This window comes from Sciurus vulgaris (genome assembly GCF_902686455.1).
Source record: "Sciurus vulgaris genome assembly, chromosome: 4".
NCBI lineage: Eukaryota > Metazoa > Chordata > Mammalia > Rodentia > Sciuridae > Sciurus > Sciurus vulgaris.
In genome coordinates this window covers 94,716,758-94,860,936 of record NC_136464.1, presented here as the reverse complement: position 1 = coordinate 94,860,936, position 144,179 = coordinate 94,716,758, and the positions used below count along the sequence as shown (strand labels likewise).

The 144,179-nt window shown below is 36.9% G+C and overlaps 1 protein-coding gene and 1 pseudogene across 3 annotated transcripts; one reads left to right on the top strand and one right to left on the bottom strand.

Annotated features, from left to right (window-relative positions):
- Positions 1 to 34,891: 34,891 nt before the first annotated feature.
- On the top strand, positions 34,892 to 96,825 carry BMS1 (BMS1 ribosome biogenesis factor). Of its 2 annotated transcripts, none has more exons than XM_079136815.1 (23): positions 34,892 to 34,997; positions 35,823 to 36,032; positions 36,825 to 37,015; positions 37,912 to 37,991; positions 40,686 to 40,874; positions 41,432 to 41,574; positions 41,687 to 41,808; positions 42,113 to 42,306; positions 42,897 to 43,036; positions 44,862 to 45,619; positions 45,836 to 45,937; positions 46,837 to 46,994; positions 51,132 to 51,213; positions 85,319 to 85,392; positions 85,977 to 86,153; positions 87,507 to 87,695; positions 87,778 to 87,958; positions 88,136 to 88,194; positions 88,953 to 89,075; positions 89,495 to 89,642; positions 90,008 to 90,183; positions 94,962 to 95,123; positions 95,605 to 96,825. In XM_079136815.1, the coding sequence occupies exons 2-23, from the start codon at positions 35,857 to 35,859 to the stop codon at positions 95,827 to 95,829; spliced, it is 3,849 nt and encodes a 1,282-aa protein (XP_078992941.1). In that variant the 5' UTR covers positions 34,892 to 34,997; positions 35,823 to 35,856; the 3' UTR covers positions 95,830 to 96,825. The 2 variants fall into 2 exon arrangements, with proteins under 2 accessions (XP_078992941.1, XP_078992940.1); XM_079136814.1 differs by having other exon boundaries at positions 34,920 to 35,056.
- Positions 52,288 to 56,881, bottom strand: LOC306659366 (protein-L-histidine N-pros-methyltransferase-like; annotated as a pseudogene). Its single transcript has one exon. The product of its transcript is annotated as a protein-L-histidine N-pros-methyltransferase-like (transcript).
- Positions 96,826 to 144,179: the final 47,354 nt, after the last annotated feature.

Here is a 144,179-nt window from a genome sequence, read left to right as displayed (position 1 = left end):
TGTATAAGTAACCTGTCCAGAATCATCTTGTTTGTTGGTGGCAGGTCAAGAATAGAAAACCCCTTTCCACCTTATAGCAGGTAAGTCACCTACCAGGTTCTATTGTAGTTGACTTGGAAACAAACAGTTTTAAAAGTATTTCCCCAAAGCACTCCCATCCTTTTCTGCAGAGTAATTTTTCTAAGAGTAAGCAACCCAGTAGGAAAGTAAGTCAACAAATGTCCTGAGTATTTTTCCTACAACATTGATAATGTAAGATAACAATTTATGTTCTTATGTAATGTTGTTTATTGAATTAGTACTATATTGATTCTGTGTTCAAGAAAAAAATGAAATTGGCCATTAGGAAGTGAACCCTATAAAAAAGCGCACAGCCAAGTTCTTCAAGACCAGGATCATATATATGAATTCTCATTCAACGTACTTCTTGCTGTCCCTTCTTGGTGTGAAAATTATATGCATTTAGTAGAAACCATACTTCATCTGAATTTCTGTGTGTGTGTGTGTGTGTTTGTGTATGTGTGTGTGTTACCAGTGACTGAACCCAGGACTTAGACAAGTTCTCTACCATGGAATTACATCTCCAGCCCTTTTTATTTTATTTTGAGAAAGGATACCACTAAGTTGTCAAGACTGGCCTTGAATTTTCAATATTCCAGCCTCAGTCTCCTGAATAGCTGGGATTGCAGGCATGTGCTACAATTCCCAGCTCAAATTTGAATTTTCCTCTTCTCCTAGGCTAGCAATATGCAGTAAACCCTCAGAAAGCTGGTAGTCCCTCCTATGTGAGGATATAGCAAGAAGGTGTCACCTATGACCCAGACATTAAATCTTTCAGTGCTTTGATCTTGAATTTCTCAGCATCCATAACTGAGAATTTTCTTTTTACAAGTTAGTTTGTAGAATTTTGTTATAGCATCCACGTGGTCTAAGACAATGTTATACTTCTAATGGTGAAGTAGAACCTATTGCACCAATCTATAAACTCTGGGGAAAGTATTACAAAACTAAAACCAATACATAAGGAACTGAAGCAAGTAAAGACTGAAGAAGAGTGAACAAATGGAAGAAATGAACAGCAATGGGTGAATTTTCTACTTTTACAACTTTTTCACCTGTAGGGCAGATCTCAGTTACCACCACGTGGGGCACCTGCAGCCCAGGTAGTAACAATCTTTCTGGCTGAACCAGAGGACAAATGTTTAGGTTTCCACAGCAACTATAAAACAAGAGAGTAAATCCAAGAAAACAGATTCACAGAGGGGGAGCTCCAAACTCTGCACATAAAAATCAGCTGATACATCTAAATGACACTTGAACTATACATTCCAACCAGGTCACTTAGGTTAAACAAAGGTTTCAAATGCTGCCCACAACCTAGAAGGCAGAGTTTTGAATTTGAATCCAGGTAAGTGAATGAACTATTAAGACAAAAATGAGTAAGGTTCAGAGGAACAAAATAGAGCTTGAGGTCTCTAGTGTATATTCACAATGTCCCAAATCACTAAGCACATGAAGAAGGACAGAAACCACTTTCACAAGAAAAGAGAGTAGAGGCCAATTCTGAGATGACCAAGATTTTTACAGGTAATTAAAGTCATTTCTAAAACTCTGCTCAAGGATATAAAAGGAAATTTGTTCATAAAGAATGAGCAAATGAGAAATCCCAGCGTACAAATATGAATTATAGAAGAACCAGATAGATTTCTAGAACTAAAAAAACATATTATTTGAAAACAAATTATCTAAAAGATGGAATAATATGGATCAGATTTACTGTCCCACCTGAAATAGCAACAGAAAAATAAAATGTGTGAATCAATTGTTTTCATGACACTGGACACTAGGCAATGGAGGGCAGTGATCCCTGAGACACAGACACTAAATAAGTCCTAATATTATTGCAACTTTCTGCTTTGAGAGTTTCCAGATCACAGAACAGTGAAAGGCATTCCAGGTAAAGTCTGAAAGATCCCTGACTTGAGAAAATTGAGCTGAGAGTACAGGGAGACGAAGATAGTGAAAGTTCACAGGGAAGTGTACTGTAGGACTTACACAGAGAGAACACAAGAGATCCAAAGACTTTCTTCCTTCAGTAAGTGGTAGATGAATTATAGGGGTATACTATAAACTCCAATTAACATAAGAGTTCCAGATAATAAACTAAGATGTGAGATACAATGGAATCATAAAGAATCCAAAGAGGCAGAAAAAAAGGGGAAAAAAACAATAAATAAGAGAAAGAAAACAAAATAATGATAGGCAATTATGATCACATCAACAATCACATTAAATGTGAATTGTCTAAAAACTTCAGCTACTCAGGAGGCTGAGTGGAGGATTACTTCAGTCTAGGAATTTGAGACTAGCCTGAGCAATGACTACCTTCATCTCAAAAATAAATGAGTGAATTAATAAATACATGATACTAAACCACTAATTAAAACTCATAAAATGTCAAATTGTATATTTAAAAAGTAGGATGCAATTCCATGCTGCCTAAAACAAATAAACATTAAGGACACAAATAGGTTAAAATTTAAAGAATTTTATAAAAGATATACAGCCTGAAGTAGCTAAAGTATTAAACAGTAAATTTAAGGAGAAAGACTATTACTAGGGATAAGTAAGGGCATTTCAAATCATTATGAATCATCAAAAGGAAGTAAGTCTAAAACAATTGTGCATGAAATAACAGAACTTCAGAGTACATTAAGCAACAACTGATAAAATTGTTTGAAGAAATAACTGAGTCCACAATTATACTCAGAGATTTTAATACCCCTTTCCAATTCATAGGACAGTTAGCCAATCAGTAAGAAAATAGAAGATTCGAACAATGATATCTATCAAATTGTCCTAATGACATTAGTAGAACACTCCATCCAACAACAGCTTAATACATATTTTGTTAAAATATTCATGAAACATTTATTGAAATAGGTTATGTTTTATTAGTTTTTTCACTTCTGTGACCTAAGGTCCTGATGGAACAACTTTAGAGGAGGAAAAGTTTATTCTGGGGCTTATGGTCAACCCATTCCTTGGAGCCTGAGATGAGGCAGAACATCATAGTGAAGGGTGTGGTAGAGGAAAGCAGCTGGAAACATGGCACCAGGAAGCAGAGAGACAGCTCTGCTCAATAAGGACAAAATATAAACCCCAAAGGCATGCCCCGCTCCCCAGGATCCCTCCTTCAGCTCACCCTACCTGCCTATAGTTAACACTCAGTTAATTCCTATCAGGGGATTAATCCACTGATTGGATTAAGGCTCTCATAACCCAATCATTTCACCTCTAAACCTTCTTGCATTGTCTCACACATGAGCTTCTGGGGACACCTATATTTAGGTCATAAGATTCTTTGTCATAAGATTAGCTTCAATGAATTTTAAAAAAGTGAAGTCATGAAAAGTACATGCTCTGACCACAATGGTATTAGTAAAGGATATCAATATCTTTGGAAACTAAACAATGCACTTTAAAAACACACATGCTATGGTTTGACTATCTTCTCCAAAAGTCACGTTGACTTTTAATTGTCAATGTAATGATATGATGAGATGGACCTTTAAGAAGTGGTTAGGTCATTTTATTAATGTCTTAATAAAGGGACTTTCAGAACTTTACTCACTCTTGGCTCTTCTATGTGAAGAAAAACTGTTTCTCTCTTCTGGAGGAAGCAGCATTCAAAGTGCCCCCTTAGAGCAGAGCCTGGACCCTCACTAGACACTAAATATACCAGGGTCTTGATCTTGAACTTCTCTGTTTCCAGAACTTTGAGAAATGCATTTTTTTCTTTGCCTACTCTGTGGTGTTCATTATAGCTGCACAAAATGTGACGGCAACATGTGTGGTAAGCAAAATAAAGATCTTCCAAGGATATTCATGTCCCAGTCCCTGGAATATTTGAATATACTGGGTTTCATGGCTACAGAGAATTAAACTGCAGATGGAATGCAGGTTGATAATCAGATGACATTACAATATATTATCCTGAATTATCTGGGTGGGCCCAATATAATCACAAAATTCTTTGGAAGTAGAAGAGGAAAGCAGAAAAGAAAAATCAGAGTCTGAGTCTGAGGGAAATGTAACTCTGGAAGAATGATTAAAGTAACATAATACTGCTACTTTTTAAGGAATAGAAAGGGGTGAGACAAGGGATATAGACTGACAAAAGATCCCAAAGACTAAATAGAAGACAGCTTCTTCTGGGAATGGTAGTGCATACCTGTGATCCTATGAACTTGGCAGGCTGAGGCAGGAGGATCACAAGTTTAAGGCCAGCCTGGAAAACTTAGCAAGACCCTATCTCAAAACAAAAAATAAAAAGTGATGGGGATTTAGCTCAGTGATAGAATGCCCCTGAGTTCAATCCCCAGTACCAAGAAGATTAAGGAGAAGAACTTCTCTAACCTGGTAAATGGCACCTATGTGCTAGACACAGTGGTGCATGCCTGTAATCCCAGTGGCTTGGGAGGCTGAGGCAGGAGGATTGCAAATTCAAAATCAGCCTCAGCAAGTTAGCGAAGCCCTAAGCAACTTAGCAAGATTTTGTCACTAAATAAAATATAAAAAGGGCTGGGGATGTGGCTTAGTGCTTAAGCACCCCAAATTCAATGCCTTAAAAAAAAAACCTATGAAACACATACAGTTATCAAATTGTGACAGACTGAATGCATTCCTCCACAGGTTATTATAGACAAGGAAGTTCCCTCTCACCACTTTCATTCAAGATTGTACTGGAGGTTTTAGTTAATTCAATGATACAAGGAAAAGAACTGAAAGTGCTATGTTTTTGGTGTGTTCCTTCTGAAATTCAGGTATTGACAATGTGACAGTAATAACAAATGAAACTTAAAAGGTGATTAGCCCATGGGGGCTGCTTTCTTGTTGTCTTAGTTCATTTTATGCTTCCTTAAAGTACTAACTGAGACTGGGTAACTTATAAGGAAAATAAATTTATTTTCCACAGTTCCAAAGACTGAGAAAGCCACCATCAAGGCACTGGCACCTGGTGAGGGATTTCTACCTGCATCCTCACATGGTGGAAGGCAAAAGGGCAAAGAGCATGAACACAGTGGAACTGTAAGCTAGCTAATGCTGTGTGAAACCACCTTTAAAAGGGCCTTACCCCAATAAATGATAGAGCAGCCCTGTTAAAGTCCCCATCTCTTAATACTATCACATTGGCAATTCCTAAATTTTGGAGGAGATGTATTCAAACAGAAATAAGATTAAGGCCTTTATAAAAGAGGCTTCATACAGTATTGGCTTGCTTGCCCTTCCACCTTCTGCTATTTGAGAACACAGTGTCTCTGTCCTCTGGAGAATTCAGTTAATAAGACACCATTTTGAAAGCAAAAAATAGAACTCACCAGACAACTGAACCTTCTGGCACCTTGATCTTAGACTTGCCAGCCTCCAAAACTATGAAATAGTCTTTATTCTTTATAAAATACCTCATCCCAAATATTTTATTGTAGCACCATAGACTAAAACAGAAAGCATTCACATTGAAAAAAAAAGAAATAAAATTGTCTTCATTCATAGAAACAGGATCATCATTGTTCTGATGATTTCTAATAAAATCCAGCAAAAAGTTCTGCTATAACTAATGTACATTGTACATGGTTGCAGGCTATAAGATCAATGTACAAAAATTTTAAAAATCAAAATTTCTTCATATATGTATCAATATTTATTTTCCATTTTTGAAATTATAGCCATTCCTATAATGTGAAGAGATGTTACACTGGTTTTCACTTGCTTTTACATAATGTAGAACACCTTTTTTATGTAGTGCACTGAATAATCAAAATTTTAATATGAAAATACAATATCATTAAGTACCAAAGCATGAAAAATACTTAGGGATGAAACTTAGGAAAGGTATTGACACTATAAACTGTAAAATATTGGTGAGAAAAATTCAAGACCTAACGAAAAGAAGATTATATGTAAAATGATAGGCTGTAAGAATCAATATGGTTAAGTTGTCAATACTCCCCAAATGATTTCATAATTTTTTAAAAAATACGTGCACCAAATAACACTAAAGGCACAATAAAACCCACAGACTGATAAGGGTTAATGTCCAAAATACATAAAGAACTACAATTCACCAATTAAAAGGCAAACAACCCAACTAAAAATTGGATGTAGGAATGAGTAGACATTTCTTCAAGGAAGGTATACAAATGGCTAATGAGGACATATAAAGGAACTCATCATCACTAATCAGGGAAATTCATTCAAAATAACAGTGAGATACCATTCTACATATGCATTAGGATGGCTATTGCCCTTTTTAAAAACTAAAAAAAAAAAATCTTAGCAAAGATATGGAAAAATTGGATCTCTGTACATTGCTGGTGGAAATATAAAATGGTGCATTGCTATTAAAAACAGTATGGCAGTTCCTCAAACAACAGCAAAAGCAAAGCCTACACATAAAATTACTATATGAAAAAGCAGTTCCACTTCTGTGTATATACCCAAAAGAATTGAAAGTGGAGACTCAAGATATTTTTACAACAATGTTCATGGAAGCATTATTCACATTATCCAAAAGGTGGAAACAACCCATTGCCTACTAAGGGTAAACACATTATGGTGAATATATACACAATGTAACAACATTCAGCCTTTTAAAAGAGTGAAATTCTGACACATACTACAACATGGATATATATTTTGAAGTCATTATGCTCAGTGAAATAATCCAGATACAAAGAGGCAAATATATTATGGTTCTACTTACATGTGGTACCTAGGATAGTCAAATTAGTACAAATAAAATAGACTAGTGGTTACATAGGGTCTGAGTGGAGAAGAGAATGGAGAGTAATTGTTTAATAGATTTGGAATTTCAGTTCAGGAAGATAAAGTTCTGAAGATAGGTGGAGGTGATGATTGTACAATAATGTAAAATGTACTTAAGGTGCGTAAGCGTAGACTTAAAATGGTAAAGTTTATGTTTTGTATGTTTTTCCACATTTAAAAAGTACAGAGGAAGAATTGCATACCTTGCTAAAATTTTAAACATTCTAGAGTATCTATGTTGTTTAGGCAAACCTGACTTTAAAGCAAGGAAAAGAATCAGCGACAAAGAGGAACATTATATAATGACAAATGAGTCAATTCTCCAAAAGGGCATAGCAATCCTTCATCTTTGTTCACATAACAGCAGAATGTCAAAATATACAAGGCAGAAACTGATAGACTACAAGAGGAAATAAACGAACCCATTATTAAAAATGGAACTTCAACACTCTTCCATGGTAATTGATCAATCCAGAGACAGAATCAGTGAGGAACTGAACAGTACCATCACTCAATTGTATATAATTGACATTTTTAGAATACTTCTTCTAACAACAGGATATACATTCTTTTCATGCTCACATGGAACATTTACTGAAATAGATTCTATTCAAGCAATAAAATGAACTTTAGTAAATTAGAAAAGAATACAAGTCATACAAAGCATGTTCTCAGACCAGAATGAAACTAAACTAGTAATCAGCAGTGGAAAGACAAAGTCCCTCAAGCACTTGGAGATTAAACAACATACTTTTAAATAACCATGCATCAAAGAATAAAAACTTTAAAATATTTTGACTTGCAAAATGGATTAAAGACCTAGGAATTAAATCAGAAACTATGGGTTGGGGCAGGCTCACAATGGCTATAGTTGGGCTCCCTCACTGAAACTTCCGGCAGGCTATGGTATGGTTTTAGTATGTCGCCACCTCCATGAATTGGCTAGGTTATTGTTAGTGTGTAGTTAAGATCAGAAACATTCCGATTCAGTGTATGTACTCAAGGTTATAAACATGTGCTTATGAGCATGCACCCACATATGTAATCTGTTAACACTGTGCCTTCTTTGTCTGGCCTGCATATAAAAAATCCTATGGAAAAGACTCAGCGAGTTAAATGGAACTGACTACTCCTCTGACTACTCCTCTGACTGCACTGAGCAGGACCTAGAAGAAAATGTAGAGTCAACACTCCAACATATAGACACAGGCAATGACTCAATAAAAACCCCAAAAGTTCAAGAAATAATGCCAAGTGTTAATAAATGGGACGGCATCAAATTAAAAAGTCGCACAGCAAGGGAAACAAGTATAAAGAAAGAACCTGCAGAATGGGAGAAAGTACTTGCTAGCCACGATTCTGACAGGGGATTAATATCCAGACTATATAAAGAACTCAAAAAAACAAAACCCCACTAAAAACCCAAATAACTCAGTTAATAAATGGGCAAATGAACTGAACAGACACATCTCAAAAGAAGAAATACAAATGGCCAAAAAATACATGAAAAAAAAATGTTCAGGATTGCTAGCAATCAGGAAATGCAAATCAAAACTATACTGAGATTTTATCTCACTCTAGTTATAATGCCAGAAATCAAGAATACAAATAATAATAAATTTTGGTGAGGATATGGGGGGGGCGATGTACATAGTTGGTGGGACTGCAAATTAGTACAACCACTTTGGAAAGCAGTCTGAAGATTCCTCAAAAAACTAGGATTGGAACCACTATATGACTCAGCTATCCCACTCCTTGGTATTTATCCAAAAGAACTAAAGTCAAAATACTATAGTGACATAGGGATACCAATGTTAAAGCAGCACAACTCACAATAGTCAAATTATGGAACCAGCCCAGGTGCCCATCAGTAGATGAGTGGATTTAAAAAAATGTGGTATCTATACACAGTGGAGTTTTACTCAGTCATAAAGAAGAATGAAATGAATGGAACTAAGGAACATCATGCTAAGTAAAATAAGTCAGACTTAAATAGTCAAGAGTCAAATGTTTTCTCTCATATGTAGAAGTTAGAGCAAAATAAAGAGGGAAAAAATGAGTCCTATGAAAATAGAAGGGGGATCAGTGGAGTAGAGTAAGGCGATAGAAGGAGAGGGGAAAGGATTGGAAAAATGGAGCAACTGCAGAACAAAAGAAACCAAATTATGCCATGTACATATATGAATATAAATTTCACACTATGTGTATCTATAAAGCACTGATTAAAAATAAGAAGTAAATAAGAGTAGAGTACAGAAAGGGGAATGGGGGAGGAGGAAGAAGAGGAGGGAAAGAGGAAGTACTAGGGACTGCAATGAAGCAAATTATATTCCATGTATGTATGATTATGACAAAATGAACCCCAATATTATGTATAACTATTATGCACTAATAAAAATATTGTTTAAAAAACTGAATAATATTCCCCTGTATGTGTATACTACATTTTCTTTATTCGGCCATTCAATAGTGGGCACTTTGTTGGTTGTTTTCATTTCTTGGCAATTGTAAATAATTCTGCAATAAACACATGAGTGCAGATATCTCTTTAAGACCCTGACTTTAATTCCTCTGGATATGTATCCAGAAGTAGGATTATTGGATCATATGTAGTTTATATTTTTAATTTTGTCAAGAATCTCCACACTATTTTTCATAATGACTGAACTAATTTATACTCCCACCATCAATATAGAAGGGTTCCCTTTTCTCCACCAACTTGACAACATCTATTATCTTTAATTTTTTTGATATTAGTCTTTCTGTCAAGTATAAGTTGATATCCCTTTGGGATTTTGATTTGCATTTCCCTGATGATCAATGATGCTGAACATTTTTTTTAATATACGTATATTTGCATGTCTTCCTTAAAGAAATGTTTTTCAAGTCCTTTGTCCATGTTTTAAATTGAGTTATTTGTTTCCTGTTTCATGCTATTGAATTATATGAACTTCTTAAACTTTTTGGATATTATGCACTTATCAGATATACAAATTACAAATATTTTCTCATTTTATGGATTTACTTTTTAATTCTATTGATGGTTTCCTTTGCTGTGCAAAATATTTGTAATTTTTTGTTGTCCCACTTGTCTTTTGAATTTTGCTGCCTGTGATTTTGTTACCCAGTTCAGAAAATCACTGCCAAGATCAATGTCAATTTTCCAGCAAATAGAAGGATTTGGAGACTATCATTCTAAGTGAAATAAGACAATCCCCAAAAACCAAAGGTCAAATGGTTTCTCTGATATGTGGAAGCTAACACACAACATGGGGAGGGGAAGTTCAGTGGATTAGACAATGGGGAATGAAGGCAAGGAAGAGAAGATAGGAATAGGAAATGCAATGGAATGAATCTGACATAATTTTCTTACATACATATGTGAATACACCACAATGAAACTCACCATTGTTTACATCCACAAGACTGGGATCCTAACTAGAATGATATATACTCCATGTTTGTATAAATATGTCAAAATAGACTCTACTCTTACATATAACTAAAAAGAACAAATTAAATAAGTAAATAAAATTTTCAAAAGATCATCAATGTCAAGGCACTTTCCTCCATGTTTTTGTCTAGTAGTTTTGTTTGTTTGTTTGTTTGGTTGTGTGTTTTGGTTGTAGTACTGTGGATTAAGTCCAGGGGTGCTTTACCACTGAGTTATATCCCCAGTCCTTTTTGTTTTGAGACAGGATCTCAAAACAAACTGAGTTTGGTGAGGCTGCCATCCTCCTGCCTCAGCCTCCTGAGTGGCTGGGATTATAAGTATGTGCACCACCTCTGGCCTCTTTTAGTAGTTTTATGTCTTACATTTAAGTCTTTGATCCATTTAGAGTTGATTTTTGGGTATTACATAATTCAAGTGTCTGAATTCATTCTCTCTCTCTTTTTTTTTTTTGATTCGTTGTACACAAATGGAGTAAAACTTTTCATTTCTTTGGTTGTACACGATGGAGAGTTGCACCATTCATGTAATCATACATGTACACAGGGTAATGATGTTTGTCTCATTCTACCATCTTTCCTTCCCCCATACCCTCCCCTCCCCTCATTTCCCTCTACACAATCCAACATTGTTCCATTCTTCCTTTACCTCCTTCCCCCACCCCAGTTATGTATCAGTATCCACTTATAAGAGAGAACATTTGGCCTTTGGATTTTGGATTGACTTACTTCACTTGGCATGATATTTTTCAGCTCCTTCCATTTACCTGCAAATGCCATAATTATAGTCTTCTTTATGGCTGAGTAATATTCCATTGTGTACATGTACTCCAGTTTCTTTATCCATTCATCTATCAAAGGGCATCTAGATGGGTTCCACAATCTAGCTATTCTGAATTGAGCTGCTATAAACATTGATGTGGCTGCATCACTGTAGTATGCTGATTTTAAGTCCTTTGGGTATAGACCAAGGAGTGGGATAGCTGGGTCAAATGGTGGTTCCATTCCAAGTTTTCTAAGGACTCTGCATACTGCTTTCCAGAGTGGCTGCACCAATTTGCAGCACCCTCCCCTGAGCAATGTTCAAGCATACCTCTTTCCCCACATCCTTGCCAACAACTATTGTTGCTTGTATTCTTGATTATAGTCATTCTAATGGGAGTGAGATGAAATGTTAGGGCAGTTTTGATTTGTATTTCTCTTATTACTGGAGATTTTGAACATTTTTTCATATATTTGTTACTCAATTATATATCTTTTCCTGTGAAGTGTCCATACAGTTCCTTAGCTCATTTATTGATTGGGTTATTTGTATTTTTGGTGTTTAGTTTTCTAAGTTCTTTATAAATTCTGGAGATTAGCACTCTATCTGAAGTGTGTGTGTGGTAAAGATTTTCTTCCACTCTGTAGGCTGTCTCTTCACACTGGTGATTGTTTTCTTTGCTGAGAAAAATCTTTTTAGTTTGAATCCATCCCATTTATTGATTCTTGCTTTTATTTTTGGCACTATGGAGGTCTTGTTAAGGAAGTCTAGTCCTAAGCCAACATGATGAAGACTTGAGCCTACTTTTTTTTCTATTTAGTGCAGAGTCTCTGGTCTAATTCCGAGATCCTTGATCCATTTTGAGTTGAGTTTTGTGCAGGGTGAGAGATAGGGGTTAATTTCATTGTGCTGCATATGGATTTCCAGTTTTCCCAGCACCATTTGTTGAAGAGGCTATCTTTTCTACATTGTATGTTTTTGGCACCTTTGTCTAGTATGAGAAAATTGTATTTATGTGGGTTTGTCTCTGTGTCCTCTATTCTGTACCATTGGTTTACCTGCCTATTTTGATGCTAATAACATGCTACTATTGGTCTGTAGTATAGTTGAAGTTCTAGTATTGTGATGCCACCAGCTTCACTCTTTCTGCTAAGAATCGCCTTAGCTATTCTGGGTTTCTTATTTTTCCAAATGAATTTTATGATTGTTTTCTCTATTTCTATGAGGAATGTCATTGGGGTTTTAATTGGAATTGCACTGACTCTGAATAGTGCTTTTGGTAGTATGGCCATTTTGACAATATTAATTCTTCCTATCCAAGAACATGGGAGATCTTTCCATCTTCTAAAGTTTTCTTTAATTTCTTTCTCTTTAGTGTTCTGTAGTTCTCATTTTAGAGGTCTATTACCTCTTTTTTTTTTTTTTTAGATTGGTTCTCAAGTATTTTATTTTTTATTGAATTTATTGTGAATGGGGTAGTTTTTCTAATTTCTCTGAAAGAGGATTCATCCCTTATGAATAGAAATGCATTAGATTTATGAGTGTTGATTTTATATCCTGCTAATTTGTGGAATTCATTTATTAGTTCTAGAAGTTTTCTGGTGGAATTTTTGATCCTCTAAATATAGAATCATGTTTGTGGCAAATACTGATAGTTTGAGTTCTTCTTTTCTTATTCATATCCCTTAAATTTCTTTGGTCTGTCTAATTACTCTCACTAGAGATTTAACACTGATTTAAGAACAATGTTGATAGAAGTGGTGAAAGAGGGCATCCCTGTCTTGTTCCAGTTTTTAGAGGGAATGCTTTCAGTTTTTCTCCATTTAGAAAAATGTTGACCTTGTGTTTAGCACAGATAGCTTTTACAATGTTGAGGTATGTTCCTACTATCCCTATATTTTCAAATGTTTTGAGCATGAAGGGGTGCTATATTTTATCAAATGCTTTTTCTGCATCTATTGAAATGATCAAATGATTCTTGGTGTGATGAATTACATTTATTGATTTCCAGATATTGAACCAAACTTACATCCCTGGGATGAATCCCACTTGATCATGGTGCGCTATCTTTTTAATATGTTTTTGTATGTGATTTGCCAGAATTTTTGCATCTATGTTCATCAGAGATATTGGTCTGAAGTTTGCTTTCCTCGATGTGTCTGTCTGGTTTTGGTATCATGGTGATACTAGCTTTATTGAATTAGTTTGGAAGGGTTCCCTCATTTTCTATTTCATGGAATAATTTGAGAAGTGTTGTTATTGGTTCTTCTTTAAAGGTATTGTAGAACTTAACTAAGACTCCATCTGGTCCTGGGATTTTCTTTGTTGGTAAGTTTTGGATGACTTCTTCTATTTCACTGCACAAAATTGATGTGTTTATATTGTGTACCTCCTCCTGCATCAGTTTGGGTAGGCCATAAGTCTCTAGAAATTTGTAAATGTCTTCAGGATTTTCTATTTTGTTGGCATATAGATTTTCAAAATAGCTTCTAATTATGTTCTGTATTTTAATAGTGTCTGTTGTGATATTTCCTTTTTCATCACAAATTTTAGTAATTTGAGTTTTCTCTATCTTTCTCTCCATTCATGTGCCTAAGGGTTTATCAATTTTATTCATTTTTTCAAAGAACCAACTTTTTGTTTTGTCAATTTTTTAAATTGTTTCTTTTGTTTCAATTTCATATCTGATTTTAGTTATTTCCTGTCTTCTACTACTTTTGGTGTTGATCTGTTCTTCTTTTTCTAGGGCTTTGAGCTATAATGTTAGGTAATTTATTTGTTGACTTTTTCTTCTTTTATTGAATGTGCTCCATGCAATGAATTTTCCTCTTAGTTTCTGCTTTCATAGCATCCCAGAGATTTTAATATGTTGTATCATTGTTCTTTTCCTCTAAGAATTTTTTTATCTACTCCCTAATGTCTTCTGTTATCCATGCATTATTCAATAGCATATTGTTTAGTATCCAGGTGTTGGAGTAGTTTCTATTTTTAATTTTATCATTGATTTCTAATTTCATTCCATTAAGATCTGATAGAATACAAGGTAGTATCTCTGTGTTTTTTTTTGTTTTTTTTTGTTTTTTTTTTTTTGTATTTGCTAAGAGTACCTTTGTGGCATAACATGTGGTCTGTTTTAGAGAAGGATCCATGTGCTGCTGAGAACAATGTGTTTTCATTCGTTGATGAATGGAATATTCTATATGTCTGTTAAGTCTAAATTATTGATGGTGTTATTGAGTTTTGTGATTTCTGTATTCAATTTTTGCTTGGAAGATCTGTCCAATGGTTAGAGAGGTGTGTTAAAGTCACGCAGTATTATTGTGTTGTGGTCTATTTGATTCCTGAAATCAAGAAGGGTTTGTTTTACATACATGGATGCTCCATTGTTTGGGGCATAAATATATATGATTAAGTCTTGTTGATTTATGGTTCCCTTAAGCAGTATGAAATGTCCTTCCTTATCCCTTCTGACTAACTTTAACTTGAGGTCCACTTTACCTGATATGAGGATGGAAACCCCTGCTTTCTTACTGAGTCCATGTGTGTGGTATGTTTTTTTCCCATCTTTCACCTTTGGTCTGGGGATGTCTTTTCCTATTAGATAAGTCTCTTAAAGGCAGCATATTGTTGGGGCTTCTTTTTAAATCCAATCTGCCAGTCTGTGTCTTTTGATTAATGAGTTTAGGCCATTAACACTCAAGGTTATTATTGAGATATGATTTGTATTCCTAGTCCTTTTGGCTTATTTTAGGTTTATAACTTGACTTGGTTTCTCCTTTGATTGACTTTTCCTTTATTGTAGTTCCTTCCTTTGCTCACTTTTGTTGTTGTTTTTCATTTCCTCTTCATAGAATATTTTGCTGAAAACGTTCTGTATTGTAGGCTTTCTATTTGTAAATTCCTTTAACTTTTGTTGATCATGGAAGGATTTTATTTTGTCATCAAATCTGAAGGTTAGTTTTACTGGGTACAAGATTCTTGGTTGGCATCCTTTTCTTTCAGAGCTTGAAATATGTTGTTCCAGGCCTTCCCAGCTTTTAAGGTTTGTGTTGAGAAATCTGCTGATATCCACATTGGTTTTCCCTTAAATGTAATCTGATACTTTTCTCTCATGGCCATTAAAATTCTATCTTTGTTTTGTATGTTAGTCATTCTCATTACAATATGACTTGGTGTGGCTCTCTTATAATTTTGTACATTTGATGTCCTGTAAGCCCCTTATATTTGATTTTCCATTTCATTCTTCAAGTTTGAGAAATTTTCTGATATTATTTCACTGAACAGATTGTTCATTCCTTTGGTCTGTATTGCTGTGCCTTTCTCTGTCCCAATAATTCTTAAATTTGATCTTTCATGTTATCCCATAATTCTTGGAGGTTCTGTTCATGATTTGTTACCATCTTCTCTGTGTGGTCAACTTAATTTTCAAGATTAAGGATTTTGTCTTCATTGTCTGAGGTTCTGTCTTCCACATGATCTAGTCTGTTGATGATGCTTTCCATTGAGTTTTTGATTTCTGTTTGTATTTTTTCAGAATCTTTATCTCTTTATTGAGATAATCTTTTGCTTCCTGCATTTGTTCTTTTAACTGTTTATTGAAGTGATCATTAATTGCCTGCCTTGCTTTCTTATATCATCCTTTACTTCATGGATAATTTTAATTATGTACATTCTGAACTCCTTCTGTGATATTTCTTCTACTGTGCTATGAATGGATTCTATTAATATACCATCTTGGTTTGGGGGGAATACTTTCTTCCCTTTTTTTTATGTCATTTGTGTATCTTTTCCTCTAGCAGCATGGATCCAAGGTATTACTTCCTCCTTATAGATTTATAGTGTCCCTGTAGGTTTACAATACCTCACCTTTAAGGAGGATAGCAATATTAGTAGCACCCAATACTATTTGCAACCTTACACCAAATAGTCCCTATTAAAATGTTAACCGTATTAAAACAAACAGAGATGATGAGTTCAATTATTATCTACAGCATAAACAATAGGTTTGCAATAAGGTCTACATTTTCTAATGGTGGACAAAGAGGATCAGGGAGGGGTTTAGGATGTAATGTTAATGAGGTAAGAAGTGAGAATATAGAGGTACTAGATCATAGGAAGAATGAAAGTGGACTCAAAAGAAGTTGGTTGTTAGCATGAGAAAAGGGAGAAAGAGGCTCCAAGGAAGCACATAAATAAGAGGAAAAGAGAGTGAGGAAAATTAAAAAGATAAATAATTAGAATTAAAATTAAATAAAAAAATTTACAACAAAGCTGTAATATGCTATTCAACCCTTCCAGTCTTCAATAGCTTGATGTATGAAAGGTACTTGATTTCAAAGATGATGGGGATGTGAGAGCAGGAAATGAAAAAGGGAAAAAGAAAAAAATGGAGAAAAGAAAAAAAAAGAGTCTTGAAGGAAAATTGAACATTTTTTTTTTTTCTGTTGGAGTTCAATATCTTCTCTGCCTCCCTTCTCTTCTGATAGGTGGGGTTGATTGGAGTTTGCTGGTAACTCCGCCCTCAGGATGATGACAGTTACTAAGGTGGAGGCTTAGACTTGGAGGTGGGACTCCTGGAGGCAGTGTATACCAATTGCCAATCTGTCTGGAAGACTGCACCCTGGACTTTCCTTTGGGGTCCACTTGTGTGACACACGAGCCTGATCTTAGTCCCTTCCCTCGCTTTTGGACCCCAAAATTCCTGGTCTCTAATTTAGTCTCTTAATTGTATCTGTCCTGTCCCTGCCCTTTCAACTTTCCAATCAGGAGCCTCTCTCCCTGGACGTCCTGAGGGCGGAGCACCAGGACCTGTGCTACTATCTGGGAAAGTTGTTCTAAGTTGGGAAAATCAGGACCAGGTCTTGAAAGCTGTGTGACAGTCACATATCTGCACGCACTGGGCTGGTTGGTGGCTAGGGGATGGTTGGGAGATGGGGATTGAGGAGTTAGAAGGCCCTGTTGGTTGCCAAATCAGTGGGACCAGGTGCTCACTGGAGTCAAGGACCAGGCTAATGTCGGGTCCCAACAAGTGCTCCTGAGTTGTCTCTGAGATCCAGGTGGGTGCCAAGCTGGTTGGCTGGATGAGCTGGGATCGAGATGCCTTCACATCCTTTTCCCACCTACCAACTCCTTGCAAGGCTTTCTCTTCCCTCTACAGCAATATGGTGGCTATTAGCACATGTAGCAGGGATACCTTAGATACCAAGCCTACAGGGCCATTGGTGATGATCTTTTAGGTCCTGGCTATTATCCCTGGATGTAAGTGACCTTGTCCTAAGTTGGTGACAGCAGCAGTGGCTAAGCTGTAAGTACCTTTATTATGAGTTTCTATTCTCTGGCAAGTGTCCCAGGATGGAAACTGTCCCAACTAAAGATGGTGGCAGCAGCATCAGGAATAATCCAAGATGGTGGCAGAGGCATCTCAATGCATTGGTAGATGGGGAAAACCCAGCACCTGTGTCCACTTAGGGTGCAGTCATCTGCCCCATGGTGCAGGTCTGGGCTGACACTGGAGATCTGTGCAGGGCTTCCAACTTATTCTTTTTTTTTTTATTGTGGTGCCGGGAATTTGAACCCAGGGCCCCAGGGCCCCAGGGCCCCAGGGCCTTGTGCTTGCAAGGTAAGCACTCTACCAACTGAGCTATATCCCCAGCCCCAACTTCATTCTTTTGCATGTGTATATCCAGGTTTCACAACATCATTTGTTCAGGAAACTGCTGTTTTCCCACTGTGTATTCTTGGCATCCTTGTCAAAGACCAGTTGACTATATATGCATGGTTTTATTTCTGGGATATATATTCTGTTTCATTGTTCAATATGTCTGTCTTTGTGGTACTATCATTTTGTTTTGGTTGCTATAATTTTATAAAATATATTAAAATCAGGAAGTAGAATGCCTCCCCCAGGTTTGTTCTTTCTCAAGATTACTTTGGTTATTGTGTCATAATCAAGTGAGATTTATCCCTGAAATGCAAGTTTGGTTCAACATATGCAAATCAATAAGTATATTGCACCACACTAACAAAATGAAGGTTAACAATCACAGGATCACCTTCATAGATGAAGAAAAGTCATTTGACAAAATTCAACACTAGTTCACAATAAAGACCATCACCAAACTAAGTTTAGGAGAAATGTAACTCAACATAAGAAATGTAATTTATGACAAGCACACTACTAACAGCTTCCTCATCAGTAGAAAAGTGAAAGCATTTCCTTTAAGAGCAGGAATAAGAGCAAATTAAGAAAATAATTCCATTTACAATGGAATAAAAAGAATGAAATAGTTAGAAATAAACTTTACTGAGTTGTTGAAAGACTTATACACTCAAAACTACAAAACATCGATGAAATAAATTTTAAAAGTCACAAGCAAGCAGATAGACAACTCAACTTCATGGATTATAAGCTTAATATTGGTTAAAGTTTCATACTACCTAAAGTGACTACAGATTTAATAATGCTAGTTTCATCAAAAATCCAGTGACCCTGTTAAAACAGAGTTGGGTTTTTTGTTTGTTTGTTTTTTTTTTTTTTTTTTTTGGTACTAGGTATTGAATTCAGGGATTTGCATATGCTAGGCAAGTATTCTATTACTAAGTTATGCCCTCAACCCTTAAAACAAAGAGTAAAAAAGAAAAAAAAAAAGAACTCCAAAGTTCATATGGCAGGTACCATTTTTATCATCATTTTCATTATTATTGCATCACTAGTCCATTCAATAATACTTCAGAATTTTTTTAAATTTAAGTTCCGATTAGTTATACATGAGAGTAGAAAGCATTCTGACACATCATTCATAAGTAACATAATTTCTCATTCTTCTGGCTGTACATGATGTAGAATCACACTGGTCATGTAATCATATATGTACATAGGGTATTAATATCTGATTTATTCTACTATCCTCCCTATCCCCATACCTCCTCCCCTCCCTTCACTCCCCTCTGCTTAATCCAAAGTGCTAGGGAATCTATTCTTTCCTAGCCCCGACTCCCTTATTGTGAATTAGCATCCACAGATCAGATAAAACATTCGGCCTATGGTCCTTTGGGATTAACTTATTTCGCATAGCATGATATTCTCTAGCTCCATTCATTTACCAGCAAATGCCATAATTTCATTCTTCTTTATGGCCAAGTAAACTTTCATTAGGTGTATATACCACATTTTATTTATCCATTCATCTGTTGAAGGGCGTCTAGGTTGGTTCCACAATCTCGCTATTGTGATGTGGCTGCATCACTGTAGTATGCTGATTTTAAGTCCTTTGGGTATAAACTGAGGAGTGGGATAGCTGGGTCAAATGGTGGTTCCAATCCAAGTTTTCTGAGGAATCTCCATACTGCTTTCCAGAATGGTGGGAATTGCAGTCCCACCAGCAATGTTTGAGTATACGTTTTTCCTACATCCTTGCCAATATTTATTGTTCATTATATACTTGATAATTGCCATTTTGACTGGAGTGAGATGAAATCTTAGTTTTGATTTGCACTGCTATAATTGGTAGAGATGTTGAACACTTTTTTAAGTATTTGTTGATTGACTATACATCTTGTTCTTTGAAGTGTCTGCTCAGTTCCTTAGCCCATTTATTGATTGGGTTATTTGTAATTTTGGTGTTAACTCTTTTTTGATTTTTTTTATACATCCTGGAGATTAATGCTGTCTGAGGTGCATGTGGTAAATATTTTCTCCCATTCTGTAGACTCTCTCTTCACATTATTTTTTCCTTTGCTGCAAAGAATCTTTTTAGTTTGAATCCATCCCATTTATTGATTCTTTTTTATGTTTAAATTTTACCAATTTAATATTTGCTCTCAAATAGGTATTAAATAATCTCATTGTTTTTAATTTACATTTCTTTAATTAATAAGTTTGAAGTAATTTCTTACATTCAGAAGGTTTTAGGTATTTTGTAAGATTCTTATCTATGATATTTTCCCGTTTTTTATTTTTAAATTTATATATTGTGAATCTTAATTTTTGTGCATATATAAATTGAAAAGAACTTATTCTAACTTCTGATAGCCTTTTTGCCCTCTTATGAGTCTTTTTGTAGAGAACTTTTAATTTGAGCATAGTCCAGTTTATCAGTATTTTTTTCTTTATATTTAGCAATTTTGAATCATGCACAATATTTCTGCATAATAATATGAAGAAACTGTGGTATGTATACACAATGGAATATTATTCAGCCATAAAGAATAATAATATTATGGCATTTGCAAATAAATGGATGGAATTGTAGAATATCATGCTAAGTGAAATAAACCAATCCCAAAAAACCAAAGATGGAATGTTTTTCCTGATGAGTGGATAATGATATATAATAGGGGTGTGGGGTGGGGAGTGAGAGAAGAATGGAGGAACTTTAGATTATGTAGAAGGAAATGAGAGGGAGCAGGTTATGAAAAATGGTGGAATGAGACAGACATCATTTATTGATTCTTGATTTTACTTCTTGTGCTTTAGTAGTCTGGTAAACAAAGTCAGTTCCTATGCCAACATGGTGAAGATTTGGGCCTAACTTTTTTTCTGCGAGGCACAGGGTCTCTGTTCTAGTGCCTAAGTCTTTGATCCACACTGAGTTGAGTATTGTGCTGGGTGAGAGATAGGGATTTACTTTCACTTTGCTACATATGTATTTCCAATTTTCCCAGTACCAATTGCTGAGGATGCTATCTCTCCTCCATTGTATGTTTTGGGCACCTTTATCTAGTATGAGATGACTGTATTTACATGGGTGTGTCTCTGTGTCTTCTATTCTGTACCATTTATCTACCTGCCTTTTGGGGACAATACCATGCCATTTTTGTTACTATGGCTCTGTAGTATAGTTTAGGGTCTGGTATTGTGATGGCTCCTGTTTCACTCTTGCTAAAGATTGCTTTGGCTATTCTGGGTCTCTTATTTTCCCAAATGAATTTTGAGATTGCTTTTTCTAATTCTATGAAGAATGTCACTGGGATTTTTTAAATTTTGATTAATTGTGCATAAATGGGGTACAACTGTTGTTTCTCTTTGTACATGGCGTAAAGGCATACCATTTGTGTAATCATACATTTGCATAGGGTAATGTTGTTTGATTCATTCTGTTATTTTTACCCTTCCCCCCACCCCTCCCACCCTTCTTTTCCCTCTATACAGTCCTTCCTTCCTCCATTCTTGCCCCCGTCCCTAACCCTAACTCTAACCCTAACATTAACCCCTCACCCCCCATTATGTGTCATCATCCACTTATCAGTGAGATCATTCGTCCTTTGGTTTTTTGAGATTGGCTTATCTCACTTAGCATGATATTCTCCAATTTCATCCATTTGCCTGCAAATGCTATAATTTTATCATTCTTTATGGCTGAGTAATATTCCATTGGGATATATATATATATATATATATATATATATATATATATATATATATATATCTCACAGTTTCTTTATCCATTCATCAACTGAAGGGCATTTAGGTTGGTTCCACAATCTGGAAATTGTGAATTGAGCAGCAATGAACATTGATGTGGCTGTATCTCTGTAGTATGCTGATTTTAAGTCCTTTGGGTATAGGCCAAGGAGTGGGATAGCTGGGTCAAATGGTGGGTCCATTCCAAGCTTTCTAAGGAATCTCCACACTGCTTTCTAGAGTGGCTACACTAATTTGCAGCCCCACCAGCAATGTATGAGTGTACCTTTTTCCCCACATACTTTCCAACACCTATTGTTGCTTGTATTCTTGATAATTGCCATTCTAATTGGGGTGAGATGGAATCTTAGTGTAGTTTTGATTTGCATTTCTCTTGTTACTAAAGATGGTCAACATTTTTCCATATGTTTGTTGATTGCTTGTAGATCTTTTTCTGTGAAGTGTCTGTTCATTCCTTAGCCCATTTGTTGATTGGGTTATTTGCATTCTTTGTGTAGAGTTTTTTGAGTTCTTTATATATTCTGGAAATTAGTGCTCTATCTGAAGTATGAGTGGCAAAGATATCCTCCCACTCTGTAGGCTCTCTTTTCACATTGCTGATAGTTTCCTTTGCTGAGAGAAAGCTATTTAATTTGAATCTATCCCAGTTATTGATTCTTACTTTTATTTCTTGTGCTATGGGAGTACTGTTGAGGAAGTCTGATCCTAAGCCAACATGTTGAAGATTTGGACCTACTTTTTCTTCTATAAGATGCAGGGTCTCTGGTCTGATTTTAAGGTCCTTGATCCATTTTAAGTTGATTTTTGTGCAGGGTGAGAGATAGGAGTTTCGTTTCATTCTGTTGCATATGGACTTCCAGTTTTCAAAGCACCATTTGTTGAAGAGGCTATCTTTTCTCCATTGCATATTTTTGGCACCTTTGTCTAGTATGAGAAAATTGTATTTATTTGGGTTTGTGTCCATGTCCTCTATTCTGTACCATTGATATACCTGTCTATTTTGGTACCAATACCATGCCATTTTTGTTACTATTGCTTTGTAGTATAGTTGAAGTTCTGGTATTGCAATACCCCCAGCTTCATTTTTCCTGCAAAGGATTGCTTTAGCTATTCTGGGTTTCTTATTCTTCCAGATGAATTTCATGATTGCTTGCTCTATTTCTGTAAGGTACGTCACTGGGATTTTAATTGGAATTGCATTGAATCTGTATAGCACTTTTGGTAGTATGGCCATTTTGACAATATTAATTCTGCCTATCCATGAACATGGGAGATCTTTCCATCTTCTAAGGTTTTCTTTAATTTCTTTCTTTAGTGTTCTGTAGTTCTCATTGTAGAGTTCTTTCACCTCTTTTGTGAGATTGATTCCCAAGTATTTTATTTTTTTGAAGCTATTGTGAATGGGGTAGTTTTCCTAATTTTTGTTTCCAAAGATTCATCACTTATGTATAAAAATGCATTAGATTTATGAGCACTGATCTTATATCCTGCTACTTTACTGAAATCACTTATGAGTTCTAAAAGTTTTCTGGTGCAATTTCCTGGTTCCTCTAAGTATATAATCATATCATCAGCAAATAGGGATAGTTTGAGTTCTTCTTTTCCTATTTGTATCCCTTTAATTTCTTTGGTCTGTCTAATTGCTCTGGCTAGAGTTTCAAGGACGATATTGAATAGAAGTGGTGAAAGGGGGCATCCCTGGCTTGTTCCAGTTTTTAGGGGGAATGCTTTCAGTTTTTCACCATTTAGAATGATATTGGCCATGGGTTTAGCATAGATGGCCTTTACAATGTTAAGGAATGTTCCCACTAACCCTATTTTTTCTACTGTTTTGAGCATGAAGGGGTTCTGTATTTTATCAAATGCTTTTTCTGCATCTATTGAAATAATCATGTGATTCTTGACTTTAAGTCTATTAATATGGTGAATTACGTTTATTGATTTCCTGATGTTGAACCAACCTTGCATCCCTGGGATGAAACCCACTTGATCATGGTGCACTATCTTTTTAATATGTTTTTGTATGCGATTTGCTAAAATTTTGTTGAGAATCTTTGCGTAGATGTTCATTAAGGATATTGGTCTGAAATTTTCTTTCCTCAGTGTGTCTGTCTGGTTTAGGTATCAGGGTAATATTGGCTGCATAGAATGAGTTTGGGAGGGTTCCCTCCTCTTCTATTTCATGGAATACTTTGAGAAGTATTGGAATGAGCTCTTCTTTAAAGGTTTTGTAGAACTCGGCTGAGAACCCATCTGGTCCCGGACCTTTCTTTGTTGGTAGGCTTTTGATGACTTCTTCTATTTCATTACTTGAAATTGGTCTATTTAAATTGTGTATGTCCTCCTCGTTCAGTATAGGCAATTCATATGTCTCTAGAAACCTGTTGATGTCTTTGAAATTTTCTATTTTTTTGGAGTATAGATTTTCAAAATAGCTTCTAATTATGTTTTGTATTTCATTTGTGTCTGTTGTGATATTTCCTTGTTCATTCCGAATTTTAGTGATTTGGATTTTCTCTCGTCTTCTCTTTGTTAGTGTGGGTAAAGGTTTATCAATTTTGTTTACTTTTTCAAAGAGCCAACTATTTAGTCAATTTTTTGTGTTGTTTCTTTTGTTTCAATTTCATTGATTTCAGCTCTGATTTTAACTATTTCCTGTCTTCTACTACTTTTGGTGTTGGTCTGCTCTTCTTTTTCTAGGGCTTTGAGCTGTAGTGTTAGTTTGCTTATTTGTTGATTTTTACTTCTTTTATTGAATGCACTCCATGAAATAAATTTTCCTCTAAGTACTGCTTTCATAGTGTCCCAGAGATTTTGATATGATGTTTCTTTGTTCTCATTTACCTCTAAGAAATTTTTAATTTCCTTCCTAATATCTTCTGTTATCCATTCATCATATAATAGCATATTGTTTAATCTCCAGGTGTTGGAGTAATTTCTGTTTTTTACTCTTTCATTTATTTCTAACTTCAATCCATTATGATCTGATAGAATACAAGGTAGTATCTCTATCTTCTTGTATTTGCTAATATTAGTTTGTGGCATAATATATGGTCTATTTTAGAGAAGGATCCATGTGCTGCTGAGAAGAAAATGTATTCACTCTTGGTTGGATGGTGTATTCTATAAATGTTCGTTAAGTCTAAATTATTGATTGTGTTATTGAGATCTATGGTTTCTTTGTTCAATTTTTGTCTGGAAGATCTGTCCAGTGGTAAGAGAGGCGTGTTAAAATCACCTAGTATTATTGTGTTATGGTCTATTTGGTTTCTGAAATTGAGAAGGATTTGTTTGACACACATGGATGAGCCACTGTTGGAGCATAGATGTTTACGATTGTTATGTCTTGCTGATTTATGCTTCCCTTAAGCAGTATGAAATGTCCTTCATTATCCATTCTGACTAACTTTGGCTTGAAGTCCACATTATCTGAAATGAGGATGGATACCCTAGCTTTTTTGCTGAGTCCATGTGCATGGTATGTTTTTCCACATCCTTTCACCTTTAGTCCATGGGTATTTCTTTCTATGAGGTGAGTCTCTTGCAGGCAACATATTGTTGGATCTTTCTTTTTAATCCAATCTGTTAGTCTATGTCTTTTGATTTATGAGTTCAGGTCATTAATATTCAGGGTTATTATTGAGATATGATTTGTATTCCTGGTAATTTGGCTCATATTTTTTATTATTGATTTTTTTTTACACTACTTGGTTCCTCCTTTATTTGACAATTCCTTTAGGATAGTTCCTCCCTTTGCTGATTTGCTTCTTTGTTTTTCATCTCTTCCTCATGGAATATTTTGCTGAGAATGTTCTGTAATGCTGGCTTTCTTTTTGTAAATTCTTTTAGCTTTTGTTTATCATGGAAAGATCTTATTTCATCATCAAACTTGAAGGTAAGTTTTAATGGGTATAAGATTCTTGGTTGGCATCCATTTTCTTTCAGGGCTTGAAAAATGTTGTTCCAGGCCCTTCTAGCTTTTAGGGTCTGGATTGAAAAATCTGCTGATATCCGTATTGTTTTCCCCCTGAATGTAATTGGTTCTTTTCTCTCACAGCCTTTAAAATTCTGTCTTTATTTTGTATGTTAGGTATTTTCATTATAATGTGCCTTGGTATCGGTCTGTTGTAATTTTGTGTATTTGGAGTCCTATAAACCTCTTGAACTTGATTTTCCATTTGATTCTTCAGATTTGGGAAATTTTCTGATATTATTTTATTGAATAGATTGTTCATTCCTTTGGTTTGTTTCTCTAAGCCTTCCTTAATCCCAATAATCCTTAAATTTGGCCTTTTCATGATATCCCATAGTTCTTGGAGATTCTGTTCATGATTTCTTACCATCTTCTCTGTCTGGTCAACTTTTCAAGGTTAAATATTTTGTCTTCTTTGTCTGAGGTTCTGTCTTCCAGGTGTTCTATCCTATTGGATATGCTTTCTATGGAGTTCTTAATTTGGTTTATTGTTTCCTTCATTTCAAGGATTTCTGTTTGTTTGTTTTTTTCAATATCTCTCTTTATTGAAATGATCTTTTTGCTTCCTGTATTTGCTCTTTTAACTGTTGATTGGTGCAATCATTCAATGCCTGCATTTGCTCTTTCATCTCATCATTCAATGCGTGCATTTACTCTTTCATCTCATCGTTTGCTTCCCTGATCATTTTAATTATGTACATTCTGAACTCCTTTTCTGTCATTTCTTCTGCCATGCTGTCATTGGATTTCTTTGATGTAACATCTAGATTTGTTAGAGGCATTTTCTTCCCTTGTTTTCTCATATTGTTCAGGTATCAGTGGACCGCTGAGATATTGCAGATTTCCTCTATTGACTTATAATGTCCCTGTGGATTTCTAGTATATCCCCTCTTAGCTTTCATTAGCCTGAAGTCTTGGAGGAAGTTGATAATGCAGTGCTCCACAAGGAAGCTGCCTCTCTAGGGGTGGTGGCCTTCAGGTGGGGTATATTCCATGTTAGTGGGTAGAGGTGCCTCCACTTGTTGACCAGTGGTCATCCAAAGGAGAACTAGGCTGCAGGCTGAGGCAAGGCCTATTTGGGCCTGTGTCTCTGGTTTTACCATCCTTTCGGGAAAACTCACCCAGCAGGGAAGAGTCACCCAGTGGGGAGGTCTCACTGGTCAGTTCCCCTCCTAGAGGTTCCCCTCAATCCACAACTACCACCTGGGCTGGGCAGCCTTTCTCTGCAATGTTCCCAGGGGCCCAGACCTACCTCCTTGGCCTGGGCGCCTCGCCCTTCGCAGACGAGTCTCCTTAGGCTGCCCCTCCTCAGAGAAGCTGCCTGCAGTCCTGGAACCTTCTCTCCGCCCCTCAGCTTGTCTCTGTGCGGCTCTTCCACCAAAAGGCTGCCTAGGTCCTGGGACCCTGCTCTGCACCTAATCACCTAGCTATGCGGCCCCTCCTCTGAGCAGCCACCTTGAGCCCCGTACAGTTGCTCCAAGTCCCAGCGACCCGCCGCACACCTCTTCCTCCAGGCAGCTGCCCGGTGTTCCGTGCAGTCACTCCGAATCCAAGTCACCCACTGCGCACCTCCTTCTCCTCCAGGCAGCCGCCCAGAGTTCTGGTATGGTCGCCACCAGTCCAAGCAACTCACTGCACACCTCCTCCTCCTGACAGCCACCCATAGCCCTGGTGCATCACTCCAAGCCCAAGCGACCCACCACGCTCCTGCTCTTCCTCTGGGCAGCTGCCTGGAGTTCAGGAGCAGTCGCTCTGAGTCCAAGTGACCCATCGCATGCCTCCTCCTCCTGGCAGTCACCCGGAACTCTGGTGCGTCCACTCTGAGTCCAAGTGACCCACGGCGCTCCTCCTCCTCCTCCAGGCAGCTCCCCAGTGTTCAGGAGTGGTTGCTCTGAGTCCACATTGCACCATTTTAATAGGAATTGCATTAAATCTGTATAATGCTTTTGATAGTATGGTCATTTTTATAATATTAATTCTGCCTATGCATGAGCATGGGTGATCTTTCCATCTTCAGAATTTATTTTGTCAGGGTTGTGTATGGTATGGCAAGTCTGGCTCTGAAGAACAAGACCAAATCTAAATTCCATCATTGGTACCTTCGAAAGAGAGGAGGCCACTGAAAGACAGACTGTATAGGTAGCAGTGTGAAATGATGATGTTCAGATTATCACTTTAGCCCATTTCCTATTGGAATGTACCACCTAACTATGTTTTAGTTAATGATGGACTGCATATAAGATAGTGGTCCCATAAGACCATTTTAGCTGAAAAATCCCCTTTAATAGTAAAATGTTTTACTCACTTGTTTGTGGTGATGCTGGTGTAAACAAATCTACTGTACTACCAGTGGTACAAAAGCATAGCACATACAATTATGAACAGTACATAACACTTGGTAGTGACAATAAATGGCCATATTACTATTTTGTGTGTTTACTATACTATACATCATTATTTTAAATGTGTACTGCTTTTGATTTATAAAAAAAATTTATACTGTAAATCAGGATTGCTGTGTTACACTGGCAGCATTACAAGAATTACTTCCTGTGTTAATTCTTAATTCTTGATTGCATCCCTTTCCCCTGTGCTTCGTTTAACCTCAGGATTTGTTTTGTTGTTGTTGTTGTTTTAGCTCATCACGGACCCAGAAGCAAGAGACTGTACCATACAGACGTAACATATAACTTAGGTGTATAGTAGGTAATAACATCTTAGTCTATGTAAGTACACTGTAATGTTCACACAGGGACAAAATCTCCTACCAATGCATTTCTCTGAATATATCCTGTCTTTAACATAGTAAGTTATATAAAGTGAGTTTATTATTTAAAGGTAGGCAGCAAGAAACAGTAGAAGACCGGGATTCAGGGCCAGCCGGTTCCCCAAGACTCAGAAAAGCTGCCCAGAATAGATGGTGTCTCATCTGTGTGTGACCCACTTGTACCACAACTGAGACACCCTGGAAAGTGGTTGGTCCTTGATTTTGTAGCCCAGGGAAAAGTGATTCACTGGGTTAAGGCACTAAAGGACATCCTGTTTTTAGGGAGAACAGGGTTATTCTGGCCAGTTCCTTTTTATTTCAGGATGTTGCATTCTATAGCTATTCTTGGGACATTCTATAGCTATTCTTGGGAACTACAAGTGAAAAGATGGGGAGAACTGGGTTTGTCCAAGGTCACCCACGGAACTCTCCTGCAAGCAACATTGCTGGTTTCTGATATGTCCAAAAAATAGACATTACTGACTCTGGGTCATGATTTGTGCCAGACAGAAGGATTTGTCAAACTGCAATTATCAGCAAGACCTTAGTCTCCAAGAAGAACCAGATGGGTACCATGTTCAAAAGGGTTGAAACTCTGGAAACCCAAAATTGCATACATGCCATATTGACTATTGATGTGAGGTCCCAGAATCTATAACATGAGTCTTACCAGTAACTTGTTCAAATGAGTATTCCCAGCACTGACCCAAGCACTACTGAATGGGAAATGTGGGTGGAGCTGACAATCTATGTTGTCATGAACCTTCAGCTCATTAACTCTCATTAGAGTTTGAGAAACACCATCCTCTGACTCACTGGGCCCATTAGTCCCTCTATTCCCACTTCTCTATATATCCCTCCAGCCTATTCATAGGAGACTTGTCCTGAAATTATGTTGTGGCTTGTCCTACCCTGTCTTCTTACCACCCCAGGTGAGTAGCACAAGTCCTTTTCCTGCACATTGAAGACCCAGATTGTGGGGGCACTCCTACTCTTCATGCACAGTAGAAGTTGAGGTGTTGGTCACACAGTCTGGTATACTGTTCCAGGCACCCTTGATCATCACAATAAACTTGCCTCACGGTGATTATACTGATCAAAACTGGTTCGGAAATCATCTTAGAAAAGTTGCTGCCTACTCTGTGGCTTCTGTGGCAGTTGAACAACCTTACTTGAAGTTGACATACGACAATAGGTTCACTGATGCCACTGTTAAACCTCCCCCACATTTTCCAATGGCTGCTCCTATAAACCAGGAACACCAGCCCCTGCCTGGAAAACAAGAAATGTGGAGAAAGCTCTGCCTTTTTGGACACTGTCTCTTCTCCCTACAGGAATTTCCTGAAGGTTTCAGAATACTCTAGAAAAAAAAAAGTACATAATATGGGTCAGGGTAAGTTTTCATGTGTCCAAAAATGTGTGGAATTGAGTTGATTTTGTGTAAGGGCATAAAAGTACATTTTTATGAACATGCATAAAATTCTGCAAGAAATTTGTAACTTTAAGTTAAGAACCACTTTCTCTAAGGATACCCTAGCAATCTTCGGAACATTTCTGGCTGACATCTGTGAGACCATCTGAGGGCCACTGGTGCAAGTCCCAGAGTTCAACAGCCAAAGAACCTGGAGTCTGATGTTCAAAGGCCGCAGGAGAACAAAACACGCCCAATCCAGAAAGAGTAACAGAGAGAAGTGTTCCCCTTTCTTCTGCTTTTCTGTTCCATCTAGGACCTCAGTTGATTGGATGGTGCTGCTCACATTCAGGTTGAGTCTTCCCCACTGGGATCACTGCCTTACATGCCAATGTTTTCTGGAAACACCCATATAGACACATCCTGAATGCTTTACTATTTCTCTAGGAATTCTCCAATCCAGTCAAGTTGACACCCAAAATTAAGCATCATACTAGCCTTTATTTTTTTATCATTTTCTTATTTTTTGGCACTACAAGATGCTCCAGGTTTCTCATATATTTCCTGCCCCAGTCCTAGAGTCAGTCATTTTTCTAAGGAGCCCTGTTTCCCTTTTTTGGAGAATGGCATTAGAAATCAAGATCTAGGAGCTGGATGAACTCATTACTGTGAGGTATTGTTGCTTCCAGGTCCTCTAGGTGAACAAAGCTAGGCCATAACACACACCCCATACCTCAACTTAAGCCATCAGCATGGTGTTCATTCCTACATTCCAGTCTTGCCTTCTTAATTATTTGTGACTTCTTTCTCCAACAGTGAGAGTTCTGGCTCTCATCATACACTACCCATTTACTTAACCTCGGTATAAAAGTAAAGTCATTTTTGAAATGCATGAAGTGCATGTTAGGATGCACTCTTTTGATAAACATATGTATCAACGAGAATACAGTGTTTTTGTAAAGTTCCTTTTGCCTTTCAGTTTTTTGCCAAAATATTTTTTGAAGTTACAAAATTCCTTTTTCCTTGACCCCTTCTATGGAATTATGCCATACATTTAGAATTTGAGTAGACAAATGTGTCAAATGTGTCAGTCTGTATTCCATCTTGAGATACTCAGATATCCTGGTTGATTTTTAAATTCTACATATGTTAAACTTCATTCTTCCGGATGTATACTGTGTGGGTTAGTACAATACAGAACAGTTACAGTAGAACAAGAGAATATACTGGAAATTCTTTTGTGAAATTTTGGTGCAATTGGGAGCAAAGAAAATATATAGTCATTAGGAAAGGGAACATGGTCAAGAGGAGTTTGGTTTGAAGATAAGAGAAATGCTGCATGGTATATGATGATGGAATAGTCAAGCAGGAATGGAAAAATTGATGATTTTGGAGAGAGAATAACAGACTGACTGGAGTGACACTCTGGAGCATTAAGAGATAATGGGATCCAGTATTTCATCGCAGGATTTCTTCATAGCAACAGTGACAATAGGAGGTAGGCCGCAGAGGCAAGTGAGTAAATGTGATGGAGGAAATCTGGAGCCCTCTTTTGATCACTTCTGTTTTCTTATCAAAGAAAGAAGCAAGGAAGGTAGAGGTGGAAGGAAGAAGTGAAGAGAGAGGAGGAGGTGTTAAATATTCATTTGAAAGGATGGGAGATTAAATAGACCATGTAAAAACAGAATTATTAAAATGAGGATGGCAGTCATGGTTTTGTTTCTCATCAGTCATGTTTCATAGAATTGATGTAGCATGGAATAGAATTGGATTTATCCAAAAAATAGGAAAGGAAGAAATCAAATTATCACTGAAGATGTTATGATCCTACACCAAGATGATCAAAAACACTCCACCAAAAGACTGCTGGTGCAAATAAACAAATTTGGTAAAGTAGCAGGTTAGAAAATAAACATACAAAAATCAATAGCTTTCCAATATACCAACAATCTGTTGAGAAAGAAATGAGGAAAACAATTCCATTCACTATACCTCAAAACAAAATACCTAGAAATAAATCCGTAGAGGTGAAATCCCTCTACAGTGAAAACTACAGAATACTAAGGAAAGAAGTTGAAAAAGACATCAGAAGATGGAAAGATATTCCATGTTTATGGAATTTCAGAATTAATATTGTTAAAATGGCCATACTGCCAAAAGCAATATACAGATTCATGCAATCCTCATCAAAATATCAATGACATTCTTCACAGAACTAGGGGAAAACAACCTTAAAATTCATTTGGAAGAATAAAAGACCCAGAAAATCCCAAACAATTCTAAGTCAAAAAATTTCAATGCTGGAGGCATTACAATACCTGATTTCAAATTATACTACCAAGTAACAAAAACTGCATGGTATTGGCAAAAATAACAGACACGTAAACCAATGGTACAGAATAGAAGACACAGAGATAAACCACAGTTATCTGATCCTTGACAAAGTGCCAAAAACATATATTGAAGAGAAGACAGTATTTTTAACAAATGATGCTGGGACAACTGGTTATCCATATGGAGAAGAGTAAAACCAGGCCCTTATTTGGTGAGAGATGTTCACCCTACACAAAAATCAACTCAAAATAGATCAAAGACATCAGAATTAGAACAGAAATCATGCAACTCCTAGAAGAAAACTTAGGGTCAAGCTTATAAGCACAGGCAAAGACTTTCTCAATGAGACTCCTAAAGCTCAGGAAATAATGCCAAGAGTTAATAAATGGAATGACATCAAATTAAAAAGCTTCTGCACAGCAATGGAAACAATTAGGAATGTGAAGACAGAACCTACAGAATGGGAAAAATTCCTTGCTAACTACTCTTCTGACAAAGGATTAATATCTAAAATATATAAAGAATTCAAAAAACTTTATACTGAAAAATCAAATAACCCAATTAATAAATGGGGAAATGAATTAAACAGATACTTCTCAAAAGAAGAAATACAAATGGCTAAAAAATATATGAAAAAATGTTCAACATCATTAGCAATTAGGGAAATGCAAATAAAAACTACACTGAGATATCATCTCACACCAGTCAGAATGGCAGTCTTCAAGAAGAGTGATATTGGTCAAATTATATTGTTATATTATGTATGATGTGCATGTACAAACATGTAACAACAAACTCTATCAGTATGTACAATGATAAAGCACCAATAAAATATGGAAAAAGAATACAAATAATAATAAAAGCTGGAGAGAATGTGGAGAAAAGGAACATTTTTATAGTGTTGGTGGAAAGGTTAATTTAGTACAACCACTATGGAAATCAGTAAGGAGGTTCCTGAAAAGACTACACATGGATCCACCATATGACCCAGTTATACCACTCCTCAGTGTTTATCCTGAAGAATTAAAGTCCTCATACTACAGTGATACATGCATACCAATGTTTACAGCAGCACAATTCACAATAGTCAAACTACGGAACCAGCTTAGGTGTCTATTAATAGATTAAGATAAAGAAAATGTGCTATATAGTCACAATGGAGTTTCATTCCGTCAAAAAGAAAAATGAAATTATGTCATTTTCAGGAAAATGAATGGAACTAGAGACCATTATATTAGGCAAAATAAGTCAAACTCAGAAGGGCAAGGATTATATGTTTTCTTTCATGTGGAAGCTAGAGGACAAAAAGGAAAAGAAAGGTAGGGGCGAACTGCATGAAAATGAAAGGGAGCTCTATAGATCCCTTGAAAGGGATCAAGGAGAAGGATACAGGGAGGGAGAAGGAAAGTGCTGGGGAGTGATATTAGCCTAATTATATTGTTACACTGTGTGCATGTACAAAAATGTAACAAATCCCATGATTATGTTCACTATACTGTACCAATAAAAATGTAAAAAATAAAAATAAATTAAAAGAATTTTATTTATTCAGGTCTCCCATTTTACCAAGCAGACGATGAAGTTCCAGTATGAGTTGAGGAGGTAGGCAAGAGAACAATGCTAATGATTTGATGATTGGTCATCAACAATGATTGCTCATCATCAATCATCCAACTAATGCATCAACATTGGACATAAGGCTAGCTGCTAGAGAGAGAGAAGTAGTTAATGGGCAAAGAAACAATGAACAGGAAGTAAGATCTGGATTGGAGGTGCTAGTAAGGTTGGTTTCAGGGCACTATATGAAATAGCCTGGGAAGACAGGAAGTAGTGGTGTAGATCAGAATGAAGCAGGAATTGCAGTTCTCAGATCTGACAAAGTGTAAGGTATGGAATGAGGGCGGGGAGTGAGACGTTGAGGTGAGGCAGAGTATACAAGTATATGCTTCCTGGGCCCAAGAGGATGTTAGAAGGGTCATCTACCTGAATACTGAAATTTCCAAGAAGAAAGAGGGAATAGTGTTGGAGGAGTTAAAACGTTCTAAACACTTCATAGATAAGGAGAGTGTGTGCCATGTTAGGTCTTCTCCCCAGAACAGCACAGTGTAAAGTGTGTGGAGGGTGAATATCGGTGCAAGCTGAGGGCCTGACAAACTCAGTGTGAAATGGAATGAAGTATGGGGGTCTCTATTATTAGAGTGAGCTAGTTATGTGGTGTAAAATTGAGTCCCCCAGAGCACTGGTGCAATCATATTGAAAAGAAACCCTGCAAGCCAAGTACCAACATTTCCAAGTATCCCAAGTAGCTGAGACCAGGATTAAAGGGACTCAGAGACATTTCCACAGGTAGGAATGGGCAGAGCCCTGCTAAGGCAAAGCTGTGCACAAAGACGACTGCAGAAAGCAGCGTTTCCTCAAGGAAAACCCTTTTCCCAGGAGAAAAACGAGGCAATTCAGGCCGGGACTGTTTATCCTTGTTCTGAATCTGTCGGTCCCGGCAAAAAAGGGCACGGAGGGCTCAAAAAACACCAAGGAATCCTTCCCTGGCTCTGCCGTCTTTAAGGACTTCAATGGAATGAAAAGTCCACTGGGCGAATTGGGGGCTGTGGGGCCTAAGGCCTTCGAAGGGTACTGGCACGGTGACTCCGTGGACTGAAAGTACCCACTTTCGTCTTTCGCATCGCACGGTTGTCCTGACCTTCCGCTGGGACTCCAGCACGCGCAGCACTCTCCGCTTCGCATTTACACCGCTAGATTTGCTGTCCAGCAGTGCTTCGCCCTGGCTAGGGATTCTTGGGGAGCGGGGCGGGGCGCGGCGGGGCGCGGCGGGGCGGGGCGGAGCTCCGCTAGGTGGAAAGAACTGCGCAGACAGCGTCTGCGCACATTCGGCCAATCACAAGCCTGCCTTCCGGCTTCTTCCTTTGAAGTCATTCCCTCTGTAGGCCTCTTTCTTCGGTTTCTTGTTTCCCTCCCGGGAGCCCGCGGTAGTGCGAATTTCCGTTTCCGGTGGCGTCCATGCGGAGCTGAGGAGTTGCAGTTGTGAACCTGGTAACTGCCGCGGGCTCGGGTGGACGAGACGACCTTGGGGATAGTGAGTCGTGAGCGTGGTACGTTTCTCCCGGCAGTCTGCTCCTAGGGAGCGCTTCAAAACCAGACAGGCACATCTTGCACCTGAAATGTGCTCAGGTCGTTGGGGAGTGGCGGAATGAATTTAGTCAAGAAGCCCGGACCGGGAGGGAAGGTGACAGGGAGAGGTAGTTTCGTGGCAGGATCATTCCAGCACGTGAGCTAGATTTTATCCTGTACAAGTCTGGCAGTTAGAAAATGTCCGTCTAGCACATGAGGTTGGACGGCCATTAAAATGTTTTAGACGTTTTATTAAAATTTAAGTTTTAGTGTAAGTTAGGAAACCATTAATTCGGTTGATATCTAGGCTTGAACTTTCCACTGTGTTAACCACTAGCCGCATATAGCTATTTAAATTTAGAATTCATTAAAATTTAATTTTCCAGTTTCCCTAGGTACATTTGAAATTCTTAGTAACCGCGTGGCTAATGTTTTCTGTATGGGAAAATACAGATAGAGAAAATTTTTTTAATACAGGAGTGTACACTGTACACTGCTGATGTTGACAGGACACCTAGATGAATAAAATGTAAGAAATATAAAAGTAGCCTTAGCAGAGATAACTTGTAATTTATGGCATAATAGAGAGAAGTAAAAGGAGGATGATATTAAGTAGTTTCTGCACTGAATAAATGCATCATCTCTTCATAAAGAAATAAGTGAAGTTACTGCACACATGCACTCCTGCACCCCTCCTTCCCCTGATTGTAAAATACTTCCCCTACTTTCCCATCCCATTCTATATAGGTTAGAGTTATTTGTGAGTTGATAAATACCCAATATGGAGTCTAAGGATCAGAAGAAACACAGAAAGAAACACAGTGGGCCCAAAGCTGAGAAGAAAAAGAAACGGCATCTGCAGGATCTTCAACTTGGAGATGAAGAAGATGCTCGAAAGAGAAACCCCAAAGCTTTTGCAGTTCAGTCTGCTGTGCGAATGGCTAGATCCTTTCACAGGTATGTTTAGCTGGATTCTGATGGTTCCTCTGTTTATTTTTTTAGATGGTAGGAAATAATATTCGGCTTCCTGAGCTTTGAAGGACACCTGCATGCCATGTGACTTTTATTAAAACTTGAGAAACCTTTCCCATAGAAGCAGCCTTGCCTCCAGCATCTGCCCACTGGTTGGTTATTTTTGCCAAAGAAAAAAGAATTTACAGAATTTAATTTATAATTCTTTCCCTAAGCTTTAAACAATCTGTGGTGTTAAGTGCATTTCCCACCTAAAAATTTTTCATGTGATTCTAAAATTGTAACATTTAATAGCAAAGTAGCTTTATCTAGGGAGTCCTTACTGTATACCTAGTAGTGTATTTAAAACATTGTTTAATTGAATCTCTGAATAGCCAAGAATTATTTTTGTCCTTAATGAATAAGAAAACAGGCATTACCCTTCAATCACATAACCAGTAAATATGACAGTCAAATTGATCTCTAAAACCTCTGCTCTTGTTTGTTTTGACACACTGTCTCGGTGTTTATCTTTTTTCTTTTAAACTACTAAACTTAACTCTTTAAACAATCAGATTTAACGTGTATTTAATTTTCAACTCACTTTAGTTTTGAAGTCATCCTGTTAGTCTTTACTGAAGAGCAGTTACTTTGCTTGGGGCAAGAAATTAATAAGTTAACAATTAACAAGTTAATTGTTTCTGTGTATTGTCCTCTTCATAAAATCTATACTTAACAGAGTTCTAACCTTTTATTATTTTGAAAGTTGATTAATTAATTATTTATTTTTACAAATAGGACTCAGGACTTAAAGACCAAAAAGCATCACATTCCAGTGGTTGATCGAACTCCACTAGAGCCACCACCAATAGTGGTAGTGGTGATGGGACCTCCAAAAGTTGGAAAGAGTACCTTGATACAGTGCCTCATTCGAAATTTTACCAGGCAAAAGTTGACTGAAATTAGAGGCCCTGTGACGATTGTGTCAGGTAGGGTATGCTGCCACAGAGCTGGCATCACAGGTGTTGTCATCTGAGTGACATACATGTCTTTGTTGTTTTCTTGAGTAGAAATTGTTAAAGTAATATTGTCACACCATATTCTTTCCTTTTGTGCTTTTACTGAGTTGATTGTAGCTTCAGAAAAGGATAAGTTCCTAGAGATAATGATATATGTTTATACCCTACTCTGATTGCTCTGTTGGCTTTGCCGCGTGTGTTTCTAGGAAAGGCTTAGCAGACTTGGACAAGCTGGTCAGGTCACTGTGGGCACATTCTTTTAAAAGGTAGTAAGTACCACTGTGCACCATGCATACCCACTTTTCTCTCTTAAGGCTACATTCTTGTGGAAGTGAGAAGAAATTTTCTCTCTTTATTCCTAGAAGACTTTGGAGTGATGGTGACCTTTCCAAATTTGAGGGGGAAATGAAGCAAATTCCCCAAATGGCAGTGGTAGAATCTGAAGTGTCTTGCAACAGTAATATGGTCAGGTCTTTTTTTAAATTGAGAAATAATCATTGTACCATGAATTTTTCTGTTGCATTAGATTTGAGGATGTTTTAACTGCAGTGACCAAGTTAAAGACTTTGACTAAACAGCAAAATCATTTATCATGAACTCTGTTCAGTCAGATTTTTACCTATTTGAGCACTTATTTATCTGGGTAGAATTGGTATTATTTTTAAATTAAATAGAGAACATAACAAGGAAATCAAGGTGGAATATATTTCACTTTGCCAGTTTTCTCACATAAAAATGTCCTTCTAGCACATTCTTGTAAATATATATGTTGTATTAATGGATCCATTTAAAACATGGTAATTAGTTAATGAATATTACCCTGTCAGGATTGTTTAAAAGTAAAATGTTCATCTTTTTCCTTACAGGTAAAAAACGCAGACTCACCATTATTGAATGTGGGTGTGACATTAACATGATGATTGATCTGGCCAAAGTAGCAGATCTGGTAAGTTATCAGGGGCAACCTGGGTTTCTGATGAAAACTTACAAAAATGTCGTAGGCTGTTTTTGCCATGTTGAAAGGAAGAAGATTTTGTGATTATTAAATCAGTAGATATGATACTATTGAATTGATACTATTAATTGTTATAATAAAAATGGCATGTGCCTGATTCAATTATTCTGAGATCTAAAAGCAAACCACAGGATGGGGAAAACTATAAAAGCTCATTAGTGTATGTATAAGAGTGTGTGTGTGTGTTTACACACATAATAATATGTGCCATTTCGTGGATTCTTCCTAGGCACTGTGTTTGTTATTTTTTATAAATTTAGCTAATATAACCCCTCATACTCCTTTGAAGTGAGTAGGCATTATCCATATTTTACATATGGTAAAATTGAGGCCCCCAAACAATTAAGTAGCTTGTATGAAAATTGGACTCTACTCTTAAGAATGTCAGAACTTCCATTCTTTGTGATTATGGTAGTATAAGTACATGGATTGCTATCATGAAGTGGTCATAGTTTATTAATGGAAAATTTAGACAGTACTAAGAATGTGGAAAACCAGCTTCTGTTGTATCTTGTAAATGACAGTGTTCATTATTTCTGATATTCCGTTAACCTTTTTTTTTTTTTTCAGTTGTAGATGAACACAGTACCTTTATTTTATTTATTTATTTTTATGTGGTGCTGAGGATCAAACCCAGTGCCTCACACTTGCCAGGCAAGTGCTCTATCACTGAGCCACAATCCCAACCCCTGTGTTAACTCTTTTTTAAACTAGCATGATAGGATGACATGACATGACAGTTAACTTTCTTTTTTTCCACTCTTTCCAGAGAATTGTTTGGTGACAAAGATACAGATTTTATCCTTTCGCCTAGGAAGACTCCTAAAATAATAAATACGAGTAATATAGATTTTTAAAACTGTGTCATTTTAATTTCAGAAAATTAAATAGCATTCACATTTTGAACAAATAATGCTACCAGTAGTAGAAATAAGTGTTTATTGTCAGCACACAGTAGTTTAAATTTACTAAACCTTGTGTTTTGAAATGATTGAATTAGTACTTTCCTCCTAATTTTAAAAGCATGCCTATTAAGAAAGATGCCTTTTGTGTAAATCTTTTTAAGATTTTTAAAAGGAGCACAAATTTGGTAAAATATTCAAAAGTGTACTGCAGGGTACAAACGTGCACATTTTCTCTTTCTTGACTTTGTCTTTGGTATCTCAGCTTACCTCAGAAGAGTATCCTTCCAGATACATTTAAACACACATGCAACCCTTTATAAACACAAATCGTAGTTTATTATACAAACCATTCTGTGCTTCGCTGCTTAACATAATGTATCTTGGGTGTATATAATTAGTAACTTTTATAGCTCAACATTATTCTTTTTAATATACTACTACTTTGCATGAATGTACCATAATTTAACCTGGTTTATGTTGATTGTTCTCTAGGTTGTCATAAAGCTTCCTAAGTCATGGAAAAGGCACACAAAATACATGGATTTATGTACGAACATACATACGTGGGTATTGGGGGTGTAATACAGACTTAGTTCACAAGTATGGCAGCTGAAGGGACTGTTTGCTACAAGCAATTACTTGTTCTTTGGTACACTGTGGTGTCAAATGGGTGTCAGGATATTCTATTGTTTGACATCCATCCCATCCATCTTTGCCTTATTCCACTGTCATTGGATAACTCTTCTTGTAGACTCTTGCCTGTGGTGTGCAGTGGCATGTGTGCTTAATCACAACACTTACTAGCCTGCCTTTGTGTGATTTGTGCCCATAATGGTGGACCTTGTGCATGCTAGCCACATACTATATCACTGAGCTACACCCCCACCTGTTCATGTTTTTTGATATTTTTAGTTAGCTACAAAAAGGTGTCTTCAAAATTTAAAACTACATGTCTCCAGGAATTGATCTGAAATTCACTGTTTATTTGAGGAGTCTTAAATTTTAGTAATTGATCTTGTTCATATTTTCTTCATAGATTGCTATTCATCATAACTTTTCTATTTTGACTCTATAAACTGATAACCTTTTCGAAAAAAAAAATGATTTCTGAGTAATTGAATGATACCAGTTAACATGCAAGATAGAGCTTTTCTACTTTATACCTCTTAGCACGAAAACAGGTTTTTGTTTTTTGGGTTTTTTTTTCTATGAAAAAATTGAAGCTGTTGATTATGACTTTGCCCATTTTTTGGATGTTAAAGACAAGTATCTGGCTTCCTTACAGAAAATTTCATTTCTTGATGTCATGGCTTTTTATATAAGGGCCAAATTTGGCCTCAAGTTCTTTCTCACATATCTGGATTTTTGAGATGAAAATTTATGCTCTGGTGGGCATTGTCCAGTCAGAGGGTGGGGCTTTCACTGTTAGGGTGCTTTTTTAAGAGCCACTGAGTTGAGTCTAGTGCAGAAATCAGCACACTTCCCTGCAAAGGGCTAAGGAGTAAATATTCCATGCAGTTGCTATGGCCACTACTTAACTCTGCAGTTGCAGTGCAAAAGCCACTGTAGATGATATGTAAATGAATTAATGTGGCTGTGGTCTAGAGATACTTTAGTTACATCAACAGGCGATGGACTGAATTTGACCTGTGGACCATGTTTTGCTGACCCCTGCTCTGTTTTGGTAGTTCCTTTGAGAAATTTTATATTCTGTTTTTAGGTTCTGATGCTTATAGATGCCAGCTTTGGGTTTGAAATGGAAACATTTGAGTTTTTGAACATCTGTCAAGTACATGGCTTTCCTAAAATTATGGGAGTTCTTACTCACTTAGACTCCTTCAAGCATAATAAGCAACTGAAGAAGACAAAGAAGCGATTAAAACACAGATTCTGGACAGAAGTCTACCCGGTAGGAAGAGAAATTATTGAACTAATCCTTTTAAAATATAGTGGGACATTAATAAACATCTCTATAGGCTTGGCCTCCTGTATTTCCTTTATGCATCTTTTCTCAGTCCCTGGAATATTTCCCTGAAGAGAATCTTTATTCTGGGCTCCTTATATTTCATTTGTCTCTCTTATCTGCCATACCAGACAGTATCTGGCTCTTTTGTGGGGTCATAATATGTTAAAGCATAGTACAAGTTTTCCCTAATGAAGAATCAGGGACTGCAACTCTTCTCTAACTCATCAGTTATAAAATCCTTTTTCTGCCTGGGATTCTCATTGTCCTATCCTTGCCATGCCCAGATTGATGCCATTGCTTGACTGCAGAACAGTCTGCATCTGCAAGTCCCTCACATGACAAGTCTTAAAGAAACCCAGGCAGACTCTGGAAGCGTCAGGACAATAGATTGCTAGTGGTCTCCCTTCTCAGGATTTCATCTTATTTAGGGCCTTTATTTTGGCACTGGGTTGACCAGAATTTAACTGAAATTTAATTTTCATGTTTTTTTTAATGTTTAGGGTGCCAAACTGTTCTACCTTTCTGGAATGGTACATGGAGAATATCAGAACCAAGAAATTCACAATCTAGGCCGTTTTATTACAGTTATGAAGTTTAGGCCTCTCACATGGCAAACTTCTCATCCTTATATCCTGGCAGACAGGTAAAAAATAAACTTTTTTTTTTTTTTTTTTTTCCCAGTCCATGTATTTTAAAGCTAAAAAGGCTAGGAAAACAAAATAAAACTGTGATAGTACCTAGTTTTACTTTTCTAGGATGGAAGATTTGACAAACCCTGAAGATATCCGAACAAACATCAAGTGTGACCGAAAGGTGTCCCTTTATGGTTATTTACGAGGAGCACACTTGAAAAACAAAAGCCAGATTCACATGCCAGGTATCCTCTTTCTTGTAAAACACTATATTGTAGAACTCTTGAAATGACCTCATTTCTCATGAAAATTTAGACATGTCCAAACAACTCAGCTACTTTGTCAGAGTTTTAAAAAGTAATCCAGATATGCATCACCTGGCAAAGGTATTAGTGGATGCTGGTGACATCTAACTAGAAAGGCACAGTTCTATTGTTGAATGATGCCCTTTTCAGAATCATAAGCCTTAGATTGTGGGTCATTTTTGCTTTCAGTTGATACTGGTTGATTTCTGGTAGCTGAAGTCACTTCCTGGGTTCTCTCTTCTAGGTGTAGGAGATTTTGCTGTGAGTGATGTCAGTTTCCTCCCAGATCCCTGTGCTCTTCCTGAACAGCAAAAGAAGCGCTGTTTAAATGAAAAGGAGAAGCTGGTTTATGCACCTCTTTCTGGAGTTGGGGGTGTGCTGTATGACAAAGATGCTGTCTATGTCGACCTTGGAGGCAGTCATGGTTTTCAGTCATCAGTAAGAGTCTTTGCTCTAAATTCTTGTCATTCGTCCAAAGCTACTTTTTTTTTTTTTTAATCATAGAAATGTATTGTATTTTTATTTATTGAAGCTCTTCTCCTTATCTACTCTTAAAGGTTCAAATGTATATTTTAAACATGTAGAAGAACATTAGGCAGTTTCAGTGTACCAAGCAGAAAGAAGAATCCTGTCTCCCATGTCTCCCTGACCATGGGCCAGTGTGGCACGTTTTACAAACAAGTGTGTTTTTCATCTATTTTTGGTCTTTTTCTCATTCAGAATGGTCTGGTTCTGTTTTTTGAGATTTTTAGTTTTGAAATGGGATTTTTGTTGGGTTAAAATAGTGCTTTCAGAAGCACTGGGACCTACGGTTTTCCTTGTTAACTATTTAGATGATATACTCCATGTACTTAGAAAATTTTTATGAAGATAGGAATTAAATTCAACTGTTATAGGAATTATCTTTATGCATAATGAAATTTTCAGGATCTGTGTTTAGGATAATTATGAGAAGCTGATTAAAACTAGTGTGTCTTATTAGATTCTTTTTGCTTTCTTCAGTTGCTCTTTCTTGGTGTCTTTGACAGGAGGAGGGAGGACGCACTAGTGAACTGGTCCAAAGTCTCATCTCCACACATTCCACTATTGATGCCAAGATGGCTTCAAGCAGAGTGACACTTTTTTCTGATTCTAAACCTTTGGAGTCAGAGGAAATAGATAACCAAGGGTAAGTCTACTTTTTCTCTTTTTAATTAAAACAAATATATTATCTATCATTCTGCCATCATAACACAGTTTTTATTTTGGTGGGATTCAATCCAGGTTGTTTTGTTTTGCTTTGTATTTGCTTGTGTTTTTCAGGGTTTTTTTCACTTACGTGACATCACATGGGAGTATTTTCTAAAAATCAGGGTTTAATTATCAACCAAAATAATCAGAATATTCATCAAATACCACAAAATCTTTCCTATAGTTTTCTTTTAGTTTCCTAGGAAACTTGAAGTCACTTGGTTTTCTTCTGATGACCAAAATTCTAGAGCAGAATCAGGGAGCTTATTCATGTGCTATTCAGAGCCACACATTTTGTCTCTGAATGTTTTGCTTAATGTCTCTAAATAGAGGTACCCTAATGCTATGGCTTACGTGAACTGTCTTTAGACTGGAAAAGGAATTTATATACCTTCAAACATAGTGGGTATTTGCTAAAATTTGATTTTGTTATATTGATTTATGCCTATAATCAATTAGAAAGTGATTGAGATGATCTAGTATATAATTTTTTACTAATGTGCATAACTATTTAACATCTATTAGTACCTGACAAAGTGTTCACTAAAAAGATCATGGTTATTGTAATCAGTGTTGTACTTAACTGTTTTCATTTTTGTGTATTATTCTTGTCATCCTTGTCAGTATGAATGCTATTTTTTAACATATAGTTATAATAAATGTAAATTTTTATTTCTACATCCTGAACATTTCCTTTTTATATAGTCTTCATATAGTCATCATTTTGTTTCTATTGGTGTATTTTTACTAACCTATTATGGTGCAATTTAAATTAGTGTTTTCATGTTTTTTTGTTTTTTAAGTTGTAAATGGACACAATGCCTTTATTTTATTTACTTTTATGTGGTGCCAAGGATTGAACCCAGTGCCTCACATGCTAGGCAAATGATCAACCACTGAGCTACAACCCCAGCCCTCATAGTTTTATATGTAGCATTACATATACGTGTCATTTTTGTTTTATCCTGTGTTTTTAGTATGTTAATGATAATGTACCATTTACAGCATTGGTGACTTGAAAATAGCACTTTTCTTAATCTGCCATCCTTTTACATTTATTTGCTGTCATTCTTTAACAAAGAGCTTTCACTTCTTTCAGTGTCATTGTTGACCAATAAACTTTTGTTTTTATTTCATGTGCTATTATTCCATTGCCATCATTATTCTTTCTGATGCCTCTGTTTTTATAGATTTGGTCACGGGAGCATTCAGTTTGTGTCTGGTGTCCTTTTGGCACATCCCCATTAATCTTTGAGGATATCTTGCTTTCTGATACAAAAAGATGATCTAGGCTTATTTTATTCTCTTTGGGCCTGGAGTCAACTATTTCCCTGAAGAACATGTGTATCCAACTTGGAAATTAACCAGTCTTCCAAAGGATCTACTAAATGCTAACTTACCTTTTGAACATGTTTTCCAAAAAGTATATGTTAAAATAATTTAATAGAATTTAATTTATATATATAATTATGTTAGAATGCATAATATTATGTGTGTGTGTATATATATATACATATATATATGTATATTGATTTTTAAAAGGTTCTCTATTCTTTCCATAAGTGCTTTACAAGTGCGTTGTTAGGGAACTGCATAAATTTATTAACTATTCCATTGTTTATCAAATAATTTTTTTATGCTATGTCATCTTAAAGTTTTCCTTGACATTTTATATTTCTTTGCATTTTTATTAGCTTTATTACCATTTATAGATTAGTCAATTACTGTACAAGTTGTTATTTTGCATTTACTTGGTAATACAGGCTGTGGATGCCAAAAGAGGAAAAGCAAGTGGATGTGAAGACTGGTCGAGTGCGTCGGAAAGCTGTTTTTGGAGATAAGGAAGATGAGTCTGGAGATAGTGATGATGAAGATGATGAAATGTCTGAAAGTGACAGGTCAGAAAATGGCTCTAGTGACAATGAAACAGAAGAGGAGAAAGCAGATACTGAAATGACTAAGTATATGACTATTAAGGGTGTCAAACGGCAGAAACTTGAGCAGGAGGAAGAGAGTGAGGTGGATTTGCCAGCATTTGCTGATAGTGATGATGACCTTGAGAAGAGCTCAGGGGAAGAAGAGGAAGCAGAGGAAGCTGATGAAAGCAGTGAAGAAGACTCTTCTGCAGAAGGAGAGAGGGATGTTTTAGAATCGAAGGCTGTTGGAGAAGGTGGTAAAGCAAGACTGTTGCCAGCTAATCATTGGAATGACCATCTGACTAAGGAAAAGTCTTCACCAGTGAAAAAAGCAGCCCTCACCACTTCTGATTCTGGTCATTGCACAGCTGAAGAGGCCTTTGCATCTGAAGATGCATCTGAAGAAAGTTCCTTACTCAGTTCAGAGGAAGAAGACTCAGAAAATGGAGGGGTTATTAGGGAAAAGCTTACAAAACCTTTGCAGTTGAGTAGTGGACAGAAGCTTAAGTCTGAAAACTTAATTGATGAGACCAGTGATATTGAAGATTTACTTAAAGAGGAAGATGATTACAAGGAAGAAAATAACTATTCCATAGAAACTTCAGGTAAATAACTGTTCCATAGTAACTTCAAATAAATTTAATTCTTTTTTGAAAGTTGGCACTTGAAATGTTGCTATCAGTAGAATGTCTACATTTGGAGTCTACTGTTTGGAGATTTTGTCAGCTGTTTAAAAGCTATGGGTTTTAGGATGAATTGTGAGCTGGAAGCAGCAAGGACAAGTACACAGGTGTAACTGAATGTTGGCATTGACCTTTTAGGTGCCCTCAAGTGGAAGGAAGACCTTTCCAGGAAGGCAGCAGAGGCCTTTCTGAGACAGCAACAAGCAACTCCAAACCTTCGAAAACTTATTTATGGGGCAGGTAAAGAACTCTGATTCAGAGCTACAATGTTGTAGTTTCTTAGATTATTTCTGAAGAAAAAATAAGGGAATTGGTCCGTAATTCTTGACTGTCACATTTTACATTTGCAAGATGTTTCAACCATTACCTCATGAGAACCACAAACTGGTCATACAAAATAGATTTATGGGTTTGCCATACAAATTATGTTGGGAATACAGTCCATTTTATACCCCCTATTTAAAAGTGCTTCATGAGAAGTTTTGTGTAGAATTAAATGCCAGGTAAGTATTTCTGCCAATAAATTTTTTTTTTTTTTTCCTAGAGTGAGAATCCATGTAATGTATTATATTCTTCCTTTTGCCTTTGTTCTTTGATTTTGTGTTTTATTTAACTTGTCTGAATGTTCTTTTTGGAAAAAAGTAGTGCAGAAACAAACAAAGTGGTGAGATTTACATTGTGCTTCCTGGTTGCTATGTGATTGGACACTGGTCTTGGAGCACTAAACTGGAGGGTTAGTGTTTACTGGGTTTGATTTAGATTTTGCCTAAGGACTTTTAGTGACAAGAAACTCAATATACCTTCCAGAAACTCTTCAATAATAATTTAAAGCTCTGCCTTTAATTTCCTTTCTTTACCCCAACCCCCAGTATTCTCACTCCTCAGTGGTCTCTTTGCTGCTGTCTTGTAGGAGAGTAGAGTCCTCCATGTATGGAGAGTGGTAATCTCCTGGACTTTTCTTTATTTGTGACTGACCTGCTCTTGGTGGCTGATTGACTCAGGGCCACCACCATACCTCCTACAGACAGGGATCCCCACACCCCTTACTTCTGAGATATATGGCCTAACTGGTTGAAGATTCTGAGTCCTCTAGGGATGAAGTGTTTGTTCTCATCTTTTCCTCTTGGTGGTCTTTTTAGTAACACAGGATAATGAAGAAGAAGATGAAGATACCCAAGAAGAACTTGGAGGGTTGTTTCGTGTCAGCCAGCCTGACAGAGGGTGTAAGCATAAGGCTGATTCTTTGGACTGTTCCAAATTTCTTGTGGAGGCACCCCATGATTGGGATTTAGAGGAGGTAAGGCTGAGTATTTATGTTTAATTTAGGAAAGAATTAGGAGTATTGGAGGTATAGCTTGGTGGCAGATCACTTGACTGGCATGTGTAAGGCTCTAGTTTGATTCCTGATCACCCCCCCACACACACATATAATCAGTAAAACAAAACAAACTATAATGAAAGAATTGAGGAGTTGTTCTAGAAGAACATTATCTGATTTCAGTATAGCTTATCTGTTGTTGGTTTCTTTTATGAGTTAAGTTAACAGGTCTTTTTTCAAATATTGGAGTGAATATTTTGTACATCCTGAGTGATTACATAAATTCTGAGTTTTGTTAGTTTATGTTTGTCATAGTGAAAGGGAAAATGTTCAACTTACATTGTAATAGTAGCATTACTCTTTCTCCTGAAGCATTTCAGACAAATTTTTATACATTTGAAATATTTTATATCTAATGAGGAAATACTTAGTGTCCTGAGTTTATGTTTTCTGCTCTGTGACACTGATGAATGTTCTTCCCCCAGCTCACCTAATAGTATTCTTCTATACTGATTTATAGGAAACCCAGAGGAGAGAGCCTGATTAAGTGCATGCAGGAATGTGATGCAATCCACAAAGTGCAGAAAATGAGAAATTCTACCTGTTCTACATGTCAGATACTTGGTTTCTTCAACAAATAAAATGTAAGGAAAAAAAGATGGGAGGATGGAGGATTGTAGATTGACAGATTTAAATGACAGATTAAAACAATACTAAAAAACAAATGAAACTATACTATGGTATTTACTGATGCAAACTTTGAGGATAAAATTATGAAGAAAGGAAATAATCACAAGTCTGGGTGTGGTTTCTTCCATGAAAGGAAGGAGACTATGACAGAGGGTGTCATACTGAAATTTATTCAGTTCTCAATTTGTCAAGGCTTAATTAATCTCCTCTTAGTCTCCCCCTGACCCCCACCACATTTTCTCTTGGAATGTTTCTTAGATCTTTCCAAGGCTTGGCTTCCTGTCATTCAGTTTGATTGTTGGTTTTTTGTTTGTTTGTTTGTTTATTTGGGTTTGTTTTTAATCAATTTTTAGAATGATTCTCCAAAGGTGATTTTTTTTAGAAATTTAATGTTATGAAGTCATGGGGTTAGAATTGATGTGCTTCATTCTGTTGTACCTGTTACCTTTACTCATGCTCAGACTTTAACTTTTAATTAAATAAAAGTTTAAACTTAATTAAGTTTAGTTTAAGTAATCACCTAATTTGTAGTTATAGACAAAACATCTATGAATTTGATAGTATTTAGGTGTGATTTGCTTGAATGTCTCACCTCAGAGAGACCTGATTACTCTCATATTACCTATTGTATATCATTGTATAACACTGAATGACATTTTGTTTAACCAATTTTTAATGGTAAAATGTAATAAGAGAAAATCATGTAAAAACAATTGTTTAACAGTGAATTCTTAGAAATACTCCTGTGGCCACCACTAGGCTCAAGAAATCAAGCTTTGCTGCTCTTCAGCAGCACTCACTACATGTGATCATGCCTGTCATAGTCTTCTTCCTTTTGTGGAAGGAATCACATCCAGACTCATGATTATGTCCTTTTCTAAACAGTTTCCTCCTCAAAGTTTGCATCAGTAAACACTATAGTATAGTTTCACTTGGTTTTTAGTATTGTTTTTATCTGTCATTTAACTCTCTTAATCTGCAATCCTCCCTCCTCCCATCTCTTTTCTTCCTTACATTTTATTTATTGAAGAAACCATGTATTGATATGTAAAATTTCTCATATTCTGGATTTTGTAGATTGTATTGCATCCCTGTGAGCCTGTGTTAATCAGGCTCTCTCCTCTGGGTTTCCTGTAAATCAGTACAGAGGAATACTAGTAAAACTTACTGTCATTATGGAAATTTTCTGTGCATTACCTGTCCAGTGTGTCTACTGTGGCTCTCCAGCTCTTTAAATATGACTACTGAGTTAGAAGAACTACATTTTTGTATTCAGTCTCTTTTTTTCTTCTTATTTTTCCTTTTGCACCATTGGAGATTGAACCCACGGCCTTATATATCCTACTCAGGTGTTCTGCTACTGAGCTACATTCCCCAACCCCTTTAATTAAAAGATTAAATGTAATTAAAAGCTGAGTTTAAATAGCTACATGGATATAGCTACCTTATAGATAAAATATCTAGAAATTTGACAGAATTTAAGTTTTTATTTTTTGGTAGCCCCATTTCCTACATGGTAAAGTTTTTTCATTAGAAGGCAGTCTGGCTAACTTTTTTTCTGATGTTAGCAGCTCAGTGCCTAGGACCATTAATTTCCTAAAGCTGTGAAGTGGAGATTCAGTTATTTCTCTTTATTATCTGGAATGCTTTTTATAAAGAAAGACTTACTCCCACCTACTATTCTCCCACCTACTATTGGGTTTCCTGTTTCTAAAATGTTTTTTTTTTTTTTTTTCTTGTTTTTTTTCTTTTAATCAGTTTTTAGAATGATTCTCCAAGTGCGACTTTTTTTTTTTTTTTTTTTTTCTTGGTAATGGAGATTGACCCAGGGCCATTTTACCACTGAGCTACATCCCCAATCCTTTTATTTTTTGTTTTGAGACAGCTGAAGGTGGCGGTGAACTTGAGATCCTTCTGCCTTAGCCTCCCAAGTCATTGGGATTACAGCCATGCACTACTGTGTCTGGCAACTTTTTTTTTTTTTTTTTCAATATTAATAAGTCATGGATTTAAATATAGTTGGTGTGCTTCATTGCGTATTGATGCTCATACTTATATCCTTTGTGACCCTGGGAGACTCTTCTTGTTGGCCTTATGTTTGACAAGATCTTTGCCCTCTGATGTGATAAAATGTCCAGTGTCTTGTTTTCTGATGCTAGATGTGGAATCAACCATTAGAAGTGCTGATTTATTTTAGTGGAAAATGGTATTTTAACATTACAATCTGAGCATAAGAATGCTTATTCCTATGAGTTGGTCATTGTTTCAGGGTCTTCTCAGTGACTAGAGCTAGAATCATACAGATTATTTTCGGTTCATTTTAGAACTACATCTTATGTCTGTATCCATTTTTCCACTGGAGAATTATCCCCTGGCTGAATCTAAAGACGATGAAATTTTAAAGATCACATCATTAGTCATTTGATTTATTCCTTTTTGCACACAAAACAATGTCAGGATAGTATTACAATTAATATTAATATGATTATAGAAAAATATTTTCCCGTTTGCATGCCCACCAGCAATGTTTGTAAACACATCATTACCAATGCTTTTATTATCTATGGTTTTGAGTATAGCCATCCTAGCAGGTGCAAAGTGGTATCTCATTGTGGTATTGATTTGCATTTCCCTGAATGCTAATTAGGTCAAACCTCATTTCAAGTGCATATTGGCCATTTCTGTATATACTTTGAAGAAATAAACTGTTATTTATTTATTTATTTTTTGGTACTGGGGATTGAACCCAGAGGTACTCAACCACTAAGCCTCATTTCTTCTCTCTCTCTGCTCCCTTTATTAAACTTTCTGGAGACAGGGTTTCTCTAAGTTGCCTAGGGCCTTATTAAATTGAGGAGACTGACTTTGCACTTGCAATCCTCCTGTCTCGGTCTCCTGAGCCAGTGGGATTCCAGGTGTGCACCACTGTGAATGACTTGTTTGTATTTTTTGCCTATTGTTAATATTGGGTTGTTTATTGAAAGAATTATTTATATATTCTGAATACCAGTCCTTTATCAGATACATGATTTGCAAATATTTTCTCCCATTCTATAAGAATTATGTTTTTAGACACACAAAATAGCTTTGTATTAACAAATAGGAAGACCAACTTTGTAAAATGCTGTCTCACTGCATTACCTTAGAAACATTATTACACTTTGAAAATTAAAACTATAAATATCAGTTGCTGGTGAGATCAGTGGACTAATGGAACTTGCCCTGTCTACTGCTTAATGTTGTGACCTTTATGTTTTACTTCTGTGGTTATTCTGTCAAGTATTCTTACAGGCCCACCTATAGTGAAAATATCCATGAAAGTACCTTTAAAAAGTAAAGGGAAGTTGTTGCCTACTGTTTCTCAACAGCAGTTGTTTTGTTGAGTGATTAGTACACATCAACTAAGTGCTGTCTTTTCTGTGTAAGGTTATGAACAGTATCAAAGATTGCTTTGTGACTGGGAAGTGGGAAGAGGATAAAGATGCAGCCAAGATATTAGCAGATGATGGTAAGTAAGGGCTACATTCTTTTTTTTAATATCTTAAATTATAGTTCAGTTGAAAATGATAGTTGGGAATGCATTGGGGAGCTCTCCCAGAAGTTTTGGGTAATACCCTGGTTTCTCCTTTCATGATGATTTCATTTTCTCCCCTGGGGTAATCAGTTTGTTAGTTGTGGACCATAAAGAAAAGTGAAGAAATTTATCAATTTTATTAAAAGTAGATTTTTGTGTATGAAATACATAACATTTATATTTGTCTTTTGATCATTTGGAAAATTAGAATAAAAAGTACTTATCAGTACCATACTAGAATTCTACTAACAATTACAAAAAAAAACAACTTGGTAATCTTCTGAGATGTTTCCTTCTAGACATTTAAGATTATGTGTGTGTGTGCGTGTGTGTGTGTGTGTGTGTGTGTGTGTGTGTGTGTGTGTGAATAAACCTTAATTACAAGTATACTTAATAAGTTTTACCATGAAATGTTTTCAAAGGTTTCATTTTTTTATATAAATATGATACTGTAATTCAAGTCAATTCTGTTGGCATTTAGCAATTTTGTACTTTGTCCATACTATAAAGAACTCTACACTGGGCGATCTTCAAATTAACTCTTGGCTCATGTTTTCATTTTCATAAGACAGATTCATAAGTATTAGAATTGAGTTATTTTAATGGATCATGGTTACAAAATGTTTTTTCAGAAAGTCATTCTTATTTTTGAGCCTAAGCAGTATATCTTAGTAGTTATTTTACTGCTTTCATTCAGCACCAAATAACGTCTATAAAAAAATTTTGTTCAATTTGGCTTTTAAATTTTTAACCATCATTTCTTTGATTATTCACAAGTAAGCATTTTTATTTACAGTGGATTGACTGTGGTATTACTTAATTGCTTGTTGGTGTCCTTGGACCATTTTTCTAATGAGTTGTTTATATTTTTACTGATTTGTAAGATTTTTCTCTAAAGACTTTCTCTCTGAAGGACATTTGTCCTTCACTTATTTCAAAATATTTTGGTTTTTTTGTCATTTATTTTAAAAATTTTGTTCAATGTTACAGTAAACTTGTTTCAAGAGATTATGGAGTTAGATCTATTAATTTTTTGGGAGGGGAATTATTTTCATTAGCCAATTAAGTCCCAAGTTTTGAATTCTATGAATATTTCAGTAAAATTGACAGGTGTGTTAGGTTGGAAATCATAATCTAGAACTTATGTATATTATAATATTAGTATAATTAATATTATTATATAACAACATATAGAATCTTTTTATGTAATCATGTATTATATAAAATGATGTATATAAGTTTTTAACATGTGTTCTACATGGAGACAATGGAACAAAATCAGTTATTATCAAAATAAATTCTTTTTGTATTACTGCACTAAAAAAGGTAAAAAAAAAGATTGGTAATCCAAAATGACAGTGCTTTCAAATTTGCAGTACATTTTAGGAAAAGGATGCAAAATGACAATCTCAACATAGGCCACCAGGCAACCTAGGGCCATCAGAGGCCAGATGCAGTATCATTTGTTTCTCCTCTGAAAGCTGTAGTTGGACACAATTCCTTTGAACACAGGGCACCAGGGAGCATAACAGAATCATGGTCAGATTTTTATTCACACTGATCAGAGGTCCTTGCCTTGAGGAATTTAGCAAAACAGCTCAAGCTAATTATTTCTAGATCTTTGGAAAGAACCCTCCTTGTACAATTATTGAAGCACTTAAATCTTATATGACTGACCCTAGAATTGGATTTTATAGTTGCATTTTGTACATTTAACTGGAACTCAGATAAGGATCAACTTCAATTTTATTTGCAGATCATGATTTTCTATTACTGTTGGGAATCACATGGTTCATGATGCATTCTTAATGTGTGTGTGAGTGTATATCTTAGGTCATTTATCAGGCAATCTCTTCTGTTTTATTGATCTCTTTATTCTCATGTTTCTATTTTCTCTCTTGAACATCTTTATTATATTAATGTTGTTGAGTATCTCTTGTGTGCTTTCTAGCCATTTGAATATCTTGTTTTGTGAGATGTCCCCTCAAGTCTTTCTTTTTCATCTCCATAACAGCATGATTAAATTAAATTAGCATGATTAAAAACATTTTCTTGAATAACAGAGTTTCTAAACATGAAAGAATATCAGTGGCTGTACCTTATAATCAATATTTGAAATTGAATGGACAGTTTTATCACCAGTCTTCTTTTTATTATAAACAATCCATTTATTGGCTCCATGAAGTCATGACTATTTCTTTGTCTGGCAATGAGTCCCAACTGCAATTAAAAAAAAAAAAAAAATCTTCCCTCATAACTGGAATAAGACCTGCATTGAAGTACAGCTCTGAGTAAAGAGTTGATACAAATCCAGAGTTGAGTTTTTGTTTTTTTAAAAACATGCCTTTTACAGACTACAAAGAAATAATTAATATTTTGGCTTTTTAAATTCCCACATGTTTAGAATGACAGTTCCCAAAGGTCCTCCTGTCACATAATTGTGAACATTCTTCTGGAGGGTAGATCCTGGGGTGGACCCTGAAGACTTTGGCCTCCACAGTCTGTACTGGTTTGAGAACAGGGACATCATCATCCAGAACATAGTAGTCATTATACATGTCACCTTCGCACAGATATGGCAATCTGGTGAAATCTTCAAAAGCTGACAAAACCAGCTTTTCTGAATACCTCAGGCAGGCTATTCACGTGTTCTTCCCAGTTGTCCCTTGATTTCCAAAATTTCTGATGATTTCTCTCACTTGCCACTGTTCTCCACATAGAAATGAAAGGGCAGGACCAGGGCAAGGATGACTCTGCCTCTAGTTGGCTCCAAGACACTTCTGATATCTTTTAACAAAGTGAAGGGCTGATCACAGCAGTCCCAACAAATTCAAGCAGCTGACGACTTCATACTGGAACCCTGTATTCTGCCATTCCTTGATTCTAAGCACTCTGTTTCTTCTTCTGAAGCTACCATATCATAGTTTCAGAGTTCAGTGGCATAGATTTCTTCAAAATGAGGGCTCATGATTTTTGTGACTTCTCCCTCTCCAGCACCTAAATCAAGAAGTCTGGGTTTTCCAGTCTGGATTAGCTTTAAGCAGTCTCTAAAACTGATCTGGTGAGAATACAAACATTGAACTTCTTCCTAGCAACCCACTGATAGATGTTCTAGACATAAACAGGCTGAAAACAGATGACACAAAAGAATGACATAATTGAATAAATACCCAGCCTGATTTCTTAATGTTATTGGGAAATCTGTGTTCCTTGATCAAGGTTACTGAACAGACAGCCTTGAGTGATTCACATAATTTCTCTCTGTTGCACACATACCACTCACTGGTTGTTTTCCTTTCTGCTGCCCATGGCCTCCCCCGGCCTGGGCCAATCGTCATGTTCACATACTGGGGGCAGGTGAGTGAGCTTCACAGTGTCCAAATCTTCCACGCCAGCCACACGGGCACTAGACTGCCCACCAATAGTCTCATCAGGGGCTGCGCTTGCTTGCTTAGATCATCACTGGCACTGGGATGAGGAGGAAGAAGTGCATGTACCACAGTGCATGTCAACTTTTTTCTTTTTCTTTCTTTTTTTTTTTTTTTAAATATTAAGTCATGGATTTAAATATAGTTGGCATGCTTCATTCTTTATTGATGCTCAGACTTATACCCTTTGTGACCTGTGGGAGACTCTTCATGTTGGCTCTGCATTTGATATGATCGGAGTTGATTTTTTTTTTTTTTCCCCTTATTTTCCTGTTTTCAGTTTTATTGATGTCTGCTCTTGTTATTCTGTTCTGCTTGTTTTAAGTTTATTTTGCTTTATAATTTTCAATTTTATTAAACTGGCTTGAAACTTGTCTCATTTTAAAGTTTTAATTAGTAAAAATTCATTGTATGCTAATGTGTATTAATGGGTTCACTGTGTATTTCCACACATGCATATGTTCTGCTTTGATATGCCCACTCTCCCTTCTCTGCATCCACCTCTGCCTTCCCTTTGATCTCCCTTCCAGTGCCTAACAGGCCCTTTTCTTTGTTTTTTCTTTTTTTTAATTTCCACCTTTAACAAAATATATGCAGTATTTTTCTCTGTCAGGCTTATTTTGCTTAACGTGGTGTCTTATAGTTCTGTCCATTTTTCTGCGAGTGATAGGGTTTTAGTCTTTGTAGCTCAGTAATACTCTATTGTGTGTGTGCATGTGTGTATGTATGTGTATATATATATGTATGCATATACACACCATTTTTTCTTTATTCATTCATCTTCTGACAGGCATCTAGGCTGATTCCATGCCTTGGCTATTGTAAATTGTGCAGCAGTAAACAAAGGTATGGAAATATCTCTTGTATACTGACATCATTTCCTTCAGATATATGTAGGGTTGGTATAGCATGATCATATGGTAGTTCTCCTTTTAGTTTTTGAGGAAACTCTATACTAACTTACATTCCCACCAACAGTAACATCCTTGCCATCATTTGTCTTTTGTTTATTTGCTTTTTTCAATAGCTTTTTTTTTTTTTTTTTTTTTTTTTTTTTTTTTGGTGCCAGGGATTAAGTCTGGGGTGCTTAACCACTGATCCATATCCCCAGCCCTTTTTATTTTTTATTATGAGACAGAGTCTCAGTAAATTGCTTAGGGCCTTATTAAATTGCCGAGGCTGACTTCAAACCTGTGATCCTCCTCCCTCAGCCTCCTGAGCCACTGGAATTACAGGCATGTGCCACAGTGCCTGGATTAGTATAGTTTTGATTTGCATTTCCCTGATGGCTAAATATGTCGGCTTTTTTTTGTTGTTGTTGTTCTTGTTTGTTTTTAATACGTTGGCCATTTGTACTTCCTCTTTTGTAAAGTGTCTATTTGAATCATTTGCCCATTTAATTGATTTTTTGTTGGTGGTGAGTTTTTTGAGATCTTTACATATTCTTTATTTTATGCTATCTTTTATTTTTTATTTCTATTTGTATTTTTATTTATACATGACAAAAGAATGTATTTTGACAGAATATACATACATACAGTATAGCTTATTCTATTCAGGTTCCCACTTTTGTGGTCATACATGATGTGGAGTTACCCTGGTTATACATACAAATACAAGGCTAGGAAAGTTATAACCAATTAATTCTACTGTCTTTCCTATTTCCCCTGCTCTGTCTCTTCCCTTGGTTTCCCTTTGTATAAGTCAGTGGACTTATTCTGTCCCTCCCCTCCTTCCCTTGTTGTGGTTAGCATCCACAAATCAGAGAGAACATTTGGCCTTCAGTTTTTTGGGATTGATTTATTTCACTTAGCATGATATTCTCCAGTTCCATCCATTTACTGGCAAATGCCATAATTTCATTCTTCTTTATGACCAAGTAATATTGCATTGTGTATATATATATACCACACTTTCTTTATCCATTCATCCATTTAAGGGCACCTAGGTTGTTTTCATATCTTAGCTATTGTGATTTGAGCTGTTATAAACATGGATGTGACTGCATCCCTGTAGTATGCTGATTTTAAGTCCTTTGGGTATAGACTGAGGAGTGGGATAGCTGGATCAAATGGTGGTTCCGTTCCAGGATTTTCTAAGGAATTTCAGTACTGCTTTCCATAGTGGTTGCACCAATTTGCAGTCCCACCAACAATGTATGAGAGTACCCCGTATCCTTGCCAACATTTATTGTTACTTGTATTCTTTATAACTGCCATTCTGACTGGAGTGAGATGGAATCTCAGTATAGTTTTAATTTGTATTTCTCTAATTGCTAGAGATGGTCAACATTTTTCATATATTTTTTGACCATTTGTATTTCTTCCTTTGAGAAGTGTCTGTTTAGTTCCTTTGCCTATTTGTTGATTGGGTTATTTTTCTGTTGTTGAGTTTTTGAGTTCTTTGTATATCCTGGAAATTAATGCCTTGTGTGAGTTACTGGTGTTGAAGATTTTCTCCTAATCTGTAGGATCTCTGTACATGTTCTTGATTGTATCCTTTACTGTGAAGAAGCTTTTCAGTTTGATACCATCCCATTTATTGATTCTTGATTTTACTTCTTGGCACTTTAGGAGTCTTGTTGAGGAATTTGGTTCCCAAGCCAACATGTTGGAGAGTTGAACCTACTTTTTCTTCTAGTAAGTGCAGGGTCTGTGGTCTGATGCCTAGGTCCTTGATCTACTTTTGTGCAGAGTGAGATATAGTGGTTCAAGTTCATTCTATTATATATGGATTTCCATTTTTCCTACATGATTTGTTGTTTTTCTCCAATATATGTTTATGGTGCCTTTGTCTAGGATGAGATAACTCAATTTATGTGGATGTGTCTCTCTTCTCTTCTGTTCCATTGGTCTTCATGTCTGTTTTGGTGTCATACCATGCTGTACCTCTGTAGTATAGTTTAAGGCATTCTCCATCACTTTTTGTGCTAAGGATTGCTTTGGTTATTCTGGGCCTCTTATTTTTCCAAATGAATTTCATGATTGCTTTTTCTATTTCTGTAAAGAACTTCATTAGGATCTTTATAGGAATTACATTAAATTTTTATATCTCTTTTGGTAGTATGGCCATTTTGATAATATTGATTCTGCCTATCTAGGAACATGGAAAATCTTTCCATTTTCTGAGGTCTTCAATTTCTTTCTTTAGTGTTCTGTAGTTTTCATTCTATAGGTCTTTCACCTCTTTCGTTAGATTGATTCCCAAATATTTTATTTTCTCAGAGGCTTTTGTAAAGGGGATAGTTTTCCAGATTTCTCTTTCAGCTGACATAGAAAAACAATTGATTTATTGATACTGATTTTAAACCCTGCTACTTTGCTGAATTTGTTTATAAGTTTTAGGAGCTTTATAAGTTTAGTAGAGCTTTTGGGTCTTCTAAATGTAGAATCATGTTGTTCTTTTCCTATTCACATCTGTTTAATTTCTTTCTTTTGTCTGATTACTCTAGGTTTTGAGGACTGTGTTGAATAGGAGTGGTGAGAGAGGGCATCCCTGCCTTATTCCAGTTTTTAGAGGGATTGCTTTCAGTTTTTCTCCATTTATAATGATGTTGGCCTTGGGTTTAATGTATATAGCTTTTACAATGTTGAGGTATGTTCCTCCTTTTCCTCGTTTTTTCTAGTGTTTTGAGCATGAATGAATACTCAAATGATTTTTCTGCATCTATTGAGATAATCATATGATTCTTGTCTTTAAGTGTATTGATGTGATGAGTTGTGTTTATTGATTTCCATATATTGAACCAACGTTGCATCCCTGGGATGACCCCATTTGATAATGATGCACTATGTTTAAATATATTTTTATATGCGATTCACCAGTATTTTATTGAATTTTCGCATCAATATTCTTCAGGGATATTGGTCTGAAGTTTTCTTTCCTGGATGAGTCTGTCTGGTTTGGGTATCAGGGTGATACTAGCTTTATAGAATGAGTTTGGAAGGGTTCCTTCCTTTTCTGTTTTCATGAAGTAATTTGAAGAGTATTGATGTAAGTTCTTCTTTGAAGGTCTTGTAGACCTTAGCTGAGAATCTGTCTGGTCCTGGGCTTTTCTTGGTTGGTAGGCTTTTGGTGGCATCTTCTATTTCATTGCTTGAAGTTGATCTAGTTGAGTGAATCATACGTCTCTAGAAATATGTCCGTGTTTTCAAGATTTTCTATTTTTTTGAAGTATAGATTTTCAAAATAGCTTCTAATTATGTTCTGTATTCCAATATTGTCTGTCATGGTATTTCCTTTTTCATCACAGATTTTAGTAATTTGAGTTTTCTACTCTTCATTAGTGTGGCTAAGCATTTACCAATTTTGTTTATTTTTTAAAAGAACCAACTTTTTGATTTGTCAAATTTTTTGAAATTTTTCTGTTTCAATTTCATTAATTTTGGCTCTAATATTTATTATTTTCTGCCTTCTGCTTTTTGTGCTGGTTTGTTCTTTTTTTAGGACTTTGAGATTTTAAATTTGGGTTATTTGGTGATTTTCTGTTCTTTTAATGAATGAGTTCAGTGTAATACATTTTTCCCTTAGAATTGTCTTCATAGTGTCCCAGAGATTTTGATATGTTGGTTTACTATTCTCATTTACCTCTATTTTTTATTTCATCCCTGATTTCTTCAGCTGTCCATTGACCATTCAATATTGTATCTCCAGGTGTTGAAGTAGCTTCTAGTTTTTATTTTATCATTGATTTTTAATTTCATTCTGTTATGATCTAATAGAATGTAATTTTCTTGTATTTGCTAAGAGTTGCTTTGTGGACTAAGATGTGGTGTATTTTAGAGAATGTTCCATGTGCTGAAAAGAAAATGTATTCATTGATGGATTAAATATTCTATATGTCTGTTAAGTATAAATTATTAATTGTATTTTTTAGTTCTATGACTTCTTTATTTAGTTTTTGATGAGAATATCTTTCTATTGGTGAGAGAGGTTTGTTGAAGTCACCCGGTATTATTGTGTTGTGTGTTCTGTTTGATTTTTGAGATTATGAAAGGTTGGTTTTATGTATGTAGATTCTCCATTGTTTGGGACGTAAGTGTTGAAGATATTTATGTTTGTTGATGTATATTTCCCTTAAGTTGTATAAAATGACTTTCTTTGTCCCTTCTGAATAATTTTGACTTGAAATCTACTCTATCAGATATGAGGATAGAAACCCCTACTTTTCTGCAAGATTCACGTGAATGTTATGTTTTTGTTTTGTTTGTGTTTTGATTGACTTTACTTCTAGTGTAGTTCCTTTGCTGGATTTCATTTTTATTTTTGAGGATATTTTGTAGTACAGGCTTTTTGTTTGTGAATTCTTTTAATTTTTGTTTATTGTGAAAGATTTTTATATCATTGTCAAATCTGAAGCTTAGTTTTGTAGGGTGTAATATTATTGACTGACATCCATTTTCTGTCAGAGCTTGGTAAATATTATTCCAAGATCTCCTAGCTTTAAGAGTCTGAGTTTCAGTTGAGATCAGAATTAGTGTTCTTCTAAATGTTACTTGAGTTTTCCCTTTGGCAGCTTTTAAAATTCTATCCTCATTCTGTATGTTAGGCATCTTCATAATAATATACCTTATTGTGGGTATTTGAATTGGGGTCCTGTAAGCTTCCAGTATTTGATTTTCCATTTCACTCTTAAGGTTTGGGAAATTTTCAGACACTTATTTCCTTGAAAAGATTATGCATTCCTTTGGTTTAAAATGTATCTCTGGGCCTTCATCTATCTCAATAAATCTTAAGTTTGGTCTTTCCATGTTGTCCCATATTTCTTGGAAGTTCTTTTCATGGCCTTTTCACATGTTTTCTGCATGCTCAGCTTTATTTTCAATGTGGTATAGTTTAGCTTCATTGACTGAGGTTGTGTCTTCCATGTGGTCTAGTCTGCGGGTGATATTTTCCAATGAATTTTTTATTTGATTTATTGATTCCTTCATTTCATGAATTTCTGTTTGTTTTTATTATTTTATTTTTATGTGGTGCTGAGGTTCAAACCCAGGGCCTCACAAGTACTAGGTGAGTACTCTACTACTGAGCCATAACCCCAGCCCTGGTTTTTTTGTTCGCTTTTGTTTTTCAGAATATCTTTCTCTTTACCGAAGTGATCTTTTGCTACCTGTATTTTCTCTCTTACATCTTCTTTTACCTCACAGATCAGTTTAACTATATACATTCTAAATTCCTTCTCTGACATTTCTTCCATTATGGTGTCAATGGATTCTGTTTCTGAAGTATTTTGATTTGTTGGAGACGATTTTCCCCTTGTTTTTTCATATTGTTTGTGTGTTTACCCATCTAACAGTTGATTTTGAAGCAGTAGGGTTTTAACCTTGTGGGTATATGGTGTCTGTGAAGGTTACTTATATCTCACAGTTTAGGGGGAGACAATAATCAATGCAAACAATTTATAGTATTAAATCAAACAGCTCTTGCAATGAAATCTACAGTGTTGGTTGTTACAATACTGAGAAATTATATGATCAGCTGTTCCTCATGGTAAAAATAGTAAGTTTACATAAGGGTTTACAATTTCATTTGGTGAACAGTAATGTAATGGAGATATATGCTGTGATGTCATGAGGGAGGAGGAACAAAAATACAAGTAAAAAATTAAAGAGTGGAAGAGAGAACATTAGAGGTTTGCTGTTAGAGGAAAAGAAAGTAAGTCAAGGGAAATCGATGTGAAAGAAAAAAGTAATAAAAATAAGAATAAGAAAAAAGAAAAGTTTTTAAAAATTAAAGGAATAAAATATACAAAAAAGTTTACAAGAATAAAATCAATATACACTATAACATATTCGTCTTAAAAGTATTAATCTTTGAATAATAAATCTTCAAAAAAAATGGTAGAAATGAGAAACAAAAAGGTAAATGAGTATGTATTGAGTATGACAGTGTTCTTTAAGAGGAAAGGAAGAAGGCATGGGGCAGTAGAAAAGGGTTTATAGATTCTAGAAGTGGATGGGGGTCTATGCAGAGGCCAGGAAGGAGGCATTTTTAAGAAGTGAAAACGAAACAATTATTAAATAAAAAAGAATAGAAGTGAAAGAGTTAAAGGAAGAGTGAGAAAGCAGTAGAAGTTGGCCTTTGGCAAGAAGAAAGAATTACGAACAAAGGTAAACAGTTGTAAAATAGTCAATAGAAAGTCAATCCAACTTTCAGTAGTCAATGACCTAACCTTCCAAAAAACAAAAGATTGGAAACAAAACATTAAAAATAATTATAATAATAAAAAAGAGCACGAAATAGGAAAAAAGAAAAAAAAATAGCTATCTTAAGGAAATGTGAAAAGCTAAACAAAAAACAGAAACAAATAAATATATGTACAAATGTGTAAGCGTCCATCATTTGTTAATCAGTACACATTCAAAAAAAATCAAAGCATAAGCAAAAACAAAATGGCAAAATAGTCAATGAAAGTTTTTTGCTTTTTTGTCTGCTGTTTGTGCAAAACTGCCTTCTGTTCCTCAAAGTCTCTTCTCGGTGGAATGGTTTTGAAGAGCTGTGGAAGATGCTGGCAGCTTGATTCCCTGAGTATTGTCTTTTGAGATCTGTGCAGAGTAGTTCAGTGAACCTCCCCCAGGAGGGGGTTTGGTGTACTGTTTCCCCAGGTGTTTTTATGAGGGGGTTTTCAGATGTACTTCTGGGTTTGTATCCCACTGCACTCCACAGGGCACCACCCATGGGAAGAGGGAGTTGATCCTTTACCAGTTCTGTTTTTTGGGGATACCAAGTGTCTTGGGGGGCTATTCAAGGGGGAGCTTTCTAGCACTAAACTTAGTCACTCTGTTCCATTTAGTTTCTCTCTGTCGCTGGTTCTGTGTGCTATTGGCTCCTGGGTAGGTGGAGTTGGGGAAGGGACATGGACTTTCTTTGACCTCCCTGATCTGTGATGCCCCCCAGGCAAAATGGCCTCAGTGCTGGAAAAATCTCTGGGCCAAATATTCTCCTGATTCATTAGGCTCACTTTAGATCTCCCTCTTGGTGTCTGCTGAATTCATGTGCTGGTTTTGGCCTAAAATTCTCAAATCTAAGCATTGGGTCTGAGTTGGTGCCACTTTTACATGGAGGTATTTAAGTCTATGCTCCCTGTGTGCAGCTGGCTGACTGTGCCTTTTTGCATACCCTTTATTTGCAAGAGTAGCCTCTGGATGCTCCCAGGGTGGTGTGTACCTCTGATCCTGGAGTTCCCCACACCAAAATATTTCAGCACTTATAGATCTTTTCAGGTCTTGGATATTTTTCTTCCCCTATTCCCGGGTCCCACCTGAAGTTCAGCTCCTATTGGAGTCCTGTCTAGGAAATCATTGCCTATGCCAAAATCCTAAAGTGTTTCCCCTGTGTTTTCTTGTAGTGGTTCCAAAGTTTCAGGTCTTGCATTAAGGTCTTTGAATTGATTTTTGTGCAGGGTGAGAGAGGGATGCCTAGTTTTATTCCTGTACAGTTTCCCCACCACCATTTGTTAAAGAGACTGTTCTTTTCCAATGTTGTTTTTTTGTTTGTTTTTGTTTGGCAGCTTTATCAAAAATCAGTTGACTGAAGATGTGTGGATTTTTTCTAGCTAGCTGTTCTATTCCATTGTTTTTCAGGTCTGTTTTTATGCCAGTACCATGCTGTTTTTGCTATTGTGGTTCTTTTAGAAGTTATGAAATCAGGTTTTGTGATATCTCCAGCATTGCCCTTTTTGGTTAGATTTGCTTTGCCTGTTTGGTGTCTTTTGTGTTTTCATATGAATTTTTAGGATTGCTTCGTCTTTTTCTGTTTCTGTGAAGAAAGTCATTGGTGTTTTGATGGGAATTGCACTGAATCTGTAGATTACTTTGGGTAGTATGACCATCTTAATAACAATTTTCCCAAATCATGAACATAAGAGGTTATTCATCTTCTAATCTCATCTTCAGTTTTTTTCAGTGCTTTGTGATTTTTTAATATAGAAGTATTTTATGTCCTTAGATGAGTTTATTCCTAGCCATCTTATTGAGTAACTCTTGTGAATGGGATTTCTTTCTTGACTTCCTTCTCAGTGAGTTAATTATTGATGTATAGAAAAGCTAATGAAGTTGTATGTTGATTTTGTAGTCTTCTACTTTATAGAATTTATCAATAAATATCTTTATCTCAATATAATGATGCACTTCAAGATCATAGAAAAACAAGAACCCACCAAACCCATACTTAATAGAGATGTCTCTGTTGTTTGTTTGTTTGTTTTAACATTGACACTTATTGCTATAAACTTTCCTGTTGGTACTGCTTTTGCTATGTCCCACAGATATCAGTATTTGTTGTGTCTTTATTTTTTTCAAGGAATTTTTAAATTTCCCCTGCAACTTCTTTTACAACTCATTGTTCACTGGTATGTTGTTCATTCTCCATGTGTTTGTATAATTTCTGCATTTTTTCTTGCTGTAGATTTCTAGTCTATGGTGAGTGGATAAAATGCAAGAAATCATGTCAGTTTTGGATTAATTAAGATTTGTGGCCTAATAGATGGTCTGTTTTGGAAAAAGTTTCATGTGCTGATGAAAAGAATATATATTCTGCAGGTAGTGGATGAAATATTCTGTAGATGTGTTTTAAATTCATTTGACCTATAATGTAATTAAAATCTGATTTTTTTGTTGATTTTTAGGGGAGGGTTTGGATCACCTATCTAGTGGTGAAAGTTGGATATTAAAGTCCCTCATTATTATATTTGGGCCTATGTCATCCTTCATGTCTAGTGGCTTTTGTTTTATGAAATTGGGTGCTCTGATGTTTGGTGCATGTATATTTAGAATTTATTTTCTTAATGTATTATTCCCTTGATCAGTATATGTAGTCTTTGCTTCTTCTAACTGATTTTGTTTTAAAGTCTGTTTTTGTTGAATTTAAGTTTAGCTACTTCTGCTTGCTTTTCGATTCTATTTGTTTGGAATATCTTTTTCTGTCCTTTCACTTTCAGTCTGTGTATTTCTTTGCAGGTGAGGTACATTTCTTCTATGCAACATATTGTTGGGTCTTGTTTTTTAATCCATATGGCCAGTCTGTATCTTTTTTTCCCCCATAGTTTTATTGAGATAAAATTGAAGTTCAATAAAGTGCACATATTTGAAGTATGCAATTTGATCAGTTTTGACATGTATGTAACCAGTCAATATACAAAGTGTTTCCATTACTTTTTTTATTTTAAACTATATAGACTGTGTTTCCTGCATGATTTATTACATTAGAAATCAATCACTTGAAGATTTATAGCAACCTACACCCACATCAACTATTTTAAAATGAGTTGGTGCACTTATAAATCTTTCTGAGGTCAAGGAAGAAACGACAAGAAAAGTAAATAAAAAGTGACTTGAACTAAGTGATAATAGAAGCTTAAAATATCAGGATCTCTGGAATGAAACAGTATTCAGATGAACATTTATAATGTAAAGTACTTGTATCAGAAAGAAACTAGAGTAACAATCAAATTATTTTTAAATTAAGTAATAGGAAGGAAAAAAGTAGAAAAAATATATAAAATAGAGAAGAAATACTACCACTAAAATTTGATAAAAATCAAGTCTAATCAAGAAAAAAGCAAGAACATAAAAATTAATATCAGCGGAAAGGGAGCTATGAAAATAACCGTACAGATGCTAAAAATATATTAAGGTAATATTATAATTGTAGGCCAACATATGTGATAGCTTACATAACATGGTCTATATTAGAGAGGGATCCATGTGCTGCTGAGAAGAAAGTGTATTCAATCATTAATGGATGAAATATTCTATATGTGTCTGCTAAGTCTAAATTATTGATTGTATTATTTAGTCCTATTCTTTCTTTGTTTAGTTTTTGTTTGAAAGATCTATCCAGTGGTGAGAGAGGTGTGTTAAAGTCATCCAGTATTATTGTGTTGTGGTCTGTTTGATTCTTGAAGTTGAGAAGGGTTTGTTTGATGTATGCAGATGCTCCATTGTTTGGGGCATAAATATTTACGATTGTTAAGTCTTATTGATATATGATTCCCTTAAGCAGCATGAAATGTCCTTCTTTGTCCCTTCTGGTTAACTTTGACTCGAAGTCCACTTTATCTGATATGAGGATAGAAACTCCTGTTTGTGTATGCAGTCCATGTGCATGATATGTTTTTTTCCCATCCTTTCCCCTTTAGTCTGTGGATGTCTTTGCTTATGAGGTGATTGTTTTGAAGGCAGCATATTGTTGGGTCATGTTTTTTAATCCAGTCTGCCAGTCTATACCTTTTGATTGGAGAGTTTATGCTATTAAGGTTCAAGGTCATTATTGAGCTATGACTTGTGTTCCTGGTCATTTTGGTTTATTTCTGGTTTTAATTTGAAATAGTTTCTCCTTTGATTAACTGTTCCTTTAATTAATCCCTCTCTTCTGGTTTTCACTTTTTTTTTTTTTTTTTAAATTTTATCTTCATAGAATATTTTGTTGAGAATATTCTGAAGTTCAGGCTTTGTGATTGCGAGTTTTTTTTATTTTTTTCATGGAAGTTTTAATTTCATCTTGAAATCTGAAGCTTAATTTTGCTGGATATAGGATTCTTGGTTGGCATCCTTTTTTTTTTTTTTTTTTCCCAGACCTTGGTATGTACTATCCCAGGACCTCCTAGCTTTGAGGGTCTGGAATGAGAATCAGCTGAGACCCATATTGGTTCCCCCCACATGTAATCTGATTTTTTCTCTCACAGCCTTTAAAATTTCTATATGCTAAGCATTTTCATTATAATGTGCCTTGATATGGGTTTGTTGTAATTTTGTACATTTGGTGTTCTATAAGCCTCTTGTATTTGATTTTCCATTTTATTCTTTAGATTTGGGAAATTTTCTAATAGTATTTTATTGAAAAGATTGTGACTTCCTTTGGTTTGTATCTCTGTGCCTTCACCTAACCCAATAAATTTTTAATTTGGTCCTTTCATGTTATCCCATAATTCTTAGAAGTTCTGTTCAGGGTTTCTTAACACCTTCTCTCTGTGGTCCACTTTGTTTAAGATTATGTATTTTGTCTTCATTGCCTGAGGTTCTGTCTTCTAAGTGGTCCAGTCTGTTGGTGAGGCTTTCTATTTTTTTTTTTTTTCTCTATTTATTGAAATGATCTTTTGCTAGCTGTATTGCTCTCTTACATTATTCTTTACTTTACAGATCATTTTAACTTTGTACATTTTAAACTCCTTTGACATTTCTTCCACCATGGTGTCAGATGGATTCTGTTACTGGAGTATCTTTGTTTGCTTGGGGTGATTTTTTTCCTTGCTTTTTCATGTTGTTTGTGATTCTGCCCACCTAACAGTATGGATCTGAGGCAGTAGTTTCTACCCTGTGGACCTGGAGTATCCCTGAAGGTTTCCCATACCACTGTTTAGGGGGAAACAAATAACAACAACCAACACAAACATTTTACAGCATTAAACCAAATAGTTCCTACTATGATGTCTATAGTGTTATCACAGTAAAAAGGAATGATATGATTAGTTATTGCCTATAATAAAAACAGCAAGTTTACAAAAAGGGTTTACATTTTCCAGTGGTGGACAGGGAGAGACAGAAGTGATACAGGATATGATGATGATTATGAGAGAGGAGGAGAGAAGACAGAAAAAAAAGATTAAAGGAAGAGTGAAAGAGAGAACAGTAGAGATTGGCTATTAGAAAAAGAAAAGAAGGAATCAAAGGAAACAGGAGAAAAATATATATAGCAAAAAATTTTTTTTAATTATAAATAAAAGAATACAAAATACAATTTAAATATATTAATCAAACATCCTAGTTCATATAAATCCATGTAAAATAAGTAGCTACAAAAATGCCAGCGATGAGAAGAAAAAAAATAGAAGACTATATAAATGTCCATGTACTATTAAGGTCACAATTAAACAGTGAAAAAGAATTTTAAAAAGAAAAGAGAAAAAATCTTGATGAAAAGTTAAAGAATTCTTTCCATTGGAGTTCAAAATATTGCTTTTCTTCTCAGCAGTTTAGGTGGGATCTTCTGGAGCATGATGTTCCACCATCTGGATTGCTGGAGTGAGAGATAATCCCATAGGTGGAGTTCCTGGAAGCAGGGTTTAGGCTTAGGCTGGTGCTATGACCAGCACAACCAAACTCTCGGGTCCAGCGAGGGGCGAAGAGGGATTGGAAAGTAAAGATTTGCAGACACAGATCTTGAAGATTAAGCTGGGATCAGTTGGAGCTCTGCTCTCTGATGGAGATGCACATCTAAAGAGTTACACCACCAATCTTTATTTAAATATGTCTCATTATCAGGTTAAAGACTATGCAACCATTATTCTTTGTATTCAGGAAAGTTACAGAAATGAGGACAGCCTATGTAACTTTTCATAGTTGCAATCCACAGTTGCAAAGTGCAATGTTAGGAGCTTTGTGTAGCTCTCAAGAAAGTCCATTTTTAAAAGTTACTATAAGGCAGTCAGGAACTGAAGAAGCACAGCTTTGTGGTTGTTTAGCACAAGAATTCCTTCCCAGTAGCTCTGTGCCTCAGATCAAGGTCAGAGCTGATAGGACTCTTGCACAGAGCCTCCTCATGCAGGACATTGCCACAGCAGCTAAGCATCCTGTACCATTGCACAGAAACATTCCCAGGCACCAGGCATGCCACAGCCATGAGGTCATCAGAGACCCCTGATCTCAGTCACTGCTCTCCCATCCTCTGTTACTGCTCCTAGCAGGCTGGCTCCAAGCTCTTTGCTGAAAGCCAATCAGTCTGGAGACTTTAAATCAGCACATCCCTAGTATCTATCACTGGCTGGTCCATGCTGGAGGACCTTACCCCAGGGATCTCCCCCAGATTCCATTCCTGTGGTAGGGGACCCAGTTCTTAGTTCCCTTCATCACCTGTAGATCCCACATTTCCTGGTGTTGGATTCAGTCTCCAAATAATTTCTTCTGCCTCCCACCCTTCCAAGTTCCTGGCCAGATGCACCTCTCCCAGCTTGTCCTGCAAAGCAGTGGGTTTGGAGGAGGAAGAGTAGAGCTGGGTAGGTTTCCACAACCATTTGTCCCCTGTGTAAACCTCTGTCCATGTTTGATTTTCTGTTACTCACTTAAGCACACTCTTATCTCATGCAGCATTTGTTTACTTGTCCTGTATTTTGGGCCAAACTCAGGTTTACCAGGAATCAGCCCCCTCAGCTGCTGACCACTCATACAGGGGCTGCAGAATGGTTTCTTTCTTTGTTCTCTGCTCACTGCCTGGAGAGATGGCAACTTCTTTCCCCACACGTGGATATTGTACAGCACATCTTTCAGGTTTTCCAGGCAGTGTCCTTGATCTCTGAATGCTCTGTACTCAGACATGTCTCAGGCCTCCCCAAAATGCAGGTTCCTTTATTCCCTTATCCCTCCACTATGCTCACAGAGGGACCTCTATGCAGCTTCTGTCCGGGCTGTGGCAGTGGCTGGGCCACTGGGGATTTCCTTATTTTATTATATTCAAACATCAGAGTCCCAGATGTACTTTGAATGTCCAGTTTTAAATTACATTAAAGTTCCCCTGCTGTTTTTATGTTGTTCACTCACCTTGCTGAGAAGCTACCTTTTGGTTGTCTTGGTTTCACTCCACAGAGCAGTCAGAAACATAACCTCCTCTATTCTGCCATCTTGAAAACCTCCACCAATCTATATCTTAATTGAGGAGTTAAGATCATCTCCATTCAGAATTATCATAAGAAAGATGTGCTTGTTCCTGTCATTTTGTTGACTTTTTAGAATTTTCTATGTATGTTTCTTATTCTCTTATTAATCTTTGAAGTTACTGTAATCTTTGATGGTTACTTGTATTGATTAATGCCCAGTTCTTTCCTATTTCTTAATTGTTTCTCTATTTCTTCCTCTTCTGGGTGTAAGGTTTTCTTAAACATTTTCTGTAATGCTGGTCTATTGATTACAAATTTTTCTTAGTTTAATACTTATCTTTGAAGATCTTTATGTCTTCCATTCTGGAGGATAATCTTGTTGGGTATAGTAATCTTGGTTGATAGTTATTTCCTTTTAGGGCTTGAAATAACTTAGTGTATACCTTCCTTGCTTTTAGAGTTTCTACTGAGAAGACTACTCTTGGTCATCGTATGTTTTTGCCTTTAAATGGGACTTGCCATTTCTCTCTTGCAACTTTCAATATTGTCTCCTTGTTCTATACTTTTGCCAATTTATAATAAGTTGTAGAGAAGTTCTTTTCTGGTTGTGTTTATTTGGGATTCTTCCTACTTCTAGCACCTGGATGGACATCCATGTCTTTGCCAGGATTTGTAAATTTTTTGCTGTCGTTTTACTGAATAGGTGTATGCCCTCAGCATGTAGCTCTTCTGCCTCAGCATGTCAGTTATCTTTTCATGGTGTCCCAAAGATCTCATGTTCTCTTCATTCATTCGTTTTTTTAAAATTGTTGCCTGAATATATTATGATAGAGGAGTTGTCTTCAGACTCTGGTATTGTTTCTTCTGCTTGATCTCATGTGGTATTGAGGCTTTCAGCTGAGTTTTTTCTTATTTGATTTATTGGGATTTTTATTTCCAAGATATCTGTTTGGTTTTTAAAAACCTCTTCATTAAATTGCTCATTCATGTCCTATATTGCCTTCCTCAATTCATTCTATCATTTATTTGTATATTCCTGGATTTCATTGAACTTTAAAAAAAAAATCATTCTTTTGAATTCTTTGTCTAGCATTTCATCTACTTTGATATCTGTGGAATTAGGAACTTCAGGATGTGACTTTTTTTTTTCATATTTGTTGCATTTCTGTGTTGAGATTTGTACATCTATTGGGATGGATATCTTTTTTCTACTTTTATGTGATGACCTAGGTAAGAGATTTTCTCATGATGTGCCTTGAGGCATCAATTTGTTGTGTAATGTTGAGTTTATTTTCAGCTGAACACTATAGTGTAATTTCTCTTAGTTTTTTTTTTTTTTTTGGTTGTGATCTGTGTTTGGGCACAGAGCATACCATGCTGGGATCAAAGAAACCCATGTCCCTGTAGGTCTTGCAAGAATAAGGGAACTCCTGACAATTCAGGCACATGTGATACAGGCAGCAGATATTAAACTCTGTGGTTATTCCCACTGTTGGAGTGGTATCCCTGTCAGATGTTTGGAATTTCTATAGACACTGTTGGTGGTAGCTGTTACTTAAAAGTGATTCTGATGCTGGTTCCTGAAGTCACGTTGAAGTGCCTGAAGCTCTTATCTGATCATTTGGAGAGGCTAGGGCTGGAATTATAGCTCACCTCCTGTGGGATTCACCTTCAGTCTTAATAGCCCTATGTGATCTAACCTGGTACAGCTGCAGTGAATGTATAGGACCCTCGGATGCCAGCCTTCATGTTTTTTCTCTTTTTCTCTCTGTAGCTACTGTGGGGGTATCTGCTCAACCTCTTCCTAGCTGTGCATGCCTGGGAATGGGTCAACAGCTGGGAGCTTATGTCCACCCTTCTCTTTAGGTAGAAGTGTTCAAGTGAGACTGGGTTCAAGCAGGAGTGTTGCTCAGAGATTGAGCATCTGTCCAGTATGCACACGGCCCTGTGCTTAATCCATAGTACTAAAAAGAAAAAGAGAGAACAATATAACTAAATAGATAAATAAAATAGATAAGAAAGAATCAATAGGAAAAAATGATTAAAATTGAAATTAAAAAGAAAATCAAAATGTTTTTTAAAAATGCAGTTAAAGAAATTATGTTTCAAAAATACTAATAAAACATGGGGGAGGGGGGAGTCAAAAATACCTCCTAACTGAGGTGCTCAAAAACATAAGTGAAAGCAGCTAATCTTTGTCTGTACTTTTCTCCAGGTTGGACTACTCTTCTCTCTAGATCTTCTAAGGTTGGAATCCCCCAGTTATGGAGGAAGGTAGTGGGCCATGATTGATACTTGATACTCTCAGGTTTAACCAAAGTAGTTGGGGCAGGATGCATGCTGCATTGAGTGTTTCTTTATCAGTGGGTTAAGGCAGAATATCAGATAAAGCAGGGGTATATTCTCTCTGGAGGTTTTCATTCTGCCAACCTTGGGGCGAGATAAATGTCAGAGCTGTGTCAGTGAGATCTTGTCAACAAAGTTGGCAAATCGTTCTTGGCCTTTATTTACTTCAGAGGTTTTTAGTCTTTGTGTCTGAGGGTGTGGCAAATGCCAAAACCTCAGAGTGGAGGGTAGCAATTGAACCACCAAGTTATGTGCTCAAGGGGTGTTGTGGGAGCCAAGTGATCTGCAACCCATAATCCTGACACCTTCAGATCTGACCTCAGTATCAGACCATATGTAACTACTGTTGCTCCCTGTTTCAGAGGACAGGTTCACTGAAACTGCTAATTCCAGAGGGCATTGCCCTCCACTTTCCTCTTGGTTATAGTCTGTGCTTCCTGTGACATAAACTGACAGGAGGTTCGTGTTAAAGACATTCCCACAAGCCAAGAGTGTTTTCTGTGGTTGTTGCCTGCCCAGTCAATGTAGCATAGTGTTCATGGGGACTCTGAGAAGTGATTATGCCAGTTTTTCTGACACCAAAGCAGTATAATGGCCCTTCTAAAGATGGCTCCTGACTTTAGTACTCTGAGAGTTTGCTGAGAAATTCAGTATAATCTCTTTAAAACTACCCTATTTTGCAGACTACAGGTCACTTATTAAACTGTTTGTCTGTGGGATGCAGCCTTCTTTGTTATGCTATGATTCTTTCACCTTTACTTGCTTGGAGGGGAGAGTCTTCTTCCCCTGTCTGAGGTGCCAAGTGCTAGATCTGGGGTATAGTGCCTGGATTTTACCCAGTTTTATTTTCTATGCTATCAGTTTTCAGTGGTCACCCACAACCACTCAACTCAAGCAGTTACACACTGTAGCTTTATTTCTATACTGTGGAGGAATAGTACAGAACTGCTGCTGGATGCCTCTATATCACCATTTCCCCTATACCACCTTTTTTTATTTCTAATGTAAATATTCAGTGCTTGTGAATTTCCCCCTTAGCACTGCTTAACTGCACACCATAAATTTAAATGTAATATATTTCTGTTTTCATTACATTCTGTGTGTTTTTGTATTTCCTTTGGGACTTCTCTTTGGCCCATGAATTAGTTAGAAGTATGTTGCTTAATTACCTGATGTTTATAGAGATTTTGGCTTTCCATTATTGGTTTCTAGTTTAATTATATTCTGGTAATATAATTTTTATGATTTCAGTTCTTTTAAATTTGTTGAAATTTGTTTTACTATCTAGAATTTACTCTGTGTTTATAGATATTGTGTTTGTACTTTAAGAAATTGTGTTCTCTATTGTTGGTGGATGGTCTATAGATATCAGTTAAATTCTGTTGGTTGAGTATATTGTTCAGATCTTCTGTGTCCTTACTGATTTTCTTCGTAGTTTTAACAATTAGCATATAGACAAGTTGAAGTCACCAAGTATAACTGGATTTTATTTGTATCTACTTTCAGCTTTATGAAGTTTTACTTAATATATTTGAGGATCTGTTGTTTGGCTCATATAATGTTTAAGATTGTTATGTCTTGGTGGATTGATCCTTTTATCATTATGTAGTTTTTATAGTCACTTTCTTTTCACCCTTTGGTGAAAGATGGATTCCCACCTTAAATAACAGAAGATGGCTAAACACACAACACCCAGCATTTTTTAGATAAGCTCAACAGCAGTTTTTTGTCATGTATACTCATAGCCCAGAGGAGGAAGACATTGCACACCATGCAAGGGCACACAAGAGTTTTGCTCAGGATTAGTTGAATGGACAGCTGAATTGAGGGAAGTAGGCTTTATAATTATCAAAAGTATAGGATGACCATTGTTCCTCTGGGAGGGTGTCAATGGTTGGTTTGAATAAAATTATAGACATGTAGGCAGGTAACGTGAAATATAGGCTGAGTGTAGCTGGCCTGGCTTATACAAGGACTAGTCATGTGGGGAACCTTTCCCATTGGGTCCCGGGTCCTTCATGGCAAAAGAGGGGAACTCATGGCTAAATCTTTGGGGTCCTGGAAAGCTCAAAGATGTTAGGGCAACACATGAAAATTTAAGTCTTAAAATGCAGTAAAGACCCTTTTTAACTTTGATAATTTTCTTCTGAAAATTTTACTCTGATAAAATTATTCTGATAATTTTACTCTGAAGTCTTCTTCAGGAGATAGTAATGGGGCCAAAATTAATGTTTTACCAGTGGAACACACCTATAATCCCAGCTACTCAGGAGGTAGAAGGATCATAAGCTCAAGGCCACCCTTGGCCCTGTAACAAAATAAAAAATTAAAAGGGTTGGTGTTATGGTTTAGATGTGGGTGTCCCCCAAAAGCTCACCTGGGGAGATAATGCAAGAAGGTTTGGAGGAGAAATGATTGAGTTATAGCCTTAACCTAATCATTGAATTAATCTCTGATAGGATTAATTGAGTGGTAACTGGAGGCAAGTAGGACATGACTGGAGGAAGTGGTTCATTGGTTGTGGCTATGGGGTATATATTTTATATCTGGAGAGTGGAGTTTCTCTCTCTTTGCTTCCTGATCATCATGTAAGCTGCACCCCTCCGCCACCCCATGTTGTTCTGCCTCACCTCAAGCCCTGAGGAATGGAACCTGCTGTCTGTGGATTGAGAGTTCTGAAACTGTGAGCCCCCAAATAAGCTTTTCCTTCTCTGCACTTGTTCTGGTCAGGTCTTTCAGTCACAGCAGTGAAAAAACTGACTAAAACAGTTGGGGAGGTAGCTCAGTGGCAAAATGCCCTGGGTTCAATCCCTAGTACCACTAAGAAATAATTTATTAAAAAATTAATGTTTATATTACTTTTCCACCCTTTCATCATCCTTTTACTGTTATCAGGGGTAGTTTCATCTGCTCACCACTCAAAATCCAGTACTTGGGAGGTGAGAATGAGGAAGGAAATCAGGTTTATTAAAAGACCAATCCTGAGAAGTTAGAAGGAAAAACTATCATCCCACAAAGACTATCTTAGGGAACTCAAGGGCACAAAAGGGCTCTTATTGGGAGGGAAATGAGGAGCAGGAGGGCAAAGAACAGGAACACTGTGCTGAGTCACACATCCAGCCTCCAGTAATCATCTTAGTCACTCAGGGATGTTTTTCTTTCTGTTCTGCCGCAATGTCCCTGTGGTAATAATTGACCCACAGTCCTGTTTTGTTTTTGTTTTGTTTTTTAGTACTGGGGATTGAACCCCCAGGGGTGCTTTTACACTGAGCTACATCCAAGCCCTTTTTATTTTTACTTTTTTGGAATTGAACTCAGGGGCACTTGACCACTAGGCCACATCCCCAGCCCTATTTTGCATTTTATTTAGAGACATGGTATCACTGAATTGCTTAGTGCCTCTCTGTTGCTGAGACTGGCTTTGAACTCTTCATCCTCAAGCCACTGGGATTACAGGCCTGTGCACCATGCCCAGCTCCACCCTTTTTATTTTTTAATCTGGGTTTCACTGAGTTACCCTTGCTGGCCTCAAATTTAAGATCTTCCTGCCTCAGACTGCCAGATTTCTGGGATTACAGGTGTGTGCTATCATACCCAGTACTTCCTGTAATTTTTTTTAGGCAAACACATTATTTCCCTGCAAGTTAAACATTATTCCACTTTTAATTAAAGAATGAGATTAGCAAGCCTTGGCCCACATTTTGATGCTGTCTGAGGACCATCGGATAGTCTGGTTTCCATAAATCTAGAGGAAAGTTGCTGATTGGTAAATTTTATGACTCATACCTTTCTAGTTCCTTTTTTTAGGAATAGCTAATCTTGTAGTTTGAAATACAGAACAGGGGAGGAAAACAGAAAATGACTTTTACTGGAGAACACTTTTTTTTTTTTTTTTTTTTGCAGTGCTGGAGAATTGAACCCAGGGCCTTGTGCTTAAGAGGCAGGCACTTTACCAACTGAGTTATATCCCCAGCCCCTGGAGAGCACTTTTAACCTAGTAGGTGATTTCAGTTAGTTTCATCCTCTATGGCAAAGCTAGTGAGAGACACATATTGCTCAGCTGTGTGACCTCTAGTTGAGTGCTTTTTTAAAAAGTCAACTAAGAGCAAGTGAAGCTAGAGGATTTTATTGAGGTTCTTGCATGGTTACAGTTAGGTCATTAAATTTGAAGTGAGTTTCTTGTAGAAAGCATATTGTTGGGCTATGCATTTTTATCTTCTCTATCAGTTTATTTTTGGGTGTGTTTATATCATTTATATTTAAGGCACTTATTGATATGTAATTGCTTAAATCTGATGTTTTGTTTCCAGTTTTCTTTCCTTCTATCTTAATTTATTTATAATGTTTTTGAGTGTACCTCTATAGTTTTCGTAATAGTTGCACTGTATATTACAGCATGCATTGTAATATTAACAGCCTGCTGGTACCAACATTTTACCACTCTGATTTGTGGAAATCTTCCTTCCATTTAGGTCCTTTTACCTTCCTTACTTTTAAATATCCCGCCTTGCCAGGCACAGTGGCACACGTCTGTAATCCCAGAGGCTTGGGAGGCCCAGGCAGGAGGATCGAAAATTCAAAACCAGCCTCAGCAATAGTGAGGTCCTAAGCAACTCAGTGAGCTCCTGTCTCTAAGTAAAATACAAAAAGGATGGGGGGGGGGGGGTGTTTCAGTGAATGCCCCTGGGTTCATTCCCTGGTACCAAAAAATGAATATCATGCCTCAAGAATTATATGGTGTTAAATCTTTTCTTTTAGTCATCAAATGTGATTCTAAAAACTAATAAGGATAGTCTCTTTATCCATATTTTTGATCATTTATTGTTTTCTCTTTTCCCTAGTGGCCCCATATTCCTCCTTTTATAATTTCCTTTCTGCTTAAATACTTTCTATAGCCATTTATTACAGATAAGTCTGCTAGCAACAAATTCCTATATTTCTTTCCCCTGAGAATGACATTTTTCTCTTCATTTCAAATTACAGTTTCACTGTTTATAGCATCCACCAACTGACAGTTTCAGAAGAAAAATATACTGTCAATTGAGTTATTGTGCCCTTACAGGTGTTCTGTCATTTCTTTTTTTTTTTTTATTTATTTATTTAGGGTCTTTAAAGGAAACAAGTGGTTGTTTTAAACAATGTAGGAAATAATGGAGACCATAAATATGTTTTTGTTTATCACCAATATGATCAGTGCAATTTATATTCTGAATCACCATATAATTCTACTTGTCCCTCTCTTTTGAAACCTGGCATTCACTATTTTTTTTTTAATTTATTTTTATTGTAAACAAATGGGATACTTCTTTGTTTGTACATGGAGTAACAGCATACCATTTGTGTAATCATACATTTACATAGGGTAATGATGTTTGATTCATTCTGTTATTTTTTCTTTCCCCCCACCCCTCCCACCCCTCTTTTCCTCTATACAGTCCCTCCTTCCTCCATTCTTGCCCCCCCACCCGCCATTATGTGTCATCACCCACTTATCAGCAGGATCATTTGTCCTTTGGTTTTTTGAGATTGGCTTATCTCACTTAGCATGATATTCTCCAATTTCGTCCATTTGCCTGCAAATGCCATCATTTTATTATACTTTATAGCTGAGTAATATTCCATTGTATATATATATACCACAGTTTCTTTATCCATTCATCAATTGAAGGACATCTAGGTTGGTTCCACAATCTGGAAATTGTGAATTGAGCAGCTATGAACATTGATGTGGCTGTATCTCTGTGGTATGCTGATTTTAAGTCCTTTGGGTATAGGCCAAGGAGTGGGATAGCTGGGTCAAATGGTGGGTCCATTCCAAGCTTTCTAGGGAATCTCCACACTGCTTTCCAGAGTGGCTGCACTAATTTGCAGCCCAACCAGCAATGTATGAGTGTACCTTTTTCCCCACATCCTTTCCAACACCTATTGTTGCTCATGTTCTTGATAATCGCCACTCTAATTGGGGTGAGATGGAATCTTAGTGTAGTTTTGATTTGCATTTCTCTTATTACTAAAAATATTGAACATTTTTTCATATGTTTATTGATTGCTTGTAGATCATCTTCTGTAAAGTGTCTGTTCATTTCCTTAGCCCATTTGTTGATTGGGTTATTTGTATTCTTGGTGTAGAGTTTTTTGAGTTCTTTATAGATTCTGGAGATTAGTGCTCTATCTGAAGTATGATGGCAAAGATTTGCTCCCACTCTGTAGGCTCTTTCTTTGTATTGCTGATAGTTTCCTTTGCTGAGAGAAAGCTATTTAGTTTGAATCTATCCCAGTTATTGATTCTTGCTTTTATTTCTTGTGCTATGGGAGTCCTGTTAAGGAAGTCTGATCCTAAGCCAACAAGTTGAAGATTTGGACCTACTTTTTCTTCTATAAGATGCAGGGTCTCTGGTCTGATTTCAAGGTCCTTGATCCATTTTGAGTTGAGTTTTGTGCAGGGTGAGAGATAGGGGTTTAGTTTCATTCTGTAGCATATGGATTTACAGCTTTCCCAGCACCATTTGTTGAAGAGGCTATCTTTTCTCCATTGCATATTTTTGGCACCTTTGTCTAGTATGAGAAAATTGTATTTATTTGGGTTTGTGTCCATGTCCTCTATTCTGTATCATTGATTTACCTGTCTATTTCAGTGCCAATATCATGCCATTTTTGTTACTATTGCTTTGTAGTACAGTTGAAGTTCTGGTATTGTGATACCCCCTGTTTCATTCTTCCTGCTAAGGGTTGCTTTAGGTATTCTGGGTTTCTTATTCTTCCAGATGAATTTCATGATTGCTTGCTCTATTTCTGTGAGGTACATCATTGGGATTTTAATTGGAATTGCATTGAATCTGTATAGCACTTTTGGTAATACAGCCATTTTGACAATATTAATTCTGCCTATCCAAGAACATGGGAGATCTTTCCATCTTCTAAGGTCTTCCTTAATTTCTTTCTTCAATGTTTTGTAGTTTTCATTGTAGAGATCTTTTACCTCTTTGGTTAGATTGATTCCCAAGTATTTAATTTTTTTGAGGCTTTTGCAAATGGAGTTGTTTTCCTCATTTCCCTTTCAGCAGTTATCACTTGCATATAAAAATGCTTTAGATTTATGCGTGTTGATTTTATAGCCTGCTATTTTGCTGAATTCATTGATGAGGTCTAGAAGTTTTCTGGAGGAGTTTTTTGGATCCTCTAAATATAGAATCATGTCATCAGCAAATAGTGAAAGCTTAAGTTCCTCTTTTCCTATTCATATCCCTTTAATTTCTTTAGTCTGCCTAATTGCTCTGGCTAGAGGTTCGAGGATAGTGTTGAATATAAGTGGTGAAAGAGGACATCCCTGTCTTGTTCCTGTTTTTAAAGGGAATGGTTTCAGTTTTTCTGCATTAAGAATGATGTTGGCCATGGGCTTAACATAAATAGCCTTTACAATGTTCAGATATGTACTTACTATCCCTATTTTTTCTAGGGTTTTGAGCATGAAAGGGTGTTGTATTTTCTCGAACGCTTTTTCTGTTCAATTGAAATAACCAGATGATTTTTATCCTTAAGTCTATTGACATGATGAATTACGTTTATTGATTTACGGATGTTAAACCATCCTTGCATTCCAGGGATGAACCCCACTTGATCATGGTGCACGGTTTTCTTAATATGTTTTTGGATATGGTTTGCCAATATTTTGTTAAGGATCTTTGCATCTATATTCATCAAGGATATTGGTCTAAAATTTTCTTTCCTTGATGTGTCTTTTACTGGTTTGGGTATGAGGGTGATATTAGCTTCATAGAATGAGTTCGGTAGGGTACTCTCCTTTTCTATTTCCTGGAATACTTTGAGAAGTATTGGAATGAGTTCTTCTTTGAAGGTCTTGTAGAACTTGGCTGAGAATCCGTCTGGTCCTGGGCTTTTCTTGGATGGTAGGTTTTTAATGGCTTCTTCTATTTCATTGCTTGATATTGATCTGTTTAAATTGTGTATGTCTTCCTGGTTCTGTTTGGGAGGAGCATATGTCTCTAGAAATTTGTCAATGTTTTCAGTAGTTTCTATTTTGTTGGAATACAGATTTTCAAAGTAGCTTCTCATTATGTTCTGTATCTCAGTGGTGTCTGTTGTGATATTTTCTTTTTTCATCACGAATTTTAGTAATTTGAGTTTTTTCTCTCCTTCTCTTTGTTAGTGTGGCTAAGGGTTTGTCTATTTTGTTTACTTTCTCAAAGAACCAACTTTAGTTTTGTTGATTTTTTGAATTGTTTCTGTTGTTTCAGTTTCATTGATTTTAGCTCTGATTTTAATTATTTCCTGTCTTCTACTACTTTTGCTGTTATTCTGTTCTTCTTTTCTAGGGCTTTGAGCTGTAATGTTAGGTCATTTAGTTGTTGACTTTTCATTCTTTTTTGGAATGCACTCCATGCAATGAATTTTCCTCTTAGTACCGCTTTCATAGTGTCCCAGAGATTTTGATATGTTGTATCGTCATTCTCATTGACCTCTAAGAATTTTTTTATCTTCTCCATGATGTTTTCTGTTATCCATGTTTCATTTAATAGCATATTATTTAGTCTCCAGGTGTTGGAGTAATTTCTGTTTTTTATTTTGTCATTGATTTCTGCTCTCACTCCATTATGATCTGATAGAACACGAGGCAGTATCTCTATTTTTTTTTGCATTTCCTAAGGGCTGCTTTGTGGCATAACATATGGTCTATTGTCGAGAAGGTTCCATGTGCTGCTGAGAAGAAAGTGAATCCGCTTGTTGATGGATGGAATATTCTATATATGTCTATTAAGTCTAGGTTATTGATCATGTTATTGAGTTCTGTGGTTTCTTTAGTTGGATTTTGTTTGGAAGATCTATCTAGTGGTGACAGCGGTGCATTAAAGTCACCCAGAATTATTGTGTTGTGGTCTATGTGATTACTGAAATTGAGAAGGATTTGTTTGATGTACAGGGATGCACCATTGTTTGGGGCATAAATATTTACTATTGTTATGTCTTCCTGATTTATGGTTCCCTTAAGCAGTATGAAATTTCCTTCTTTATCCCTTCTGACTAATTTTGGCTTGAAGTCCACTTTGTTTTTTTTTTTAACAATGGAAACCCCCGCTTTTTTACTGAGTCCATGTGCATGGTAGGTTTTTTCCCATCCTTTCACCTTTAGTCTGTGGATGTCCTTATCTATGAGATGAGTCTCTTGCAGGCAGCATATCGTTGGGTCTTTCTTTTTAATCCATTCTGCCAATCTATGTCTTTTGATTGATGAGTTTAGGCCATTAACGTTCAGGGTTATTATTGAGATATGATTTGTATTCCCAGTCATTTGGGCTTATTTTTGGTTTTAATTTGGCTTGGTTTCTCCTTTGAGTGGTTTTTTCTCTAAGGTAGTTCCTCCCTTTGCTGACCTCCATTGTTGTTTTTCATTTCCCCCTCATGGAATATTTTGTTGAGAACATTTTGTAGCACAGGCTTTCTATTTGTAAATTCTTTTAACTTTTGTTTATCATGGAAGGATTTTAGTTCATCTTCAAATCTGAAGGTTAGTTTTGCTGGTTATAGGATTCTTGGTTGGCAACCATGTTCTTTCAGAGCTTGAAATATGTTGTTCCAGGCCCTTCTAGCTTTTAGTCTGGGTTGAGAAGTCTGCTGCTATCCCTATTGGTCTCTCCCTATATGTAACCTGATGCTTTTCTCTCACTGCCTTCAAAATCCTGTCTTCATTTTGAATGTTAGGCATTTTCATTATAATGTGCCTTGGTGTGGATCTGTTGTGATTTTGTGCATTTGGTGTTCTATAAGCCTCTTGTATTTGATTTTCCATTTCATTCTTCAGGTTTGGGAAATTTTCTGATATTATTTTCATTGAATAGGTTGTTCATTCCTTTGGTTTGTATTTCTGTGCCTTCCTCAATCTCAATAATTCTTATGGTCTTTTCATGATGTCCCATAGTTCTTGGAGATTCTGTTCATGATTTCTTGCCATCTTCTCTGTTTGGGCAACTTTATTTTCAAGATTAAATGTTTTGTCTTCATTGTCTGAGGTTCTGTCTTCCAAGTGGTCTAGTCTTTTGGTGATGCTTTCCGTTGAGTTTTTTATTTGGTGTATTGTTTCCTTCATTTCAAGGATTTCCATTTGGGTTTTTTTGAGAATCTCTATCTCTTTGTTGAAATGATCTTTTGCTTCCTGCAGGTGCTCTTTCAGCTTATTCGTATTATCATTCATTGCCTGCATTTGCTCTCTTATCTCATCCTTTGCTTCGCAAATCATCTTAATCATGTATAATCTGAAGTCCTTTTCTGACATTTCTTCTAACATACTGTCATTGGATTCTATTACTATAGAATTTAGATTTGTTTGGATCATTTTCTTCCCTTGATTTTTCATGTTGTTCATGTATCTTCCCCTCTAGCAGTGCAGATCTGGGGTATTGCAGATTTCCCCCTATAGGCTTATAGTGACCCTATAGGTTTCCAAAACCTTTTCTTTAAGGGGCGATCAATATTAGCAGTGCCCTATTCAGACACTATGCAATCCTAGACCAAATAGCCCCTGACAGTGAGCTTCAAGTCTCCAGCAGGCGTCTCAGGATGGGATTTGCCCCACCTAAAGATCGAAGCTCCAGCTTCCAGGATTATCCAAGATGGCCACTCTGGCCTCCAAATGTGTTGGCAAATGGGGAGCTGCAGCTCAGGGTGTGGACGTGGTCAGCTGGAGGTCCTGGGGTGTGGTTGGTCAGGCAGGGGTCCTGGCGTTCGGGCGTGTTTTATGTGGTTCCAAGATCCTAGAGGCCAGGTGCAATCAGTCTAGGGTCCCGGTGATAGGGCGCAGTCAGTTGGTCTGGGGGGTCCTAGCGGCAGGGAGCAGTCAGTCGATTTGAGGGTCCCAGAGGCAGGGAGTGATCCGTTGAGCTGAGGGCTCCTAGAGATGGGGCTCAGTCAGTCTGGCCAGGGGTCCTGCGGGGCCTGGCTATTGTCTCAAAATGGCGGCAGCCACGTGTAATCAAACCTGCAGGTACTGTAACAGTGAACTTCCAGGCAACAGCAGGCAGCTGGTGCTCCACTGGCAGTTGGCGATCAGTTTGCTGACTGTTGTTGGACAATCGGGAGTGAACCTCATGAGTTGGGTGATGGATAGATGTAAGGCAGGCGATGGACAGGCAAGAGGCAGGCAAATGGTGCATGATAGGTGCCTGACAGTGAGCAATCTGCACTCAAAAAAGAAGTCGATATGCTGGCAGACTGCAGGTGATCACAGCAGATAAATGGGGTAAACAGCAGGGGATCCATAAGCAGCAAAACTGCCTCACCAAGAAACATATATCCTCTGCTTGAAACTGGAGTTACGGAGTGACAAGGAACACAGCCTCCCTCTAGTCCGCCATCTTGGATCTCCCTTCTGTCATTTCTTTCTGTCTTCTTTCAAGATTTTGCCTTTTTGTCTTCAGAAGTTTAACTAATGTGGATTCCTTTAAGTTCATTTTGAGGTTCATTTGGCTTCCTGAATCTGTATATCTTTCACCAGATTTGGGGAGCTTCAGTTATTAGAATCTTAGTCTCATTTACGCACATGGTATAAATAGTGATTATGGTTCCATGGAATCTTGAGGTTCTATGTATTGTTTCCAGGATATTTTATGTCTGTTGTTCAGACTGGATGAATTCTGTTGATCAGACCTCAGCAATCCCATTCTCTCCTCTGTCTTTACTCTTACCAATGAGCCTATCCAACATGTTTTTTTTTTTTCCTCGTTTTCATAGATTCTGACATTTCCATTTGATTCTTAGTTTCTTTACTGATATTTTCAGTTTTTCCTTTGTTGTCATAGAATTTGTGCTTATTGAAGCATATTTAAAATGGCTGCTCTAAGAGATGGATCAATAATGCCAATATCTGATTCATTTCGAAGTTGGTATCTTCAGTTGTCATTTCACATTAAACTTATAATTTACCTGGTTCAAGATACAACAGGTGATTTTTCTATTGTCTTCTGTACATTTTGGTTATTAAATTAGAAGATGGGATCCTATGTGATTTTCACAGGCAGTCAGTTTAGGTTTTGTATGTAGGTCCTGGTACTTCATGACTGTGCTTCCAATGATAATTTAATTTTAGAGCCTTTGTGGTGCTGTTGTGGCCCACTTAGTTTATCTGGTATCACTCAGACTCCCATCAGTCCTTACTGGTGTTGCTTAAGGCAATGGGAACTGCGTCCAGCTTTTAGATAATGGGAAGGTTGCCTTGGCCTATGGGGCCGAGTTGTTTGTCTGTGGGAGGAAGAAGATCTCCTTTGCTGGTATTGCCTGGCCACACATTGTTTTAGAGTGAGGGAGGAGAGTCTCAAGCCTGGCAGAATTTCCCTGTGCTGATAACCTTCAGTCCTCTGGATATCTTGGCGGAGGAAAGGTTGGTTTAGGCTCTTTACGGAAGGAAAGCACTTCCCCCTTGTCATTGTTGTCAGTGGGACTCCTGATTCCCTTGCCAGTGCTCCAGGTTTACCTGCTGTTGCCAGCAATATCTCATTTGATCTGGGGAAAAGCAAACCTGCCTGGGCCACCTTCTGTTGCTAGCTTTGTGGGTTGGGAAACACTGCGCCCTGGTCACCTTTCTGTTGGGTAGGGTCTAGTGAGACACTTAGCTACCAAGTCATTACTGTAGTCCAGGACTCCCTGACTAGCCTATCTTTTACTTTTTCTTTCTAATTTTCATAGTTCTTTGATTGTCTCTTATCTCTCTTATTGTCTGGAATTTATGTTTATATGTAGTCAGGAGGAACACAGAGAAATGTGTTCTCCAGACCAGAAATCCTTGGTGTTTGTTTGTTTATTATAACTTCCTTAAAGGAAGATTTGGCATCTGTATGTTGAATCTTCCTTTCCAAACCAGGGACATCATTATTTATCAAGCAGATAATGTGCATAACACCTTCTTTCTTGGGTTGTGTTGAAGAACGGAAGGCATTTGTGGTACTAAAAACACTCCGTTGTATGGAAAGCCCTGGAAAGTGTTGACTCATGGTGTTACTCCTTTGTCCATTAGTAACCTTTTTAAGTTATTTTATTTAAAAAAATAAAGTTCCAGCCTATTTCTTTATACTTGGGATCTCTTATCCTTTTTTGTGTTTATTACACGTAAACTCTTATATGAAGGGTAATACCTTTCTAAGTGTTTCACCTTATCTGTTTTTAAGAGTAAGACTTGCAACTGAACACAGAGCTCTAAAAAAGAACGAATGGATGAATGAATGAACTTTTCTTGTGGGCTCAGTTCTGTTTGGGGCTCTAAAATCTATCGTTTATATAATCTAAGATTTTCCCTGTGTGTGTTAGGTAATTATGTTGTGTTAGTTACTTTCAAGACTCTTCACATACTACAGTCAAGCTGTGACTTTTCTGTTTTCTCTGAACTGTTGGTTTTGACCATGGCTGCCATCTCTGAATGCCACTCACAGAGAGTCCATTACCTATACTGGAAAAGTAGCCCTTGGCTAATTGAGGTTTTGAAGTAAGTATGGAAACATGGAGGTTTACTTTATCTAGACAGGTGAAATGTACAATTGGGGAGGAGGGAGCATATGTATAGTGCTGGGAACAATAAGAATGACATTTGGAGGACAAAGTCAGCCTGGAGCTGGGTGGCGCTAATGTCACACACTAGCACATTTACAGAATAGCCATTTGGTGGTTCTTTTTCCAGAGGAGCTCTATGGCGACTTTGAAGACCTAGAAACAGGGGACGTTCATAAGGGAAAACCAAGCCTGGATACTCAGGTATGTCTTTGCAGTGGCCACTGTCACCTTAATCTGTGTAACTTATAGAACATATAAGATTCCTTCCTAAAAGTGTGGGCATATGGGTGCAGATAAAAGGTTGTTTATTCTCAGTCTTTTGGATGACATCTACTACCCTTTTGTTGTAGTCACCAAATTCTTTATGATTTTTCATTCATGCAAGTTTTAGCCTGAGTATTCCTCTTCCATTGGCTCTTTTTGCCATTATTTTCCTCTCCTTAAATTTAAGTGTCATTATCAGAAAACAAATTGCCTATTATCCTGGACACTTCTTTAGAACAGTGTCTGGGAGTGTCTGGATGGAGGATATCTGCTGTTAGTTTGTTCATGTTTGGCATTCCCAGCCAGATTAGAGAGTGGCAGTTAATTGTAGTACAAACAGCTGCTTTCTGTGGCAATGTGTTGTTTACAGCCTGAGGCTGTGTTTTGTTTTGTATTATTCATGATGATCACAACTAACATTTTTGTAATTCAGAACTTTTTTTTTTTTTCTTTTTTGTCTGCTTTAATGTTTAATGAAAAGGTCTCCATAAACTTTACATTTTCTCTTCTGGAAATTTAAGGTTGAAGATACAGAGGAAGAAGTCAAGGAAGAAAATGACCCCAATACAGAGGAAAATGCCAAAAAAAAACACTTGGATAAAAAGAGAAAATTGAAGGAGATGTTTGATGCAGAATATGATGAAGGAGAAAGCACATATTTTGATGACCTTAAAGGAGAAATGCAGAAACAAGCACAGGTAAAAAAAAAACATAGTTCCTTTCAGCCTCCTTCCAAGGTTGTAGACACTCCCTGTGCTTTTCATTTGGACTCCTGGGTTGAGATATGGAAGAGTAAGTATGTTTATTTGTGTAGTCATCTAATTGTTTCTTTAGTCAGAAGTTCAGCAGAAAAATATCAGTACCTCTTTTGCACCAAGCACAAGATGCTGAGGAAGCAGAAATGACCGAGGCATAATCTCTGCTTCTGGGGGTCTCATGTGCAGGGATTTGAGATAGTATGTTCATTTAAATGCAAGCATAGGTTCCTGATTATTGCTCCTCATTTTAATGAATAGCTAATGTGTGGGTTATGCACAAACCAGTGCTCTTCAGGGGAGATTTTCAGAAAACTCATCTTTGTCAGTGTTCAGAGGGTATTTGTATGAGGTCAGGTACAGAAACAAAGGAAATATGTGAAACAAAGAAAAGGATATTATGTGACCTTCCTGCCTGCAGGTGTTGAGTAGGCTGTTGGAGGTAATGATCTCACATGAGAACAAAACTGACCACTGATTTAGAATTTTGAAACCATCAGTGACTTTGATAAGCATTTTCTTGGAATGGTGGATAACCATCCAACTTTAGTGGCTTTAAGAGAGGAAGAGTAGAGGATCTAGAGATTGCAACTACAGGAAATTTTTATGGAGTTTTGCTGTTGAGAGAAATTGAAATGGGCAGCTATTAGTGGAGGAAGTAGAAGCAAAAGATTTTTTAGACAAGAGAAATAACAAAAGGGTGATCTGTTGGAATAAAGTCCAGCACAAGTGGGTGGTATGTGATGTGCAAGTGTTTAGCATTGAGTAGAGGTATGGATAAGTAACCTGTACCAGAGCTGCTTAATGGCACTTGCTGCGATAATGTAATTGTATATGTGTTGCTACCCAGTATCATGGCTACTGGGCACATGTTGATATTGACCATTTGTAGCTTGGCTAATATGACTAAAGAGTTGGATTTTAAATGTTACTTAATTTTATTAGCCACATGTAGCTACCCTACAGAGTAGTGCAGAGCAGTAAAAGGCTGCATGTGAATGTGAACAATGGGAGAGGGTTTACTGTGAAAGTTCTTCTAGATTACTTGGTTTTGGAATGAATTAACAACCAACCATCAACTGAGAGTGAGAATAAGGGGAGGAAGTGTTGGGTGTTTGAAGACAGGGAAAAGTATGAAATAATAGTTTGTAATGAGCAGAAAAGGTATGGGTTGAGGAAGCTGCAAGCATTTACCAACCAGCATCCAGGGATCTTTTCTGAGTTGTTTGCATCTTAAATGTTTATAAGATAATGGCATGACAGAGTTTTATTTCCCCCCTCTACCCCCATATATAGCTTAACCGGGCAGAATTTGAAGATCAAGATGATGAAGCAAGAGTTCAGTATGAGGGTTTTCGACCTGGAATGTATGTTCGAATTGAGATTGAAAATGTCCCCTGTGAATTTGTGCTGAACTTTGACCCCCACTACCCAGTGATTCTGGGTGGCTTGGGCAACAGTGAGGGCAACGTGGGATATGTGCAGGTAGGCCCAAAGCTGCATGCTTGGCAACCAAAATTCTCTGGATATATTCTGCATGCTTTTATCAAACTTTTCTCCCCCTTAGATGCGTCTGAAGAAGCATCGTTGGTATAAGAAAATCCTCAAGTCCCGAGATCCAATTATTTTTTCCGTAGGGTGGAGGAGGTTTCAGACCATTCCACTGTATTATATTGAAGACCACAATGGAAGACAAAGGCTTCTAAAATATACCCCACAGCACATGCATTGTGGAGCATCCTTCTGGGGTAAAATGTGATTAAAATAACTTGCTTGTAAGGTTAATTTATACTTTTCTCATTATAGTTTTGTTCTTTTCCTTTTATGAAATCCTAATTCATAAGATTTGTCTTTTTTTGGGTATATATGTAAAATGGAAATCAAAATTTGTGGTTCATTATTTTTGTTATTGTTATTCTCTTAAGGTCCTATCACTCCACAGGGAACTGGATTCCTGGCAATACAGTCTGTTAGTGATACAATGGTAAATATCTTGGATATTTTATTTTATAGATTGTATTTGAAAAATATATCTTGAGTATGGATTTTGTACATGTGAATTGGAAATCACTCATGTTTAATACATAATAAATTTCTCTTTGCTTTTAATCTTCCTGCTTAATTCTAAGTAGGGTATGAAAGGAGAGGGAAATAGAAGAATTACAATGGCATTGATACCATTTCATATTTTTGTGCTTTGTTTGGATTTAATTTATCTAAAAAGGTATTTAAGTAGTGTTCATCATGTGCTAAACACTACATTAAGTTCTGAGGATGCATCATAACTAGCTAGACATAAAACTACCCTCTAATAATGCTTGTTAGCAAAGTATGTTCACAGGCTTCATTGGACCAATCAGAGCATGTTTTATTGACTCATGTAACATCAGAGAAAACAGAATAATAATGAGCAGATGAAATCCACCCTGGAGGTCCAAATTTTAATTTCTTAAACGTTACAAGTGAATTTTCCTTTTCATTTCAAATTGATTATTGTGAAACTCTGTTATTGTGAAATCACCATGAAAATATTTGAGTTGTCGTTTGTTTGGCATACCAGTATTATACTTTTAAATTGCTTTTGTTAAATTTCTTTTTTTGCATGTTCATATGTTCTCTCTTGATCTTTTTTAGCTGATTAGAAGTAAAATGACTTTTGTAATTTATTACATCACAGAGAATTATAGCTTTTCTCTTGCTGATGAATTATTCCTGTATTCAAATTTTGGGTATTTCTTTTAGCCTGATTTCCGGATAGCTGCCACAGGAGTTGTCCTTGATCTAGATAAATCCATTAAAATTGTGAAGAAATTAAAGCTGACTGGTTTTCCATATAAAATTTTTAAGAACACTTCATTTATTAAGGTCTGTATATCTATATATTCGCTTTCATAAATGTTGAAGAATGAAATACAATTTGATTCCTTATCCAGAAATGGTACTACTAGCATTTGTTTAGCTCTTTTTAATTTAAGTGCCTGAACCTAATTAGTGATGTAAACTACAGTCCATCCAGCAAGATGTGAGCATAAGACTCTTTTACAAAGATGCCGGTGATGAACATGCTAATGAGCAAACAGTAGAGTCTTCATTAATGTTATTTTGGAGAAAATAAAATAGAGTTGTCTTCTTTTCCATGTAACAGATCCACTGTTAAGGGGAAAAATCAATTATTATTTTGTCACCCTTCAGTGAATTGTTATTGTTTTCTTAACCAATAATGCATTTATAAATAGAGGTGTGTAATTTTATGTGTATGTGTTTTTATTTTCATTTGCCTATAGGGAATGTTTAATTCTGCCTTGGAAGTGGCAAAATTTGAAGGGGCTGTGATTCGAACTGTCAGTGGAATAAGGGGACAGATCAAGAAAGCACTCCGGGCTCCAGAAGGAGCTTTCCGGGCTAGCTTTGAGGATAAGTTGCTGATGAGTGGTAAATATATTTGTGGTGTGTTCTCAATACTGCATTTTTATTCTTTTTTTTTTTTTTTTTTTTTTTTCCTACCTGATGATTAGAGGTTGGAGTTTGGTTCTATAGAAAGTCAAACCTCCAGTTCTGACCAGTTGGAGCATCTTCTGTAGCTCCTAATTCACATTATGTCTGCAGCCTATTGTTTATGCCCAAAGATTTGTGATATACATGAGTAGTTTATTTGATGAAGTTTCTCTTCAAATACTATACAACTAGTAGAAAAGTTTGTGGTGAATATTTTGGGATTTTCATTGTTTGTTTGGTTTTGTTTTTTTAAAAATGGTTATGAATTTTCTTTTGAAAATGTTAATTTCCTCTGTTTCCAGATATCGTCTTCATGCGAACTTGGTATCCTGTCTCTGTCCCAGCCTTCTATAACCCAGTAACATCTTTGTTGAAACCAGTGGGTGAGAAAGACACTTGGTCAGGAATGCGGACAACAGGTCAACTCAGGCTCGCTCACGGTATCAAACTAAAGCCAAGCAAGGACTCTCTCTACAAGGTACAGGTTGTGTGTGTGTGTGTGCATCATTGAAAGTACTATGTGTGCTCACCAGACAGGGAGTCACACAGATGCTTTTGTATGTAATATCTTATGTGCTTTGAATTTTTCAGATATGAAGTCTAATATAAAATTTGATCAAATACTGTATATTCTAGAATGTTTTGAAAAGGAACATGGGAAAATGGTACTAGTTGTTTATTCTGGATTGGAAAAAAAATTTAAACTTTTTAAAAAATAAATTTTATTGTGTATATTTAAGGTTTATAATAGGATATGTATAGATAGTCAGATGGTTACTATAGTAGTTATATATAGCTATTTTTTGTGTGATAAGAACATATATCTATAACAATAGATTTGTTAAATGTATTTAACAAAAATTCCAAATATATTTTTTATAACTGTAGTTCTTGTGTCATGTTAGATCTGTAGACGTAATCATCTTTTAACATCAACCATCTTGTATCCTTTGACCTACATCTCTCCACTTCCTGTTTGCCATTTTTATGTCTTTAGAGAAAAATTTCAGCTCCTTTTCCCATTTTTAAATTCAGTTACCTGTTCTGTTATTTAGTTGTGAGATTTCTTTATAAATGTTGGGTATCAACCCCTTATAGATATAGATATAGAGTTGCAAATATTTTTTTTCTAGTCTATAGGTTGTCTTTTCATTTGCTCTTTTTTGTTGTTGTTGTTGTTGTTCTGCAGAAGCTTTTTAGTTAGATATAGTTCTACTAGTTTATTTTTGCTCCTATAACCTGGACTTTTGATGTGATATCCCCAAAATAATCATTGTCAGCACCAGTGTTAAAGAGCTTTTCAGCCTCGTTCTCGTTTAAGATTTTTAAGGTTTCAGATCTTATATTTAAGTCCTGTAGCCATTTTGAGTAGATTATTGTATGTGGTATAAGATTGGGGTTCCATTTCATTCTTTTTCATGGAGACATCAGTTTTTCCCACACTATTTGTTGATGATACAACCTTTTCCTTTTGTGTTGTCTTTGTTGCCTTTGGTGAGAATTAGTTGGCTATATAAGTTTAGACTTAACTCTGGGCTCTTTTGGTCTTTCTGTTTTTATGCCAATACCATACTGCTTTGATTACTATAACTTTATAATATAATTTTAAATCAGGAAATATGATGCCTCCAACTTTTTCTTTCTCAGTATTGCTTTGACTATTAGTTGTTTTGTTTTGTTTTGTGATTCCTAAGTATCGTAGGGATTTTTGTTTGTTTTTTTTTTTGTCTGTTTCTGTGAAAATCTATTGGAATTTTGATAGACATTGCATCAAATCTGTTTATTGTTTTGGGAAGTTGGGATATTTTAATAGTACTTCTGACTTGTAAAAATGGGATGTCTTTCCATTTATTTCTGTCTTTTCCAGTTTCTTCAGCATTTTATAGTTTTCAAGATTGAAATCTTTCACTTCCTTGGTTAAATTTCTTCCTAAGGGTTTTTTTTTTTTTTAATTTCTTCGTAAATGGAATTGTTTTCTTGATTTCTTTTTGAGATCATTATTTGTGTGTAGAAATATCAGTTTTCACATGTTGATTTTTGTATCCTGCAACTTTACTGAATTTATTTATTAATTCTAATAGGATTTTTTTCCCTTTGGTTAGATCTTTGGGGTTTTCTATGAGTAGCATTTTGTCATCTGCAAATAGAAATTATTTTACTACTTTTACTATTTAGATGACTTTTATTTCTTTTTCTTATTTAATTGCTCTTACAAGTACTTCCAATACTGTGTTGAATAGAAATGGCAAGAATAGGCATCCCAGTCTTGTATCAGATCTTACTAGAAAAAGTTTCAGTTGTTCCCCATTGATTATGATGTTAACTGTGGATTTCTCGTAAATAGCCCTTATTATGTTGAGGAACTTTCCTTCTGTACATAAACTTTTAGAAGCTTTTATTAAGAACAGGTGCAAAGTTTTTCAGATACTTTCTCTGTATCAATTGAGATGATCAAGTGGTTTTATTTCTTATTCTGTTAATGTGGTATATGGCATTGATTTGCGTATCTTACACCAGCCTTTTATACTAGGGATAATCCCACTTGAACATGACACATAATCATTCTGGTGTTGAATTTGATTTGTAATACTTTATTAGGGCTTTTGTATCAATGTTCAGCAGAAATATAGGCCTATAATATTTTTTCTTGTGACATCTTTGTCTGGCTTATGTATCAAGGTAATGCTTTATAAAATGTGTTTGGAAGCTTTGCCTCTAGGTTCTATTTTTTGGAAGAGTTTAAGAAGGCTAGTAATACTTTTTTATTTGGTAGAATTCAGCCTTGAAACCATATAGTGTTTCCATCATTGGAAGTTTTCTAATTACTTCTTTACCTTGTTTATTGTCTCTCTTTGCACGTTCTTCAGTCTTGTTAGGTCATATTTTTCTAGAAATTTATCCATTTCCTCTAGGTGATCCAATTTGTTGGCATATAATTGTTCATAAGAGTCCCTTAAGATCCTTTCTATTACTTAGAATGTCAGTTGTTAATATCTCCACTTTCATTTCTGACATTGAATCTTTTCTTATTTTTCCTTAAATAACTAGGAGTTCCTTGATTTTTTTTTTTTTTTTTTTTAAGATCTCACTCCTGGATTTATTGATTCATTTTTTTTCCTTTTTTTTTTTTTTTTCTGTTCTCTAATTTTGTTCTGATCTTTAGTATTTCCTTCTGCCAACTTTGGGTTTAATTCTTTTATTAGCTTCTTAAGATATAACTCTTTAGGTTTATTTAGGATCTTTCTTTTTTAATACAAGCATTTATTACTATGAACTTCCCTCTTGGAATTTGTTTTTGCTGTATCCATAGGTTTTAATATGTCGTGTTTCCATTTTGTTTTTCTTTGACTTGATTATTTAGGAGCATGGTGTTTAATTTCCACATATTTGCGAATTTTTCAGGATTCCTCTTATAAGTGATTCTAGTTTATACCATTGTGGTTAGAAACAATACTAGTTTTTTTGATCTTCTTGAATTTGTTCAGACTTGCTCGTGAATTGACATACAGTCTATCTGGATAATGTTCCATGTGTGCTAGAGAGGAGTGCTACTATTGGGTGGATATATCTCTGACTGTCTTGTAGGTCCATTTGATCTCAAGTTCAATATTAGTTTGATTTGATTTGTTCATTATTGGAAGTGGGGTATTAAAGTCCTCTACTTTTTTGTATTGCTGTCTTTTCCTTCATGTCTATTAATATTTGCTTCCTATATATAAGTACATGTAAATTGAGTGCATGTACATGTACTACATATTTGTAATGCATATGTAATGTCCTCGATGAATTACTCCTTTATCATTCAATAATAACTTTATCTCTTGTAGCAGTTTTTTACTTTACATCTATTTTATCTGTTGTAAGTATAGCCACCTCTGCTATCTTTTGGTTATTGTTTGCCTGGAATCTCCTCTTTTACCCTTTGACTTTTAGCTTATGTGAGTCCTTAAAGCTAAAGTAGTTCTCTTCTAGACAGCATATAATTAGATATTATTATTTTTTTAAATATAATCAGCCACTCCGTGGCTTTTACTTAGAGAGTTTAATGCATTTGCACTTGAAGTTATTATTGTCAGGCAAGGACTTCTGCTCTTTTGTTGTTTTATGGTTGTTTATAAGCCCTTCATTCCTTTCTGCCTCTCTGGAGGTCTGGAGTACCCTAAACTTGATGCCATCTGAGACTCCACTAATACTTTCTCAGTGTCCTACATCCTTACCAATAGTTGGCCTGTCTGGATTCCCATTTTTGTGTAGATTCTAGACTCTGAGTACTTGGGGTTATTTTCTTTACAGCTTAATAATGCATTTGAAAAATTTTGCTTGTTTTAATCCAAGATATTCAGTTGTTTTGAAATAGATGGTGATTCAGTGTATTAGTCTGCCATTCTGTCAGAAATAGAAATCTTCCAGGCATTACTTTTTCTGTAAAATAGAATAAACTTTTGGTTCATCTTGCATGAATTTTTATTGCCGTATACTCAGAATATGGTGTTCTTTTCCAGCCTGTGTTGCTTTTCCTTTTTTGAGATTTCTCTGAATTCCTTAATTCTAAAGCAGTTACTATTTCTGAACAGAGAACATTGAGTGTTACTGAGTATGATGTCTTTAATAATAAATTTAAATACATAGAAGATTTTTCTACATAGTTGACATTGACCTTTGGTAAAAGCCAGTGGCAAAACTTTCAACAGTATTTTTGAGGCAATTTAATATTCCTTTATTTAAGCATAGAACTTAGATTACCTTGAAAAATTAATGTAGAGAGTTTTCCCTTCATCTTTTGTTTAAATCTTTTCTGTATTCAGCCAACCTTCCATCGGAAACAGAATAAAGTTAAACTTGGAATCAGGAATGGGGACACTTTGCTTATTAGTAGAAGAACTGTGTCCTTAAATCTAGAGAGTCAAGAAGAAAAGATAGATGACCTCAGTGCCCCAAAATAAACACTGAATTTTCCCTTAAAAGAAACTTTGGATTGATTTATCTCCTCTGTTGAGATCCCATAGTTCCATATAGTAGAAATGGGCAGTTGATTTCTTGGAACAAATGTAAATGTAACTATTTGGCCTAGGGATATGGATGTCCATTGAGGCAGTTCATATTTGATGGGTGATCAAATCCTGATTTCTATGGTCAGTAGACTCAGGTGTCACTAATCTTGTGGGCCAGTTAAAGCATTGAAAAGATGTTATGCAAAAGTTTTAAATATACATAGGTCATAATTTAAATGTGTCATTCTCTTATTTGTCTTTTCAGCCGATCCTGAGGCAAAAGAAACATTTTAATTCATTGCACATTCCAAAAGCCTTGCAAAAGGCCTTGCCATTTAAGAATAAGCCCAAGACGCAAGCAAAGGCAGGCAAGGTGCCTAAGGACAGGATGAGACCAGCAGTTATACGTGAGCCTCATGAGAGGAAGGTACTGTTGACCAACTTATTGCATGTTTCCTTTAGAGATGAAAGTAGTGTTCTTCATAGCACAGTTAGCATTTCTACTGCGTTCTCTGTCTTCATTAGGAAAGATAAGGGCTAGACTCATTCATGGCCTTAGTTGGAGGAAGGTCCAGAGTCCATTTTTCCATCTTTTGATTCATTATGCTCTGCCTTATGTATTTGAATGGGGAGTAATAGATACACAGCTGGTTAACCACTCTGCCTTATCTAGTTGCACATAGTATCCGGAGAGTAATTAACAGAGATGGTTAATCACTCGCATCTGTATGTCCAAGCCATTTGTGATTTCCTAGTTCAGGATGCTTTTCATTCAATTAACATTCATTTGAGTTATGGATTGAATCTAGTTTCAATACTGTGGGCCCATATGTTGAGGCCTCTGAAATGTAGGTCTCATGCCATAACTGTAAGATTGATCTAGGCTCCCTGGGTTTTGTCTTTGTCAGATCCTTGCACTGCTAGATGCTCTGAGCACAGTGCACAGTCAGAAGATGAAGAAGGCTAAGGAACAGCGGCATCTGCACAATAAAGAGCATGTCAAAATGAAGCAGAAGGAGGAAGAGGAAAAGCTGAAGCGACAGAAGGACCTTAGGAAGAAGCTCTTCCGAATTCAGGGTCAAAAGGAAAGAAGAAATCAGAAGTCTAGTCTGAAAGGGGCTGAGAACAATTGAAGTGATATTTCAGAATGGATTGACCATCCTTTGGATCTGTACAGGTTGATGGCTTCAAATCTTATAGTTCATAAACAACAAGAGACAGGAACCCAAGAGAGAACTCTTAATTGAATATATCACCCAGACTGTGCCTTTAATAGGAGAAATGGAGAAGACTGTGAGACTATGCTGGTAGGACATGTGTACCCTCTTAGCATCCAGTTATATAGAGATTTAAAGCATTGTCACTTATTGGCACATGAACTGTCTCACTTTCTTATATCTGTCTCAATTTAATTATTTTGTGCTACAGAAAATATTAAAATATTTTTCTGTTGATTTTGATTTAATAGTTTTCATTAGGTATGAATGCCTGAGAGTTGCTTGTGAATAAATAATAGCTTACTTCTCTTCATGATAAGTCTTCCAGGAGGGGAAAAATATATATATTTAAATTTTCAGCTTTAGTGTAAACATTTTAGAGAAGGGTGTGTGATTTGTTTTTGAGTTTTGGGTTTTTATTGTTTTGTTTGTTGTATTCTTTGGTCATTGACCCTAATGGACATTTCATATCTTATTTAATATATTTTTACACATTGGTATTATAACCAAGTAACAATAGATGTATCTTTTTGTTTTAGACAAGGTACATATAGAGAATAAGGAAATGGAATATGCTGGTGAAGCTTCTTGTACTGTGCTTATGCATTACACTGCCTAACTGTATTTCCTTTCTTAATTGAACTTATTGATGTAATTGTGTGTGTGTGTGCTATTATATATGATATATATTATACAACATGTAGGTATAATCATGTGTGACCTAATCCTATATAGTGTATCATAGAGTCACATACTATATGTACTTTGCCCATTGTCCTTCAATGGTAACATTTTGCAGAAATTACAGTTGGGATATTGACATTGATACAATCCACTGATTTTATTCAGATTTTCCCAGTTTATACTGTAAGTGTGTGTATAAATATGGGACATTTTTTACAAGTTTCCATATCTTTGCATAGGGGTCATGCTCATTTTCTCTGTATTGATCCAGTTTTAGTGTGTATGCTGCTGATGTGAGTACCATGTTGCCTTTGAAAACATGTGGGCCAAAGAAAATTCACCAGGGGCCAATTACTGAATTTTCTGGTAGGATTGTGAATAATTGGCTTAGTCTGGTAGGTTCTATGAGAGCCTACAGCTGTTAGTGGGAAAGTGCTGGGTCTTTTTTCTTCATAATAATGTGATGGTATCAAAATAAGTTCTAATGTTATGTAACTAAAAAGAACCAATAAAATTAAAAAATAAGTGATAGAACTGTGAAAATCCTGCCAACACTGGGTCAACGTGGAAAACAACAGTTGGGATGAGCCCAGACCCTTCTGAGGAACTCTAGTTGTATATTTTTCTCTTTTCCTGAGGAGCAATTGGAAATGTCAGCGTGCTAATAAAATACTTTAACTTCTGTTGTGTTACATGGCATAATCCATTTTTAAAATATGAAGCTATAATTCAATTAAAATATACAAAACTCTCTAAGCCATACCATGTTTTTCAATTAAGTAGCTTACAGGTCATCCAGAGTAGGCAAAACCTGGCTTTAAAAGTGTCTCATACAAGTAAATTTGTTCAGAATGAGAATTGCAAGTAATATATATAATTGTTTAGTCTCTAATATTTTAACCAAAACAGAGAGATTCTTCAGCCATAGAGAAGTAAAGGAATGTTTAAACAGAGTTGGAGGTAATTGTCTTAAGATAATATTTGTGAGTATAATATCTGTTAATATTAAAAATCTTGACATCATATTTGGAGAACAAAAGAAATTTAAAGTTCACATATCAAGAATATTTAAAACTTAAGAAATCTCTCAGACTGGAGTCGTGGCTCCATGGTGTGCAGCATTTGCCTAGTGTGTGTGAGGCACTGGGTTCGAATGTTAGCACCACATAAATAAATAAAATAAAGGTTCATCGACAACTAAAGAAAAAATTTTAAAAAAAAGAAAGAAAGAAAGAAACCTCTCCTGTCTGAAAGTTACTGTAGCATATTTAGAATGTTTACTGGTTATGATACCAGCAGGCTCAGTCAATAAGATATACATGTGCATAATTTTTGTAACTGAAGTCTGCATCCATTTTACAGGAACATAGTATAACCAAGTGGGGACTAGCATGGGAGAGTTTTAAAATTACTTTTCATTACTAATACTTTAGTCACTGGATACCATTAGAGTATTTTTTATAAAAGGAAAATTCTATCAGAATATAAGTTCCATCAGAGTTGAAACTGGGTTGTTTACTTTCTTAGCACTTAGAGTTAAGCCTAAATAAAATAAGTTCTTAATAAACAAACATCTGCTTGGAATGATGAAGGAGGGATATTCCAGATAACTGAAGATGCTCTGTAGAGAGTATGCACTCACTTTCTAAACTATCGTAAAGAATTTTTTATAGAAACCTTTCTCAGTTGCATTAAGCTTTATAAATTATAAATACATATAGTATCTTTTTGTTATAAGATACTGCATTTGACAAAAATTGGAAATTGAGGTAAACCACTCATTTTTATACCTATCTTTTTACTATGCACATGTGACTGTAGTTTTGGGGTATTTTTTTTTTTTAAAACTGATACTGGCCTGAAGTATATATAACATTCCATGCCATTAAAATATTCTTATTAAACTGTTAGTATCTTTGGGTTCCTCTCAGTGTAAAATGCAGATGTTTCTTTTTAAACACATGAATTTGTTTAAAGCAAACACTGGGCCACTGTGGCAAGTCTGGGAGACATCTGAGAGGTACCATCCCTCAAAAATAGGCTCCTCTTAATTTGAAACTGCTATAATACTATTTTTGGTGACATACCACCATTTTCAGAAATAAATGTTTGCATGAAGAAAAACACACAGTCTGTAATTCAATTTCTTGGAGGCTTCAGAGTAAAAATTGATAAATAAAATCCATATGAAGAAAGACTTTTTGAAGTCTTCAAAGTATAAAGGTCTTGTCACATAACCATCACTACAATCAAGATGGAAAAGAGTCACATCACTGAAAAGTATTCCCTCTTGCTGTGTAGTCCTACTAACTGATGTGTTTTTTGTCATATAACTTTTGTGAGTGAAAACAGTATGTAGTCTCCTGTAACTGGCTACTTCCACTAAACATAATACCTTCAAGATGCATCCCAATTGTTTTTTGTATGAATGGTGTGTTCCTTTTGGTTGCTGAATAGTATCCACCTGTATAGAGATAACTGTTGTTTACCCATTTACCAATGGACAGACAATACAGTTGTTTCCAGACTTGGGTAATTATGAATATATGCACAGTATATATTTTTGTAGAGTCTTTTGTGTAAACATAATTTTTTATTACCCCAGGGTAAATACTTGGGAGTAGGACTTTTAGAACTGTCTTACTGTTTTCCAGAGTGTGCTGTATCATTTTGCACTCCTACCAGTAATGAATGAGAGAGTTCAAGGCTGCTTCTTCACCAATACTTGGTATTACCAGCAGCTTTTCTTAGCTATTCTAGTGTGTATCTCACTGTGGTTTTAATTTGCATTCCATAATAACTAATAATGTTGAGCATCTTTTCATGTTTCCACTAGTGTCCTCTCTGGCAAAGTTTATGTTCAAAGCTTTTTGCCCACTTTTAATTTGAATCATTTTCCAACTTGACTGAGAATGAGTTTTTTTCTTATAGTGCTTAAGGATTGAACCCAGGCCCTTGTGCATACCAGGCAAGTTCTCTACCACTGAACTACAACCCTGACCCCTTGAGAGTTCTTTATATAACCCCCTTTTTTAAATTTTTTGTTCTATTTAGTTATATATGACAGCAGAATACATTTTGATTCATTGTACACAAATGGAGTACAACTTTTCATTTCTCTAATTGTACACGATGTAGTCAGACCATTCATGTAATCATTCGTGTACATAGGGTATTGATATTTGTCTCATTCTGCCATCTTTCCTCCCCCTCCCCCTCATTTCCCTCTACACAGTTCAACGTTAGAATATACCCTTTGTAGGTTATGTGATTTGCAAATATTTTCTCCCAACATGTAGTTCCCAAGCTAGTTTTTTTTATTATGATAAGCCTAATTTATTTTTGCTTCTGAACTCATTTCCTACCCTCAAATCATGAAGATTCTCTCCTGTTTTCTTCTAAAACTTTGTATGTATATACTCAACTATGTATGCATATGCAAATTATGCATACCAAATAAGGAGGAAATACTCAAGACAGTTACAGCCTTTGGTTCTGTAACTGGTCACATTGTCATATGACTACCTTCTTCCAGTTCCCATTCTGTGTTCCCTTTCCTTCCACAAACTAGAGCTGGTCATGATTCTTTACTGGTTACCAGACTTGAGCCTTTTTTCCTGATAGCCCTGAACCATTACAATCCTGCATTGGTTTTGGTTTACTGTTTTTCTAGATAGAAGGAGTTCTACTGGCTTCCACCTTGGCTTTTCCCACCATCATAGCCTTCACTCTATAAGGATCCAATGTGGGAGTTCTGCCAGTTGCTGTGTATACCTACTCCAATTATGCATTGAAATAACCACAAGATGGGTTTATCTACTGTGAGACAGATCTTGAGCTAAAGCTCATTTGTCAGCAGACCTTCATAAGCCCTGACCAGAGGTAGGGGCACAGTAACATTTTGGGTCTCCTGAAGTTAGTAAGTTCAGGACTAGTGTCCAATAGTCCCCCAAAGGTCTGATTGTTTGCTTTTCTCTAAAGCACAGTTACCCTGGTAAATGGCCATAGGTAAAGGGTTATGGAAAATAGTATTGCTATAAGACAGCACCCCAAGGAAAACAGACAGTGTGACTTTTTTGGAGGAGGAAGGGGAAATTAGCCAAACATTAAACCTCTCCCAGTACATCCTTTCCCAATAACAATGGGTCCTGAATGCTGGGCTCTGGACGAGGGGGAACCTATTGCAAATTAGTCTTAAATGGAGGCACAGTAAATATTGAAACTCTGGGAAATAATGAATCCCAGAGAAAAAAGCAGTGGGCAAGATTTGAGTACTCATCCCATGGGATCTAGACTCCTATCTCTCTAGATGACAATGAGTTTTAACCTGCACAACTAGCCCGACTGTCCAAACTGCACTTCGCAGTCTCCAATGAAACTAAAACCCAGACTCCTGTAACACGGGGGCCATCTCCATACCCAGAAAATGAGCCCTCTGGTGCCTGATGGATGAACCTTGCTGCAGAATAAAGGAAAATTTGCTAATCCGAGGTTCTCTTCCCATCTCCTACCTCTGTCATTTGTGGACCATGAGATAATAGGTCCCCCTGGGAAAGACAGATTTAACAGTATAGACTTGACATCTGCTATGGCCTGAATGTAGATGTCCCCTCAAAATTAATATGTTAAGATCTAAATTCCAATGCACTAGTAGTAAGAGGTAGGGACTTTAAGAAGCAATTAAGTCATGAAGGTAGCACCTTCATGAATGGGATTAGAACCCTTATAAAAGAAGTAGAAGGGAGCTGACCTTCCCCCTCACCATGTGAGTGTGCAGCAAGAGGAGCAGCTATGAAGTAGAGAGTGAGCCTTTACCAGATGCTAAATTTTCTGGGACCTTAATCATGGGTTTCTATTATTCATAAATTACTCAATCTGAAATATTTTGCTATATTAGCAGGAACAGACTGATGCAGTCTCCCTTCAGTCAAAGGGTATTGGGGTCTAAATGGAAGCTCAAGTTTGGGAATTGAATACTTGTGACTCTTTGTTTTTATTCAGGTTGTACTTTTGTTTGCTTGACCTAGAGCATTTCTGCTTAGATCAAGAAAGAATTTAATAAGCTTCCTATTTCACCTCTAGGGATGGGACACAATGATCAACTAGGCAATACCGTAAGTCTGCATGAGTCACACTGTTCTGATCACTGCTTTGACTGTTTGTTACAGTGACCATGCCTACCTTGCCTTTGGCAGTTAAGTACTGCCACTTGTTCTGTTGATAGCCCAGGATCCAATTACTGTCATTGTATTTGGGCTTTCCAACTCAATGACTGCAGTTTCCAACATCAAGTCTGACTTAAGGAGAATAGCAATCACAGAACTCTTCAAGGATGACAAGGCTCTTCTCACAAATTTTCAGTCACAGGGAATCATGTCTTCTAGACCTTCTGTGTGGGGATGGGTAGGTCTTAAACAACACATCTACTCTAACATCCAAATCTCCCTAAGCCTTTGAATCCCTTCTTTTACATTAAACCATAACATGTCTAGCATTTTCAACTAACTCTCCCAAGCTGCAATATTACATGCAGAATCTCCACCAAGTGAGCACAAATTCAACTTATCTAACTCTGTTTCTTCCATCACTATCCCGCAGTCTTAGTATCTATTCCTATGCACATTTCCTGATTGTAAAATTAGAAAGCTCCAGTAGTTCTTTTGAATTGTAGTTTACCCCCTTCCTTTAGGGGCCCGCTAGACCTGAATTTATTTATAGGTCTAGAAGCAAATAGGAATAGTGGAGGTGGGTCCTGAGGAGACAGCACTGTCTTGTATGCAGCCACCTCAGGGGCTGACATTATTACATTTTCCTCATGCAATGTATGGCCGGTGCCCCCAAACGAGGGTAGGGAAGCCTATTCTATTGGCAAAGGAGACTCATCAGAATTTAGGACTTAATGTTCCCAGCTTCATCAGAATCTTCCCACACATCCATTTCCATTCCAATTGTCAAGACCCCATTCCTTCCCAACCAATGTCCTAACCTTAACAGTAGACACCCATGCTGTAAGCTGAGTTTAACTTCATTAAATTCAGCCATTCACTGGATAAGATTCTGAGTTTGATTTTCAGCAATCTTAGTCCTATGCTGCAGGAATTAAGGGTCTGCAGGAGGGAAAATGAGATTTTCATATTATTTGTATGACACGATCTGAGGATTTGAATCTGAGCTTATTCATCTTTTCATTTCCCCCATTTTGTCCAGTGACAATTGAAGAAATCAGCTGATCTCTTTATATTCATTAGTTTTAAAAAATATTTCAAAGTAATAGTATACATGTGTAATCCAGATCCTTGCTTTTTACAAGTAATGAATTAGGAATATCCAAGTGATGTTTTGTGTATTTCTATAGCTAGATCATGCCATGGACTATCAGTGTTCTCTTGCTACTGGAAATAGTTATTATAGTATACCTAATCACATTAGAGACAATTTTAGAAACCCCAGAGCCTATTCAGAAAACTCATTCTCAACATTCTGTTCCTTTAGACCCATTCTTGGGTGTGCCTACCTTGCCTGGATCACAGTTCTACCTGTCAGAAAAGAAGGTGTCTGGGCCTACAGGGGATTGGGAAATAGGAAATGAATTAAGGAATAAAGGGAGTTTCTTGCACTCTGGGTTTTAGAAGGAGCCTTTTTCATGCTCTCCAGCCAGACCTGAAGGCTTCTTCCAAGCTGTTTGCACCAGTATCCATGTTCAGGTTCAGACTGCCATGAGCACAGGCTGGGAGATCTCAGGGAAGGGAAAAGGGTAAAACTTAATGGCCGCTCTGTGATAATTTGGATTATGGTCTTTTAAAATACCTGCCATTATTTGATGTTAAAAGTCTTCCAATAGTTTCTCCATGCTTACTGGCCTATTTCTATAATAGCATTTAGTGAAAACTGCAAGGTGAAATGTGCTTAGTCTGTTTCCCCTAAACTGAAATTCTCCTCATTTAGTTTCATCAAAATGAATACCTATGAATGAGATCCTTTGGTCATTTAAAAATGTTTATTTAAATAAATAAAGATTCATATGAAGTTGCAAATAAATGTGTAGCAAGGTTCTTGTGCCCTTTTCCCAGCTTTCCCTAATGCTAACATCTGACATAACTAAATAGGAAAATCAAGAAATTGACATTGGTACAACCCCCAGAGTTTATTCAGATTTAATGAGTTAGTGCTGTACTCATTTTTGTGTATACATGAATAATTCTATATAGTCTTATGTGTATAGTTTGGTGTACCTACCACCATAATCATGATACATTTATCACCAGAAGGTTTCTTCACATCATTTTATAGCCACATGACCCTCACCTCCACCTTCTTTAACCCCTAGAATATACTAATCTACTTTCCAGCTGAATAATTATGCTATTTTACAAGTATTCTATATGTGGAATCACGTACTATGTATTCTTCTAAAATTGACTTTTTTCACAGCATAATTTCCTTCAGCTTTGCTGCTGTATATATCATTAGTTCCTTTTATTAATTTGGGGTAATGCCCATAATATGGATATACTACTGTTTGACTATTTGCCATTGAATGACACCTCAGTAATTTCCAGTTTTTCAAGGCTACAAATAAAGGTGCTTTGAACATTTGCATATAAGATTCTGTGTAAAAGTAAGTTTTCACTTCTCTGGTATAAATACCTAAGGTTGTATTTTCTAGGTCATTCAATAAGCCCAATTTTAGTTTTACAAGGAGCCACCAAACCTTCTCCAGAATGGCTTACCATTTTACATTCTCAAGAGCAATGTGTGAGTGCTGCAGTTTCTCTGCATACTTGCCAGAATTTGATGTTATCACTTTTTTAAAGTCTTTCTAATAGATGTGTAGTAATATCTCACAGTGGTTTTAAATTGCATTTTCCTAATGCCTAATGATGTTGAACATTCTTTCATGTGTTTATTTGCCATATGAATATCCTCTTTGGCCAAGTATCTGTTCATGTCTTTTATACATGTTTAAGTTGGAATTCTTATTTAATGTTGTTATGAGAGTTCTGTATTCTAGAGATAAGTTCTCCATCAGATATGTGATTTGTAGCTATTTTCTCTCATCTATAATTTTTCTTTTCATCATCCTAACAGGATCTTTGGCCGAGCAAAAAAAAAATTTTAATAAAACCCAATGTATTGATTTTTCCTTCAATGAGTTTTACTATAGATGCAAAGTCTAAGAACTCTGCCTAGCTCCTGGTCTTGAAAGATTTTGTCCTGTTTTTTTTTTGTTTTTTTTTTTTTTTTGTTTTGTCTTGTTTTGTTGTTTTGTTTTGTTTTTTCCTGAATGTATACTTATAACATTTAAATCCATAACCCTTGAATTAAATATAAAATGTGAAGATTAGGTCAGGGTTTGTCTTTTCCCTGTGCAGTGTGAGTTTTTGAGCAGTACTTGTTGAAAAGCCTCTTTTCTACTGATTTGCTGTTGCCTTTTTGTAAAAAATTTAGCATATTTCCTTGTCTCTTTCTGTGTTCTCTGCTTTGTACCATTGATCAATGTGTCTATCACTACCCCGGTGCTACACTGAATTGATTACTATATGGAGTAAGCTTTTAATATTGGCTAGAGTGAGTCTGTTTTGTTTTTTTTTTTTTAACAGCAGGAGTCGGAACCATCTTTTTTCACCAGCCCGCGGCCCCCAGCTGGCAGGATGAGAGCAGACTGCAAGTCTACACTCCTCGACCCCCTCCAAGGGCTAGAGTACACCTTAATAGTCCAAAACCACATTGTCATCAGTGGCTGTTGCTATGATTCAGAACCACGAACAAACATCATGAGATCTAGAATCATAAGCGGAAGGGGAAGTGGGTCAAAATAACCCTAGTTGAGTACAAGTTAAAGAATGGTTACTAATGTCTGGACAATCATTCTCTGACAGGGTACACTGCCCAAGAAAAATGGGAACCAAAAAGAGGACAATTTTACATTGTATAATAACAAAAACATGTGCATTTCCAAGCAAGGTGTGCTAAGCAGGATCAGGATGGCAGAGGCAGAGTTTCCTCATGGGAGTCGCATTTTTTACATGACAAGGAGTCTCAGGGTAAAATGGAGTCTGGTCATTGCCCATAAAACCTGACCCATAAGTCTGCCAGCAGCTGGCGGGTGGACTCAGCTGGCTCCAGCCTGGACTGCTAGACCGCCTGCGGAGTTTGGCCTTACCACACTTCCACAGTCACGTGAGCAGATGCCCAACAACGGACCTCTCTGGCATACACTGGGCACACACATCCAGTTGGCTCCATTTCTCTGGGGCGCCCGACTAATTCACAACGCTAATGAAAACTGGCCTCTGCGTCCACACCTTCACGCATAGAGCAGCCCATTCCCATCCCTTTGAAAACCAGGAGCAGAGCTTGGGGCTGTGGAAGCCCAGGAGGGGACAATGCAGATCCATCCGCAGGTCTAACTGAAACAGAGGTGCAGATAGAAACCCCGTGGGGTGATTTTGCCTCCCACCAGGGGCCTTTGGCAATGTCTGAAGACAGTTTGGAGTGTGGTGACTGAGGAGGGTTTTACAGGGGTCTGGGAGCCGAAGTCAGGGACGCTGCTCAACCTCCCGGCATGCACAGGACAGTCCTGCGACTGACTTGTGCACGTGAGACATCCCAGGGCCAAGGTCGAGAGACTCTGGGTTTGGAACCATCATGGAAATCAACTTGTGTCATACAAGGACGATTGTACCCACATCAGAAAGGAGCCCTCCAGAGGCCACGGGAACCTGTTTGAGGGAGCACAAGAGCAGGCCTGGGGGGCAGGGGCAGTTTGGGGAAAGGCATTACGCATGTCTTTCAGAGGTCAGCCCTAACCTGGAAGCAGAGCAGACAGACAGCACAGGGCACCTGACTCTCTAGCTAAATATGGGAATCTGAGAGCAGTTCAGCGTGAGGCCAGTGCAGCTTGGCTGCCTCAGATGCACTAGCGAGTGGTCTGCTACCAGCAAGAGGCTGAAAAGAGGCCAACAGCAGATCCACCCAATAGCGTGAGTGCAGGGCAGATCCTGGGCGGCACAGACTGAGACAGAAATGGACTTTACAGCGAGTGCCCTTGGGCGTCGCTGAAGACTGTCGTCCCTTCTTTCATTTTTTTAATCCTTCCTTCAGCAAAAAGTTTAGTGCTGTATTAGTTGCCTGCGGCTGTGTAACAAATCACCATAAACGTGGTGGTTCAGACAACATGAATGTGTATCTGATGGTGCAGGAGGCAGGAACCCACAACAAGCCGCCCTGGCGCTGGAAGTGCTTCCTTCTCGAGCTCTGGGTAGGGTCTGCTTCCTCGTTTTCTGGCCACCAGAGTCTCTTTGCATTTCTTGGCTCTTGGATCCTTCTCATGTCACATCTCTTTCTCCCACTATTTAAAAAAATTTTTAAATTTTTATTTTTACTTTTACAGACTGCATTTTGATTCATTGTACACAAATGGGGTACAACTTTTCATTTCTATGGTTGTGCACAATGTAGATTCACACTATTCATGTAATCATACATGTACATAGGGTAATAATGTCTCAGTCTACTATTTTTCCTTCCCCAACCCCTCCTACCCCATTTTCCTCTACACCATTCAAAGTTCCTTCATTCTTCTCTTTGCTCCCCCTGCCACTACCCCACCCCCTCCGTTATGTATCATCATCCACTTATCAGAGAAAACATTCAGCTTTTGGTTCTTTGATTTGACTTATTTCACTTAGCATGATATTCTACAACTCCATTTCCAGCAAATGCCATAATTTTTCTTCTTTATGGCTGAGTAATATTCCATTGTGTATATATATATACCACAGTTTCTTTATCCATTCATCAATTGAGGGGCTATCCATTCCACAATCTAGCTATTGTGAATTGAGCAGCTGTGAACATTGATGTGGCTGCATCACTGTAATATGCTGATTTTAAGTCCTTTGGGTATAAACTGAGGAGTGGAATAGCTGGGTCAAGTTTTTGAGGAATCTCCATACTGCTTTTCAGAGTGGTTGCACCAATTTGCAACTCTACCAGCAATGTACGAGTGTGCCTTTTCCCCCACATCCACACCAACACTTATTATTGCTTGCATTCTTGATAATAGCCATTCTAATTGAAATTAGATGAAATCTTAGGGTGGTTTTAATTTGCATTTCTCTAATTACTAGAGATGATAATCACTTTTTCATGTATTTATCGATCACCTGTGTATCTTCTTCTGTGAAGTGTCTGCCCAGTTTCTTAGTTCATTTATTGATTGGGTTCTTTGTATTTTTGGTGTAAAGTTTTTTGAGTTCTTTATAAATTTTGGAGATTAGTGCTTTGTCTGAAGTGTGTGTGGAAAAAATTTTCTCCCACTCTGTAGGCTCTCTAGTCACATTGTTGATTGTTTCCCTTGCTGAGAAAAAGCTTTTTAGTTTGAATCCATTCCACTTATTGATTCTTGCTTTTATTTCTTGCACTTTGGGGGTCTTGTTAAGGAAGTCTGGTCCTAAACCAACATGATGAAAATTTGGGTCTACTTTTTCTTCTATTTGGTGAAGGGGGATAGAGTGATTCTTTCCATTTAATTATTATTGTTCAAAATTGTTTAGGCTATACTAGTGCCATTCCCTTTTACCAAAAATTTTAGAAAAATTATATATATATATATATGTGTGTGTGTGTGTGTGTGTGTGTACAAAAATTGTTTTGGCTATATCAGTGCCATTCCCTTTTACCAAAAATTTTAAAAAATTTAACACACATACACATATATATATATATGATATATGTATATATAATACAAAAAATAATGTTGAAATTTAGATAGGAATTGTGTTAAATCTACAACTTGGGGTAGACTAACATCTATGGAGAATATTCACATCTCTATATATGGTCTGTCTCTACATTTAAGTAGATAGTCTTTGATTTCCTTCATCAGAATTTTATAATTTCCACTCTACTATTAAATAATTTGTGGAATATTTATGGTTTAAATGTAAGGGGTCCCCCAAAAGTTCATGTGTGAGATAATGCAAAAAGGCTTAGAGGTGAAAAGATTGAGTTATGAGAGCCTTAACCCAATCAGTGAATTAATCCCCTAAGAGGAATTAACTGGTTGGTAACTTAAGGCAGGTAGGATGTGGTTGGAGGAGGTATGTCATTAGAGGCTTGCCTTTGGGGTATTTATTTTACATCTGGCAGTGGAGTCTCTCTACTTCCTGGTACCATGTTCCCAGTTGCTTTCCTTTACCACACTCTTCCGCCATGATGTTATGCCTCACCTTGAACCCTGAGGAATGGAGATAGCTGTCTATGTACTGAGACCTCTGAAACTGTGAACCTCCAAATAAACTTTTCCTCTGCTAATTTTCACTGCTGTTTTAGTCAGCAGTAAAAAAGCTGACTAAAACAGATTTATGCCTATTTCTTGTTCTGGAGCACTTGTAAATAGTATTGCTATTTTTATTTTAGTTTCATTTATTCATTGTTAGTACATCGAAGTACAATTTGTATGTTGATCTTGTATACTGTGGCCTTGATGTTCTCACTGATTAGATCAAGAATGTTTTTTATACAGTCCTTTGATTTTTTTGTCCCACCCCCAGATGATATGACTTATGCAAATGTACAGGGTTTTTTTCTTTCTTTTCAATTTACACATTTAAAAAATTTTCCTTGCCAGGCACAGTAGTGCATGCCTGCAATCCTAGCAATTCTGAAGGCTGAGACAGGAGGAATTGCAAGTTTGAGGTCAGCCTCAGCAATTTAGTGAGGCCCTAAGCAACTTAGTGAGACTCTGTCTCAAAATAAAAAATAAAAAAAGGGGCTGAAGATGTGGCTAAGTGATTTAGCACTCCTGGGTTCAATCTCCAGTACAAATAAATAAATAAAATGCAATTTCTCCTTTCCTTACCTTATTGCACTGGCTAGGACTTGTAGTGCTACGTGGAATAAAAGTGATGAAAAGGTTCTTGAGGGGAAAATATTCGAATTTTCACCATTAAGTATGACTTTAGTTATAGGCTTTATAGACACTTTTTACAAAGTTGAGGAAATTTTTCCCTATTATAAGTGTGCTAAGAATGTACATCATGAATAGGTATTGAATTCTGTCAAAACTTGTTCCTAGGTCAATTTATATGATCATATGATTTTCATCTTTAGCCTTTTATGTGATAGATCACATTTTCAAATATTGAAACAGCCTTGCCTAACTTGAGTAAAACTTCTCTTGATTGTAATCTATTATTCTTTTTCTACATGGTTGAATTTGATTTGCTAATATTTTCTTGAGGATTTTGCATCTACGTTTATGAGCAATATTTGTGTGTAGTGTTCATTCTTCCCTTCCTTCCTCCCTTCCTTATCTTCTGTGTTGTCTTTGTCCTGTTTCATATTAGTACAATTCTGGGCTTATAAAAATAGTCAGGAAGTGTTCTCTCCTCTGCTATTTTCTGGAAGAGATGGCATAAAGCCAGAGTTAATTGTTCTTTAAATATTTGATAATTTCTCCAGTGAAACTACCTGGGCGTATATATTTCATATCGAGGGACTTTTAATTACAAATCCTATTCATATAGTGACTATATGACTATTCAGGTTATATATTTCCTCTTTTCTGAGCTCTGGTAATTTGTGATTTTCAGGTAATTGATTCATTTTTTCCCCTAGGTTGTCAAATTTATGAGAATAATTGTTAATAATATTCCTTTTTTCTTCATGGCTACAGCATCTTTTGTAACATTCTCTGTATTGTTCCTGATATTAATGATTTGTGTGTTCCCTCTTGTTGTCTTTGTCAATCTTGGTAGAAGTTTATCACTTTTGTGAATGAATTATACCCTGGAGTGTGTGCCATGATATCTGGGCAGGTTGGCTGGCGGCACCTGAATACTCCCTCCTCCTTACTGCAAGGGAAAGTCAAATCACAACACAAATTGGCAACCTCTGGTCAGAGACCTCACCCAGGTTAGAAGGATAGGGAAGTGTCTTGGGGACCAGGTAGCTCCTGGAGATAGCAAAGAGGACCCAGGTTTTTTGCCCTAAGCTCTGCCCAGAGTAGCCACCTGCCTTAAAATCTATTTGGAAGGTATCAACCTGGTTCTAAGGCTCTCTACCAAGTATATTCAGCTTTCATATCTGTAGGTTTCACATTCCAGAAGTCAACCAACCATGAACCAAAAATATTTTTTAAAATTTCATTTGTATTGAAACTGTGCTGCAGGCCACCATCCATGACCAGCAAATACAACCAGGCTTGGTAGAGCTATCAGACATGGAAATTGGCTCTCAGGAACTGGCAATCATGAGAGTGGGATAGCTGGATCAAATGGTTCCATTCTAAGTTTTCTGAGGAATCTCCATACTGCTTTCCAGGTGGTTGCACCAATTTTCATTCCCATAAGCAATGTATGAGTGTACCATTTCCCCACATCCTCACCAACATTTATTGTTGTTTGTATTCTTGATAATTGCCTTTTGAACTGGGGTGAGAAGAAATGTTAGAATAGCTTTGATTTTTATTTCTCTAATTTCTAGAGATGTTGAACATTTTTTCATATATTTGTTGGTCAATTGTATTTCTTCTTCTGTGAAGTGTCTGTTCAGTTCCTTAGCCCATTCATTGATTGGGTTATTTGTTTATTTATTTTTTGGTGTTACGTTTTTTGAGTTCTTTATATATCCTGGAGATTAATGCTCTATCTGAGGTGCATGTGGTAAAGAGTTCCTACCATTCTGTAGGCTCTCTCTTCGCGTTATTGTTTCCTTTGCTGAGAAGAAGATTTTAGTTTGAATCCATCCCACTTATTGATTCTTGATTTTACTTCTTGTGCTTTAGGTATCTTGTTAAGGAAGTCAGATCTTAAACCCTCATGGTGAAGATTTGGGCCTACTTTTTCTTCTATTATGTGCAGGGTCTCTGTTCTAATGCCTAAGTCTCTGATCCACTTTGAGTTGAGTTTTATGTAGGGTGAGAGATAGAGATTTAATTTCATTTGTTACATATGGATTTCCAGGTTTCCCGGCACCATTTGTTGAGGAGGCTATCTTTCCTCCAATGTATATTTTTGGCACCTTTGTCTAGTATGAGATGACCATATTTATGTGGATTTGTCTCTGTGTCTTCTATTTTGTACTATGGGGCACCATCAAAGGTCAGAAAAAAATAAAAACAGGCTTGGTTGAGCTATCAGACATGGAAATCTGGCTCTCAGGAACCAATCATGAGACATTGTCCAGATCGCCTGGAGTTTGTGGTTTCCATGCAGTGATTTACCACTGGAATTTGCAGGTCCTGCTGGGATGACCCACTAGAGCAAAATGGCTTGCCTAACTCCTCCCCATCCTGTTTCTCACAGTAGAAGCTCCTCCAGGTCCCTCTTTGATCTGTGCTGCTATAAATAAAAGAAACATGGGCTCCTCCATTTTGTTAGAGCCAGACCTTTTAGCATGGCTCAACCAGTCACAACACCTGATTCAAAAGGCAATTGTCTCCTGTGTTTTTTTTCTATTAAATAAATTTATTAGCAATTAATTTACAGTCATCCCTCCAACAGGAACCCTTTCCCTTGCCCAGGTGAAATGAGCAGAGAGATTGTACCATTGGTCTACATGTCTATTTTGGTGCCAATACCAGGCCATTTTTGGTACTACTGCTCTGTAGTATAGTTTAAGGTCTGGTAGAGTGATGCCTCCTGATTTACTCTTCATGCTAAGGATTGCCTTGGCATTTCTGGGTCTCTTATTTTTCCAAATGAATTCCATGATTGCTTTTTCTAGTTCTATGAAGAATGTCATTGGAATTTTAATAGGAATTGCATTAAATCTGTATAACACTTTTGGTAGTATGACCATTTTGACAATATTAATTTTACCTATCCAGGAGCATGGAAGGTCTTTCCATGTTCCAAGGTCTTCTTCAACTTCTTTCCTTAATGTTCTGTAATTTTCATCTTACAGGTCTTTTATCTCTTTTGTGGGATTGATTCTCCCGTATTTTTTCCCAAAAGCTATTGTGAATGGGGTAGTTTTCCTAATTTCTCTTTCAGTAGATTCGTCACCAATGTATAGACACATGTTTGATTTATGGGTGTTGATTTTATAACCTGCTACTTTGCCGAATTCACTTAAGAGTCTTAGAAGTTTTCTGGTGGAATTTTTTGACTCTACTAAATATAGAATCATGTCATCAGCAAATAGTGATAGTTTGAATTCTTTTCCTATTCATATCCCTTTAATTTCTTTCTTTTGTCTGATTGCTCTGGTTAGAATTTCGAGGACTATGTTGAATAGGAGTCGTGAAAGAGGTCATCCCTGTATTGTTCCAGTTTTTAGAGGGAATGTTTTCAGTTTTTCTCCATTTAGAATGATGTTGACCTTGGGTTTGGCTTTCACAGTGTTGAGGTATGTTCCTATTATTCCTTTTTTTTTTTTTTTTCAAGTGTTTTGAATCTAAAGGGGTGCTGTATTTTGTCAAATGCTTTTTCTACATCTATTAAGATGATCATTTGATTCTTATTTTTAAATCTAGTGATGTGATGAGTTACATTTATTGCTTTCCATATGTTGAACCAACCTTGTATCCCTGGGATGAACCCTAATTGATCATGTGCACTATCCTTTTAATAAGTTTTTGTATGTGATTTGCCATAATTTTGTTAAGAATTTTTGCATCTGTGTTCATGAGGGACATATGTTCATGAGGTTTTTTTTTTTTTTTTTTTTTTTCTTGATGTGTCTTTGTCTGGTTTTGGTATCAGGGTGATATTAGCCTGACTAGTTTGAAAGGGCTCCCTCCTTTTCTATCCCAAGGAATACTTTGAGGAGTATTGGTAGTAGTTCTTGTTTGAAGGTCTTATAGAACTCAGCTGAGAATCCATCTGGTCCTGAACTTTTCTTCATTGGTAGGCTTTTGATGGAATTTTCTATTTCATTACTTGTAATTGATCAAGTATGTCCTCCTGATTCAGTTTGGGTAGGTCATATGTCTCTAGAAATTTGTCAGTGACCTCAAGGTTTTCCATTCTATTGGAGTATAAATTTTCAAAATAGTTTCTAATTACCTTCTGCATTTTAGTCATGTCTGTTGTGATATTTCCTTTTTCATCATTAATTTTAGTAATTTAAGTTTTCTCTCTTTTTCTCTTTGTTAGCATGGCTAGAGGTTTATCAATTTTATTTATTTTTTTCAAATAACCTACATTTTGTTTTGTCTATTTTTTCAATTGTTTCTTTTGTTTCAATTTAATTAATTTCAGCTCCGATTTTAATTATTTCCTGTCTTCTACTTTTTTTTGGTGTTGATTTGTTCTTCTTTTTCTAGGGCTTTGAGTTGTAATGTTAGGTCACTTATTTGATTTTTTATTCTTTTAATGTATGAGCTCAATGCAGTGAACACTTAGTGGAAACACTAAGCACTGCATTCATGTTGTCCCAGAGATTTTGGTATGTTGTAACAGTGTTCTCATTTACTTCTAAGTATTTTTTTAGTTCATCTCTGATTTCTTCTGTTATCCATACATCACTCAATAGAGTAATATTTAGTCTCCAGGTGTTATGACAGTTTCTATTTTTTATTCTATCATTGATTTCTAATTTTATTCCATTAAGATCTGATAGGATGCAGGGTATTATCTCTATTTTTTTATATTTGCTAAGAGTTGCTTTATGGCACAAGATATGGTCTATTTTAGAGAAGGATCCATGTGCTGCTGAGAAAAAAGTATATTCACTGGTTAATGGATAAAATATTCTATATATGTATGTTAAGTCTAAATTATTGATTGTATTATTTTGGTCTAGAGTTTCTTTGTTTAGTTTTTGTTTGGAAGATCTATCCTACATTTTGTTTTGTCTATTTTTTCAATTGTTTCTTTTGTTTCAATTTTTTCTTTTTGTTTCAATTGTTTCTTTTTGTTTCAATTCAGTAGTGAGAGAGGTATGCTAAAGTCACCCAGTATTATTGTGTTGTGTCTGTTTGATTCTTGAAGTTGAGAAGGGTTTGTTTGATGTATGTAGATGCTCCATTGTTTGGGACATAAATATTTATGATTGTTAAGTCTTGTTGATGTATGATTCCCTTAAGCAGCATGAAATGTCCTTCTTTGTCCCTTCTGATTAACTTTGACTCGAAGTCCACTTTATCTGATATGAGAATAGAAACTCCTGTTTGTGTATGCAGTCCATGTGCATGACATGTTTTTTCCCATCCTTCCACCTTCAGTCTGTGAGTGTCTCTTGGAGAGAAGAGCATATTGTTGGTCTTGTTTTTTAATCCAATCTGCCATTCTATGTCTTTTGGTTGATGAGTTTAGGCCATTAACATTTAAGGTTATTATTGAGATACGATTTGTGTTCCCAATCATTTTGTTTTATTTCTGGTTAATTTGACTTAGTTTCTCCTTTGATTGATTATTCCTTTAGCATTGTTACTCTCTTTGCTGGTTTTCACTTTTTTTCTCACTTTTCATCCTCATGAAATATTTTGTTGAGAATGTTCTGTAGTTCAGTCTTTCTAGTTGTGAATTCTTTTAAATTTTGTTTATCATGGAAAGTTTTTATTTCATCTTCAAATCTGAAACTTAATTTTGCCAGATATAAAATTCTTGGTTAGCATCTATTTTCTTCCGGAGCTTGAAATATATTATTGTTGAGCCTCCTAGCTTTGACAGTCTGGGTTGAGAAATCAGTTGAGATTTGACTTGGTTTCCTATAAGTAATTCAATTTTTTTCTCTTGTGTTAGTCATTCATGTTATAATATGTCTTGGTGTGGGTCTGCTGTAATTTTGTACATTTGGGGTTCTGTAAGCCTCTTGTATTTGATTTTCCATTTCATTCTTTAGACTTGGGAAATTTTCTGATATTATATCATTGAAAAGATTGTTCATTCCTCTGCTCCTTCATCTATCCCGATAACTCTTATATTTGGCCTTTTCATGTTACCCATAATTCTTGGATGTTCTTTTCATGGATTTTTACCATCTTCTCTGCGTGGTCAACTTTGTTTTCAAGATTATATATTTTGTCTTTGTTGCCTGAGGTTTTGTCTTCCAAGCAGTCTAGTCTGTTGATGATGCTTTCTATTGAATTTATAATTTGGTTTATTTATTCCTTCACTTTGAGGATATCTGGGTTTTTTTCCCTACGATCTCTCTTTATAGAAATGATCTTTCACTTCCTGTGTTTTTTCTTTTATTTTTCTCCTTATACTATCCATTACTTCATAGATCAGTTTAACTATGTCCATTCTAAATGCCTCTGACATTTCTTGTAGTGTGTTGTCAGTGGATTCTGTCATTGGAGCAACTTGGTTTGTCTGGGGCACTTTATTCCCTTGATTTTTCATGCTGTTTGTGTTTTCCCATCTAGCAGTGTGGATCTAAGGCAACACATATTCTACCCTGCAGACTTATAGTGTCCCTGAAGGTTTCCAGCACCTTGCCTTCAATGGGGGAGACCAACATCAACAGTATTCAATGCAAACAACACACAACCTCACACCCACTAGATCCTATCAAGACTTCCCATTTTCTTGCAACAGAAATGATGAGTTCAATTACTGTCCATACTACACATAGCAAATTTGATAAAAAGGGTTCACAATTCCAAATATTGGACAAAGAGAGAATAGAAGTGGTGCAGGACATGATGTTCATGAGGGAGGAAGAGAGAAGCCAGAAGCAAATATCTACAGTAAGAGTGGAAGAGGAATTGACATAGACTGACTGTTAGTGGGAGAAAAGATAGAGAATCCAGGAAAACAGACAAGCAAGAGGAAAAATATATATAATAAAAAATTAAAGGCTGGGGAGATAGCTCAGTTGGTAGAGTGCTCGTCTTACAAGCACAGGGCCCTGGGTTTGATCCCCAGCACCGCAAAAAAAAAAAAAAAAAAAAAAAAATTAAAAATATATTAATACACAACAAGGGCTGTGGCTGTGGATCAGTGGTAGAGTGCTTGCCTAGCATGGGTAAGGCACAGGGCTTGGTCCCCAGCACCACATAAAAAAACTAAATATACAAAATAAAGGTATTGTGTTCATCTACAAATAAAAATAAAAGTAAAAATAAAAAAGAATACACACCAAAACTGCAAAATACCATTCATACACCAGTCTTCAACAAACTGATGAATGAAAAATGCCTGACCCCCAAAATAGTAGAGATTCTAGAGAAGAGAAAAAAATGATTTAAAAACAAAACCAAAACACAAACAAACAAAAACTCCATGGAAAACTGAACAGGTGTTCACTTTAGCATTCAAAGTTTTCTGGGTTCTGTCTCTGATTCTTCATGGGATTAATAGGCCCATACCAACCCACAGAGACCCAGTCACTATCCCACCAATCTGGGTTTCAGATACCCCAGGCTTGGCCACATTACAGTCTCAAGATCTCAGTGCTGTTCCAATTTGCAGAGGGACAACCAGAGATTCACTCACATAGAGGAGTGACCCTGAAAAGAAGCAGTGAGACAGCGGTCACCAGCACACCCAACAGGAAGAAACCAGGTGAAGCCAACTCGGCAGGCACTCCCACACTGGACCTCCAGTTCCTGGCCAGTGTCTCCAGAGGTGGCTACACCCTAAGATGGCAGTGGTGGAAAACTTGCTGGCACACTGGCTCCCAAGGTGCTAGCCAGCATCCCAAGATGAAGGTGGCAGTGTGTAATCAAACCTGTAGGCACTCTGGAAGTGGACCTCTGGGTGGTGGCAGCAGCAGGTCAGCAGCAGCGGGTGGCAGGTCATTTGTAGCAGCACCTAGAGAATTGGTGGGAACAGCCCCAGTGGTAGCTGTTGTGAGCATCTTATTGACTAGGAATTGGTTGTTGAGTTGAACTCATTTTATTATGCATCACATGAAGTATCACACATCACTTCAAACCCATTCTAAGCTTAACCTATTTCTCCTAGTGCTGAACCCAGAGCACACTTACTGAGATGTGTCTTAGTTGAGAAGCTGTAGTCGGTTTCCTCATGGGGCATGGCAGGGATCACAGGGGAATGCAGCATCAGGCGTTCTCTTTGATGTCCAGTTCTGTTCTGGTCCTGTTGCTTCAAAGGTTTTGGGACTTACTTCTGGTTGTGGGTTTCCACCCCATGGTTATGCCCATCTGGTGTCCTAGGTATTTCTTGATACGCTGGGCTTAGCCTCAGCCTGCCCATTCAACCACACCCCTGGTGTCCAGTATAGGAGGAGATAGATAAGCATGCTCTAGTCAAACACCAGCTGGTTTAACACCTACTATTTCTATCATGCTCACTGTGGTATCAGTGTCCAGAAAGAAGACCTCTGAGTGACAGTAGGTGTGGCGTAGGCAGCAACTCCCTGTGACAGTAGCAGCAGCATCAGGGGCATCACGTAGGCAACCAGGGAAAAGACCTCCCAATGATGGTGGCAGTGGCATTGAGGGCAGAAGCACAGGGAAGAGCCTGGCCTGGGGAAAAGACCTCTGGGCACCGACAGCTGTGTGGAGAAAAGACCAAGTTGGGGACAGAGGTATCGGTGGCAGTGGCATAGGCCACAGCTGCGTCCAGGAAAAAGACCTCCGGGAGGTGGCAGGCAGTCTGTGGCAGTGGCATCTGCAGCAGCAGATTCTTCCCAGTTGATTCTTAACAAATAAGAAAATGGTCAATTTTGATGTTTTGGTCTTAAACACCTGACAGAAGAGTATAATCAAAGCACAGTTATACATGGATATTTAAAAGAAAAGAATGGTTCTTTTATTGTGAATTTGTATATTTGGAGTCCTATATGCCTCTTTGTACTTAAATTTCCATCTTAAGGTTTGGAGATTTTTCTGATAGTATTTCATTGAAAAGATTGTGCATCCCTTTGGTTTGCATTTCAGAGCCTTCATCTATCTCAAAGAATCTTAAATTTGGCCTTTATATGTTATCCCAGATTTCTTGAATATTGTTCATGGTCTCTTCATATCTTTTATTTATGTTCAGCTTTATTTTCAAGATCATATACTTTGTTTTTGAGGTCTAAAAATGTATCTTTAAAGTGGTCTAACATATTGGTGATGCTTTCTTTCCATTGAATCTTTAATTTGGCTATTGATTCTTTCATTTTGAGGATATTGTTTGGTTCTTTTATATAATCTATTTTTATTTAAGTGACCTTTCACTTACTGTGTTTTCTCTCTGATTTTACTACTTACATCTTCTTTTAGCTCATGGAATATTTTAACTATGAACTTTCTAAATTCCTTCTCTGACATTTCCTCCACTATGATGTCAATGAAGTCTGTCATTGAAGAGTAATGGGCTGTTTGGGATGGTTTGTACCCTTGTTTTTTCATTTTGTTTGTATGTCTACCCATCTATTAGTATAGTTCTCACTTCTTTTAAGTGAAGAACTACTTATTTCTCTTAAGAGTAATAAGTCATGTGTGACCGCTGTTGATCCTAATATCAGCACCACTTTAAGAGATGCTGCTGAGTCCTATTTACTATAATCATTTTAAAACCAAGTCTTATTCTATTTAACCGTACAAGAAACAAAAACTTGTTGCAATAATTCTTCATGGTTCCACAAATTCAAGTATTAACCTATGATACAGTTCTGAAATAGGTCAAAAATTAGTTGTTTTAGTAAACTTACTATAATCTTAAGTGAGGACTAAACAATTGGAGTGATAATAATTGGTCAATAAAGGGAGGGCAACATCTACAAATGCATGACAGCCTCCATCTTGGGAAACTGCAACTGCCATCTTGAGTTACCTCCACTGCTCCCACAGCCATCTTTAGTTGGGGCACCTTCCATCTTGGGACACCTGCTGGAGACTAGAAACCCAATATCAAGGTACCTACAAGTTAACCAGTACTTGCCACCAGCTAGGAACATGGCTGCTTTCATCTAGGGATAACAGACAGAACCTGAAAGTTTGGTTACATCTGAGGTAGTATCCCTGCTAGGTGTGCTAATAGCCACCATCTTGCTGTAGAGGCAGAAAAGAGCCTTGCAAAGGGTTGGAAAGTGGGAAAAGGGTGTGATGGCATCTTGATCCTGGCTTGTCCAGCAAATAGTCTGGCACCCAGCAGGATCCCAGAGACAACTCAGGCAGCACTTGCTGAGACCTGACATCAACCTGGTCCACAACTCCCTCCCCAGTATGGCTCCCAGTGATCATCTGGACCCATTGGATTGGCAATCAACAGTATTCTCCAGCTCCTAAATCCCCAGTCTCCCAAATACCACATAACCACCAACCTGGCCCAGTGATTGCAGCTATTTGGCTGCCTACAGCTCTCAATGCCTTGTCCTGATTTGCCCAATACAGAACAGTTTTCCACATCAGGTGCACAGGTCCTGGCACTCAGCCCTCAGAACCTCTAGGGAGACAGGTTCCTGATTGGGAAGTCAGAATGTGGGGACAGGAGAGATAAAAGTTAGAGACAAAATTAGAGAACAGGAACTGTATGGTTCACAAGTGAGGGTTCCTTCATCACACTAGTGAACCCCAAAGAAGAGTGCAGTCTTCCACTGGGAAAAGGAAATTGCCTTACCCTGCCTCCAGGAGTCCCACTTCCAAGCCTAATCCTCCCACATTAGTAACTGTCATCATCTTGTGGGTGGAGTTACCAGCAAACTCCAGACAATTCCACCTACCAGCAAAGAAGGGAAACAGAGAAGATATTAAACTCCAACAGAAACAATTTTTTCAATTTTCCTTCGACTCTTTTTGTCCTCACTTTTTTTTCTTTTCATTTCCCACTCTCATATCCCCAATATCTTTGGAATCAAGTACTTTTCATACATCAGCCTACTGAGAAATGGGAGGTTTGACTAGCATAGTACAGTTTTGTTGCAGATTATTTTTGTTTACAGGTTTTTTTTTCTTTTTTTTACTTGCTCTCTTTTCCTCTTAATTATCTGTTTCCTCAGGTCTCTTTCTTCTCTCCTGTTAATAACCACCTTCTTTTGATTCCTCTTTCACTTTTCCTATGATCTAGTACCTCTACATTCTCACCTCTTACCCCATTAACATCACATCCTACACTCCTCCCTTATTCTCTCTCTGTCCACCAAAGTGTAGTCCTTATTGCAAACCTATTGTTTATGTTTTATATAATAATCAAACACATCATCTGTTTATTGTGACAAAACTGTTAATCTTTCAACAGGGGATACTTGGTTTAAGGCTGTATATTATTTGCACTGGGTATTGTTAATATTGATTTCCCCTTAAAAGTGAGGTATTGAAAACCTGCAGGAACACTCTAAATCTATAGGGTGGAAACCATAATACCTTGCATCCACACTACTAGAGGGGAAGACACAAAGAGCATGAAACAATGAGGAAGAAAGCACCCTAAACAAACCAAGATGGTATATTACTAGAATTCATTGACAGCACAGTAGAAGAAATGTCAGAAAAAGAATTCAGAACGTAAATAATCAAAAGAATCTACAAAGCAAAGGATGAGATAAGAGAGCAAATGCAGGCAATGAACAATCACTCCAATAAATAGTTAAAAGAGCAACTACAGGAAGCAAAAGATCATTTTAACAAAGAGATAGAGATTCTGAAAAAAACCAGAAATACTTGAAATGAAGAAAATAATAAACCAAGTTTTAAAAACTCAATGGAAAGCATCACCAACAGACTAGATCACTTGGAAGACAGAACTTCAGACAATGATGATAAGATATTTAATCTTGAAAATACAGTTGACCACACAGAGAAGATGGTAATAAGTTATGAACAGAACCTCCAAGAATTATGGGATAAGATGAAAAGACCAAATTAGAATTATTAGGATAGAGGAATTCATGGAGAAACAAACCAAAGGAATGAACAATATATTCAATGAAAAAAAAAAAAACTCAGAAAATTTCCCAAACCTGAAGAATGAAATGGAAAATCAAATACAAGAGGCTTACAGGACACTAAATGTACTAAATTATAACAGACCCACACCAAGGCACATTATAATGAAAATGTCCAGCATAAAAAATAAGGATAGAATTTTAGAGGTTGCAAGAGATAAGTATCAGATTACATATAGAGGGAAACCAATTCAGATAGCAGCAGATTTCTCGACCCAGACCCTAAAAGTGAGGAGGTCCTGGAACAATATCTACCAAGCTCTGAAGGAACAAGGATGCCAACCAAGAATCTTAAATTCAGCAAAACTAACCTTAAGATTTGATGATGAAATTAAATCCTTCTATGATAAACAAAAGAATTTACAAATAGAAAGCCTGCATTACAGAACAGTCTCAGCAAAATATTCCATGAGGGAGAAATGAAAAAAAAAAAAAAAAAAAAAAAAGAAAGAAAAAGAAAAAACAATGAAAGTCAGCAAAAGGAGGAACTACACTAAAGGAAAAGCCAATCAAAGGAGAAACCAAGTCAAGGTAAAAATTAAAAATAAGCCAAAGTGACTAGGAATACAAATCATATCTCGATAATAACCCTGAATGTTAAGGGCCTAAGTTCATTAATCGAAAGACTTACACTGGCAGATTGGACTAAAAAAAAAAAAAACCAACAATATGATGCCTTCAAGAAACTCATCTCCTAGGAAAAGACATCCATAGACTGAAGGTGAAAGGATGGGAAAAAACATCATGGATTCCATAAAAAAGCTGGGGTTTTCCCACCTTATATCAGATAAAGTGGATTCAAGCCAAAGTTAGTCAGAAGGGATAAAGAAGGACATTTCTTACTTCTTAAGGGAATCCTACATCAACAACACATAACAATTATAAATATTCATGCCCCCCAAAATAGAGCATCTATGTACATAAAAAAAAAAAAAAAAACTTCTCAACTTCAGGAACAAAATAGGCCACAACACAATAATACTGGGTGACTTTAACACACATCTCTCACCACTAGATAGATCTTCCAAACAAAAAATGAACAAAGAAACCATAGAACTCAATAATACAATCAATAATTTAGACTTAACAGACATATATAGAATATTCCATCCATCAACAGGCAAATACACTTTTTCTCAGCAGCACATGGAAACTTCTCTAAAATAGACTATATGTTATGCCACAAATCAACTCTTAGAAAATACAAAAAAAAAAAAAGAGAGAGATACTATCCTGCATTCTATTCAGATCATAAAATGGAATGAAATTAGAAATCAATTATAAAAAAATAGAAGCTACTCCAGTATCTGTGGACTAAAGAATATGCTGAAATTCTATGAAGACAGTGCTAAGAGGAATGTTCATTGCATTGAGCTCATAAACTAAAAGAATAAAAAGTCAACAAATAAATGACAACATTACAACTCAAAGACCTAGAAAAAAAAAGATAAGATCAACACCGAAAGTAGTAGAAGATAGGAAATATTAAAATCAGAGCTGAATCAATGAAATTGAAACAAAAGAAACAATTCAAAAAATTAACAAAACAAAAAATTGGTTCTTTGAAAAAAGTAACAAAATTGATAAACCCTTAACCACACTAATGAAGAGGAGAAAGAAAACTCAAATTACTAAAATTCATGATGAAAAAGGAAATATCACAACAGACACTACTGAAATACAAAAGATAATTAGAAGCTATTATGAAAATCTATACTCCAACAAAAGAGAAAATCTCAAAGATATCAACTAATTTCTAGAGACATGTGACCTACCCATACTGAATCAGGAGGACATATACAGTTTAAACAGATAATTTCAAGCAATGAAGTAGAAGTCATCAAAAGCCTACCAACCAAGAAAAACCCAGGACCAGAAAGTTTCTCAGTCAAGTTCTATAAGACCTACAAAGAAGAAGTAATACCAATACTCCTCAAAGTATTCCATGAGATAGAAAAGGAGGGAACCCTTCTAAACTCATTCTATGAAGCTAGTATCACCCTGATACCAAAACCAGACAAAGACACATCAAGGAAAGAAAACTTCAGACAAATATCCCTATGAACATAGATGCAAAAATTCTTAATAAAATTATGGCAAACCACATATAAAAACTTATTAAAAGGAAAGTGCACCATGATCAATTAGAGTTCATTCCAGGGATGCAAGGTTGGTTCAACATCTGGAAATCAATAAATGTAATTCATCACATTAATATACTTAAAATTAAGAATTATATGATCATTTCAAAGGATACATAAAAAGCATTTGATAAAATACAGCACCCTTCTAATGCTCAAAACACTAGAAAAAATAGGGATAGTAGGAACATAACTCAACATTGGAAAACCTATCTATGCTAAGCCCAAGGCCAACATCATTCTAAATGGAGAAAAACTAAAAGCATTCCTTCTAAAAACTGGAACAAGACAGGGATGCTCTCTTTTACCACTTCTGTTCGACTTAGTCCTTGAAACTCTAGCAAGTGCAATTAGATGAAAGAAATTAAAGGGATACGAATAGGAAAAGAAGAACTCAAACTATCACTATTTGCCAACAACATGATTCTATATTTAGAGGACTCAATTCCACCAGAAAACTTCTAGAACTAATAAATGAATTCCACAAAGTAGCATGATATAAAATCAACATTCATAAATCTTCATAAATCTAATGCATTTCTATTTATAAGTGATGTATCTCTGAAAGAGAAATTAGAAAAATTAGGATGCAGGTTCTTGAGTATCCCTGTGATTGCTGTGGTTCATTCTTTTCACGGTGGCAAAGATCCTGGGGGCTATCTGTGAGCACAAGAACTCGTGTGCTTTTTCTGTAGGAATTCTCTGGTATAGAAGTATTGCCCATGCTGATCCACTCTCTGAGGTACTGTAGTGAAGGGTCTCAGGTGGTTTACCTGGGCTCTAGTTTATACTGTCCCCAGTTGTGAATGGTGGACATTGATTCCCTCTGTTTACTGAGTCTGATGCAAGGTCCTGCAAGTAGCCAAAAAATGCCCTTTCACTTGAAAGTTGTGATCATGGGTTAGGCTGTGCATCGGTTAAGCCTGGGATTAGTCCCTTGATGCTGCATTCATTCTCTGTATATTCAGGCAGCTTCCCTCTGCTACAGCCCTGCAATCCTGGGTATCATACCTATGCTTCCCATGGTGCCTCCCTTCAACGTCAGTGGTTGTGGCCTTGTGAATCTGCTTTCCTCTGTTCAGGACCAAAGCTGTACATTGCTGCCTCAGAGTTGAGCAAGCGAATTCTGCACAGAGCAGAAAGCCCTTGCCTGGGTTGCAGAGGGGGTTGCAGAGGCCGAGCAGGGTTAGGAGCAGTTCTGGAGCTCAAGCCTTGTCAGCCCACTCCCCTTGCCCATGCTAATAGGGAGGGAGACAGGGCAATTTTCTGCCAGTAGTGGTCCTTCTAGAAGTTCTTTCTGGCCATATTCTTAAGAAATTCCACTGCAGGGGACTTCCTTCTGGTTTAATTTGAAGCTGTCTGTATGTGGGAAGATGCCATGCTGATTTAAGGGAGTGACTGGTTAGTTGAGGGCTCTACAAGGTAGCTGCAGGCCCCTTGCTTAGTTTTCTTTTCATGATTTAGTTTTAAGCTGTTTGCTCTGTTTTAAGAACCCTTCTATTACTGTTGCACTTTAAATTTTGTCTGTCTTTCCATGCCCAAAATATGTTAGAAGTTGCAAAATAGAGCATGTTTTAAGTGAGCTTAAGAGATTTTCTGCCCCTTACCCGCCCTCTTTCTCTCTGTGGCCCTTACCCCAGGTTTGGGTTTGGGGTTAGGGGACTCTGAGTTTGTTTTCTACTCTGGTAACCTATCTTCTAGTCTCTCTAGGTCTCATATTTTACCAGTGCGTCTTAGAGCATTCATTTTGTCACCCACCTCTCAATTCTCCTTTTTCTTCCCTCCTCCTGTGTAATGAAAGCAGGACACACTGCCTAACTCACTCCACCATCTTCCTCTTATGCTCTATTTTGCAACTTCTAACATATTTTGGGCATTAGGATTTGCCTTTTAATACCCAGCATATAAAACAATGGCTAGCTAATCTGAACAAATCTAAGGGGTACAGAACACTTTTCTCTGCATAACTTCTCTTCCCCCAACCACCACCCAGTGAAGAGTCATATATTTCATTACAAATTTTAACAAAAGAATATCTACATAATGTGAATTTATTGTGTTTACTTTTAAACATACTTTGTGTAATTTTAATATTTAGAAAGACTAGATGTTTCAAATAATGATTTAAGTTTGTCTACTATACATTAGTAGTTATGAATGAGTACACACATGTGACGATGTTTATATATGAAAGTGTCTACTAAGCAGAAGCATTCTGGAGCAGAATCCTTCATATCTTCTAATTCCTTTTCTCCAATATTCCACGACATGGACACGTATGTCTCTTAGATGTGATGTTACACTTTCACTTCCCAAAAATCCTTTTCAGAAGACAGTCTTTCTGTGAATTTCAACATGAAGTGTACAAAATGTGTGACCTCATTAACTCTATTTTTTGGTCATACACTAACAACCACTATATATCTAGAGGCTAAAGAATTAGAACTCCTTTGTTCAGAATACATATAATATATACAGTAGAGCAAAATTAAATGAAATGGATGTAGCGTGCAGGGCAATGGGAAGGCTGAAATTTTGCAGCACATGCTAACAAAACATATTTCACAATTTTCTCCCTTCCACCTCCCTCAACCCAATTAACAAGTATGCACAATATACTGTTCACAGAGGTGGTTTAATGATTCCATTTCTTTTTTTTTTAACATTTTTTTCATTAACTTTTTTTGACAGTGATAAATATTTTTAAAATTTTTTTTCATACATGTACATAGGGTAATAATGTCTATCTCAACCTACCATTCTTCCCATCCACACCCGCCCCAAACCTCCCCTTACTTCACTCTGCATAAAGTTCTTTCATTTTTCCCTACCCACCCCCAACTATGGATCAGCATCCACTTATCAGAGAAAACGTTTGGCCTTTGGTTATTTGGGATTGCCTTATTTCACTTAGCATGATCTTCTCCAGTTCCATCCATTTACCTGCAAATGCCATAATTTCATTCTTCTTTAAGGCTGAATGATACTTCATTGTGAATGTGTACCACATTTTCCATTCATTCATCTGTAAAGGGCATTTTGGTTGGTTCCATAGTTTTGCTATCACGTGAATTGAGCTGCTATAAACATTGATGTGGCTGCATCACTGTAGTATGCTGATTTTAAATCCTTCGGGTTTAAACCAAGGAGTGGGATAGCTGGGTCAAATGGTGGTTCTATTACAAGTTTTCTGAGGAATCTCCATACTGCTTTCCAGTGTGTTTGCACCAATCTGTAGTCCCACCAACAATGTATGAGTATACCTTTTCCCCCACATCCTTGTCAATACTTATTATTGCTTGTATTTTTGATAATTGCCATTCTGACTGGACTGAGATGAAATCTTAGAGCAGTTTTGATTTGTATTTCTCTAATTGCAAAAATGATGAACTTTTTTGGTATGTTTGTTGATGGATTGTATTTCTTCTGTGAAGTGTTTGTTCAGTTCTTTAGCCCATTTATTGATTGGGTTATTTCTATTTTGGTGGTAAGTTTTTGAGTTGTTTATATATCTTGGAGATAAGTGTTCTATCTGAGGTGGGTGTGGTAAAGATTTTTCCCACTCTGTAGGCTCTCTCTTCAAATTGTTGATTGTTTCCTTTGCTGAGAAGATTTTAGATTGAATCCATCCCATTTATTGATTCTTAATTTTACTACTTGCACTTTAAGAGTCTTGTTAAGGAAGTCAGATCCTAAGCTGACACAATGAAGATTTGGGCCTATTTTTCTTCTATTAGAAACAGTGTCTCTGTTCTAGTGCCTAAATCTTTGATCCACTTTGAGTTGAGTTTTGTGCAGGATGAGAGATAGAGGTGTAATTTTATTTTGTTACATATGGATTTCCAGTTTTCCCAGTAACATTTTTTGAGTAAGCTATCTTTTCCCCAATATATATTTTTGGCACCTTTGTCTAGTATGAGATAACCATATTTATGTGGGTTTGCCTCTGTGTCTTCCATCCTGTACCATTGGTCTACCTGTCTAGTTTGGTGCTAATATGTCTTTTTTGTTACTATTGCTCTGTAGTATAGTATAAGGTCTGGTATTGTGATGCCTCCTGCTTCACTCTTCCTGCTAAGGATTGCCTTGTCTATTCTGGGTCTCTTTATTTTTCTAAATGAATTTCATGATTGATTTTTCAATTCCTATGAAGTATGTCATTGGAATTTTAATAGGAATTACACTGAATTTGTATAGCACTTTTGGTAGTATGGCCAACTGTATTAATTCTGCCTATCCAAGAACATGGGAGATTTTTCCATCTTCTAAGGTCTTCTTCAATTTCTTTCTTTAATGTTCTGTAGTTTTTTTTTTTTTTTTTTTCGTAGAGGTCTTTTACCTCTTTCATTAGATTGATTCCCAAGTTTTTTTTTTTTTTTGTTTTTTTTTTTTTTTTTTTTTGAGGCTATTGTGAATGGGGTAGTTTTCCTAATTTCCCTTGCAGTGAATTTGTCGCTTATGTATAGAAATACATTTGCTTTATGGGTATTGATTTTATATCCTGCTACTTTGCTGAATTCATTTATAAGATCTAGAAGTTTTCTGGTGGAATGTTTTTGTATCTTTTAAATACAGAATCATGCCATTTGCAAATAATGATAGTTTGAGTTCTTCTTTTCCTATTTACATCCCTTTAATTTCTTTCATCTGTCTGATTGCTCTGGTTAGGGTTTCAAGGACAATGTTGAATAGAAGCAGTGAAAGAGAGCATCCCTTTCTTGTTCCAGTTTTTAGGGGGAATGCTTTTAATTTTTCTCCGTTCAGAAGATGTTGGCCATGGGCTTAGCATAGATAGGTTTTACAATGTAAAGGTATGTTCCTACTATCCCTATTTTTTCTAGTGTTTTGAACATGAAGAGGTGCTGTATTTTATAAAAGGCTTTCTCTGTGTCTGTTGAAATAATCATATGATTCTTGTCTTTAAGTCTATTGATGTGATGTATTAAATTTATTGATTTCTAAATGTTGAACCAACCTCACATTCCAGGGATGAACTCCACTTGATTGTGGTACACTATCTTTTTAATATACTTTTGTGTGCAATTTGCCAGAAATGTATTGAGAATTTTTGCATCTATGTTCATGAGGGATATTGGATGGAGATTTCTTTCCATGATATGTCTTTGGTTTTGGTATCAGGGTGATACTAGCCTCATAGAATGAATCTAGAAGGGTTCCCTCCTTTTCTATTTCATGGAATAATTTAAGGAGTATTGGTATTACTTCTTCTTTGAAGGTCTTGTAGAACTGGACTAGACTCTGTCTGGTCCTGGGCTTTTCTTGGTTGGTAGGCTTTTGATGGCATCTTTCGTTTCGTTGCTTGAAATTGATCTGTTTAAATTGTGTATGTCCTTCTGTATCAGTTTAGGTAGACCATATGTCTCCAGAAATTTGTTGATGTCTTCAAGTTTTTCTATTTTATTTGAGTATAAATTTTCAAAATAATTTCTAAGTTTCTTCTGTATTTCAGTAGTATCTGTCATGGTATTTCCCTTTCATCAAGAATTTTAGTAACTTGACCTTTCTTTCTCTGTTAGTGTGGCTAAGGGTTTATCGTACTTATTTTTTCAAAGAACCAACTTTTTCTTTTGTCAATTTTTTGAATTGTTTCTTTTGTTTCAACTACATTGATTTCAGCTCTGATTTTAATTATTTCCTGTCTTTGGCTGCTTTTAGTGTTGATTTGTTCTTGTTTTTCTAGGGCTTTGAGATGTAATGTTAGGTCATTTATTTGTTGACTTTTTATTCTTTTAATGTATGAGCTCCATGCAATGAATGTTTCTCTTAGCACTGCCTTTTATAGCATGCCAGAGGTTTTGATATGTTTTATCGGTGCTCTCATTTACTTCTAAGTATTGTTTTATTTCCTCTTTGATTTCTTCTTTTATCCATTCATCATTCAATAGCATACTATTTAGTCTCCAGGTGTTGGAGTTACTTCTATTTTTTATTTTTATCATTGATTTCTAGTTTCATTCTGTTATTATCTGATAGAATGAAGAGTAGTATTTCTATTTTTTTTGTATTTGCTGAGAATAACTTTGTGGCATAAGATGTGGTCTATTTTAGAGAAGTATCCATGTGCTGCTGAAAAGAAAGTGTATTCACTTGATGGATGAAAAACTCTATATATGTCCATTAAGTCTAAATCATTGTATCATTTAATTCTGTAACTTCTTTGTTTAGTTTTTGTTTGGAAGTCCTATCTAGTGGATAGAGAGGTGTAGTAAAGACATCCAGTATTTTTGGGTTGTGGTCTAATGGATTCTTTAAATTGAGAAGGATTGGTTTGATGTATGGAGATGCTACAAATTTGGGGCATATATATTTATGGTTGTTATGCCGTGTTGGTGTATGATTCCCTTAAGCAGTATGAAATGTCCTTCTTTATCCCTTCTAACTAACTTTGGTTTGAAATCCACTTTGTCTGATATGAGGATGGAAACCCCTGCTTGCTTACGCAGTCCATATGAGTAGTATGTTTTTTCCCAACCTTTCACCTTCAGTTCATGGATGTCTTTTCCTAGAAGATGAGTTTCTTGAAGACAGCATATTGTTGGGTCTTTTTTAAAAATCCAATCTGACATTCTATGTCTTTTGATTGATAAGTTTAGGTCATTATCATTCAGGGTTATTATTGAGATATTATTTGTATTTCTGGTCATTTTGGTTTATTTTTGGTTTTTAACTTGACTTAGTTTCTTCTTTGATTGACCTTTCCTTTAGTGTAGTTCCTCCCTTTGCTGGTTTTTATTTTTTTCCATTTCCTCCTCATAGAATATTTTGCTGAGAATGTTCTGCAATGCAGGCTTTCTATTTGTAAATTCTTTTAAATTTTGTTTATCATGGAAGGTTTTTATTTCATCTTCAAATCTGAAGCTTAATTTTGCTGAATATAAAATTCTCAGTTGGCATTAATTTTCTTTCAGAGCTTGATATGTTTTTCCAGGACATCCTGCCATTGAAAGTCTGGGTTGAGAAATCAATTGAAATCCAAATTGGTTTCCCCCATATGTAATTTGATTTTTTTCTCACAGCCTTTAAAATTCTATCCTTATTCTGTATGTTAGTCATTCTCATTATAATAATGTGCCTTGGTGTGGGTTTGCTCTAATTTTGTACATTTGGGGTCCTGTAGGCCTCTCGTAGTTGATTTTCCATTTCATTTTTTAGGGAAGTTTTCTGATATTATGTCATTGAAAAGATTGGGCATTCCTTTGATTTATATCTCCGCACCTTAATCTATTCTGATAAATCTTAAATTTGGTCTTTTCATGTTATCCCATATTTCTTGGAAGTTCTGTTCATGGTTTCTTACCATCTTCTCTGTGCCATCAACTTTATTTTCAAGAGTATATATTTTATCTTCACTGACTGAGTTTCTGTCTTCCAAGTGGTCTAGTCTATTGGTGATATTTTTCATTGAATTTTTAATTTGGTTTATTGTTTCTTTCATTTTGAGTATTTCTGCTCAATTTCTTTTTATAATCTCTGCCTCTTTTTTTTTTTTTTTTTAGTTTGGATATTTTTATTAGTCTTTGCCACCATACATTTTTTACATGGCAGAGAATAAACTTTCAAGAACTGTAGCACAGCACACATACAGGGAAAAATTATGCACATATATGTACTATTTAATATATTTCAAAGAGAGATGATACAGTAGCATAGACCCAGAGAATTATGATGATCCTTGAATTTCCCCAATAAACTAACAAGGCTGAAACACTGTAAGATCTCACTGTCAAGTATAGCAATTATTCTGCTGTAGTTCTAAGGGGAAAAAATGATTTGATGCAAAAGTGGCTTCATTACTGCCACACATAATTAAGACTAAACTACAATTGTTTTTGAGTTTCTGCCTCTTCATTGAAGTGATCTTTCACTTCCTGTATTTTCTCTCCAATACCGCCCTTTATTTTGAAGATCCATCTAACTATATAGTTTCTAAACTCCATCTCTGACATTTATTCTACTGTGTTGTCTATGGATTCTATTGTCAGGACATCTTGGTTTGTTTGAGGCAGTTTGTTCCCTTGTTGTTTCATGTTGTTTGTGTGTCTTCTCATCTATCAGTACAGAGCTGAGGCAGTACAGAGCCTACCCTGTAGTCTTTTAGTGTCCCTGAAGATTTCCAGTACCTCACCTTTAAGTGGCAGACCAATATTAACGGCACTCAATGCAAATGAAGTACCACCTTAAACCAAATGTCTCCTATTAAGGCATTTACTGTTTTGCCACAGTAGATAGAAATGAAGTGTTCAATTATTGTCTACCATATAAGCAGTAAGTTTGCTAAACGGGTTTTCCATTTCAAATGATGGACAATGAGGAAACAGAAGTAGTGTAAGATGTGATGTTTATGAGAGCAAGAGAGAGAAGATAGAAGTTAAAATTTATAATGAGAGCAAGGGAGGAATTAATAGAGGCTGGCTGTTACTATGAGAAAAATGAGAAAGAGAATCTAGGGAGATAGGTAGGTGAGAAAAAATGCGTACAGATTTGTTTTTTTAAAAAGTAAAAACTAGGAATACACAACAAAACTGTCATATACTTTCCAGACATTCCATTCCTCAATAAATTGATGCATGAAAAATATTTGGATGCAAAGATGGTAGAGATGTAAGAGAGAGGATGAAAAAAAGGGGAAAAAAAGGAGGAAAGTCTCAATGGAAAATTGAATGACTGCTTCCCTTGGCTTTCAAAACTTTTCTCAGGTTCCCTTCTCCACTGATAGGTGAAGCTGTTAGAAGTTTGATGTTAGCTTCAGTCCAGTGGGTGCCAGACCGGTCAGGTGGGTGAGCTGCCAGTAAGATGCCCTCACACCCTCTTACAGTCTTTCCACCAGTTGTTGCCAGTGCCTTCTATCCCTGCACATTTCAGGACTCACTGAGCTGAACAGAGCCCAATTTTCAACCTGTGTTCACCCCGGGGAATTGCCCCTATTCTCTGACTTTCCACAGGCTTGACAGACCCAGACTGGCCTACACAAACCCAGCTGCAATCTGATGGACCTGGGCTTCAGCTTCCATAGGCCCTGTCTTGCTGCAGTCCCAAGATCTCAATGCCCTTTCAACTTGCAGAGAGACAACCAGGTATGTGCCCACGCAAAGGAGCGACACTGCAAAGAGTCAGCCAGATGGCAGCCACTACCACAGCAAGCAGAAAGACCTCAGGTTCAACCAGACCTGCAGGTACCACAATGTATCTCCAGGTCCTGGCCTGAGTTCCCAGACTGAGGTGGCCATACCCGGAGATGGTGGCAGCCACAGCTGCAAACCTGCAAATCCAGGCTATTGCCCCCAAATGGCGGCAGTCACATGTAACTAGACTTGTGGGTACTGTGACAATGGACTTCCAGGCAATAGTGGGCACTGGGTGATCTGCTAGGGGTCTGCAGGTGGCCTGCAGGCTATTGGTGGCTGATCAGCAGGTGAATATTGGGCAGTGGGTGATGGGCAGGCAAGAGGCAGTAAACAGGCAAATGGCAGATGATAGGTGTCAGTGAGTGAGTGATCTGTCCTCAAAAGTAGGCAATATGCTGGCAGATGGTAGGTGATCGAAGTGGACGGATGGGGTAAACTATAGGGGATCAGTGGGCAGCAGTGACTGCTTCACAGAGAAACAGTATTTCCTCTGCTTGAATCCCAAGTTATGGGGCAACAAGGAGTGCAGCCTCCCCCTAGTCCACTATCTTGGATCTCCATAATGATTCCATTTCCAAACATAGTATTTCCTAACAATTTTTAAAAGTTCTTTATAAAAAGTTTAATTGTACTACTTTTAATCTTAAATATATCGAGTACTTCTAAATACCTAGAAAGATTAGATTTTTATATAAGAACTTATCTGTTATGCACTCAGCACTGGTAAATAAAACTGTACCTGTAGCAATTATTATAATCTGAGGTATCTTTTAATATGACCATTTGACCTTGAACCATTCCATCCTTACACCCTTCTCTCTGTCATCAGTCCAGTAGATAAGTATAGGCATATGTAATTCTTGAAATGGTTGAACAAATTCATATCCAAAAGTCATTTACAGAGGACAAGTTTTGTTATGGATTTTAACACAAGTTGTTACTTTATCACACACTGGCGAGCTCTTCAACTTCTAGAGACTGGTTGCTGCAAAATTTGGTCTTGCTTGCTCATTATATACACGATACACACACAAAAAAAGAAAATATACAAAACATACAGAAAATGGTGTCTGAAACGTCCAAGTATGAACACACTAGCATATTACTGTTTGCAATTGCTCCTCTCCCACCTCTTCCACAGAGGAGTTTTAACAATTTCATTCACCAACAATATTTCATATGAATTTTAGCAAAGTGATATTTACAAAGAGTATTTTACTACCTGTACATTTAATGTATGTCATACAATTCTAAACATTTAGATGTTTCAAGTGGGAACTCAATTTGTTCACTATGAACACAACAGTCTTGAACAGACTGTACACATGTAACAATAGTTCTCATTTGAAAGTGTCTTTGAAATATGAGCATTCTGGCCCTTTACCACCAACCCTACTGAGTGAATTGCCCCTATTCTCTGATGCTCACATTTTCAGATGATAATCTTTTCTAGGATTTTTAATACAAAATGTGAAATTTATTATTTACTAATTCTACTTTTGTCAAAGAATGGTAACCTCTTTAACATCTAGAAAGACTGTATGTTGTAGATCAGGGCTCCTTTGTCCTTTATAGACACAATGTATGCAGCAAGTAAAACAAAAGCACAGATTATAAGGAAGAGTTGTTACTCTTTCCTCATAAGGACAGGGGTATAGTGCTCTTTGAATTCCTTCTTCAGAGAATCAGTGCACAACCATAATGCATACTATTCAAGAGGGGGTTGGTAATTTCCCCTCAAAATAATTTTCATACAAATTTTAACAAAAATAAATTTACAAAATGTGTAATATTTTACTACTTGTACTTTTAGCATCAGGTACTTCAAAACATCTAGAAAGACTAGATCCTTCAAAAAAGTACTTAGCATTGACAAGCATATACACAGTAGTGAGGAATAAAACGCACACACAAAACAATAGTTAAAATACAAACATCTTTTGCTTATGGCCAGTCTGGCACAGGACCTTCTCTTCCTTCTTCATGTCCTGTAACCCAAGGAACAAACCTGAAGGAGTCTCCCTCCTGGTGTTGCTTCTGGAGGTGGTCTACCAACTCCGTTTCAAAAAAATCACTTCCATGGGTCAATTCTTTTCTGATTTTTAAAAACAAATGGACATTGATTAGACGTGTTATTTTCTAACTCTCGCATACTTTGACAACCTACACCCAGATGTCCACATGTAGCAAAAGTTCTCTTTTAAAAGGGGTGTGGGGTGCAGGGGGAGTGCAGAGCCCCGTTTTCATGTTATACACACAGGCCTTCTACAAAAGGACAATAAATTTTCCTAAGGGGTGGTGGGCATTTCTCACTGGGCACATGTGCTGTGTTACCATTTTAGAAGACCAAGCATTCACCGAGGTCTTTGCTCACCTTCCACAACTGTTAGGGCCTTTGTTGTCTTTATGAGGACCCGCGAGGTCTCGGTACCCGCCCTGGGCGGTCACCCCAGGACCCAGATCTGTGCGGCTTCATAGTCTAAAGCGTTGGTGGAGCTTGCGGGCGTCAACCTGCCCTGGGCCCTCCAAGTCCCCAATGTCAGTAGGCGGCTTCGGGTGACCCCAGTTCTTCCCATCAGCCTGGCAGAAGCGCTGCGTTCACTGGCGGCTGGCCAGCCGGGCTTTGCCAGGGCCAGCCGGGTCGGGGAGACTCAGCTCTGACAGGCCGCTGCCAGCAGGCCCTTGAGACCCGACTGGGGAGGCGCGCGGACTTCAAGACCTGGCCGCAGCAGCGCTGGCCCGGGGTCTGCAGGGCAGAGCAGATGCCAGCGACAGCGCCCTCTGCTCCCAAAGAGCTGTTCCAGGTTCCTTTCCTTCCTGCCGTGCAGGAAGTGCCCATTTCCCCACGCCTACTGGTGGTGAATGGAAGCACGACTTTTAATTTTTGCCAGTCTGGTGAGCACAAGACACGTTTCATTATTGTTTAAATTTGCATTTTAATTAATAACCAGAAGGTTTCAGCATCCTTTCAAGTGTTTACTGGGTATTTTGTCTCATGTGATTTGTCCTTATTCTTTGCCCATTTTTCTGCAGGGTTGGTTGCCTTTGTTCATAGAAGCTTGTTACATGATCTCTGCATAAATCCTGTGACTGTTGATAAATGTTATAAATATATTTCCCCTAGCGTGACACTTGTCTTCTAACACAATGCTTGTTTTTTGTTTTTTTGTTTTGGTTTGGTTCAGAGAATTTAAATGTCCATAAAAACAAACCTGATGTTTTCTCTAGGGGGATTCGAAGTTTTGTTTCTTGCTTGGGCAAGTCTTTTCTACCTCTTTAGTCACAAAAATGTTCCTTTTAAATATTATCCTACCATAAAAGAACTGTGCATGAGTTTTCTAAATTTTCAAGTTTTATTTTTTAGCTGAAAAATATTTTAATTAATTATTTAAGTATCATTTTTCTTTAAAATTGTTTATTACATTATTAATCATTGCCATATTTATTTGCACGTATTAATTTGCATCAGTTTAATTGAATTGTTTTTGAAGTAATTTATAAATGTATTCAGTTTGTAAACATCCTAACAATACAGAAATGGAGTGAAAGTATGCCACACTTTCCATATCTTTCATGGAAGTGTGTGCAGGGGAAGGGGTGCTGGGGATAAACCCAGGGTCTTCCATTTGCTGGGCAACTACACTACCACTGAGCTAAACATCTCCAGTTCCACATTTTCTCCCAAGTCCCTAGTCTTCCCCTGGCCACACCTAACAAGGCCAATCTTTCTCTCTAGACCTACATATACATGTCCACATATTATTGCTTTCTTCTGTGTGGTGTCCTTTTTTTATATTAAAAAAAGCATACACACAGAAAGGATGGTTCAGAAACTCTATTTGTGTATGTGGGTAGTTCTGATGATGGAACCCAGGACCTTGCTCATGCTAGGCAAGTGTTATATCACTGAGCTACACCCAGCCCAGAAACTTTCTATTAACTCCTAAGCATCATAGGGTATCTTTCCATGTCATTGCTCTGTGTGTGTGTGTGTGTGTGTGTGTGTGTGTGTGTGTGTGTAATCTTGTTCAGTTTGTTCATTTGTAGATAGAAGCAGAAGGTTCCCATTTTCTCCTGTGGTTTGGCCTGTCCAGAACACAGCCATACCCTGTCTCTGGAAACTGATGGAGCCAATGGACACCTCTGGTTACTTTTCTAGTCTGTCCTGAGCTTCTTATGCTATTCAAGTTTTCTGTTTCCTGTTAAGCCAATTTTAGCAATTTATACATTTCTAGAAAAATCATCCATTTCATCCAGAGAAAAATGAAATCTACCAGAATGAAGCTATACCTACCACCTTCTTGTCATTTAAAACACCCCTGCACATTTATAGTTGTGTCACTATTTTTAACCTAACATTTTCAATTTTTGCCTTTTCTTGTTCTCTTTTGCTCTACTTCCCAGAGATTTATTTATTTTACTGATCTTTTGAAAGAACCAGTTTGGGGTTTTATTTGTCAAGTATACTTTTATTATGATTGTTTTAAAATTATATGAGTTAAGAGTTTCAAGATGGCGGCCTAGAGGGTGGCTGCATTTCATGTTGCTCCAGGACTCAGGATTCAAAAGAGGAGATACTGAGACACTTGGGACCAACTCAAAGCAGCCAGGTGACTCTCACCCATTGGGAAGGCATCCCGGATGGGACAGGGGTCCCGGAACGCGGGAAACTTTGTGAAGTAGAGCTGCCGGCGAGACGCCCCTCCCCCAGCTGGAGCAGTGAACGCGGACAACTGTGAGCACCGTAAAGGAGGCCGCTCGGCACAGCGCTGGAACTCGGAGCCACCACTGGGGCTCCGGCGGCTGCCCAGGGGAGGAGTGGCGAGGAGAGCTGTGTGGACTCAGGACACCAGGGCCTGCCCTGAGGAGGAGGAAGAGGAACGTGGCCACTTGGATTCGGAGTGACTGCACCAGAGCTACAGGCGGTTGCCAGAGGAGAAGCCGCGCGGCGAGCTGTTTGGACTCAGAACGACGCTTCTGAACACCGGGGCCTGCCCTGAGGACGAGGAGGAGGAAGAGGAGCTCGGCCGCTTGGATTCGGGGTGACTACACCAGAGCTGCAGGCAGTTGCCAGAGGAGGGGCTGCGTGGCGAGCTGTTTGAACTCAGACCACTTCTGAACACCAGGACCTGCCCAGAGGAGTAGGAGAAGGAGGAGGAGGAGTGCGGCAGGTCCTTTGGACTCGCAGTGACTGCATTAGCGCTCCAGGCGGCTGCTCAGAGGAGAAGGCGAGTGGTGAGTTGTTTGGACTTAAAGTGACAGCTCCTGAACACAGGGGGGCTGCCTGGAGGAGGAGCGTGGTGGGTCGCTTGGTCTTGAGTGGCCGCACCAGAGCTCTGGGCAGTTGCCCAGAGGACCCGTAAAGCGGGTCACGTGGATTCAGAGCCACTCAGAGGGACTGCTCCTGAACACCCGGGGGGTTATCTGGAGAAGGAGGAGGAAAGGGGAGGGTCACTTCGACTCGGAGTGATTGATTGCCCAGGGCTACGGGTGGTTGGTGGGAGGAGGAGGCACGAAGTGAGTTTCTTGGACTCCTAGTGACCGCACCAGAATACTGGGTAGCTGTCTGGAGGAAGAGGCGTGTGGCGGGTCTCTGGGACTCAGAGCGATTGTTCGGGGCCCCAGGTGGCTGCTCAGAGGAGGGGCCGCATAGCCAGGCGATTAGGTACAGAGCAGGGTCCCAGGATCTAGGAGGCTTCTGGGTGGAAGAGCCGCACAGAGACAGGCTTAGGGCGGAGCGAAGGTTCCAGGCCTGGGGGCAGATTCTCTGAGGAGGGGCAGCCTAAGGAGATTCATCTGTGAAGGGTGAGGCTCCCAGGCCCAGGAGGTACGGCCGGGCCCCTGGAAACATTGCAGAGGAAGGCAGCCCAGCCCAGGTGGTAGCTGTAAATTGAGGGGAACCTCTAGGAGGGAACTGACCAGCGAGACCTCCCCACTGGGTGAGTCTTCCCTGCCGGGTGAGGTTTCCCCACAAGGACGGTAAAACCAGAGACTCAGGCCCAAACAGGCCTTGCCTCAGTCCGCAGCCTAGGTCCCCTTTGGATGGCCATTGGTCACCAAGTGAAGGCACCTCTGCCCACTAGCAGGAATTATACCCCACCTGAAGGACACCACTCCTAGAGAGGCAGCTTCCTTGTGGAGCACCGCATTATCAACTTCCTCCAAGACTTCAGCCTACTGAAGGCTAAGGGGGAATATATATAGAAATCTTCAGGGACATTGTAAGTCAATAGAGGAAATCTGCAATATCTCAGCGGTCCACTGATACCTGAAGAATATGAGAAAACAAGGAAAGAAAATGCTGCAAACAAATCTAGATGTTACATCAATAAAACGCAATGACAGCATGGCAGAAGAAATGACAGAAAAGGAGTTCAGAATGTACATAATTAAAATGATCAGAGAAGCAAATGATGAGATGAAAGAGCAAATGCAAGCATTGAATGATCGCACCAATCGACAGTTAAAAGAGCAAATACAGGAAGCAAAAGATCATTTCAATAAAGAGTTAGAGATATTGAAAAAAAAACAAACAGAAATCCTAGATATGAAGGAAACAATAAACCAAATTAAGAACTCCATAGAAAGCATATCCAATAGGATAGAACACCTGGAAGACAGAACCTCAGACATTGAAGACAAAATATTTAACCTTGAAAACAAAGTTGAACAAAGAGAGAAGATGGTAAGAAATCATGAACAGAATCTACAAGAACTATGGGATATCATGAAAAGGCCAAATTTAAGAGTTATTGGGATTGAGGAAGGCCTAGAGAAACAAGCCAAAGGAATGAACAATTTATTCAATGAAATAATATCTGAAAATTTCCCAAATCTGAAGAATGAAATGGAAAATCAAGTTCAAGAGGCTTATAGGACTCCAAATACACAAAATTACAACAGACCCACACCAAGGCACATTATAATGAAAATACCGAACATACAAAATAAAGACAGAATTTTAAAGGCTGTGAGAGAAAAGAACCAAATTACATTCAGGGGGAAACCAATACGGATATCAGCAGATTTTTCAATCCAGACCCTAAAAGCTAGAAGGGCCTGGAACAACATTTTTCAAGCTCTGAAAGAAAATGGATGCCAACCAAGAATCTTATACCCAGCAAAACTTACCTTCAAATTTGACGATGAAATAAAATCCTTCCATGATAAACAAAAGCTAAAAGAATTTACAAAAAGAAAGCCAGCACTACAGAACATTCTCAGCAAAATATTCCATGAGGAAGAGATGAAAAACAAAGAAGCAAATCAGCAAAGGGAGGAATTATCCTAAAGGAATTGTCAAATAAAGGAGGAAACAAGTTGTGTCAAACAAATAAATAAACAAAATTTAAAAAATGAACCAAATGACCGGGAAACCAAATCATTTCTCTATAATAACCCTGAATGTTAATGGCCTGAATTCATCAATCAAAAGACATAGATTGGCAGACTGGATTAAAAAGAAAGATCCAACAATATGTTGCCTGCAAGAGACTCACCTCATAGAAAAAGATACCCATAGACTAAAGGTGAAAGGATGGGGAAAAACATACCATGCACATGGACTCAGCAAAAAAGCTGGAGTATCCATCCTCATTTCCGATAATGTGGACTTCAAGCCAAAGTTAGTCAGAAGGGATAAAGAAGGTCATTTCATACTGCTTAAGGGAAGCATAAATCAGCAAGATATAACAATCATAAACATCTATGCCCCAAACAGTGGCTCATCCATGTATGTCAAACAAATCCTTCTCAATTTCAGAAACCAAATAGACCATAACACAATAATACTAGGTGATTTTAACACGCCTCTCTCACCACTGGACAGATCTTCCAAACAAAAATTGAACAAAGAAACCATAGATCTCAATAACACAATCAATAATTTAGACTTAACGGACATTTATAGAATATACCATCCAACCAAGAGCGAATACACTTTCTTCTCAGCAGCACATGGATCCTTCTCTAAAATAGACCATATATTATGCCACAAAGCTAATGTTAGCAAATACAAGAAGATAGAGACACTAGCATGTATTCTATCAGATCATAATGGATTGAAGTTAGAAATAAATGAAAGAGTAAAACACAGAAACTATTCCAACATCTGGAGATTAAACAATATGCTATTATATGATGAATGGATAACAGAAGATATTAGGAAGGAAATTAAAAAATTCTTAGAGGTAAATGAGAACAAAGAAACATCATATCAAAATCTCTGGGACACTATGAAAGCAGTACTTAGAGGGAAATTTATTTCATGGAGCGCATTTAATAAAAGAAGTAAAACTCAACAAATAAATGACCTAACACTATAGCTCAAAGCCCTAGAAAAAGAAGAACAGAACAGCACCAAAAGTAGTAGAAGACAGGAAATAGTTAAACTCAGAGCTGAAATCAATGAAATTGAAACAAAAGAAACAATACAAAAAATTGACAAAATAAATAGTTGGTTCTTCGAAAAAATAAACAAAATTGATAAACCTTTAGCCACACTAACAAAGAGAAGACGAGAGAAAACCCAAATCACTAAAATTCGGAATGAACAAGGAAATATCACAACAGACAGGATTGAAATACAAAACATAATTAGAAGCTATTTTGAAAATCTATACTCCAACAAAATAGAAAATTTCGAAGACATCAACAGGTTTCTAGAGACATATGAATTGCCTAAACTGAACGAGGAGGACATAAACAATTTAAATAGACCAATTTCAAGTACTGAAATAGAAGAAGTCATCAAAAACCTACCAACAAAGAAAAGTCCGGGACCAGATGGGTTCTCAGCCGAGTTCTACAAAACCTTTAAAGAAGAGCTCATTCCAATACTTCTCAAAGTATTCCATAAAATAGAAGAGGAGGGAACCCTCCCAAACTCATTCTATGAAGCCAATATCACACTGATACCTAAACCAGACAGAGACTCATCAAGGAAAGAAAATTTCAGACCAATATCCTTAATGAACATCGACGCAAAAATTCTCAACAAAATTTTAGCAAATCGCATACAAAAACATATTAAAAAGATAGTGCACCATGATCAAGTGGGTTTTATCCCAGGGATGCAAGGTTGGTTCAACATCAGGAAATCAATAAACGTAATTCACCATATTAATAGACTTAAAGTCAAGAATCACATGATTATTTCAATAGATGCAGAAAAAGCATTTGATAAAATACAGCACCCCTTCATGCTCAAAACACTAGAAAAAATAGGGATAGTGGGAACATTCCTTAACATTGTAAAGGCCATTTATGCTAAGCCCATGGCTAATATCATTCTAAATGGTGAAAAACTGAAAGCATTCCCCCTAAAAACTGGAACAAGGCAGGGATGCCCTCTTTCACCACTTCTATTCAACATCATTCTTGAGACTCTGGCCAGAGCAATTAGACAAACCAAAGAAATTAAAGGGATACGAATTGGAAAAGAAGAACTCAAACTATCCCTGTTCGTTGATGACATGATTATATATTTAGAGGAACCTGGAAATTCCACCAGAAAACTCTTAGAACTCATAAGTGAATTCAGTAAAGTAGCAGGTTACAAGATCAATGCCCATAAATCCAACGCATTTCTATACATAAGTGATGAATCTTCAGAAAGAGAAATTAGGAAAACTACCCCATTCAAAATAGCCTCGAAAAAAATAAAATACTTGGGAATCAATCTCACAAAAGAGGTGAAAGACCTCTACAATGAGAACTATACAACACTAAAGAAAGAAATTAAAGAACACCTTAGAAGATGGAAAGATCTTCCATGTTCTTGGATAGGAAGAATTAATATTGTCAAAATGGCCATACTACCTAAAGTGCTATACAAATTCAATGCAATTCCAATTAAAATCCCAATTGTGTACCTTACAGAAATAGAGCAAGCAATTATGAAATTCATCTGGAAGAATAAGAAACCCAGAATAGCTAAAGCAATCCTTAGCAGGAAGAGTGAAACAGGGGGTATTGCAATACCAGATCTTCAACTCTACTACAAAGCAATAGTAACAAAAACGGCATGGTATTGGTATCAAAATAGAAAGGTAGATCAGTGGTACAGAATAGAGGATACGGACACAAATCCAAATAAATACAATTTTCTCATACTAGACAAAGGGGCCAAAAATATGCAATGGAGAAAAGATAGCCTCTTCAACAAATGGTGCTGGGAGAATTGGAAATCCATATGCAGCAGAATGAAACTAAACCCATATCTCTCACCATGCACGAAACTAAACTCAAAATGGATTAAGGACCTCAGAATCAGACCAGAGACCCTGCAGATTATAGAAGAAAAAGTAGGTCCAAATCTTCACCTTGTTGGTCTAGGATCAGATTTCCTTAACAGGACTCCCATAGCACAAGAAATAAAAGCTAAAATCAACCACTGGGATAGATTCAAACTAAAAAGCTTTCTCTCAGCAAAGGAAACTATCAGCAATGCAAAGAAAGAGCCTACAGAGTGGGAGAATATCTTTGCCAATCATACTTCAGATAGAGCACTAATTTCCAGAATCTATAAAGAACTCAAAAAACTCTACTCCAAGAATTCAAATAATCCAGTCGACAAATGGGCTAAGGAAATGAATAGACACTTCACAGAAGATCTACAAGCAATCAACAAACATATGGAAAAATGCTCAACATCTCTAGTAATAAGAGAAATGCAAATCAAAACCACCCTAAGATTCCATCTCACCCCAATTAGAATGGCAATTATCAAGAATACGAGCAACAACAGGTGTTGACGAGGATGTGGGGAGAAAGGTACACTCATACATTGCTGGTGGGGCTGCAAATTAGTGCAGCCACTCTGGAAAGCAGTGTGGAGATTCCTTAGAAAACTTGGAATGGACCCTCCATTTGACCCAACTATCCCACTCCTTGGCCTATACCCAAAGGACTTAAAATCAGCATACTACAGAGATACAGCCACATCAATGTTCATAGCTGCTCAATTCACAATAGCCAGACTATGGAACCAACCTAGATGCCCTTCAATTGATGAGTGGATAAAGAAACTGTGGTATATATATACAATGGAATATTACTCAGCCATAAAGAATGATAAAGTGATGGCATTTGCAGGCAAATGGATGAAATTGGAGAATATCATGCTAAGTGAGATAAGCCAATCTCAAAAAGCCAAAGGACGAATGATATCGCTAATAAGTGGAGGATGACACATAATGGGGGGGAGGGAAGGGTTAGTGTTAGGTTAGAGTTAGGGTTAGGGAGGGGGGCAAGTATGGAGGAAGGAAGTACTGTATAGAGGGTAAAGAGGGGTGGGAGGTGTGGGGGGAAGGGAAAAAATAACAGAATGAATCAAACAACATTACTCTATGTAAATTTATGATTACACAAATGGTATGCCTTTACGCCATGTACAAACAGAGAAATAACATGTATCCCATTTGTTTACAATAAAAAAAAAAGGCAAAAAAAAAACCACACCCCCAAAAAAAAAAATTATATGAGTTTATTTCTTATTCGTTCT

Coding starts and splice junctions, on each gene's coding strand:
- BMS1 (XM_079136815.1), top strand. CDS start 35,857: ATGGAGTCTAAGGATCAGAAGAAACACAGAAAGAAACACAGTGGGCCC. Junction 45,938..46,836: donor AAAACTTATTTATGGGGCAG/GTAAAGAACTCT, acceptor TGGTCTTTTTAG/TAACACAGGATAATGAAGAA. Junction 87,696..87,777: donor GCAACGTGGGATATGTGCAG/GTAGGCCCAAAG, acceptor TCTCCCCCTTAG/ATGCGTCTGAAGAAGCATCG.